We start from the raw sequence: 144179 nt of genomic DNA, 5'->3' as shown, positions 1-144179 counted from the left end.
ACTGGGAGAGGTTGACAGTAAACTAAGGTATGGGAGGGTAATACATGCTTTTACTGACAGTGAAATCTTTTGTGGTTCCCCATCTGAAGCGGGCTGAGAGACGCTCCAACATAATTACACAGCCAGTGAAAACTGAAGAGGATGTTCCCTACAAGAGGGGAGGTGGAAGGTCAGAGCAGAGTGAAAACCAGACTGGGAGAATGTGAATTTGTGGGCATGTGTGTGTCCCAGTGTGCACACCATGTCCTTTCAATGTGGATACTTGGTTGAGATGTTGATCAATGACATTTCAACCGTTTTATTCACCCACTCAAAAAGACAAAGTTCAAATGGGAATACAATGTCAGGTATTTTGTGTACAACAACTTAATGTGTAATCACTGTGCTTCATCTAATAGCACAGCCAAATGACCTGGATTGCGAATGAGATTACATTAAAAGTACATAATGCAAGTGGTCAATGGTGTTCGAGATTCTGCACAGATTGTTATAGACAGTGTAAAGAGGATTACATAAGAATACATTTATAGTTACAGTAACCTCAATGTGGCCATGGACGTGTTACTCAATTTAAAGATATATTTTGGAATTTGGCAATAAGGACCTTTAACTACTTCCCCCAGAGTCAGACTAACTCAGGGATACCATTTTTAACTGCATTCTACCAGATACCCACAGACTTCCAGTCACTGCGCTAACGCTAATTAGCATTTGCTCGCGGAACTACCTCTAACTTCCTTCATACTGGACACAGAAACATAAAAATAGTATCCACGAGTTCATCTGAAAATCCTTAAGTATCCCTTTAAGTTTGAATAAATACTATTACATTAGCTAATAAGTGTATTACAAAAGCAACATTGAATTATGTTTGGTTGACAACGCAACCAACTATTAACATTATTTTATATTTTAACTATGCAAGTCAGTTAAGAACAAATTCTTACTTACAATGTCAGCCTACCAGGGAACAGTAGGTTAACTGCTTTGTTCAGGGGCAGAACGACAGATTTTTACCTTGTCTGCTCTGGGATTCAATCCAGCAAGCTTTCGGTTATTGGCCCAATGCTCTAACCACTAGACTACCTGCTGCCCCAGGTAGCCTAGAGGAGGAGTATCTAATGCTTTGGTAGTTTGATCTGAGCCACTGGCTTAATCCTATTCCTTAACTTTAACTTTTGGATTAGTTGGAGACGTGAATCCAACATATAAACTGAACTAAAATATAAACGCAACAAGCAAAGTGTTGGTCCCATGTTTCATAAGCTGAAATAAAAGATACCAGAAATGTTCCATTCACACAAACAAAAAGCTGATTAAACAGCATGATCATTACACAGGTGCACCTTGTGCTGGGGACAATAAAATGGCACTCTAAAATGTGCAGTTTTGTCACACAAAACAGGGAGCGTGCAATTGGCATACTGACTGGTCAAATGCTCACCTTCAATGGCCACTGGCACGCTGGAGAAGTGTGCTCTTCACAGATGAATCCCGGTTTCAACTGTACCGGGCAGATGGCGTCATGTGGGTGAGCAGTTTGCTGATGTCAACATTGTGAACGGAGTGCCCCATGGTGGCAGTGGGGATATGGTATGGGCAGGCATAAGCTACGGACAACAAACACAATTTGCATTTTATCGATGGCAATTTGAATGCACAGAGATACCGTGACTAGATCCTGAGACCCATTGTCGTGCCATTCATCCACTGCCATCACCTCATGTTTCAGCGTGATAATGCACAGCAACATGTTGCAAGGATCTGTACACAATTCCTGGAAGCTGAACATTTCCCATTTCTTCCATGGCCTGCATACCCACCCATTCAGCGTGTTTGGGATGCTCTGAATCGATGTGTACGATAGCATGTTCCAGTTCCCGCCTATATCCAGCAACTTCACACAGCCATTGAAGAGTGCTTCACACTGTTTTACTTTGCTTTGTCAATTGCTGCCTTCTCTTCTTAAACAACATTATTTTTATTCATATTATCAGAAAGATCCCATCAAAGCTGTGTTACTGTTCGGGCGATCTTCAGCCAGACGTTTATATTAGCCACATTCCATGATGAGCTCCTCCATGCTAGCACTTTGGTGACAATGAAATAATATACAATGACAATGAAATAATATAATATATAATCTGATATAGTTACTGTACATACTCTATTATCCTGAAACAGTATTTCAAAGAGGGAGTTTGAGTAAATTACTGCAGCAATGTGTTTTAAAGCTTCAATTACATGGCAAAAGGAAACACGAGTCTCACTGTTTCACTACAGGACAGAAGGACACCTCGCTTTAAATGGTTCAAAGAGAAAATCCAGAAGCGTAAAACTCCATATTCTGTCCTTCATTACACACAGAAATACATCAATAATGTCTTCAAACCACAATCTAAACAGCACATATTTTACAGGGAAAGCACAAAGTCATACATAAAATGTACACCCGTTTTACGTACTGATGGCCAGCACTCTCAGATAAAGTTGAACTTAAATGTATTTATCACCCAGCAGTCATATTTTAATATCCTTGAGGGAACCAGAGAAGCATGGTCTTTCCCCTTGATCAAATCTATACCACATTGTTGTGCCACTTGAAAATGTGTTGTTTCACGGTTGGTTATGGGGATTGTGTGGTGAATCAGGACATGGGAAACAACATCCCTTTTTTAACCACAGTGCACTGATCCACTACCAGCTGGGGAAGGCGTGTGTGAATGTGGTGCAGGATGGGCATTATCATGGTCCTCCATATACTCCCATAGCTGACTGACTCATTGACTTTTGTGTCTTATATCACAGACAGCACAGGGAGCTAATTACGGTTGGAAGTTATTGGCTGATCCCAAATGGCACCCTATTCCCGATATAGTGCACTATTTTTGACCGGAGCCCTATGGGCCCTTGTCAAAATTAGTACACTATATAGGGACTAGGGTGCTATTTGGGATGTGTCCGTGTTCTGGAGTTCAGAGTTTCAACTCAAGAAGTCTTCACAAAGCAATAAGCAGTTCTGGTTCCCTAGGTTGAGTAACAGCAGGCAGGTAGAAAGGGGAGGAGAGGAAGAGTAGTGAGGAGGGGGAGAAGAGATGTGGAAGCTAATGTTGAGTTTTTATTAGATGAGCAGAGGAAATGGTAATCAATGGAGGAGTGCTTGACATGTTGACAGCCAGGAAAAGTAATTGTGCTTATCCACAGCACAGATTCTCCCTCTCGCTTGCATGCAACCATCCGCAACACGCACACACATACGCGCACACACACAGCTCAGGCTGTGACTCCTGTGGACTCCTGTGGCTCACTCATCACAGACCACATCACACAGGCAGGCCCTGCAGCCACAGCCTAACATACACTCAGCACCTTCACAGAGTGTACAGAGAACCTCAGCAACTCCCTACACAGGGCAAACACACACACACACACACACACACGCATGCACACACACACACAAACTCCACTTGCTGTTTTTTTGGTTTACAGTGGATTTTTATTTAAAGCCATGTTAACGCTCATGTAGACATACACTACATGGATGTTATGATTGTGGAAGATAGGGGTACTTTACACAGAGTAAAATTGCTACTGAAACAGACTGTTTACACTCGTGTATCTCCCACTCTATTGAACCCCTCCTTTATTTTACGCTTACTTGCCCTCCTGGTGAGTCAATAAAGAAATGGGAACCTTCATGTGCATTTGATAAGCCAGATAGAAATCTGTCCATATTATGGCAAGAACAGCTCAAATAAGCAAAGAGAAATGACAGTCCATCATTACTTTCAGACATGAAGGTCAGTCATAATTTCAAAAACTTTGAAAATGTATTCAAATGCAGTCATAAAAACCATCAAGCCCTATGATGAAACTGGCTCTCATGAGGGCCGCCACAGGAAAGGATGGCCCAGAGTTACCACTTCTGCAGAGGATGCCATCAAGCCCTATGATGAAACTGGCTCTCATGAGGGCCGCCACAGGAAAGGAAGACCCAGAGTTACCACTTCTGCAGAGGATGCCATCAAGCGCTATGATGAAACTGGCTCTCATGAGGGCCGCCACAGGAAAGGAAGACCCAGAGTTACCTCTGCTGCAGAGGATACGTTCATTATAGTTACCAGCCTCAGAAATTGCAGCCCAGGGGAGACTGCGTGAATCAGGCTTTCATGGTCAAATTTCTGCAAAGAAACCACTACTAAAGGACACCAATAAGAAGAAGAGACTTGCTTGGGCCAAGAAACACGAGCAAAATCAAATCAAATCAAATCCAATTTTATTTGTCACATACACATGGTTAGCAGATGTTAATGCGATTGTAGCGAAATGCTTGTAAAGCAATGGACATTAAACTGGTGAAAATCTGTCCTTTGGTCTGATGAGCCCAAATTATTTTAGATTTTTGGTTCCAACCGCCGTGTCTTTGTGAGATACAGAGCAGGTGAACGGATGAACTCTGCAAACGTGGTTCAAACCATGAAGCATGGAGGAGGAGGTGTGATGGTGTGGGGATGTTTTGCTGGTGACACGGTCTGTGATTTGTTAAGAATTGAAGGCACACTTAAACAACATGGCTACCACAGCATTTTGCAGCTATAGGCCATCCCATGTGGTTTGCGCTTAGTGTGGACTATAATTTGTTTTTCAACAGGACAATGACCCAACACCCCTCCAGGCTGTGTAAGGGATTTTTGACCAAGAAGGAGAGTGATGGACCGCTGCATCAGATGACCTGGCCTCCGCAATCTCCGGACCTCAACCCAATTGAGATGGTTTGGGATGAGTTGGTCCGAAGAGTGAAGGAAAAGCAGACAAGTGCTCAGCATACTCCTTCAAGACTGTTGGAAAAGCATTCCAAGTGAAGCTGGTTGAGAGAATGCTAAGAGAGTGCAAAGCTGTCATCAAGGCAAAGGGTGGCTACTTTGAAGAATCTAAAATCTAAAACATATTTTGATTTGTTTAACACCTTTTTGGTTACTAGATGATTCCATGTGTGTTATTTCATCGTTTTGATGTTTCCTATTATTCTACAATATTGAAAAAATTACAAAAACTCTTGAATGAGTAGGTGTGTCCAAACTTTTGACTGGTACTGTACGTGACCTTCTCCTCGCTTGGTGAAATGTGTGTGTGTGTGCTTGCATGTGTGAATCTGATTACTTCCACATACAGTGCCTTCAGAAAGTATTCGTATCCCTTGACTTATTCCACATTTTATTGTGTTACAGCCTGAATTTAAAATTGATACAATACTCCACAATATCAACATTTAAAGCTGAAATGTCTTGAGTCAATATGTATTAGTCATATATTCTCGGGCCGACTCTCTTCTCTGTATACATCAATGATGTCGCTCTTGCTGCTGGTGATTCTCTAATCCACCTCTACGCAGACGACACCATTCTGTATACTTCTGGCCCTTCTTTGGACACTGTGTTAACTAACCTCCAGACGAGCTTCAATGCCATACAACTCTCCTTCCGTGGCCTCCAACTGCTCTTAAATGCAAATAAAACTAAATACATGCTATTCAACCGATCATTGCCCGCACCTGCCCTCCCATCCAGCATCACTACTCTGGACGGCTCTGTCTTAGAATACGTGGATAACTACAAATACCTAGGTGTCTGGCTAGACTGTAAACTCTCCTTCTAGACTCACATTAAGCATCTCCAATCAAAAATGTAATTGGCTTCCTATTTCGCAACAAAGCTTCCTTCACTCATGCTGCCAAACATACCCTCGTAAAACTGACCATCCTACCGATCCTTGACTTCGGCGATGTCATCTATAAAATAGCCTCCAACACTCTACTCAGCAAACTGGATGTAGTCTATTACAGTGCCATCCGTTTTGTCACCAAAGCCCCACATACTACCCACCACTGCAACCTGTACGCTCGCGTTGGCTGGCCCTCGCTTCATACTCGTCGCCAAACCCACTGGCTACAGGTTATCTACAAGTCTCTGCTAGGTAAAGCCCCGCCCTATCTCAGCTCGCTGGTCATCATAGCAGCACCCACTCGTAGCACACGCTCCAGCAGGTATATCTCACTGGTCACCCCCAAAGCCAATTCCTCTTTTGGTCGCCTTTCCTTCCAGTTCTCTGCTGCCACTGACTGCAATGAACTGCAAAAATCACTGAAGCTGGAGATTCCCATCTCCCTCACTAGCTTTAAGAACCAGCTGTCAGAGCAGCTCACAGATCACTGCACCTGTTCATAGCCCATCTGTATACAGCCCATCTATCTACCTCATTCCTATACTGTATTTATTTATTTGGCTCCTTTTGCACCACAGTATCTCTACTTGCACATCCATCTTTTGCACATCTACAATTCCAGTGTGTAATTGCTATATTATAATTACTTTGCCACCATGGCCTATTTATTGCCTTAACTCCCTTATTTGACCTTATTTGTACTCACTGTATATATATATTTTTCTACTGTATTATTGACTGTATGTTTTGTTCATTTCATGTGTAACTCTGTGTTGTTGTATGTGTCAAACTGTTTGCTTTATATTGGCCAGGTCGCAGTTGCAAATGAGAACTTGTTCTCAACTAGCTTACCTGGTTAAATAAAGGTGAAATAAAAATAAATAAATTTAAAAAATAAAATAAAATAGTCATATAATTAGTTGCATGGACTCACTTTGTGTGCAATAATAAGTGTTTAACATGATTTTTGAATGACGACCTCATCTCTGTACCCCACACATACAATTATCTGTAAGGTCCCTCAGTCGAGCAGTGAATTTCAAACACAGATTCAACCACAAAGAACATGGAGGTTTTCCAATGCCTCACAAAGACGGACACCTATTGGTAGATGGGTAAAAACTTTAAAAGCAGACATTGAATATCCCTTTGACCACGGTGAAGTTATTAATTACACTTTGGATGATGAATCAATACACCCAGTCACTACAAAGATACAGGCGTCCTTCCTAACTCAGTTCGCTGAGAGGAAAGAAACCACTCAGGGATTTAACCATGAGGACAGTGTTGACTTCAAAACTGTTACCGAGTTTAATGGCTGTGATAGGAGAAAACTGAGGATGGATCAACAACATTGTAGTTACTAACCTAATTGACATAATAAAATAGCAGTGATCACTTGCACAATGTGATTTTAATGTAATCTCTACTGCAATCCAGGTCATTTGACTGTACTATTAGCACAGCGATAACAAATTAAGTTATTTAATAAATACAAAATATCTGACATTGTATTCCCATATGCTTTTAAACGGGTGAAATGACAACTAAACCAAAAATCGGACATTGTTTTTCTATTGGAATTTGGTTGTGCTTTTAGATAGTTGAAAGCATAGTGATAACACACTCGAAATTCAACAACGTTCTGTCCTTTTGAGTGGGTGAATAAAGGTTGACAACTCATTGATCAACGTCTCAACCTCAATATTCTCAGAATTTCCACGTTGAAATGAAGTGGTGTGCCCAGTGGGATGAAGTGTTTTTTGCAGCCTGGTGACGTCGTCTAGCACCGGGTCTCTGAGCTTGATTATCACCTCAGAGATCAGCGAGAGTGGTGAGACAGGCTGATGTCTTTTAAATCTGCTATGTTGTGACCCTGCTATGCTTGGAACCTGACACACTACGACTTCTCCGCGACTCTGCTTCCTAACTATTATAAGCCTATTTTGCCCTGTTTATCAAATGTGTTGGAAAAACGTGTCTTAGGTCTCTCTTTACGTAGTGTTGTGTTGTCTCTCTTGTTGTGATGTGTGTTTTGTCCTATATTTATATTGTATTGTATTGTATTTATTTATTTATCCCACAGGAGGCCTTTTGGTAGGACGTCATTGTAAATAAGAATTTGTTCTTAACGCTCCAGGGCAATGCACTCCCTTTGGGTCACATGCTTTCTACACCATGTGTGTCAGATCTGGTATGCACTTTCTCCTTTTAGCCCACAGAGGGTTGCTGTTATTGACTGTGCACACATTACTAGCAACAGATAAGAGCCATTCTGAAATGGGACTGTCAATATCCATCAGCACATCTCTTGATGAGAGAGAGAGAGAGAGAGAGAGAGAGAGAGAGAGAGAGAGAGAGAGAGAGAGAGACTGGCCCAGATCAAGGTCGTGGATGGAAGACGTCACCCAGCATTAGCGAGTATGTTAAAACATACTGAATTCAATAAGATTACACAGAGGGAGAGTTATTGCTAGCATAAGATCAACATCAAAGACGTGAAGAGCACAGTAAAAATACAGCATCACGGAGGATGAAAAAGGACAGGGGGTGGGTGGTATGGATGCCTCGAGGATACTGCAACAGAGAGGAGTAAATAGTCAGTTGTATGTACCTCGCCGTATGAAATCTAAGACCATGTGAAAGTATATGGAACTAGAGCGGGAGACGATAAACCATTACACTGAAATCTTTCATGTTTCTTTAGTCATGGATGTCCCCATGTTAGCTATACCCTTGTTGTTGGAATCAGTGTTTGTTAATGTGTATGTTTTTAATAAATAACACAGTTATTTTGAGGCATAAAACCTAAAGATAAACAGGACATTTGGACATTGACCCAATTGATGCCGAATCTATTACTGTAAGCATCTCTGTCTTTAATGTGAATTCTGAACACCAGCCCTTGCCTGAATGCATTTCCAGAAATGTGTTTTTGGATGACTCACACATTCTGAAGAGAAGAATGAAGAGAGATGCACAGAGACAATTACCAAACACCAGCCAAAAAACGGAGTTACCATGATAGTATTGAAATCAAAGCAGAATAATGTACAATTTATTTACAAGTAGAGGACAATGTCCCTGTTCTGAATCATTTAGTCCTGCCAGTCAGATATATGACGGTAGCTGTCAGTGAAAAACTCCATCACTGTCACTAGACATCATCCAGGGTCAAAGGTTGCTCTTGAGCAGGCTCGCATGTGACCTCAGAGGCCGATGATGCTGGTAAGCAGCACCGTATGACGTCTGTCTATCTGTATGAGTCACAGTATGAGTCACAGTGCCTCACCATGTAAAGTACAGGGTAGTGTTCAGTAGGAATGAAACAAGGAGGTACTATCTATGCTTATCCAATAACATTGCTAATTTTCATTTTCCGTTGCAAAAATATTTCCACTTCGTGCCCTAATGAACACGACGCAGCACTATCTGCCTTCCTGCCAGAGCATAAGATGGAAAACCTCCTCTTGGCTGTGAGACTGCCAATAGAATCTGACATCCATCATCTCCAAATGTTTAGGTATGAGTCACCGCTCAGTGGCTTTGTCTGGATTCTAATATGCCTGTCATAGCGCAGAGACTATTGTGCGTATGATGCCCTATGATTATGGAAAGCAAGCAGTACTGTGCTGTGTTACGATTGTGATTGGGAAGACACTGATTTCCTGACTAACCAGCCAGACCCTTTGATGTGTAAAAGTAAGACAGCATATGACCGTTGCACAGGATTTTGCATTTACTGCATTGCCTCAGATAATTATCATACAGTCTATACCAGCGGTCTGTAACATGTGGCTCTGGAGCCACAAGCGGTTCTTTAACTGCCTCTTTATGGCTACATGGCAATCTATAATTGGTCATTAAAAGTCATCAATAGACCATAATAGTAGTAGAATGAACACAGATAAAATTAGCTCTACTAACACTTAAACCAAATAAAAAGTTCTTAAAAGCAGTTGAAGTGTGCTTATACCCCTTACTATTCAACACCATTTTGTTTTGCTTTATTTTGAATGGCAGGTGCGTCATTGGATCTCAGTTTATTGCCAGGTTCAACATGCTGTGATCAACGCATTGCGGCTCACAGAGCACTAGTTTTTGTGAAAATGTCAATATATATATATATATATATATATATATATATATATATATATATATATATATATATATATATATATATCTTTCTACCATGTGGGCCTCTTTATTTTATTTTTTATTTCACCTTTAGCCAGGTAGGCTAGTTGAGAACAAGTTCTCATTTACAACTGCGACCTGGCCAAGATAAAGCAAAGCAGTGTGACACAGACAACAACACAGAGTTACACATGGAGTAAACAAGCCAATAACACAATAAACAAGTCAATGACACAGTAGAAAAAAATCTCTAAGTCTATATACAGTGTGTGCAAAAGGCATTAGGAAGTAGGCACTGGAGTGATAAATGAGCAGATGATCATGTGCAAGTAGAGATACTGGTGTGCAAAAGAGCAGAAAAGTAAATCAAATAAAAAACAGTATGGGGATGAGGTAGGTAGATTGGGTGGGCTATTTACAGATGGACTATGTACAGCTGCAGTGATCGGTTAGCTGCTCAGATAGTTGATGTTTAAAGTTGGTGAGGGAAATAAAAGTCTCCAACTTCAGCGATTTGTGCAATTCGTTCCAGTCACTGGCAGCAGAGAACTGGAAGAAAAGGCGGCCAAATGAGGTGTTGGCTTTGGGGATGATCAGTTAGATATATCTGCTGGAACGTGTGCTACGGGTAGGTGTTGTTATCATGACCAGTGAACTGAAATAAGGCAGAGCTTAACCTAGCATAGACTTATAGATGACCTGTGGGTGGGTCTGGCGACGAATATGTAGCGAGGTCTGCACCATGAAATAGTTATGATGTCATGAATGAAACATCTCTCTGACCTTTAAAAAGAAAAGCACTACATGTGACCTATGTGATACCTATAAAACACCTGGCATGCCACCCAAGACTAAACAGTCATCTCTCGCCTCTGGGGATCAGTATACATTTCCGTGGATAAATATGTCATACCAGAAAATGGGCCAGAACATTGCAATGTAACATTTTGGTGAGCACACAGGGAAAAACATCACTCCTAATGATGGGTTACATCAATAGGCAAACAGATATGCTGTTTTCACTCTGATTAGAGACGCATTAATGGGAGACCCCTGTGGGCTTCTTAAATCACAGATAGCATATGAGAGCAATTGTCAGCTTAACTCAAACAGCATGGGGCTGAGTGAACAGCAAAGGTGGTATAATGGTCTCGTCTCGTCTATTCTATAATGCCTAGGAATTGTTAATTAACTGCTGCCCTCACGACAAACTCCTAAAGCCTTAAGGACAGGATCTGTTCTAGGGTCAGTGGTACAGGTGTGGGCAGATTTGAGGGTTGTTGGTTGATGGTTGATCAAATCAACATGCGCCGAATACAACAGGTGTAGACCTCACAGTGAAATACTTACTTACTTAATTAACCAACAATGCAGTTTTAAGAAAATACAAAAAAAAAAAAAAAAAGTAAGAGTTAAGAATAACAAATAATTCCAGAGCAGCAGTAAATAACAATAGCGAGGCTGTATACAGGGGGTACCGGTACAGAGTCAATGTGCGGGGGCACCTGCGTCGAGGTAGTTGAGGTAATATGTACATGTAGGTAAATGGGTGGGAATGAGCAGAAACATTACCTCAGTGAGACAACACCATAAAATCTTTGAGTCATCCCATGAACTTCTTCCGAGCAGAAAGAGCCAAAGACAAGAGACAGATGTATCTCCTTTGTGCCTCTCCAGTGGTTTGAAATACAGGACTCTGGAGGAGTGTAGAATGTCTGTCTTCATCCTAACCAGCGCTGTTCAGCCTTCACACATCCACCCATTCACCAAGGCTTCTCGTTTGACCAAATTCAAGCCGTTTAAAAGAGCAATTGTCTGATTCACAATGACACAATTATTATTTTTGAGCAGACTGTCTGAATATTGTCGATGGCGAAGTGGAAATGAAATGGAAGTACAAGTACGAAAGTGTAAGTTGCTCTGGGTAAGAGCATCTGCTAAAATGATTTAAAAAAATCAAACCCAAAGAAGATCTGTAATTACATCCGTTTTGTGCCCTTTAAGAGCCTGGCGACCCTGCTACCTGTTTACAGGCCAGCAGAGGTGAGTCTGCTGTCTCCTCCTGGGGAGAAGTGCAGAGTGAGATCCTACGAGGACACACAGGTGGTCCAGGACTGGGAATGTGGCACCTCTCCCAGCATAATTTGCAACAGAGGTGGGACTGCACTGAGTACTTTGAATTCACTACTATGAAATCACTGAGAATTCGGCACAAAAAAACGACTTATCAGATGTCAGAGTAATTCGTTTCAGTTTGGGAATTTCGGGAAAGACACTGCCTAACAACCTGCAGGGAACATGGGCAGAGCAGAGGCAGGGGATGACACTCCTCTAAGAGTGGTCTGCTCTGTCAGAGAGCTAATCCGATTTAATCCAGTGTATTGATTTAGGCATCATGGACCGTGCGTGACGACTATCTTTTTCCGCAAAAGCATTTCTGTGGCTTATCAATGACAACATGTTGCATCTAGTGAGTAAGAAACTGGAATAGGAAAACACAGTAGCATGGGAAGATGGATCATAGTACCTGTTGCTGCTGTTTAATCACACATCGATATATTCAAAACCTCGCTGTTGGATTCTAATACTGTTGATTTAGAATATAGTGCTTACATACAGTAAGAGCGCTTTTTTACCATAGTGAGGTTCTCAGGGTAACCAAGACGTAACGAATCACACGATGGATGGGCTTAATTGCGGATAGCTTCTGTTTGTTTCCCAGTTTTTCCGGAACTGTAGAGTTGGTGTTTAAAGATGGGGCCCTCATGCTGTTTTAGGGTCTTTAACCCCCCCCCCCCCCCCTTTCTCCCTCTCCCCCTTTCCAACTCTCTTGCTCTCTCCTCTCTGGCTGAGTTTTCTCCAGCCCTCCTCCAGTCACCCTGCGGTGGGGTGATCTTGGCAGAAGCTTGGCAGGTTGATTACAGGTTGATACACAGTAGCACCTCAGTCCTCATACATGCAATACTCCTGAGCTGAAGTGATGTCTGGGTACATACAGAGATGTCCCGACTACCAATATCCTTAAACAAGTTACCCTGCAAGTTACCCAGCAGAGAACCCTGCTGAACATCTTCTTTCGTGCTCTAATGTCTTGGATTTTTTTTTAAATGCTCAGTCCTCATCAGACAACAGGACATGAAATAAAACATTACTATTAAAAACGAATTCAAATGTACTGGTCCTTAAGAACATAATACATTTACCATACAAGCTAACTGCATGTTAACAGTAGCCTGCACAGTACAGTATGTGTCTGTGATTGGAATAATTGGAGTTCTTTCCTCTGTGAGTTACTGTTAACATCATAATGCCAAACCCCAGATGATCTCATCCTAGGACTCCCTTCAGCTGATTATCTGATTGGACGTTCTACTGGTGGATATCCAGGGGGGAAAAAATGTCTCAGTCTTTCACTCTACAGTTCTCGCTCGCACGCACGCACACACACACACACACATACACACACACACACACAGTTTTTACTATGAGAAGCTACTGTAGAAACATTTAATCTGTTTCCGCTAACACTGATAAGGTGGAAATCCAAGGCCATAGCAGGTTCTATGATATTCCACCGAGATCCCTAGTGTGCAGCTATCAATCACTCTGGATGTGTCTATAAAATATGTGTGTGTGTGTGTGTGTGTGTGTGTGTGTGTGTGTGTGTGTGTGTGTGTGTGTGTGTGTGTGTGTGTGTGTGTGTACAGTTGAAGTTTTTCATAATTCCTGACATTTAATCCTAGTAGAAATTCCCTGTCTTAGGTCAGTTAGGATCACCACTTTATTTTAAGAATGTGAAATGTCAGAATAATAGTAGAGAAAATGATTTATTTCAGCTTTTATTTATTTCATCACATTCCCAGTGGGTCAGAAGTTTACATACACGCAGTATTTGGTAGCATTGCATTTAAATTGTTTAACATGGGTCAAATGTTTTGGGTAGCCTTCCATAAGCTTCCCACAATAAGTTGGGTGAATTTTGGCCCATTCCTCCTGACAGAGCTGGTGTAACTGTCTCCTTAATTGCACACGCTTTTTCAGTTCCGCCCACACATTTTCTATAGGATTGAGCTTTGTGATGGCCACTCCAATACCTTGACTTTGTTGTCCTTAAGCTATTTTGCCACAACTTTGGAAGTGTGCTTGGGGTCATTGTCCATTTGGAAGGCTCATTTGCGACCAAGTTTAACTTCCTGACTGATGTCTTGAGATGTTGCTTCAATATATCCACATAATGCCATCTATTTTGTGAAGTGCAACAGTCCCTCCTGCAGCAAACCACCCCCACAACATGATGTTGCCACCCCCGTGCTTCACGGTTGGGATGGTGTTCTTCGGCTTGCAAGCTTCCCCCTTTTTCCTCCAAAAGTAACGATGGCTTCTTAAGCCATGACATAATTTTCTGCAATTGTCCAAGCTGTTTAAAGACACTGTCAATTTAGTGTATGTAAACTTCTGACCCACTGGAATTGTGATACAGTGAATTATAAGTGAAATAATCTGTCTGTTAACAAATGTTGGAAAAATTACTTGTGTCATGCACAAAGTAGATGTCCTAACCGACTTGCCAAAACTATAGTTTGTTAACAAGAAATTTGTGGAGTGGTTGAAAAACAAGTTTTGACTCCAACCTAAGTGTATGTAAACTTCCGACTTCAACTGTATATGTGTGTGCGTACGTTATCATGTACATATTTGCATGTATGAAAGAGTGGAGTGCGGAGAGGACCTTCGACAAACCTGAATAACCCTTTCCTCTCTCTCTTTCTCGGTTTCTCTGTATCTCTCTCTCTTCTTCTTTAATATATGCAATGTAAATATCCTGAAGGGAAGGAAGATTTTAAGAGATACTAACGAGAGAGAGAGAGAGAGAGAGAGAGAGAGAGAGAGAGAGAGAGAGAGAGAGAGAGAGAGAGAGAGGCAGAAATAGAATGGTCTAAATGGTAAAATGACCTAAGCATTTTGAAAGTCTCCATGCAATAATATCATCAGAAGACCTTACTTTAAACCCTCAAAATCGGCAAGAAAAACTCAGCTCCCTAGAACACACAATTAAAAACATCCAGAACCCAATTGACTACCAAATTACACATGCTGAACTTTCTAAGAAAATACAAATAAATTAACCTGGAAAGGCATGTGGCTCTGACAGCATCAGGAATGAGCTGCGGGATTCAACCTGGTTTTGGAGAGTGATTGCTTCCCTGATTTTTGGAACCAAAGCATTGCCAATGGGTTGAACATGCCCAACTACCTGGGACGAAGAAATTGTGTCTCTGGTGGATTTGGCATGGCAGTGAATGCACTAAAAGAAAAAGCCATTGCGGGTAAAGTATACAACATCATAAAATCAATTTACACGATAGACTGAACAATAAAATAACATATTTTATTATATATATTCACTCACAACGGCGAGGGGTGAGACAAGGGTGCAGTTTAAGTCCAACCCTGTTCAACGTGAGAGCGATGACACCAAATTTAACACACCTGCTCCCCATTCACACCTGAGACCTTGTAACACTAACGAGTCACATGACACCAGGGAGGGAAAATGGCTAATTGGGCCCAATTTGGACATTTTCACTTAGGGGTGTACTCGCTTTTGTTGCCAGCGGTTTAGACATTAATGGCTGTGTGTTGAGTTATTTTGAGGGGACAGCAAATTTACACTGTTATACAAGCTGTACACTCACTACTTAACATTGTAGCAAAGACTCATTTCTTCAGTGTTGTCACATGAAAAGATGTACTCAAATATTTACAAAAATGTGAGGGGTGTACTCACTTTTGTGATATACTGTACATGTTTGAGAGAGGAGATGACAGAAGCGTGGAAAGTCTTCCTGCTCCCTCAATACCTGGAACGTACCAACAGCAGTTTCCCCTTATTCAGGATTTCACCATTCCTCACCTTTCTTACAACCTCCTAACTCTGACTTCTGAGCTGGCATTGCTGGTTAGGGAGGAAGGGGGTAATGTCCAGTGTTATTAGGAACTAAGTGGTTAGCTAACACCACTTACAGCTGTATTCTCCAGAATGCCACATTGCTTCCTAGAAGAACAGCATTCTCATCAGAGAAAATGGGAAAGAAGCCATCCCCCTAAATATTTACCCTGCTGGAAGATGGGCTGGTCCGGGCCAGGGTCCGGGGGTCAGGGGATAAGGGGCTGCGTGGAGAGGGTGCGAGGGGCGTGACCATCCAGTGTCTATGCCTAGTGTAAATAGCAGGGTGAGATCAGAGCCCTAATTACCAGTATGTTTATCCCTAAACATCTGGGCTGCCCCGCTGTGCGCTGAGCGATGGCTTACATTACATTTTTATTATGGAAACTGTCACCACCAAACCAGGGGGGAAACAAATGCTACCAAGCTGTACGGCAAGGGCCCCCCTTCACATAATAATGTCAGTGGGGGAACGTGATCAGACCAAACAATGTTTTAAAAAGGGAAATTGAAGAACGTGTCTCAGCCAAGGTATCATTTAACTGCGTCTCTGCTTCTTATAGGAAATTAAAATGAAGTGTAGGCGAGTCACATCCGTACTGCAGCTGCTTTATAATCTTGATGTGAAACCACCTCAGTCTGAGAGTGGAGACATCTATCACCATCAGGGCTTTTGCTTTCTAAGGAGTCTGCCAAGTGAGCAAAGGGAAATGTCTCCCGGGCTCACCCACACTTCCTGCACAAGCCTGCCTTGACGGAGATAACGCCAAAACCAAATCATTATCAGGATGAAGGCAAGGCTTTCTCACATCAACACCACTATAGAGGGATTCTTATTGCCTGTTCCTGTTCCAGAGCTGCTATTATCACACTGTAAACCACTGCAATCACGTTACAAATGAGGGAGAGAGAGAGTTTCACTTGGTAAATGAAGAGTTGATTACAGACGATATTCATAAAATCATTTCAAATAGATTTCATTTTGAGAGGAGTTTACTGCTCTGATTCAGGGGTCTAGATATGAAAGTGTGTGGTACGTCTGGCAGCTGATAGATAATTAACAATAAACATAAAACAAGGAGAGGTTGATAGCCTACATTAGACCTCAGATCTAGTCTGCTGAGCAGGTCTGAACGTATCGACTCAGTAGGCTAAATTTAAAAAAGAAACTCTTCTACCGGCATCATTTCCTCCATTGCACTTAAATAAAAGAGTCTCCCAAAAGCCACATGGTTCTAAGTATGTATTTCTGCTGTTCTAATTAGAGGCTCTCTCTCTCCGCCGGGCAACGGGCCCAGCATCAGGAAGAGCTAAATACACACAAATGAAAACAAATCTCAGCAAATTAAAATTATAAACATTTTGACCAAATAAATCACGGGCGAAACCCCAAATAAAACAAGATGGGGATCCTCTTGCATATGTGTGTCTGTAAGACAATGTGTAGGTTGCATTTTTTTTTCTACTGAATTAGTTTCAGGAAGCAGTAAAAGTAGTTAGACTTAGGGCGATGGAGGTGTCCTGTGCTATGTCCTCAACTGATCTATAGGTTCTGAAAACCACACTACTTTTTATACAAATCTTTGGAGCCACCAACGATGTTGTTTTCAATTGTGTTCAATTTCTTTCTCTTGTTTCACTGACATTCGTATCTAATGATCTGAACGAACTGGGCTGATATGCCTTTCTTCTATTGTGATAGTCGGAATGCAAATAAGTGAGTTTATAATGTTTTTACTGAACTTTTCTAAAAAGGTTTATTAGCAAACGGATCTAATAAACTGAACGAAATGGTCTGAAAAGGTGCAAAGTGAGCCGATAATGAGGCGCTGTATATGAATATCTGGTTATTCTGTTTTTTTGCATGTGGCTAGTACAGTTTTTCAATGATGACAGTGATGAGGATGATGATTGCATTGTTGTTGATGTTATTACTATTATGTTATTACTATCATTATACCTAGTTATATGATCGTGTTTATGATTAATATTAGTATTACTATTAATATTATTATTACTAATTGGTGAAGATCACAAGCGAATAACTGTTAGGATCTTGGTAATGATTAAGGTGTAGATGGTTATTGTCATTGTCAGTATTGATCATATTTATACCCCAACAGCAGTAATGTTGATATTTTTGATAGTTATTACTATTATTATTGTCAATGCTGTTAATGGCGAAGAACACAAGTGAATATGGTAGAATAATGGGAAGATGAGTACTGTTGTTAGATTATTGTTGGTATTTTTTATTGACAATATTATTAGTATGATTATTGTAACTATTACTATTGATCTAATTAGTGATTCGTACCATGGGTATTACGTTCCAGGTTTAGCTGTTATCTGGATATCTGTTTTTAGGTCATATTATCCGCAGTACTATCTCATTTATTATTGTCTACTTCTCTCTTTCTATGTAATTTTTTTATTTCCCTTATTTTGAAACTTTTTTTTTTATATGGCTAATTCCAAAAGAAGATGCACCTCTCACGGTCATGCAATAGGCGTATGTGGTCTACTGGAGGTCTACTTGCTGCTAGAGTCCGTTGCTGCTATAGTATGTTTAGCAGTGCATTTATTATGGCACAGATACATGGCTAGATGTCAAGCATTGATTCTGGTAGTATTGGTAAGTATGAATAAATTCGGGGTGTCTAGCAGCTTGATCATCATGGTACTGTTTGGTAGTAAGTTTACAGGCACACTGTACAGTATATTATGGTAAGCATAACTGAAACTTGTATCTCATTATGGTAAGTGGTGAAATAAGTATAGCTAGTTATAATTGTAGTAATGGCTTAGCAGATTGTAAATAAAGACGATAATTCTTTAACTGGCTAAAAGATAAGGAATATAATATCTACTGTTTACAGGAAACTCAGTAAACAATTACAGACGAGGTTGTGTGGGGATATAACTGGGAGGGAGAAATATACTGTATTTGACTACTTTCTTGTGTCCTTTTCGATGAAAAAATAAAAAAAGTGTTGATAGGAGGCAGAATGTAATCGGACCACCATCTAATTGGTATACACAACTCTTATCGAATTTCAACGTGGGCGGGGATATTGGACATTTAATCAAACCCTATTGGATGACAAGCTGTTCTTAGCCAAGACCAAATCATTTATAACTGACTTTTTCCTGCATAACACAGGTACAGCAGATCCCCTTATTGTATGGGATATTTTCAATGGCCATGTAATTCAATACTCCTCTTTAACACAAAAACTATTCAAGTCAAATTAAATTATTGTTCATCAAATTAAATTTTGAAAGCGGAAGCAAAATATGTTCTCTTTTCACTGTCCTCCATCTCCGCTGAATGATGTTAACTGTAACGCCTTTTTTCCCAGTAAAAAATGTAAAATGAACAACTCAATAGAAAGACTGGCGTGAAGGTCAAATTACATATGAGGAACTTCTTTGTGAAATTTCTGTCCGGGAAAAACTCAAGGTCTTGATGGCATACCAGTTGAGTTATATCAAAAAAACAATTATGTACTCAAAGATCCACTATTAGCATGTGTTAACTATTCCTATAAAAATGGTAGATACACAGCAAGAAGGTCTGATTTCACTATTACTGAAATTGGACCCAGGTGGTACAGTGGCTCTTCCTGGAAAAGTTGCGTCATACTGCAGCACACCTTGTGGGCTGTGGCAGAATTCTACGGCACGTTATTTAATTGTCAGCCATTGTTGCCATTAATGCTAGTTAGTGCTAGTTTGACCACCAGATGGTATCTTTGAGAAGCATTTGATAGTCTTCAATATTGGCTGTACTAGAGAATTTAAAACCTTTTTTGTAAGAACAAAGTATATGGGAATGATTTTAAGAAATGTTGCTTAATTCGTTTGATTAATATTATGGTGTTTCTATTCCAAGAAAAAACAAAAAAAGACGAAACCCTCAGGGCTGTACAACGTGACGGTCTGGGAGTAGGCTACAGTACTAAGAGCACAACATTTCCACACCTTAACTGTAGTCTAACCAATACCCAAATGGAGAATCAGTGAAAATAAAAATCTCATTGATTTATCAAGACCAATCCCCATGCTTGTCTCAGAGCAGAGCTGTCATGACCTCTGAATGATGTATTTTCCCCCTTTCCACTTGCCCCTTCCATTAATTTTGAAAGAGTATTTTCCAGTAAGCATAGTCAGTGCTCTAACTCCCCCTTGCGCTGGTCTGGAGCAATGACGCAGTGACGCAGGGCAACGTACTAAACAACAAATTACCTCTAAATCCTTTTAGTTGAGCAACACTGTAAGTATAAAGATCCAGTCCATTTATAAAAAAAACTGGAGGCCACTCACACTTCAATGTCATGATGAAAAAATCCTGGAAAAATGAAAAAGGTTATTATTCATCCTGATCAGACAAGTTTTTTTAAATGGACGATACATTCGGGCCTGCAGGAAGGGTCCCAAATGAGGGAGGAGGATGTCTTCCCTGTAACGCACAGCGTTGAGATTGCCTGCAATGACAACAAGCTCAGTCCGATGATGCTGTGACCCACCGCCCCAGACCATGACAGACCCTCCACCTCCAAATCGATGCCGCTCCAGAGTACAGGCCTCGGTGTAACGCTCATTCCTTTGACGATAAACGCGAATCCGACCATCACCCCTGGTGAGACAAAACTGCGACTCGTCAGTGAAGAGCACTTTTTGCCAGTCCTGTCTGGTCCATCGACGGTGGGTTTGTGCCCATAGGTGACGTGGTTGCCGGTGATGTCTGGTGAGGACCTGCCTTACAACAGGCCTATAAGCCCTCAGTCCAGCCTCTCTCAGCCTATTGAGGGCATCTTTCTTTAAGGTGTTTTTCAGAGTCAGTAGAAGTTTTCATAACTGTGACCATAATTGCCTGTAAGCTGTTAGTGTCTTAACGACCGATCCAGAGGTGCATGTTCATTATTTGTTTGTGGTTCATTGAACAAGCATGGGAAACAGTGTTTAAACCCTTTACAATGAAGATCTGTGAAGTTATTTGGATTTTTACTAATTATCTTTGAAAGGGACGTTTATATATTTTCTTAGAAATATATGCATAAAATATCTATATTTTTTGTACACATTTTCCTTTATTATTTTTCCCTAACCCTACCACCCATCCCCTAATTGGAGTAAACTAATGGACAACAACACTTGGGCTTCTACTCCAATTTAAAACATACTATATACATTTTAAGGACACAGTATACTTTACAATAGTTATCTTTTGTTTGTTTTTAATGCCATCCTTCAGCTACTCTCAACCCTTCCCATCTACAGTACATTCGGGAAAGTATTCAGACCCCTTGACTTTTTCCACATGTTGTTACGTTACAGACTTTTCCCCCTTCATTAATCTACACACAATACCCCATAATGACAAAGTGAAAACAGATTTTTACTTGTTTTTTGCAAGTGTATAAAAAATACAAGAACAGAAATACCAAATGTACATAATGTGCATGTGTGACATAACTCCACCAGTCCTATTTATGATATAATTTACAAAGATTATATTGGTTTTTGTTTGTTTTATTTAGATACATATTTTTTTCATTTCGTATATTTGAGTTTAACCATAACATTTGTTGTAATATTTTTTCTGTATTTTCTGGTGGATTAAACTGAAATTGCAACAAACTTTCTATCGCTTGTTTTAAAAATAGCAATATTTTGGAGATAATTTCATTTTGAAATAACCGAAAGTGAGAGGTTGTAATTATTCTTTTTTTAAGTACTATAATGATTGAGTGTCCATATAGCTGTGTCATGGTACTGAGTAAACCTCCAATTGCGCTCCACTATTCCACCTGCTAAAACCTCCCCCCCATCCCAAGTTAGATTGTTGTTCCAGTGACTGGCAGACCATCCCTGTACATCCTAGGGTCTCTGCCAAAAGCATTTCCAACGTCCTCTTTTCGACTGTATTGTACCAGTTATTAAAAAATATATTTACACTACCGTTCAAAAGCTTGGGGTCACTTAGAAATGTCCTTGTTTTTGAAAGAAAAGCAAATTTTTTGTCCATTAAAATAACATCAAATTGATCATAAATACAGTGCAGACATTGTTAATGTTGTAAATGATTATTGTAGCTGGAAACGGCTGATTTTTAATGGAATATCTACTGTGCATAGGCGTACAGAGGCCTACCATCACTCAGCAACCATCACTCCTGTGTTCTAATGCACGTTGTGTTAGCTAATCCAAGTTTAGCATTTTAAAAGGCTAATTGATCATTAGAAAACCATTTTGCAATTATGTTAGCACAGCTGAAAACTGTTGTCCTGATAAAAGAAGCAACAAAACTGGCCTTAAGATTAGTTGAGTATCTGGAGCATCAGCATTTGTGGGTACGATTACAGGCTCAAAATGGCTAGAAACAAAGACCTTTCTTCTGAAACTCATCAGTCTATTCTTGTTCTGAGAAATGAAGGCTATTCCATGCGAGAAATTGCCAAGAAACTGAAGATCTTGTGCAACACTGTATACTACTCCCTTCACAGAACAGCGCAAACTGGCCCTAACCAGAATAGAAAGAGGAGTGGGAGGCCCCGGTGCAAAACTGAGCAAGAGAGTGTCTAGTTTGAGAAACAGATGCCTCACAAGTCCTCAACTGGCAGCTTCATTAAATAGTACCCGCAAAACACCAGTCTCAACGTCAACAGTGAAGAGGCTACTCTGGGATGCTAGCCTTCGAAGCAGAGTTCCTCTGTCCAGTGTTTGTGTTCTTTTGCCCATCTTAATATTTTATTTTTATTGGCCAGTCTGAGATATCACTTTTTCTTTGCAACTCTGCCTAGACGGCCAGCATCCCGGAGTCGCCTCTTCACTGTTGACGTTGAGACTGGTGTTTTGCGGGAAACCATGTGTTTGAAGTATTTGATGACATCCCAATTATTCTGCTCCAGCCATTACCACGAGTCAGTCCTCCCCAATTATGGTGCCACCAACCTCCTGTGGCATATACAGTTGAAGCTGTTTGAGAAGGCATGAGAAAGAATGGGAAGATTTCATTAACCAATGTCAAGTCCTAGCTGATGGAGCTCAGATACACCAGATACGCTGGTCCCCCATTGTGACCATTTTACCAAGCATCTCTGTGCAGTCAGAACTTTTGATTATTTTGTGCCACCAGGGTCACAATAATTTGTTCCCTTTCTGTTAGTCCGAGTGTGACCTCCTCCCCATGGGTTACTGCAGCTAGTGTTGCCAGCAATGCCACTACCTGAGTTGGGGCTCCCCACTGAAATTCCCACCGGCTAGCTACAAAGTCATCAAGGTTCTCTTTAGCATCTTTGAGAAATTCCTTGTATATTATGCTCACCCATCCAGGGGCTTTGGCTTTGTAGGACCAACCCTGCCAGACAGGCTCAGACTCTTGAGGGGGCAGTGTTGCTTTAGTGGGTTCCTGACCGCGTTATCTTTCTGTCTTGGCTGCGTGAAGATGGTGGAATTAAGTCACGGTCAGAATATGGCTTTTATGTAGACACACCTCTGCCACACCTTCATTTCTTAGTTCTCCACCACAAATGAATAGTGGGAGAATAGCATGCTATTCTCAAGCTTAAGTTCAGGGTGAGAATACGTATATAGAGAAAAGTGCATGAAAAGGTAATTGCGTTCCTTTTACGCATGCTTAACTTGGGTTGGAATCGGCGCCAAAGTGAAAACATGTTTTTAGGCATTTTTGCACATTTATTGAAAATCAAGTACACAAATATCACATTTACATAAGTGTGTGAAGTGTGAATACACCCCTGAGTCAATTCATGTTAGAATCCCCTTTGACAGCAATTACAGTAAGTCTTTCTGGGTAAGTCTCTAAGAGCTTTGCACATCTGGATTGTACAAATGTATGATTTATTATTCTTTGAAAACCCTTCCAACATGTCAAGATTGTTGTTGATCATTGTTAGACAGACATTTTTTTCAAGTCTTGGCATAGCTTTTTATACAATTTAGGCCATCCAGGAACATTCAATGTCATATTGGTAAGCAACTCCAGTGTATATTTGGCCTTATGTTTTAGGTTATTGTCCTGACGAAAGGTGAATTTGTCTCCCAGTGTCTGTTGGAAAGCAGGCTGAACCTGGTTTTACTTTAGGATTTTGCTTATGCTTAGCTCTATTCTGTTTATTTTTATCCCAAAAAACTCCCTAGTCCATGCCAATGACAAGCATACCCATAACATGATCTAGCCACCACCATACTTAAAAATATGAAAACTGGTACTATGTGTTGGATTTGCCCAAACATAACACTTTGTATTCAGGATATGAAGTTACTTTCTTTGACACATTTTCTGAAAATGTACTTTAATGCCTTGTTGCAAACAGGATGCATTTTTTTGAATATTTTTTATTCTGTAAATGCTTCCTTGTTCTCACTCAGTCATTTCGGTTAGTATTGTGGAGTAACTACAATGTTGTTGATCCATCCTCAGTTTTCTACTATCACAGCCATTAAAACTCTGTAACTGTTTTATGGTGGAACAAGTCAAGGGGTGTGAATACTTCTTAAAGGCACTGTATCGCCTTTTCTAGAACAAGAAAAGTGCTGTGCCTTTAAGAAGTATTCACACCCCTTGACTTGTTCCACATGTTGCTGTGTTGCAGCCTGAATTTTAAATGGTTTAAATCGAGATGTTGTGTCACTGGCCTACACACAATACCCCATAATGTCAAAGTGGAATTCTGTTTTAGGAAATTTTGACTAATTCATAAAAAAAATTTAAGCTGAAACGTCTCGAGTCAGTAAGTGTTCAACCCCTTTGTTATGACTACCCAAAAAAAAAGTTCAGGAGTAAAAATTAACAAGTCACATAAGCTGCTTGGACAAATTTTGTGTGCAATAATAGTTTTTAACATGATTTTTGAATGACTACCTCATCTCTGTACCCCACAAATACAACTATCTGTAAGGTCCCTTCGTCAAGCAGTGGATTTCAAACACAGAATCAACCACAAAGACCAGGGAGGTTTCCCAATGCCTCGCAAAGAAGGGCACCGATTGGAAAATGGGTCAAAATAAAAAAGCAGAGATTAAATATCCCCTTTACCATAGTGAAGTAATTAATTACACTCAATACACCCAGTCACTACAAAGATACAGGTGTCCTCAGTTGCCGGAGGGGAAGGAAACCGCTCAAGGATTTCATTTTGAGGCCAATGATGACTTTAAAACAGTTACATAGTTTAATGGGTGTGAGAAGAGAAAACAGAGGATTTTTTTTATTTAACTAGGCAAGTCAGTTAAGAACAAATTCTTATTTACAACAACAGCCTACTGGGAACAAGGTTAACTGCCTTGTTCAGGGGCAGCAAGACATATTTTTACCTTGTCAGCTCAGGGATTTGATACAGCAACTTTTTGGTTACTGGCCCAACGCTCTAACCACTAGGCTACCTGCCGCCCCAAATGGATCAACAACGTTTTAGTTACTCCACAATACTAACCTAATTGACAAAGGGAAAAGAATGAAGCCTGTACAGAATAAAAAATATTCCAAAACATGCATCCTGTTTGCAACAAGGTACTAAAGTAATACTGCAAAATATTTCACAAAGCAATTAACTTTTTGTCCTGAATACAAAGTGTTATGTTTGGGGCAAATCCAATACAACACATTACTGGGTACCACTCTCCATATTTGCAAGTTTAGTGGTGGCTGCATCATGTAATGGGTATGCTTGAAATCGTTAAGGACTGGGGAGTTATTCAGGAAAAAAATCCTAGATATAAACATGGTTCAGTCTGCTTTCCACCAGACACTTAGAAATGAATTCACCTTTCAGCAGGACAATAACCTAAAACACAAGGCCAAATATACACTGAGTTGCTTACGAAGAAAGACAGTGAATGTTCCTTAGTGGCAGAGCTACAGTTTTGAGTAAATCTACTTGAAAATATATGGCAAGACCTCAAAAACAAATTCAGCAATGATCAACAACCAATTTGACACAGCTTGAAGAATTTTGAATAGAATAATGGGCAAATATTGCACAATCCAGGTGTGGAAAGCTCTTAGAGACTCACCCAGAAAGATTCACAGCTGTAATCGCTTCCAAAGTGGAGTTGTATTTTTATTTTTATTTTTTTACAAAGTATTCACTCAGGGGTGTGAATACATACTGTATGCGAATTAGATATTTCTGCCTTTCATTTTCAATAAATTTTCAAAAATGTCTAAAAACATGTTTTCACTTTGTCATTATGGGGTACTGTGGGTAAAAATCGATTTAATCCATCTTGAATTCAGGCTGACACACAACAAAATGTGGAATAAATCAAGTGAAGGCACGTGTATGTCACACGTGCAGTTAACAAAAACATATGGACATTTTTGCTCTATCCAAAATTACAACCAACTGATTGCAGCATTACCACAAAAATGGAAGAGCCATGTGGAAGGGGGAGAAGGTAGGAAACTTGTTTGTCTGCTCTTTATTAATGACCAAAATTGGCAAAACATACCAGTTCCAGGACCAAAATGTTGTCAGCGCCGTACAGGTTGCAAAATAGGCTGGGAAGTTTTTCAATATTCTGTAACACAAAACAATGCTTCATTCAATAGGTTTTTTCTACAAAATTCTTGCCACCAATAGAATAATATGTATATAGGGCATACAACCATCTCAGATCTGCAGATTTTGCTGTGAAAATACAGAATCATCACAGTAGATCACTTATTCTGGTGTTTCCGCTATGTAGCTTGTGTCTGGTCACAAGTTCAGGGGACGCTGAAAAATCATAACATTCACCTGAAACTAACCCTACAAATAGCACCGTTGGGAGGTTTTGAAAAGCCATAGCCAATCAATCAACAATTTAATAACACTCTTAGTAAAAATATTTAATTTACAATCTGTAGATAGTATGCGATTAAAAAGGTTCAGAATTTATGTGAAACATCACAGGAGTCTCTGGTCAACTCGTTGACATGTGTGACACTATTCGAAGACAATGTCCCTGACGTAATGCTACACATACTGTACTGGTGTGCTACATTCCTGTCTCATACTGTCAAGGAGTTTCCTAGTAAGAGCGTAATCCCATGCATTGGGTCTTCATTTCCATTTGTATGTGAAAGATCTTTGCAATGCATTGTCATTACTATGAGAATATTTGTCAAAGAAAACACGTTGATAGTATCGTGACCATTCAGTGCGTTATAATGTTATATTCTCATACAGATGGATCTGTATTTTGAGGGTTGTCCAGCTGGCATTGATTTCTTAAACTGATTTCCACACAGTCTACTGACAGACCCCTGACCTTGATTTGATGACTTTGTCAAATTTTGGATGATCCCTACTTAGGGCAACAAACATGTACATGTCTTAGCATCCAAACAACAGCTGTATTTGTCCCCCTGAAAATAAGTCATATTTACTCACTATCTCTGCCTTCTCCGAGTCTCTAAAGTTAAGCCTCTAACGTTTTTCTAAAAGAAGTTCCCTGTGTGGATATTGGCAGGGGGTGATAATGTAATTCTTCCCTCCAGCACAAATCTCCAGTCTCTTCTTGGGTCAGTCAGTTCCCATCATTCCCAGCTGTATTTGGTAACTCGGTGTCTGCCAGTATCTGATTGGAGTGTCTGTGTCTCAGTCCCCAGGAAAGTGGAATGTTTTTACTGTTCACACATTTCTCTCCTTCCCTGACCTCAGATAACTCATCCCTCTCTGTTCTCCTCGCAGAAATCACGTTCCTTTGGATCCTTTCGCACCATGATCAGTAAGTTAAGTCTGACAGATCTGTGGATCGGGAGAGGATCAAGTGGTCTGTGTTTATAACCGTGTTTGAAAAGGGAAAGTACATAAGCCAGTGGCAGGAGAATACAAGCCTCATGCCACAAGCCTAAACTGGCAATGTTCTGCAGTGGTGGAAATATGTGACAAAAGCGTAGAAGCAGATTGAGAACAGAGAAATACGTTATTGAATGCAGTAGAATGCCAATGTAGGCTGCTTTGGGATGGGGTTAAACGGGATAAAAAATACAGTGCCTTCGGAAAGTTCACAGACCACTTTACTTTTTCCACATTTTGTTACATAGTATTCTAATTTTTTTTTTTTTTTTTTTAAACCTCAGCAATCTAATCCTCAGCAATCTACACACAATACCCCATAATGACAAAGTGGAAACAGGTTTTTAGAATTTTTTGAAATGTATTAAAAATAAAAAACAGAAATAGCTTATTAACATAAGTATTCAGACCCTGGCTATGAGAGTCGAAATTGAGCTCAGGTGCATCCTGTTTCCATTGATCATCCTTGAGATGTTTCTACAACTTGGAGTTCCACCTGTGGTAAATTCAATTGATTGGACATGATTTGGAAAGGCACACACCTGTCTATATAAGGTCTCACAGCTGAAGGTGCATGTCAGAGCAAAAATCAAGCCATGAGGTTGAAGGAATTGTCCGTCGTGAGCCGAGACAGGATTGTGTCGAGGCACAGATATTGGGAAGGGTACCAAAAATGTTATGCAACATTTAAGGTCCTCAAGAACACAATGGCCTCCATCATTCTTAAATGGAAGAAGTTTGGAACCACCAAGACTCTTCCTAGAGCTGGCCACCCGTCCAAACTGAGCAATCGGGGGAGAAGGTGCTTGCTCAGGGAGGTGACCAAGAAACCGATGGTCACTCTGACAGAGCTCTAGAGTTCCTCTGTGGAGATGGGAAAACCTTCCAGAAGGACAACCATCTCTGCAGCACTACACCAAACAGGCCTTTATGGTATAGTGGCCTGACGGAAGCCACTCCTCAGTAAAAGGCAAATGACAGCCCGCTTGGCGTTCAGACTGGGGTGAAGGTTCACCTTTCACCTTCCAACAGGACAATGACCCTGAGCACACAGCCAAGACAATGCAGGAGTGGCTTTGGCACATTTCAGAGGCATTTTATTGTCACCAGCACAAGGTGCACCTGTGTAGTGATCATGCTGTTTAATCAGCTTCTTGATCAGGTGGATGGATTATCTTGGCAAAGGAGAAAAGCTCACTAACAAGGATGTAAACACATTTGTGGACAAAATATGAGAGAAATAAGCTGATTGTGTATATGGTAAATATTTTATTTCAGGTCATGAAACATGGGACCAACACTTCACATGTTGCATTTAAATTTTTGTTCAGTGTACATCTGTGCATATCAATCATATTCAGATGACTTTGGGTTTAAATTAAAACAATCCCAGTGAGCATGGCTGCAGATGGACATCAAAGCTTGGAAGGAGATGAGATAGCCTTTCTCCTCCATTTCATCGTCAACATCTCACAACATCTGACTGCTTCACTTGACTTCTAACCTCCACTTGGCCACCCTTAACACCTCTGACGCAGACTGCCAGAGTGCATCAACACTGACCATATGCTGGACACTGATGCTCTCGCTACACAATACACACACTACACACACTTTGCAAGGCTTGTTCTGAACATACAGTTGAAGTCGGAAGTTTACATACACCTTAGCCAAATACATTTAAACTCAGTTTAATCCTAGTAAGAATTCCCTGTCTTAGGTCAGTTAGATCACCACTTTATTTTAAGAATGTGAAATGTCAGAATAATAGTTTTTATTTCTGTCATCACATTCCCAGTGGGTCAGAAGTTTACATACACTCAATTAATATTTGGTAGCATTGCCTTTTAAAACTTGGGTCAAATGTTTCAGATAGCCTTCCACAAGCTTCCCACAATAAGATGGGTGGATTTTGGTCCATTCCTCCTGACAGAGCTGGTGTAACTGAATCAGGTTTGTAGGACTCCTTGCTCACACATGCTTTTTCAGTTCTGCCCACACATTTTATATAGGATTGAGGTCAGGGCTTTGTGATGGCCACTCCAATACCTTGACTTTGTTGTCCTTAAGCCATTTTGCCACAACTTTGGAAGTATGCTTGAGGTCATTGTCCATTTGGAAGACCCATTTGCGACCAAGCTTTAACTTCCTGACTGATGTCTTGAGATGTTGCTTCAATATTACCACGTAATTTTTCTTCTTCATCTATTTTGTGAAGTGCACCAGCCCCTCCTGCAGCAAAGCACCCCCACAACATGATGCTGCCACCCCTGTGCTTCACGGTTGGGATGGTGTCCTTCGGCTTGCAAGCCTCCTCCTTTTTCCTCCAAACATAACAATGGTCATTATGGCCAAACAGTTCTATTTCTGTTTCATCAGACCAGAGGACATTTCTCCAAAAAGTACCATCTTGCAAACCATAGTCTGGCATTTTTATGGTGGTTTTGGAGCAGTGGCTTCTTCCTTGCTGAGCGGCCTTTCAAGTTATATTGACATAGGACTCAATTTACTGTGGATATAGATACTTTTGTACCTGTTTCTTCCAGCATCTTCACAAGGTCCTTTGCTGTTGTTCTGGGATTGATTTGCACTTCTTGCACCAAAGTACGTTCATCTCTAGGAGACAGAACCTGTCTCCTTGCTGTGTACTAATGGTGTTTATACTTGCATACTATTGTTTGTACAGATGAACGTGGTACCTTCAGGCGTTTGGAAATGGCTCCCAAGGATGAACCAGACTTGTGGAGGACTACAATTTTTTTTCTGAGGTCTTTGCTGATTTCTTTTGATTTTCCCATGATGTTAAGCAAAGAGGCACTGAGAGTGAAGGTAGGCCTTGAAAGACATCCACAGGTACACCTCCAATTGTCTCAAATGATGTTAATTAGCCTATCAGAAGCTTCTAAAGCCATGACATAATTTTCTGCTATTTTCCAAGATGTTTAAAGGCACAGTCAACTTAGTGTATGTAAACTTCTGACCCACTGGAATTGTGATACAATGAATTATAAGTGAAATAATCTGTCTGTAAACAATTGTTGGAAAAATTACTTGTGTCAATCAACCGACTTGCCAAAACTATAGTTTGTTAATTAACAATACATTTGAGGGGTTGAAAAACGAGTTTTAATGACTCCAACCTAAGTGTATGTAAACTTCTGACTTCAACTGTACACTCCAGACAGATGGAGAGGGATCAACATTGACTGTACACTAAACATTCCGCTCCGATCAAGAGCCTAAAACACAAGCTACAGATCTTCGTCAACTCCTGCCTCAGACAAATCTTGCGCATATGGTGGCCTGAGTGGATCTCTAATATAGACCTGTGGAAGAAGCCTAACTCGAGCACCATAAAAGAGCGGAAGTGGAGGTGGGTTGGTCACACGGAATCCACAAGTAAAGCGAAGAAGAGGACGTCCAACAATGACCTGGCGCAGGTGTAGAAGATCCGCTTGTCATGGCCTGAGGTAAAGAAAGCAGCCCAAGACCGGCAACGTTTGAAAACTTTAGTACTTATGTTCCTCCAGTAATGAGATGGATCAACTAAGTAAGTAAACATAGCTAGTCTGAACACAAACTGCACACACAATACACACACCAGCTATGACCACACTCCACACAGGGATGTCCGAAAATGTACACTGTAATGCCTCAGTCCTAGGTCTGTGGTGTATTTCATATCATAGGCCACAGAGAGTAATGCTGCTCAGTCTGACTTTATTATGACCAGTTTCCCAAAACTTATTGAACATTTTGTTTACTGACTAAAAGCACGAGTTTGTGTTTACACGGTCAACCCAGTGCTGGTGCTTCTGGCTAAACCTTTTCAAACACTATGTTTCCTTCTCAGTCCCGCACAGATGGTAGGCATTTCTATTGTATCAGCTTTCATACACAATGCTCGCTCCAGGCAAAGCTAAACATTTAAAAACTTGTCCTTGCTGTAATAAGATGTTACACACACATACACACACTTTCCTCACTGCTTCAGAGCGACTGTTGGGAAACCTCACATTTCTTGTTTGCCATGGGCCTTCAGTGGGCAAGTGTAGAGCACGACATGCAAGTGGCCCTCAATTAGAGTTGGAAATTATTTCATTGCCACACAAATTAGTGCCACTTACGTCATGAGACTGAGCTGCCCTCTGTCTCAAACAGGATGTCATGGTTAGAAAAACAAAATCACACAGTCAAACGGTCAGCCAAGCCAAATGACCTTCCGCGGACAGTGTTTTTGAGTCCCCCAGCAACCATTCATTATCCCCGTCAGCCGGGCATTACAGGACGACATGCAAACGGACTATAGCTCAAGAAAGGGAGAACACAGCAGTGGTGGAAAAAGTACCCAATTGTCATACTTGAGAAAAAGTAAAGATACCTTATTAGAAGATGACTTGAGTAAAAATCTTTTAAATATACTTAAGTATCAGAAGTAAATGTAATTGCTAAAATACACTTAAGTGTCAAAAGTATCAATTATTTCAAATTCCTTATATTAAGCAAACCAGACGGCACAATTTAACAAGTGTTTCTATTTACTGATAGCCTGTGGCGCACTCTAACACACAGACATAATTTATAAACAAAGCATGTGTGTTTCCACCAGATCAAAGTCAGTAGGGATGTTCTTTTGATAAGTGTGTGAATTTGTAACGATCGTCGTATGAAGGAGTGGACCAAAACGCAGCGTGATGTTCATGATAAATGTAATACTCAAAACACTCGAACAAAATAACGACGAGGGGGGAAAACCGAAACAGTCCTGTCAGGTGCAGACACTAAACAGAAAACAACTACCCACCAAACCAAAACGAAAAAGGACAACTTATATATGATCCCCAATCAGAGACAACGATAGACAGCTGCCTCTGACTGGGAAACACACCAACATAGAAATAAAGAGACTAGAATGCCCACCCTAGTCACACCCTGGCCTCACCAAACTAGAGAATAAAAACCTCTCTATGGCCAGGGCGTGAAAGAATTGGACAATGTTCCTGTCCTACAAATGTAACGAGTACTTTTGGGCGTCAAGGAAAATGTATGAAGTAAAAAGTACATCATTTTCTTTAGGAATGTAGTGAAGTAAAATAAAAAGTTGTCAAAAATGTAACTAGTGAAGTAAAGTACATAACCCCCCCAAAAAACGACTTCAGTATTACTTTAAAGTATTTATTTCTCAGGTACTTTACACCACTGGAACACAGTAAAGAAAGAAAGACATAGACAGAAAGAGACAGACAGACATGTGTAATGCATGTATTATTAGCGTGTGTGTATTCAGTTGGGGTTTGATGATAGCAGTATGCTGCTGCTAGGAGACCTGTGTGCCCACTGAACCTCTTCTGTTGCTCTTTAAGCTCTGACATCAGTACCCTAATGGGCTGAGAGCACAAAGTGTATGTGTGTGTGTGTCCGATTTCAGATAAATGTTTGATGAAGTAATGGAAGTTTAAATAATCCGGATGAGGACACACAGCAAGTCCCCTGTGACTCCAGTCAACAAAAGGAAAATGAGAGTGTGTGTGTTTTCTCCTGTCAATGCTCATTTCACTGAGTTGAAATGTATTTACAATACCTTCAACCCCAAGAGGTTTCAGTCTTGGATCAACATCCTTAGCCTATTGGTCTTTCTTTAGAGGATGTACATTGGAAACTGATGTGTGGATTTAACGCTGGAGTTTAAATGATTGACCTCATGAAAATATCTTAGTGGTCCAACAGGATCTGCAACAGCATTAGGAAGATTGAAGGAATCATGGGTTGAATGGGAATGAGGAAGCTGAAGAAAACAGCAAAACGTCTTGGTAGAGGATGCGGTGTGCAGAGCTTTGACCAATCAGAACAGGAAAGGACTGGCATCTGTGAGTTTCCTTACTCGTTCAGCTGTAGTCTGTCTGAATGCACCAACATGTATGGGGAAAGAGGATATCTAGTCACTATTGAATGCATTCACCTGAAATGTGTCTTCCGCATTTAACCCAACCACTCTGAATCAGAGAGGTGCGTTAATCGACGTTATCGGCACCCGGGGAGCAGTTGATGTTGGGGGATAAGTGCCTTGCTCAATGGCAGAACGGCAGATTTCTCCACCTAGCTGACTCAGGGATTCGAACAATCGACCTTTCAGTTAAACCACTAGGCTACCTGCCCCCAGTCACAGAGGCACCTTACTAAGGCCGAGAATACTTTCAATATTGGGCTAGCGTATCTAGCTCCGCAACATGTATTATTAACCAGTCACAATTGTGACAAATTGTCTTCTAGTTAAGTATATATAATACACAGGAGGGAATATAGCAAGTGTAAAGACGTGAACATGTTTCTGGAGGTTGAAAGTTGTAATGCAAGACAGACCTCATGACTCACGAGGCCATTGACAGCATGTGATTTCAGTGCTTTTTTCATTAGAATCTGTTGCACCACATATGTAAATAAATGCACTATTTTCTTGACTTTCTTAGTCAATTCAACTTTTCTATGCATTTGAAACACTCACCAAAACTTCGAAGTGTTTATTATGTGAATAATGACACCGTAATAATACAATATTACAGTGGTCCTTTGACTTTGAATAGGGGTGGTGAAGGCAGGGAGGATTTATGTGACAGTTAAAATTTCACCAAATTTTGTCATAAGCTATTTTTTTTTTGTTCAATGACAGAGATCATATGACACTGTACATGAACAGCTTGATGTTTCCCCCCTCAGTAAACACAAGTTTGAATTGAAAAGGGACCATAGTGGATCCTTTCCCCCTTGCAGTGGAGGGATACACTGAACGGTGACCAGCCCTCCCACCGGGTGGTTTCGTGTTTCATGTAAATATAGTGCCTAATGACACAGTGTCAGTGCATAGATGCTATTATACCCTCCCAACCAGAGGTCATCTCTGCTGCCTGCCACGCCCTAGGGTGTGGCCACCTCACCACTGCGGTTACAGGCCTGGCTTTTGCCCTAACCAAAATGACAGACATTATTTTATCTTAAAAATTTCTCAGGGGTTTCGCAGTCGGGGAGTGCTGAGAATTCTCGGCGAAGCGAGCATGAGGTTGGTAGAGACTGGGTGATTAGTGGCATTGTCTCAATGGCTCAACTTTCGTTACTTTCTCAGTTTATTTGGTCGCCTTTGAAAGCCAAAGCCGCAGCTTCCCGTTGATGTGAACCGCAATAACTTTATGATAGGTGGTGTTGAATGGTTGCGGAAGAGGTCAAGGCATCCATCCATCTTACTTTGAAGTGATTGTGAGAGACATCACCAACAGAGAATACATATATTGCTCTCAGCAAAGCCCCGAATCAGTCCTAGGCACTGTAATACCTCAACTAATGTCCTTCAACTAATGTTCGACCTGCTTTTGTTAAAAAAAACTATAAAAAAAAACAATAGGATATCACAGCAAGCAAAGAAAAGCAACACATTGAAAACATTTGCTCTCAACAACACGTCACTCCAATGTGTGGCCTACATTCCAAAAAACACAGAAAAAGCCAAAAGTGCACATTGACAAGTGGTCACAGTCCTCTCAGAACAACGTCCAACACTGTGTGTTTCTGATTAGGCCCACGAGACACGTCCCCGATGTCCAGATCTCCTAAGCCACGCTGTCCAGGGCATCATACGAACAAGGCAGAGCCAGCTCCGTCCGCTTCATTTGATCTCATATGGCGCTGGCCATGAGGAAAGCATTACTGTACGCCAAGTGCTTGTTAGTGCTGCTTTGATGTACGATTCACCTTTCTCCTCCAAAGCGCGCCGATGGTTTGAGTTTTACATTTAGAGAGCAAACTAATCCCCAGGATGAGGCCACGTACAGTATATTTGGCCGTGGCCACAGCAGGCCACTCCCTCATGTACTTAGTCACTTTGAGTAAAGGTTTCATCGTTGCAAAGTGTATGAGATGATTACTCCTAACAAACACACACATTTTTTTCAACCCGAAAACGTAAATCTTACATCATCTCAGGATGCTTCACACATTCCATCCCTAATCTTTCCAAAGGCTCCTACTTTACGTGTAGGGGGAAGCTGGCCCTGTTATTGGGGTCATTTGTTTCATACTGTACGTTAAAGGGATAGTTCGGAATTTTGGCAACGAGGCCATTTATCTACTCCATGGATACCATTTTTACATACTGTATCTTTGTCCAGTAGGAAGGAAGTTAAAGGTAGTTTCGCCAGCCAATACTAACGGGCTTTAGCACAAGGACTGGAATTCTACAGGAATAGCTAACAAGCTAGCTGTTCCCATAGAATTACAGTAATGGCGCAATTGCTAGAAGGAAAGCTCCTTCAAACTACACACAGAAACATTAATTCTGAACTGTTCCAGGGCCGGCCAGAACGAATCAGTTGGACGGGCATTTGATTTCCATATGGCTCACAGGACCACCTACATTTTTTAAATGGGTTTTATAGTAAAGACCTGTAATTTAACTGTAAAAATGTTTTACCTTTTAAAGTGGCGTGAACACAACAAGTCATGAAGTTGTCATCTCACTGTCAAACAAATCACTTCAAAAAGTAGGTTACCTTCGCACGATTGTCCAAAAATAATTCCAGCATCCGAACAGTGCACTGTGCACCTGCCAACTTTAATTCAATTTGCTGAAATTAATTTCACCGGAGAAAGCATCCGGGGGCGAGCAAAACAGCGCCACGGTGCCTTTATGCTGTCTGGCAAAAAAAAGTATGACATGCCATACTCTTTTTGTCCAGACAGCATCAGCTCCATGGGCTACACATACTGAGCCAGTAGGGCGCTGTTTCGTTCACTCCGATACTTTATCTGAGATTGATGCGTCTATGTCAGTGCGTATCTTGGTCAAATCAATATTCAAATATTTTATTTGGATGGGCAAGGAGGTATGGTAGAGTGGGCCTCCCAAGGCCTGCCCATAACTCTGGCCCTGAGCCTAGTGAACATCTAACAGACAGTGACACTCTGACCTCTAATACACTTTCACTGCTCTCAACTAAGATGTAATCTGTAAACATAGTATCTACTGCACTCTAAATTGCAATTTTTTTACTGAATACTTGAAACAATTTAAACCTAAGTGTAAAAAAAAGTCATTGAAATACACAAAACATTGGGTATGCGCATATTATAAATCACGTATTTTCATGTCAAGTTCAAGATTTATGAATCAGTCTTGGCATGGACTTTATTGTACGCACAATTTAAGATACAATCTGTGCATTTTATTATACTGAACAAAAATATAAATGCAACATGCAACAATTTCAAAGATTTTACTGGGTTCATGTAAGGAAATCAGTCATTTGAAATAAATTCATTAGGGGCTAATCTATGGCTATTCCCATGACTGGAAATACAGGTCTGTTGGTCACAGATACCTAAAAAAAAAGTAGGGGTGTAGATCAGAAAACCAGTCAGTATCTTGTGTGACCACCATTTGTTTCATGCTGCGCGACATCTCCTTTGCATGGAGTTGATCAGGTTGTTGATTGTGGAATGTTGTCCCATTCTTCTTCAATGGCTGGAACACGCTGTTGTACACGTCAATCCAGAGCATCCCAAACATGCTCAATGGGTGACATGTCTGGTGAGTATGCAGGCCATGGAAGAACTGGGACATTTTCAGCTTCCAGGAATTGTGTACAGATCTTTGCAATATGGGGCCGTGCATGATCATGCTGAAACAGTAGGTGATGGCGTCAGATGAATGGCATTGACAAAATGCAATTGTGTTAGTTTCGGTAGCTTATGCCCGAGAGTGGCCTTATATTGTCCCCAGCACAAGGTACACATGTGTATGAACATTCTGTTTAATCAGCTTCTTTGTCAGGTGGATAGATTATCTTGGCAAAGGAGAACTGCACAAAAAACAGGAATGCAAACAAACTTCTGTACAAAATTTGAGGGAAATAAGTTTTTTGTGCATATGAAACATTTCTGGGATATTTTAATTCAGATCATGATACATGTCATTAACACTTTACATGATGCGTTTATATTTTTGTTCAGTGTAGTTTCATGAATGAGGCCTCAGCTCTTTCAGATCGTATTACTCTGTGGGTGAGACAAATGAGCACTGGAGGCCCAAAGTGAAATAAGATGCAAGGTGAGGTGCTGTTGCAACATGCACCCTGATAAGGGAAAATAGATAGAAAGGCTGAAAACTCGGACTGCATGGGAGTTAACTGTACACTAGTCTCTCTATGTGTGTGTGTGTTGAAGTGTCTGACTCTGAACACCTGTGTGCAGTTACAGATTCTCAGGGTACTTAGTAGGAACACCTACAAGTCAGGGGATTCGGTAGTATTTCATCTAAACTCAGCAAAAAAAGAAACATCCTCTCACTGTCAACTGCATTTATTTTCAGCAAACTTAACACGTGTAAATATTTGTATGAACATAAGATTCAACAACTGCGACATAAACTGAACACATTCCACAGACATGTGACTAACAGAAATGGAATAATGTGTCCCTAAACCAAACGCCTGAGTAAGTCAGTATCTGGTGTGGCCACCAGCTGCATGAAGTACTGCAGTGCATCTCCTCCTCATGGACTGCACCAGATTTGCCAGTTCTTGCTGTGAGAAGTTACCCCACTCTTCCAACAAGGCACCTGCAAGTTCCCGGACATTTCTGGGGGGAATGGCCCTAGCCCTCGCCCTCCGATCCAACAGGTCCCAGACGTGCTCAATGGGATTGAGATCCGGGTTCGTCGCTGGTAAAGGCAGAACACTGACATTCCTGTCTTGCAGGTAATCAGGCACAGAATGAGCAGTTTGGCTGGTGGCATTGTCATGCCGGAGGGTCATGGCAGGATGAGCCTGCAGGAGGGGTACCACATGAGGGAGGAGGATGTCTTCCCTGTAACGCACAGCGTTGAGATTGCCTGCAATGACAACAAGCTCAGTCCGATGATGCTGTGACACACAGACCCAGACCATGACGGACCCTCCTCCTCCAAATCGATCCCGCTCCAGAGTACAGGCCTCGGTGTAACGCTCAATCCTTCAACGATTAACGCGAATCTGGCCATCACCCCTGGTGAGACAAAACCACGACTCGTCAGTGAAGAGCACTTTTTGCCAGTCCGGTCTGGTCCATCGACGGTGGGTTTGTGCCCATAGGCGACGTTGTTGCCGGTGATGTCTGGTGAAGACCTGCCTTACAACAGGCCTACAATCCCTCAGTCCAGCCACTCTCAGCCTATTGCCGACAGTCTGAGCACTGATGGAGGGATTGTGCGTTCCCGGTGTAACTCGGCAGTTGTTGCTGCCATCTTGTACATGTCTCACAGGTGTGATGTTCGAATGTACCGATCCTGTTACCCCAGGTGTTGTTATACGTGGTCTGCCACTGCGAGGACGATCAGCTGTCCGTCCTGTCTCCCTGTTGCCTTGGCCACATCTGCAGTCCTCATGCCTCCTTGCAGCATGCCTAAGGCACGTTCACGCAGATGAGCAGGGACCCTGGGCATCTTTATTTTGGTGTTTTTCAGAGTCAGAAGAAAGGCCTCCTTAGTTTCGTAAGTTTTCATAACTGTGACCTTAATTGCCTACCATCTGTAAGCTGTTAGTGTCTTAACGACCGTTCCACAGGTGCATGTTCATTAATTGCTTATGGTTCATTGAACAAGCATGGGAAACAGTGTTTAAACCCTTTACAATGAAGATCTGTGAAGTTATTTGGATTTTACGAATTATCCTTGAAAGACAGGGTCCTGAAAAAGGGATATTTCTTTTTTTTGCCGAGTTCAGATCCCCTATTAACGATGACATGTCTCTATCTGTGAGACTGTTCCACCATCAAAATCCCATAGGCCTCCTTGAAGCCCCATTAAAGCTCATCTCTCGTCTCAGGGTCTGAGCTGTGGTATGTTGATTAAAGTGGATCAGGCTGTCTACGCTCCCTATGAGTCTTTTTAAGGTCTCTTTTCATGTGTGCATCTGGCTGGAGGGCTGGGACATCACAGAGAGAGATTGATAGGGTGCCTGAAGGCATTGGACAGAACATGTGGTGACACACACTTTGCCCCGGGACGTGATTCAGTCATCCTTTTCTGTGTTCAATCGGCCGCACTCATGTTGACTATCATTTATCAGGGTCGTGTTCATTAGGCACCAAGTGTAAGAACGTGGATTGAAACAGGGAGGGACTGTTTCTCAAAGGTCACCTCCATAGCTTCATCATAAAGGTGAATGACTAGTATAAAGACTTCACCATCTCAGCTATGAAAACCATCAAGACATTAAAAAGTGGCAATGAGCAGGTGAAACACTCCCCGCCACTGTTTTGCCAAAAAGCTGAGGGATGGGGTGGGGAAATGTAACCACTCAAATTCATAGAGCTATGGATGCAAGGACCATTATATAAAAAATATAGTAACCATGTTGAGTCTATACAGTGTTTGTTTACATTGACTGTGTTTACAAACATTGGAGTAAAATAAGCTTATATTGTGGGTTTTGATGGGTTATGACAGTTGAACTCATGAGACATTTATAAGATATATTCTTCAAGAATCAATGGGTACATATCATTAATTTGTAAGTTTTAAAAAATGGATGTAGTTACTTCAAATTGCCCCTTTAAAGAACTGTCAAATATAATGAGGCCGAAGGTCAATTACTTTATTTTCATTAAAAAAACCACAGGTCCATTATTTTTAGTACAGTCAACTTGATGTCAAACAAAACTAAGATTGGAAAGGCAAAGAGTCATTCAAAGAGTAAAATTAAATGGGGAAGACTGAGGCAGACACACATTCAACTATTCTGACAGTCAGTTCCTATAGAATAACACTTACTGGTACTCACACTAGTGTTTGTGAAACTGTCTGTGTGGATCTGTTTTACCATGGAAGCTAGAAAACGTACAGTAGTAAGAGAGTCGACCAAGAGGACACCTATTCCCCATTTACAGAAAACGTTCTGGGAGAGCCAAGAGCTCCGTCTGGATGCTGCTTCCTGATTGGATGGCCGACAACGTGTATTTTTCTGAATGATGTCCATTGGTGAGAACAATGGAGAGAGAGAGCTCGGAGTCTTGGTCCTCCGAGAGGTGGCTCTGGGAAGAATAATGAGAAGAGAAAGGTTCAGTACGTCAGTCCGGATATCTTACTTGACATAGCAGAGGGAGAGAGAGTGAGAGAAAGGCGGGGGCTGACCACTGTCAAATTCAATTTTACCATCCCTTTATTGACTTCTTTCCAGGCTCGTTTTTACAACATGGTGCTTAAAACGACACAGGCAATTAAAAAAAGGATTAAACACAGCCGATCGAGGCGAATGACAACAGCGCTCTCCATTTCAAAGTGAATTACTCATCAATTCTGCCACAAGTATAGATAATCGTTTGCAATACACAAACGATAAAATAACAGCATGGAGCTACACAAGTTCAATCGGAGACATGAACCATAATCATTAAATCTAGATGGGTTGTCAGTCAGCCAGAGTGAGATGTTTGAGGACAATTGCAAGGAGCACAGAGATCCGGATTGCGTTCAGTGGGGTGTAATATTTGATTTTTCAGATAGAAATATATCATGCAGAACAGGCGTGTTCCTCAGTCTTGTCAAAAATGGAACCATGTCAGCTCTACAAAATACATTTCTATTGGTAACGTTCTAGAACATTGCGACTCCTGAACGCATAACTGATAAGGCTTCTGATATGATCTTCATTGTTCTTTATCAATCCATGTTAAAAAGTGGTTGGAGGTGAACATATGGGGGGGGGTTCAAAAAGCTGCACAGTTAAAAACTACAAACCCCAGAGAACAGACACATCTATTTCCAACGTGGTACTCACCTGGGGATCAGTAGATGGAGATCAGAAGCTGATCAACTTCTTGACAGCATCAAAGCATTTCCACTTGTCTGGGATGTAGAAGGGTTCGAAGATGTGGGGGAAGGGAGTGTCGTAGCCGCAGACTCTAGCGATGGGCGCCTCTAGGTTGAGGAAGCACTCCTCCTGTGGACACACAACAGGGACGTGGTCAGTTTCACTCTCTCTCAGCAGTCACATTACATCCCTCTTGACATGGACGACAGGCTCTGCAGGTGTGTGGGTAATCGCAACAATTCGTGTCCAATAGGGCATACGTTGGAAAAATGTAACAAGAGGAAATTCAAAAGTATTTCTAGTCAGACAAGTCGAAATAGTACGTCCCCGTTTTACTAGGTCTCTATCCTTCTTGTGCCTAAACATGACCCAGTAAATGCAACTCTTAACCTGACTTTGCGGTACACACAAGGCCAGAGTTTTTCATGACCACATTATCTATGTTCTAGACCTCAGCTGAATCTGGTAATGAATTGTGTGGCTGTTGAACAGGTTGAGGAGACCAAATATCTTGACGTTACCTTAGATTGGAAACTGTCATGGTCAAAACACAAAAGATGGGGAGAGGTCTGTCCGTAATAAAGAGATGCTCAGTTTTTTTGACACCACACTCCAAAAAGCAAGTTCTGCAGGCTCTGGTTTGGTCTAATCATGATTATTGTCCAGTCGTGTGGTCTAGTGCTGCAAGGAAAGATTTAATCCCAGTAAAAATTCCCTGTCTTAGGTCAGTTAGGATCACCACTTTATTTTAAGAATGTGAAATGTCAGAATAATAGTAGAGAGAATGATTTATTTCAGCTTTTATTTCTTTCAACACATTCCCAGTGGGTCAGAAGTTTACATACACTCAATTAGTATTTGGTAGCATTGCCTTTAAATTCAAACGTCAAACGTTTTGGGTAGCCTTCCACAAGCTTCCCAAAATAAATTGGGTGAATTTTGGCCCATTCCTCCTGACAGAGCTGGTGTAACTGAGTCAGGTTTGTAGGCCTCCTTACTTGCACACGTTTTTTCAGTTCTGCACACACATTTTATATAGGATTGATTGAGGTCAGGGTTTTGGAGCAGTGGCTTCTTTTTTGCTGAGCGGCCTTTCAGGTTATGTCGATATAGGACTCATTTTAATGTGGATATAGATACTTTTGAACCGGTTTAGTCTGGGATCTTAACAAGATCCTTTGCTGTTGTTCTGGGATTGATTTGTACTTTTCGCACAAAAGCACTTTCCTCTCTAGGAGACAGAACGTGTCTCCTTCCTGAGCGGTATGACGACTGCGTGGTCCCATGGTGTTTATACTTGTGTACTATTGTTTGTACAGATGAACATGGTACCTTCAGGCGTTTGGAAATTGCTCCTAAGGATGTACCATACTTGTGGAGGTCTACAATTGTTTTTTTGAGGTCTTGGCTGATTTCTTTTGCTTTCCCCATGATGTCAAGCAAAGAGGCACTGAGTTTGAAGGTAGGCCTAGAAATACATCCACAGGTGCATCTCCAATTGACTGAAACGATGTCAATTAGTCTATCCGAAGCTTTTAAAGTCATGACATTTTCTGAAATTGTCAAAGCTGTTTAAAGGCACAGTCAACTTAGTGTATGTAAACTTCTGACCCACTGGAATTGTGATACAGTGAATTATAAGTGAAATAATCTGTCTGTAAACAAAAATTACTTGTGTCATGCACAAAGTAGATGTCCTAAACGACTTGCCAAAACTATAGTTTGTTAACAAGAAATGTGTGGAGTGGTTGAAAAACAAGTTTTAATGACTCCAACCTAAGTGTATGTAAATTTCCGACTTCAACTGTAGCTAAGCTGCAGCCGGCCCAGAACAGAGCCCAGCAAAGCTGGTTTCCAAAAACAGATAAAGCAACACCTCACGGCACAACGCCTCTCCCCTGTTTGACCTAGACAGTTTGTGTTACATAGGTTACGTGTGCCTTTCCAAAAAAAATGTATGTAGTTGTGTCCTTGTCTATTAATGCTCTGCATTATCTAGTGTTTTATGTTTAGTGTCGACCCCAGGAAGAGTAGCTGCTGCTTTTGCAACAGCTAATGGGGATCCTGATAAAATACCTAACACCAGGAAAAACTCCAGGCCCCTGCTCTTGTGCTTGTCAGAGAGACAGTGGAGGGGAATCAGTTTCACTGTCATGGCTGTAGCCACAGTAAGACTGGAAATGATTCACTGGAACATTACTACCAGCTTACTTACCTTACTACCTACCACCACCCTTAAAAGTTGGAGACAAATGGCTTATTTCAAATCACAGCTCAGAGCTGGACAATGCCCAACTTTGTGTTTTGGCAGCGCTGGAAAACAAGCCATCGCTTATGTCTCTATTGGCTTTTGACCTCCTCCCACAGCATCTGAAAGCAATGGAGGGGCCAATAGCTTCCACAAGAGAGGAGAGCCATCGCTGAGCCAAATTAACTATAGGGTCTTAGTAACTTGCATTCACACGCACAGAGACAGACACACCACACATTCACACACCCTCTTAAAATGTGTATGTGATGTGTGCTCACAGCCCACCCAATCAAACCTACACAAGACAAAAATCAGCCACAAACTTGAAAACTGAGACAAAGACGAGTAGGGAGTCGTTGAGTTTTTAGAACAGATTCTGCAGACCCCTAGCTAAACTAAGGCTAGCCCTACTCTGTGGACATCGTGTTGTGTTTCCATGTTTCTGCAGTAATATGTTGTTCCATCTCCTCCAAAACATCTGGCAGGGTTCAGAAGAAAGTCAGGCTCCATGAGAAAGCCTTTGTGTGTCTCCTTATTTCATGGGCTGTAAAAACAACAGAGAGCCTGTAGATGCGTGTCGGCTCCACGTCCCCAGTATCATGCCAGGCCCGCCGGGTCTAATTTACAGATATAGCTTTAGCATTGCCAGCAGCGGCATGTCTCAGGTTGCTTTGATATGTTAAAAAGGAATTGGCAGGCGGACAAAAGGGTCCTCTGGGTCATTAGAGTTTACTGTACCACGCGACGGGAATACATACGCAGTATACATTATTACCACAGTGGTACAACAAAGGTCATACATCAGTGTTACAAGCAGTTTTACAGGTTTACAACGTACAGGGAAAACAATGGGCTAATGTGTATGGCTCATGGCCCACTGTAGTGTATCAAAGGGGGGTTGGGGGTGTCATTACACAGCCCACTACAGGCAGCCCCGCTCTGCCTCGCTAATTAGTGGTGATTAGCTTTAAAAAAGGATGCCAGCAGTTAGTGCCAGCCAGCATCCCCTCCCCATCCAACCCCACCCCGCCTGCCACTCCATGGCCAAGTGGGCCAAACGGTTTCCGTGGAGAACTCCTTCTGTCCTATCCAACAGTCTAGGGCAGAGCTGGGAGACTGGACATGATGCATTGTATGTAGAAGACCATAAGTTCACATATTCTATAGTCAAATATCTCTATTCCCCCTATTACACCTAGTTGAGGCAAGAACATGAATCAATTTAGCCTCTAAGGTCAAAATCTTATAAGTACAAAATTACAGTTTTCACAGTCCTAAAGAACTTGAATAGCTCTTCAACACTTGGAAGGTGGTTGATTTCCTTGATGCAGAACTCTCAGAAAGGACGCTCACAATGTCTGGCAGTGGCTAAGGAAAATAAAAAACATTGAACTGCTACTAATTATATTCTTTGACCAGGTTTCCTTGTCTTGTTGCTCAGTGGGGGCTAGAAGTGTAACAGGCAGACACTTGTGTGGCAGCTGGAGGGGGCCTGCAGTGGACTTCAGTGACAGGATTGACAGCACACTTAATCATGGAGATAAAACTTTTAAAAAATAAGATGAGTCTGGTCAGGCCTGCATTTTTGTAGAGTTACATCAGAAGTGTGATAAATCCTGTCAGACTTTTTGAAAGAATGGAAACATTTAGCATAGGCCATGTAGCCTAGTCCATCTCTCCCAATTTACTGTCATGATAGAGGACCCTCCGTGTGCACACAGCATTAAGGGAGAACGTCTCATGAGACAGTCTATGATCCACAGGCAGACAGAAAGACAGTACTAAAGGATTTTTTCCCCCTGTAAGATTCCTAACTGTAATCTCCTCGAAATACACTTACTTACTGGAAGCAGGAAGAAAGCAGTCGAGTTGCTTGTCACCACAGCTAAATGGTGATGTGCCACAGAACTCCGATTTCAATCAAATCGCCGTTTATCTTTAGAGAAAACACATCATTATACGCAATCGGACTTAAATGTCTGCATATAAATATGAGAAAATGGCAGAATAAACTATGGACTGCATCTCCCGAGGAGGCAATATAGAAACATTTTAAAATACCAACCGGCGAAGGTTTAGATCTGCAGTTGGGCATTTTTGTCTCGTCACACAGAAAAAGTTCGTCAACGACAGCCACAGATTGGGGAATTCAGTCACTATTGGAAAATTCCAATATTACCAAAATGGGACGGCCAACAATGACAAATCACACACTGCCCTCTGGGCACACACTAGCTGAATCCCTATTGTGACTTGGAATCAACGTGGAAAATACATTGGATTTGAAATAAGTAATCAACCAGTTCGGTTTTGATCTCATTTTGAACCAGCATTGTAAACATTGAAATTAGGGTAAAAACTTTCAGTTAAATACATTGACTTAGCAACCTGTTAGTCAAGTTACAGTAATCGAATTTCAACATAATCATCAGAACTATGTATACTGAAATTGCATTGAAAGTTCCATGTAGAAACATAAAAAATATTTTTCATCCTATATTAAATTGGGTGGTTGAAATTATGTTGAATTTCATATGTACTCTAGACATTTTTAGGACTGACCTTCGTTAGTAGACTGGTCAATTTTTTGATTGATAGGCTGTCGGTCAACCAATATTTTTTTTGTTGTCGAGCATCACAAATATCGTGCCTTCGGGAAGTATTCAGACCCCTTGACTTTTTCTACATTTTCTAAATGGATAAAAAAAAATCCTCAGCAATCTAAACACAATACCCCATAGACAAAAGCGAAAATAGGCTTTTAGAAATGCTTGCACATTTATTAAATCTAAAAAACAAATACCTTTTGTTAAAGGGTCAGAATGCTTATGTAGATGAGACTCGACATTGAGCTCAGGTGCATCCGGTTTCCATTGATCATCCTTGAGATGTTTCTACAACTTGATTGGAGTCCACCTGTGGTAAATTCAATTGATTGGACATGACTGGGAAAGGCACACACCTGTCTATATAAGGTCCCACAATTGACATTGCATGTCAGAGCAAAAACCAAACCACGAGTTCGAAGGAATTGTCCGTAGAGCTCAGAGACAGGATTGTGTTGTGGCACAGATTTGGGGAAGGCTACCAGAGCTGTCCGGCCAAACTGAGCAATCGGGGGAGAAGGGGCTTGGTCAGGGAGGTGACCAAGAACCCGATGGTCACTCTGACAGAGCTCTAGAGTTCCTCAGTGGAAATGGGAGAACCTTCCAGAAAGACAACCATCTCTGCAGCACTCTACCAGCCAGGCCTTTATGGTAGTGCCCAGACAGAAGCCACACCTCAGTAAAAAAAAAGGCACATGAGAGCCAGCTTTAAGTTTGCCAAAAAGCACCTAAAGATTCTGACCATGAGAAACAAGATTTTCTGGTCTGATGAAACCAAGGTTGAACTGTATATCAAGCGTCACGTCTGGAGGAAACCTGGCACCACCCCTACGGTGAAGCATGGTGGTGGCAGCATCATGCTGTGGGGATGTTTTTCAGTGGCAGGGAATGGGAGACTAGCAAGGATTGAGGCAAAGATGAACAGAGCAAAGTACAGAGTACCTTGATGAAAACCTGCTCCAGAGCGCTCAGAACAACGACCCTATGCACACAGCCAAGACAACGCAGGAGTGGCTTTGGGACATGAGTTTTTTTTTTCTCCACCTTTATTTAACCAGGTAGGCCAGTTGAGAACAAGTTCTCATTTACAACTGCGAACTGGCCAAGATAAAGCAAAGCAGTGAGACAAAAACAACCCAGAGTTACACATGGGATAAACAAACAGTCAATAACAATGTCCTTGAGTGGCCCAGACTTGAACCCGATCAAACATTTCTGGAGAGACCTGAAAATAGCTGTGCAGTGACGCTCCCCATCCAACTTGACAGAGCTTGAGAGGATCTGCAGAGAAGAATGGCAGAAACTCCCCAAATACAGGTGTGCCAGGCTTGTAGCGTTATACCCAAGCTGGCTGTAATCGCTGCCAAAGGTGCTTCAACAAAGCACTGAGTAAAGGGTGTAATACTTACAGTGCCTTGCGAAAGTATTCGGCCCCCTTGAACTTTGCAACCTTTTGCCACATTTCAGGCTTCAAACATAAAGATATAAAACTGTATTTTTTTGTGAAGAATCAACAAGTGGGACACAATCATGAAGTGGAACGACATTTATTGGATATTTCAAACTTTTTTAACAAATCAAAAACTGAAAAATTGGGCGTGCAAAATTATTCAGCCCCCTTAAGTTAATACTTTGTAGCGCCACCTTTTGCTGCGATTACAGCTGTAAGTCGCTTGGGGTATGTCTCTATCAGTTTTGCACATCGAGAGACTGACATTTTTTCCCATTCCTCCTTGCAAAACAGCTCGAGCTCAGTGAGGTTGGATGGAGAGCATTTGTGAACAGCAGTTTTCAGTTCTTTCCACAGATTCTCGATTGGATTCAGGTCTGGACGTTGACTTGGCCATTCTAACACCTGGATATGTTTATTTTTGAACCATTCCATTGTAGATTTTGCTTTATGTTTTGGATCATTGTCTTGTTGGAAGACAAATCTCCGTCCCAGTCTCTTTTGCAGACTCCATCAGGTTTTCTTCCAGAATGGTCCTGTATTTGGCTCCATCCATCTTTCCATCAATTTTAACCATCTTCCCTGTCCCTGCTGAAGAAAAGCAGGCCCAAACCATGATGCTGCCACCACCATGTTTGACAGTGGGGATGGTGTGTTCAGGGTGATGAGCTGTGTTGCTTTTACGCCAAACATAACGTTTTGCATTGTTGCCAAAAAGTTACATTTTGGTTTCATCTGACCAGTGCACCTTCTTCCACATGTTTGGTGTGTCTCCCAGGTGGCTTGTGGCAAACTTTAAACAACACTTTTTATGGATATCTTTAAGAAATGGCTTTCTTCTTGACACTCTTCTATAAAGGCCAGATTTGTATATACGACTGATTGTTGTCCTATGGACAGAGTCTCCCACCTCAGCTGTAGATCTCTGCAGTTCATCCAGAGTGATCATGGGCCTCTTGGCTGCATCTCTGATCAGTCTTCTCCTTGTATGAGCTGAAAGTTTAGAGGGACGGCCAGGTCTTGGTAGATTTGCAGTGGTCTGATACTCCTTCCATTTCAATATTATCGCTTGCACAGTGCTCCTTGGGATATTTAAAGCTTGGGAAATATTTTTGTATCCAAATCCGGCTTTAAACTTCTTCACAACAGTATCTCGGACCTGCCTGGTGTGTTCCTTGTTCTTCATGATGCTCTCTGCGCTTTTAACGGACCTCTGAGACGATCACAGTGCAGGTGCATTCATACGGAGACTTGATTACACACAGGTGGATTGTATTTATCATCATTAGTCATTTAGGTCAACATTGGATCATTCAGAGATCCTCACTGAACTTCTGGAGAGAGTTTGCTGCACTGAAAGTAAAGGGGCTGAATAATTTTGCACGCCCAATTTTTCAGTTTTTGAAATGTTAAAAAAGTTTGAAATATCCAATAAATGTCATTCCACTTCACGATTGTGTCACACTTGTTGTTGATTCTTCACAAAAAAATACAGTTTTATATCTTTATGTTTGAAGCCTGAAATGTGGCAAAAAGTGAGAGCTGAAAGTGATAGCAAATGCAGCAACTTGGACACTAGTATTGGACATTATGGAACAAAACAACGATTTATTGTGGAACTAGGACTCCTTGCACTACATTCTGATGAAAGATCGTCGTTCCACTTCATGATTGTGTCCCACTTGTTGTTGATTCTTCACAAAGAAATACAGTTTTATATCTTTATGTTTGAAGCCTGAAATGTGGCAAAAGGTCGCAAAGTTCAAGGGGGCCGAATACTTTCGCAAGGCACTGTAGTTGAATGTGCTGATAACAAAATCACACAACAATTATCAATGGAAATCAAATGTATCAACCCATGGAGGTCTGGATTTGGAGTCACACTCAAAATTAAAGTGGAAAACCACACTACAGGCTGATCCAACTTTGATGTAATGTCCTTAAAACAAGTCCAAATGAGGCTCAGTAGTGTGTGTGGCCTCCACGTGCCTGTATGACCTCCCTACAACGCCTGGGCATGCTCCTGATGAGGTGGCGGATGGTCTCCTGAGGGATCTCCTCCCAGACCTGGACTAAAGCATCCGCCAACTCCTGGACAGTCTGTGGTGCAACGTGGCATTGGTGGATGGAGCGAGACATGATGTCCCAGATGTGCTCAATTGGATTCAGGTCTGGGGAACGGACGGGCCAGTCCATAGCATCAATGCCTTCCTCTTGCAGGAACTGCTGACACACTCCAGCCACATGAGGTCTAGCATTGTCTTGCATTAGGAGGAAGCCAGGGCCAACCGCACCAGCATATGTTCTCACAAGGGGTCTGAGGAGCTCATCTCGGTACCTAATGGCAGTCAGGCTACCTCTGGCGAGCACATGGAGGGCTGTGCGGCCCCCCCAAAGAAATGCCACCCCACACCATGACTGACCCACCGCCAAACCGGTCATGCTGGAGGATGTTGTAGACAGCAGAAAGTTCTCCACGGTGTCTCCAGACTCTGTCACGTGCTCAGTGTGAACCTGCTTTCATCTGTGAAGAGCACAGGGCGCCAGTGGCGAATTTGCCAATCTTGGTGTTCTCTGGCAAATGCCAAACGTCCTGCACTGTGTTGGGCTGTAAGCACAACCCCCACCTGTGGACGTCGGGCCCTCATACCACCCTCATGGAGTCTGTTTCTGACCGTTTGAGCAGACACATGCACATCTGTTCTCATTGTAGGAGTGGACACTGTTTGCAGCGAGCACAACCTAGGCTACACTTGTGATTAATAGGTTTTGATTAATTTCATTCCATTTATGACTTATCAATTTATTAATCGTCTTTTGTTTGGTGCGCTCCTGTCAATCTTGAGAAAGGAAACGCACCTGACTACGTATAGAAGTAGGCCAAGGCTACCTTGCCTGGAAGCAAATGTAGGCCTATAAATATGCCCAGATCTGGGGATCTGACACCATTTCTGATTGTCTTAACTCCCCATCACCGTGAGGCTTCTCAAAGTAATTTTTTCTTCGCCTCTAACAGCAAGTAAACAAAGTCTGTTTTTACATCCATTGAGAATGACAATAGTTCCTCAATGAAGCCTATTTGAAAAATCTTTCCAGGTCTCTCCCTTTTGATAACCACTCAGCATGAAAGGGGAAGAAAATGTCATGCTCTGATCGATGGAAACGTCATAAAATAGGCCTACCTGATTACTTCTTATCGCTTGCGCAAATAGCCTACAGCTGTGTGTCAGGAGCTCACTGGCGTGGGAAACTGAGCGCCCAGAACATTTTATATCATGTTGTAAGTTTGCTAGCACAAGCTTCGGGCTGGACCAAATTAATAGTTGATACAACGTTTCAAGTTCCTTGCAGACAGACCATGTGTAGCCATTATGATTTATAGGATATTTATTTTTATCAGGATATTGGCAGTGGTGGAAAAAGTATCCACTTTTCATATGAGTAAAAGTAAAGATATTTTAAAATATAATGACTCAAGTAAAAGTAAGTCACCCAGTAAAGTACTACTTGCATAAAAGTCTAAAAGTATTTGGATTCAAATGTACTTAAGTATCAAAAGTAAAAGTATAAATAATTTAAAATATCTTATATTAAGCAAACAAGTCCATTTTTAAGGCTAGCCAGGGTCACAGTACAACACTCAGACATAATTCACAGACAAAGCATGTGTGTTTAGTGAAGTGAGTCTGGCAGATCAGAGGCAGTAGGGATGACCAGGGATGTTCTCTTAATAAGTGCGTGAATTAGACAATTTTGCTGTCCTGCTAAGCATTAAAAATGTAATGAGTACTTTTGGGTGTCAGGGTAAATGTAAGGAGTAAAAGTACATTTTCTTTAGGAATGTAGTGGAGTAAAAGCAAAAGTTGTCAAAAATATAAATAGTAAAGTAAAAATACTTTGAAGTACTTTACACCACTGGATATTGGCTACCTGCAGGCTGCTATTTTTTACATATTCGCAATGGCAATAGAAAGTTAAAAAACTAAAAGTATATTTTTCATTTAGAATTTTGATTAACGACATGACATTGATTTTGAGATATGAAGACTATTATACATTAATTGAAACTGTTCCACGAAAATGTGCATCTAAAAATGATAACTGGTACGCAGATCAGTAGAAACGGTATGATAAAATGAAAAAGGTTGCAGACCGCTGGTGTAGCCTGTTCACCAGCAGCTTCAGGAGCTTAACGGAAGGCCAGCAGCAGCGGGAGGAGGTGGTCAGGAACAGGTTTTCTTCTAGTTAGGCTATATTGAGCTCTGGCTCCCTCGTTAATCATTTTTGCGCCTTCATTTTTAATTACAAGGCTTAAAGCATCAAACAAGCTCAGTAGCGTACATATAGTTAATTTTATTAATACATAAGGTGTGTCTATACATGGAAAAATTCACGTTTTAAAATGTTGACAGAGCGATTGGTTGAACAGACAACTTTTTTTTTTTTCGGGGACAGTTGATAGTAAAATGGTATGTTAGAATCAACATCGTTTCAGTGTCATGCCTCATGAACCTAAATACAGAGGTATATTGAAATAAAATGTGAAAGCAAAATCCAACGATTCCTGACTGAACAGTAACTCCTACTGGTATACGAGGAGAAATGCACTTTAGTGAGAACAAGTCTACCGTTCAGATACCTACCCTTATGTACCCTGCTTAGATTTGGAAACAAGCCGTGTTCAATTCAGCAGAGCTACCCTGTCAACACGTTTAGACATTGATCAGCTTCCACACTCATTTTAGTAGACTACCAAAATAACATTGAATAGTTGAAAGTAACTCGGCTAACTTTTCTTACACAAGTTGTATGTGAAAGTAAATTCGGGGGAGTAAGGTTAGGTTTATGTAGGCTACATTGACATCTGATTTGCCCAACAAAGGACACCATCATTTCAACGTTAGCTAGGTAAACGCTCATTCATCCATCTTTGGAAGTTTAGAAATCGCTAACCATTAGCCCTATAAATAGGATGGAAAATTCATGATACTAATAATAACAATACACTTTTACCTTTGGATATTGTCTTATGTACTGTACGTTATTCATAATATTTATTTAAAACGCCACCCCGTTCACGATAATGGTTTGCTCCTATAAGACAGTGAGTCACGTGGCCGTGGCTTGCTATATAAAGCAGGCAGACCGGCATCGAGGCATTCAGTTACTGTTTGATTGAACATTAGAATGAGCCAAACGAGTGACCTAAGCGCCTTTGAGCGTGGTATGATCGTCGGTGCCAGGCGCGCCGGTTCCAGTATCTCAGAAACGGCCGGCCTCCTGGGCTTTTCACGTTGATGAGAGGTCGAAGGAGCATGGCAAGAATTGTACAAGCTAACAGGCGGACCACAAACAGGAAAATAACAGCGGAGTACAACAGGTGTGTGCAGGAAGGCATCTCGGAACTCACAACTTGTCAGTCCTCATCACAGATGACCACACCGGTTTCCACTCCTATGAGCTAAAAACATGGAGGAGACGCTCCAGTGGGCACACGATCACAAACACTGGACTATTGAGGAGTGGAAAAAAGTTCCCTGGTCTGACAAATTCCAGTTCCTGTTGTGTCATGCAGTCAGGATTTGGCATAAGCACCATGAGTCCATAGCCCCATCCTGCCTGGTGTCAACCGTACAGGCTGGTGGCAGTGGTGTACTGGTGTGTGGAATGTTTTCCTGGCACACGTAAGGTCCCTTGATACCAATTGAACAACGCGGTCATGCCCCAAATAATTCAGGCTGTTCTGGAGGACAGGGGGTGCCCGACCGCTACTAGATGGGTATACCTAATACACTGGCCAATGTGTGTACTATCCAAGCAGAAGACACTCCTTCAAAATGTGATATTTGGTTGTGTTCCCAATTCAATATACAGTTGGTCTACAAATGAATAATTGGTGTTGGATTCATGTCTCCATCTCAACCAAAAATCTAAATTAAAGAATAGCACTAAATCAAATCAAACTTTAAATGCACTTTAAATGCACTTTTGATTTGATTTAGTCTTATTCTTCAACTTCGATTTTTGGTTGAGATGGAAGCATGAATCCAACATAGTAATAACTTGTAGACTACCTTTGAAATCAAATCAACCATCTTGCAAATACAAGACAATATCCAAATGTAAAAGGCCAGTCAGATTCTTCCACACCGATCTCAACCTCTCTCTGTGCACTGGGATATTGTCATGCCGAAACAGGAAAGGGCCACCCCAAATGTTGCCACAAATTTGGAAGCACAAAATCGTCTAGAATGTCATTGAATGCTGTAGCGTTAAGATTTCCCTTCACTGGAACTAAGGGGTCTAGCCCAAACCATGAAAAACAGCCCCAGATCATTATTCCACCTCCACCAAACTTTACAGTTGGCACTATACATTGGGGCAGGTAGCATTTGCCTGGCATCCGCCAAACCCAGATTTGTCCGTTGGATTGCTCGATGGTGAAGAGTGATTCATCACTCCAGAGAACGCGTTTCCACTGCTCGAGAGTCCAATGGCGGCAAGCTTTACACCACTCCAGCCGACAATAGGCATTGCGCATGATGATCTTAGGCTTGTGTGCGGCTGCTGGGCCATGGAAACCTATTTCATGAAGCTCCCGACGGACAGTTATTGTGCTGACGTTGCTTCCAGAGGCAGTTTCGAACTTGGTAGTGAGTGTTGCAACCAAGGATTGAATACTGTATTTTTTTTAATAAATTTCCAAACATTTCTTATAACCTGTTTTTGCTTTGTCATTATGGGGTATTGTGTGTAGATTGATGTTGTTGGGGGGGGGGGGGGGGACAATTAAATCAATTTTACGATAAGGCTGTAATGTAACAACATTTTGAAAAAGTCACAGGGTCTGAATACTTTCAGAATGCACTGTGTGGAGCAGTACATAAGAAAGCAACAGTGAGATCTCACTGCTGGGGTACTTTCCTCTGCCTAGTCTCTCAGCAACATTTAAACTGTATCTTTGTCAGTCTTACATAGGCCATTTCAACACCGCTCTGACGTTGACAGCAGTCCATAGATTTTATTTTTCAACAGCGTTCTTATTTTACTGGGTTTACAAGTAATACATGGTGTGGTCTATTTTTTCTTTTTTTTTTAAGACATCTTGGAAAATCCATTTTGATCTTAAAAGTATTTGTTTATTTGCTTCCATGGTTCCCCGATGAACAAAGGTTTCAGAGGGTTCAAAGACAGCCGCAGTTAGTGGGTTCATCAACACTGGAGGCTTTTAGAGACTGATTAGAGGAGTTAATTATAGACTTCCTGTGTACTGGTACTTAAATATATTACTTACTAAGCACCTTCCTGGAAGGAAAAATGAATCACACATTCTCTGATCATCCTGTTGAAGGTCAAATTTAGGGGAATTCCTTGCAATTTAGATTCAAATCTACCTCTGCAGTAAAAGGATGGACCAGTATGGATTAATTAATACCCAAACTGGCCAAAGAGGGTTTCATGCTAGAATGTGGCCATTCAACCCATCAAATGGCAAAGAGGAGAACATGGAGCTTGGAGCGATACCTCATGTCCATACTCTACCATAGCCTGTATACTATCCAATTTTACTTTCCTCAGTGTGTGTGAAGCTTAACAGGGCTCTTCCATAAACACATCCCTCTGAAGGCGATTGGTGTATCCTGTGAGGGAGAGAGACAGAGGGTATCCAGCCATGGTTTTACAGTGGAAGAAGGTGCAGGAAAGCAGGGCCTGAGGAAACAAACCAGCTATCTTTTTTTTCTTTTTTTAACCAGGAAGGGCTGATTGAGATTTGAAATCTCTTTTTCAAGAGTGTCCTGGACTCATTAAATGACCTGACAGGCAAACAAGGGTTCTGCTTCTGATTCGGAAGGCAATTATGTCATAGAACCGCAGGCTTTCAACTTTGACCAACCCCAACTGGGCCGGAATGGAAGACGGCCATCTTTGATGTGAGGCCCGGACCAGTAGTACCACAACTCAGCGATGTGCGTTGGGTTGGAGTTTGATGCGGGACTCCGCGCCATTCCCATTACACAAATAAAGGAAGGAACTCGGCAGAGCAACCAGTGTGGATGATTCCAACGCGTCTGAAAGCTGTGGTAGGTCAACAGCAAAGGTTACGGGACCAAAGGCAGTGTATAATTACAAAAATAAGGCCCGAGGGTGTGTGGTATATACCACAGCTAAGAGCTGTTCTTAAGCAAGACATAACTATCGCTATTATCAACTGGTTACCAACTTAATTAGAAGTAAAATATAAAAAAATATGTATATGTATAATATAAATATGTTTTTTCATACCTGTGGTATACAATCTGATATAGCACGGCAGTCAGCCAATCAGCATCCAGGGCTCGAACCACCCAGTTTGTAATCTGGGATTGGTGTTTGCAGTGACTGGAGAGATGCAGCATCAACTGTAGGTACTCAATAAAATAAAATAAATCACATGGACGCTCTAATTTTGCTTGTGTATCTCAAGTAACGCTTCATCCCTAAGTGTACTTCCGTCTATAGCGTGAAACAGAGACTTAAAGCCACAGTGTTGCTTGTAAGCACAGCCTCTACTGCACGATCCAATCCCAGGGGTCTAGCCTATAAATACTATATACTACCGGTCAAAAGTTAGGACACATACTCATTCAAGGGATTTTCTTTATTTTTACTATTTTCTACATTGTAGATTAATAGTGAAGATATCAAAACAATCAAATTGCACACATGGAATCATGTAGTAACCAAAAAAAGTGTTAAACAAATCAAAATATATTTTACATTTGAGGTTCTTCAAAGTAGCCACCCGTTGCCTTGATGACAGCTTTCCACACCCTTGGCATTCTCTCAATCAGCTTTATGAGGTTGTCACCTGGAATGCATTTCAATTAACAGGTGTGCATTGTTAAAAGTTACATTCCATAAATGTTCCTTCTTAATGCATTTGAGCCAATCAGTTTTGTTGTGACAAGGTAGGGGTGGTATACAGAAGATAACCCTATTTGGAACATTTCAAGAACTTTGAACGTTTCTTCAAGTGCAGTCGCAAAATCCATCAGGCACTATGATGATACTGGCTCTCATGAGGACCGCCACAGGAAAGGAAGACCCAGAGTTTTCTCTGCTGCATATGATAAGTTCATTAGAGTTACCAGCCTCAGCCCAAATAAATGCTTCAGAGTTCAAGTAACAAACAACATCAACTGTTCAGAGGAGATAGCGTGAATCGGGTCTTCATGGTCGAATTGCTGGAAATCTGTCCTTTGGTCTGACGAGTCCAAATTTGAGATTTATGGTTCCAACCATCATGTCTTTGTGAGACGCAGAGTAGGTGAACGGATAATCTCAGCATGTGTGGTTCCCACCGTTAAGCAAGGAGGAAGAGGTGTGATGGTGTGGGGTAATTTGCTGGTGACGCTGTCAGTGATTTATTTAGAATTCAAGGCACACAACAGCATAGCTACCACAGCATTCTGCAGTGATACGCTTAGTGGGACTATCAGTTGTTTTTCAACAGGACAATGACCCAACACACCTCCAGGCTGTGTAAGGGCTATTTAACCAAGAAGGAGAGTGATGGAGTGCTGCATCAGATGACCTGGCCTCCACAATCACCGACCTCAACCCAAGTGAGATGGCTTGGGATGAGTTGGACCACAGAGTGAAGGAAAAGCAGCCAACAAGTGCTCAGCATATGTGGGAACTCCTTCAAGACTGTTGGAAAAGCATTCCTCGTGAAGCTGGTTGAGAGAATGCCAAGAGTGTGCAAAGCTGTCATCAAGGCAAAGGGTGGCTACATTGAAGAATCTAAAATATATTTTGATTTGTTTAACTTTAACTTTTTTTTTGTTACTACATGATTCCATACTTTTGACTGGTACTGTATGTAGCCCAGCGAGGTCTATGTGTTAATTATCACAAAGCTGTACGCACAGTAGTATGGGAGAGGCTGCTCAAGTTTACCATGGCCCTCTTTGTATCCCTGAGGTCCATTGTAAGTCAGCAGAGAAGCACTGATCTGAGTCGAGGTCAGCCAATGAGAACACCTTTAACGAGGTGCAGCTAATCCACCGAATGGAAACTTTCAAACCCTTAACGCCGCTGTTCCAAATTTGAAAGAAAGTCTAACTAATCCATAATTGGACCGTGCTTTCACTGCCCTGAGGCAGTTGGCTTTGAACCGATTATCGTTCAGCTTCACCCTGCTGTCCAGACATAATACATTGACAAAAGCCTTATGTATAGCCACTCCTGGAGTCACTAACACGTGGAAAGGAGTGGAAAGAGTTGGCACATGCCTCAGAGCCAGATAACAAAACAGCTGAACATGTGCTAAGACAAAACAGCTGAACATCGGGATAAGCCTACTGACGGCCTGATTTCAATTATGTATTCTTCAACAAACCAAATTAAACAACAAGCTCCAGGGTGGGTAAATCAAGGCATACTCCCAGCCCTGTCACTTCAAAGAAAATATATTTGCACATTGTTCAAAGTATATTTCACATAAAGAATAGAAGAAAAGTTGAGTCCTGGACTCTGACAGCTGAGCATGCATTTCGTAAATTGTAATAGTAACCCATACCAAACCATTAGTATCACAGGCCTTCATTTCCGCCATGTGCCCCTGAATGGGATATTCCAGGCCGAGTCTTGCCTTTGATCCTGGTGGTAAGGTGTGGTGCAGTTCTCGCTCCCTCTGCTTCTGACTGGTGGGGAGGTGTGGTGCAGGTCTCGCTCTCTGCTTCTGACTGGTGGGGAGGTGTGGTGCAGGTCTCGCTCTCTGCTTCTGACTGGTGTTGAGGTGTGGTGCAGGTCTCGCTCTCTGCTTCTGACTGGTGGTGAGGCGTGGTGCAGGTCTCGCTCTCTGCTTCTGACTGGAGGTGAGGCGTGGTGCAGGTCTCGCTCTCTGCTTCTGACTGGTGGTGAGGCGTGGTGCAGGTCTCGCTCTCTGCTTCTGACTGGTGGTGAGGCGTGGTGCAGGTCTCCCTCTCTGCTTCTGACTGGTTGTGAGGTGTGGTGCAGGTCTCCCATCTCTGCTGTTGACCCTGGTTGTGAGGTATGGTGCAGATCTCGCTCTCTGCTTCTGACTGGTTGTAAGGTGTGGTGCAGGTCTCCCATCTCTGCTGTTGACCCTGGTTGTGAGGTATGGTGCAGATCTCCCTCTCTGCTTCTGACTGGTGGTGAGGTGTGGTGTAGGTCTCCCTCTCTGCTTCTGACTGGTGGTGAGGTGTGGTGCAGGTCTCCCTCTCTGCTGTTAACCCTGGTGGTGAGGTGTGGTGCAGGTCTCCCTCTCTGCTGTTGACCCTGGTTATGAGGTGTGGTGCAGGTCTCCCTCTCTGCTGTTGACCCTGGTTATGAGGTGTGGTGCAGGTCTCCCTCTCTGCTGTTGACCCTGGTTGTGAGGTGTGGTGCAGGTCTCCCTCTCTGCTGTTGACCCTGGTGGTGAGGTGTGGTGCAGGTCTCCCTCTCTGCTGTTGACCCTGGTGGTGAGGTGTGGTGCAGGTCTCCCTCGCTGCTTCTGACTGGTGGTGAGGTGTGGTGCAGGTTTCCCTCTCTGCTCTCGACTCTTGTTAAGTAATGGATTGATACATTGTTGTTGAAGTTCCCAGAGGCTTGACCCAGGTCCGATAGCTCAGCACCTTCCTACTAAAAGCTCTATTTTTAGCGCTTTTTCCGTTTCATGGCATTATCAGCGTGGAACCCACACCACATCCCCGTTGTTAGCGGGTGAGTCACCACAGTCCGGCGAGTCGCAGTACTGACCACCACCCTTGGCCATCTGTACAGGCTGCAAGTGGGCCCTCCGGAGCCAGCGAGGTCACGTTGCCAAGGGAACTTGGCCCACGAGAGTGTGTGTGTGTGTGCCCTGCTCTAGAGGGGGGACAACGTGGCATGTGGCCGCAACACCTGGATACACTTAGACATGAGGTGCAAGTGCGTGTGATCATGTATTCTGTCAGTAGTGGTTGAGGATTCATTTGGCGCGAGATGAAAGCAGTCTCAACAATTCCTCATCATACACAAAGCTCATAAAGCTAATTGCTATGCACAATAAATTCTATAAACCGTTCTATTCACCATATGCTTTCTCACATTCAACAGTGGAGCATGGCGGTCCATTTAAAACCTTGGTTCATGACTAAAAATACTGCTGGTTACCTCGGGACACAAAACATGTGAAAACATGGCTATGACTCATAGACCAATAATCCTACCAATAAGCAGGTCTGGGGATAACAACAACATGAGTGACAGCCAGGGCGATGAGAAGGTCCAATTCGAGGGCCCTCAGCGCCACACAGGGCATCATCCACTTGAGGTAATGCCTACACTGAATAGCATGCCATTAACCGGATTCCTTTGATTGTGGTCTGGGGGGGGGGGGAATCTAAATAATAATTTTGAAAAAAACACCCTGCCGACAAGGGTCATAATCATAACTAAGGAATAGCTCAAGGAGGTGAAACTATGGCTCAAACCCTCTCACGTTCTCCCTGAAATGAACACAGAATCAAAAACTTTGATCACGCCCTCACCAGGCCAGAGCAGAGTCTTCATTAGACAGAGGGCGGGAGGAAGGGAAAGGGGATACACCCCCAGTACATTCCATGAGCAGAAAATGTATCCACAGACAAGGTTGAGTATTAGTTTCAACTGGCTTGATCCAATATATATTACTCATTTCAACTGACAAAGTTTAGCAAGTTTCAGTATGACATATCTGACATACACTACAGGTCAAACATTTTAGAACACCTACTCATTCAAGGGATGTTCTTTATTATTTTTTTTTACTATTTTCTAGATTGTAGAATAATAGTAGAGACATCAAAACGATGAAATAACACACATGGGATCATGTAGTAAACCAAAAAAGTGTTAACAATTTTTACATTTGAGATTCTTCAAATAGGCACCATTTGCCTTGACAGCCTTGCACACTCTTGGCATTCTCTCAACCAGCTTCACCTGGAATGCTTTTCCAACAGTTTTGAAGGAGTTCCCTCATATGCTGAGCACTTGTTGGCTGCTTTTCCTTCACTCTGCGGTCCGACTTATCCCAAACCATCTCAATTTGGTTGAGGTCAGGGAATTGTGGAGGCCAGGTCATCTGATGCAGCACTCCATCACTCTCCGTCTTGGTCAAATAGCTCTTACATAGCCTGGAGGTGTTTTGGGTCATTGTTCTGTTGAAAAACAAATGATAGTCCCACTAAGAGCAAACCAGATGGGATGGCGTATCGCTGCAGAATGCTGTGGAAGCTATGCAGGTTAAGTGAGCCTTGAATTCTAAATAAATCAGACCGTGTCACCAGCAAAGCACTCCCACATCATAACACCTCCTCCTCCATGCGGTGGGAAATACACATAAAGAGATCATCCGTTCACCCACAATGCGTCTCACAAAGACACGGCGGTTGGAACCAAAAATCTCCAATTTAGACTCCAGACCAAAGGACAAATTTCCACCGGTCTAAAGTCCATTGCTCGTGTTTCTTGGCCAAAGCAAGTCACTTCTTCTTATTGTTGTTCTTTAGTAGTGGTTTCTTTGCAGCAATTCAACCATGAAGGCCTGGTTCACGCAGTCTTCTCTGAACAGTTGATGTTGAAATGTGTCTGTTACTATTACTCTGTGAAGCATTTATTTGGGTTGCAATTTCTGAGGCTGGTAAATCTAATGAATTTATCCTCTGAAGCAGAGGTAACTCTGGGTTTTCCATTCCTATAGCAGTCCTCATGAAAGCCAGTATCAGAGCGCTTGATGGCTTTTGTGACTGCACTTGAAGTAACTATAAAAGTTATTGAAATGTTGACTGACCTTCATGTCGTTTCTCTTTGCTTATTTGAGCTGTTCTTGCCATAATATGGACTTGGTATTTTACCAAATCTTCTGTATACCACCCCTACCCTGTGACAACACAACTGAGGGTGGCTATTTGAAGAATCGCAAATATAAAATATATTTTGATTTGTTTTTTGGTTACTACATGATTCCATATGTGTTATTTCATAGTTTTTATGGCTTCACTATTACTTTACAATGTAGAAAAACCCTTGAACGAATAGGTGTTTTAAAACTTTAGACCGGTATAGTGTGTCTGTCAGTGCCTCTTAAGCTCAGATTTATTGCCTGACCCCGAGGACACCCACTGACAGACATTTGAACTTCATTTCACATTTCAAAACAGAGAAAGCCCAACCCAAACCCCCATCCACACAGATATAGATACCCTACTGTCCATGTGCAATCCGTCCCACATCTCACCTCTGAACGGCCCCCTGGGATTCCAATAGAACCCTCTGCATGCATGACCGCACACAAACACACTTACTTGCACTGTGGAGCTGATCTCGGCAGCAAAGCCTCCGGTGATTGGAGCCTCGTGACTGATAAGCAGCCGTCCGGTCTTGGCCACCGACTGAAAAACACAACACACACAAAGTCTGATCAATACAGTGTGACACATCACCCATTGACAAAAATCCATGGTTACTGTAGACATAATGTCTCTCCCTAGCCTGCCTGTGGTGTCGAAGGCAAGCATGTGGCAGGCATTGAGACCAGCATTGTATTATGGTACCATGACAAATGTACAACGGGGTAGAGGGTGAACATGATTTGAGTACGCAAATACAGTTTGTAGCAACCTTTTCCCCCCCCGAGGGACCCCTATCTCACATTTGATACATTGTAGTACAGTTAGTTCAGTCAGCACATGAGTAACAATTCATCACACTATGAATAGCCCCCGGAGATAATAAATACGCACTCACACAAATCCCATTCTAACAGCATTTGTGTAGCATGTGTGTGTGCGCACAAACGAGTGCAGTATTTTCCATAAGCGCTGGCCTTTGGCTAAATAGCTTCAGATAGTTAGCCAGCTACTTTTTCCACTTAACTAACTAGGCTTCTTTCCTTTAAACGTTTCAATTCACTAGCCAGAAAAGTCTGTATAGCCTTCTCCCAATAGAATGAACTAAACTGCAAAAAAAGAAATATCCTCTCACTGTGAACTGCGTTTATTTTCAGCGAACTTAACATGTGTAAATATTTGAATGAACATAACAAGACTCAAAAACTGAGACATAAGCTGAACAAGTTCCACAGACATGTGACAGTATCTTGTGTGGCCACCAGCTGCATTAAGTACTGCAGTGCATCTCCTCCTCATGGACTGCACCAGATTTGCCAGTTCTTGCTGTGAGATGTTACCCCACTCTTCCACCAAGGCACCTGCAAGTTCCTGGACATTTCTGGGGGGAATGGCCCTAGCCCTCACCCTCCGATCCAACATGTCCCTAACGAGCTCAATGGGATTGCGATCCGGGCTCGTTGCTGGCCATGGAAGAACACTGACATTCCTGTCTTGCAGGAAATCACACACAGAACGAGCAGTATGGCTGGTGGCATTGTCATGCTGGAAGGTCATGTCAGGATGAGCCTGCAGGAAGGGTACTACATGAGGGAGGAGGATGTCTTCCCTGTAACACACAGCATTGAGATTGCCTGCAATGACAACAAGCTCAGTCCAATGACGCTGTGACACACCGCCCCAGACCATGACAGAACATCCACGTCCAAATAGATCCCACTCCAGAGTACAGGCCTCGGTGTAACGCTCATTCCTTCGACAATAAAAGCGAATCCGACCATCACCCCTGGTGAGATAAAACCGCGGCTTGTCAGTGAAGAGCACTTTTTGCCAGCCCTGTCTGGGCCAATGACGGTGGGTTTGTGCCCATAGGCGACGTTGTTGCCGGTAATGTCTGGTGAGGACCTTAGCCTATTGCGAACAGTCTGAGCACTGATGGAGGATTGTGCGTTCCCGGTGTAAATTGGGCAGTTGTTGTAGCCATCCTTTACCTGTCCCGCAGATGTGACATTTGGCTGTACCGATCCTGTGCAGGTGTTGTTACATGTGGTCTGCCACTGTGAGTGCGATCAGCTGTCCGTCCTGTCTCCCTGTAGCGCTGTCTTAGGCATCTCACAGTACGGACATTGCAATTTATTGCCCTGGCCACATCTGCAGTCCTCATGCCTCCTTGCAGCATGCCTAAGCATGCCACATACACACAGATGAGCAGGGACCCTGGGCATCTTTCTTTTGGTGTTTTTCAGAGTCAGAAGAAAAGGCCTCTTTAGTGTCCTAAGTTTTCATAACTGTGACCTTAATTGCCTACCGTCTGTAAAGAGGAGACTAGATTTAGTATTTGCCAGAGTAAATTAATTTGTAAGACTAGTTTTTCTGACTAGATTACTAATCTACCACCTTCCCTCAAAGTCCCACCCACAGTGATTGACAGGTCTGGAACCCTACCAACTCTGACTCAAACATCCTGCCCCCTCCCCCGACAATCCCACCCACAGTGATTGATTGACAAATAGTTAAAGGGACAGTTCACCAAAATTACAAAGACACATTGTTTCCTTATTTTATTTTTGTTTCACCTTTATTTAACCAGGTAGGCTAGTTGAGAACAAGTTTTCATTTACAACTGCAACATGGCCAAGATAAAGCAAAGCAGTGCGACAAAAACAACAGAGTTACACATGGAATAAACAAACGTACAGTCAATAACACAATAGGAAAATCTGTGTACAGTGTGTGCAAATGAAGTAAAGAGGTAAGGCAATAGGCCAATAGTGGCAAAGTAATTACAATTTACACTGGAGTGATACATGTGCAGATGAGGATGTGCAAGTAGAAATACTGGTGTGCAAAAGAGCAGAAAAACTAAAACAAATATGGGGATGAGGTAGGTAGTTGGTTGGATGGGCTATTTAAAGATGGGCTGTGTGCAGCTGCAGCAATTGGTAAGCTGCTCTGACAGCTGATGCTTAAAGTTAGTGAGGGAGATATAAGTCTCTAACTTCAGTGATTTTTGCAATTTGTTCCAGTCATTGGCAGCAGAGAACTGGAAGGAAAGGCGGCCAAAGGAGGTGTTGGTTTTGGGGATGACCAGTGAAATATACCTGCTGGAGCGTATTTAAACTTTTATTTATTTATTTTTTATTTTATTTTTTACCTTTATTTAACCTCTTTGATCTCTAGGGGCGCTATTTCATTTTTGGATAAAAAACGTTCCCGTTTTAAGCGCGATATTTTGTCACGAAAAGATGCTCGACTATGCATATTCTTGACAGTTTTTGAAAGAAAACACTCTGAAGTTTCAGAATCTGCAAAGATATTGTCTGTAAGTGCCCCAGAACTCATTCTACAGGCGAAACCAAGATGATGCATCAACCAGGAAATGATCAGAATTTCTGAAGCTCTGTTTTCCATTGTCTCCTTATATGGCTGTGATTGCGCAAGGAATGAGCCTACACTTTCTGTCGTTCCCCCAAAGTGTTAGCAGCATTGTGACGTATTTGTAGGCATATCATTGGAAGATTGACCATAAGAGACTACATTTTCCAAGTGTCCGCCTGGTGTCCCTGCGTCGAAATTGGAGCGTAAAGCCAGGTGCAATTATTTTTCCATTTGAGAGCAAGGAGAAACCAGGCTTCCACGAAGGATATATCATTGAAGAGATATGTGGAAAAACACCTTGAGGATTGATTCTAAACCACGTTTGCCATGTTTCAGTCGATATTATGGAGTTAATTTGGAAAAAAGTTCGCGTTTTGAGGGCTGAATTTTCGTTTTTTTTTTTTTTTTTTTTTTTTTTTTGGGTAGCCAAATGTGATGTACAAAACGGAGCTATTTCTAATACACAAAGAATCTTTTTGGAAAAACGGAGCATCTGCTATCTAACTGAGAGTCTCCTCATTGAAAACATCAGAAGTTCTTCAAAGGTAAGTTATTTTATTTGAAGGCTTTACTTGTTTTTGTGATAGTTGCCTGCTAAATGCTAACGCTAATGCTAACGCTAATGCTAACGCTAAATGCTACGCTAGCTAGCTACTGTTACACAAATGATTGTTTTCCTATGGTTGAAAAGCATATTTTGAAAATCTGAGATGACAGTGTTGTTAACAAAAGGCTAAGCTTGAGAGCTAGCATATTTATTTCATTTCATTTGCGATTTTCATGAATAGTTAACGTTGCGTTATGGTAATGAGCTTAGGTCTATAAATAGAATCCCGGATCCGGGTTTGGTCGTCGCAACAGGTTAACTAGGCAAGTCAGTTAAGAACAAATTCTTATTTTCAATGACGGCCTAGGAACAGTGGGTTAACTGCCTGTTCAGGGGAAGAACGACAGATTTGTACCTTCCGGTTACTAGTCCAACACTCTAACCACTAGGCTACCCTGCCGTATGCTACAGGTGGGTGTTGCTACTGTGACTAGTGAGCTGAGATAAGGCAGAGCTTTACCTAGCAAAGACTTATAGATGACCTGGAGCCAGTGGGTTTGGCGACGTATATGTAGCGAGGACCAGCCAACGAGAGCATACAGGTCACTGTGGTGGGTAGTATATGCCGAGTGTCCACAGCAGTAGAGCCAATACTATACATATTTGAAGAACAAACATCATTGTGGCAATGCATATATTGCAGGACAACTGTAAATGTGACTAATCTTAAGAGAAGACGGAATTAATGTTAAAAAAGGTTATTTTATTTAGGAAATAGTCATAAGCCCAGGCGATATCCAAAACAACCATTTCAATTTTGAAGTCACGTCTTTCTACTCAATACGACAACTCATTTTACGAATCTGTGAGGTAAAGTTGTTAAAGTATCCAATAACGTAGCTGTGTATTTCAGATGGAATCAAGGCATTAGAATGTACCAGAGGCCACCAAAAGAGAACTCGTACTGCAAAAGAAATTCACTCGGGGGAAATTCACCCCCCCCCAGCCCAGAACTCCCTTGCTACGCCATGTACTAGGGAAAACACTGACAGTGTGTGGTGGAGTTAGTGGTGAAGGGCTGAAGGTGCTCTGTAAGGGAAGTGTGCGTATCACATACCACTGCGCTGCCATAACACTGTTCACAAGGAGGAATGAGACAGGGGTCTTAGACAGGGGGCTACTTATGTGATTGTGGGGTGACATCACTGTGTAGACTAGTGTGAAACTCTATGCTAAACATACAGGCTAGCTAAGTGGCGCTTTCCTACTCCTAACTTTAAGACTTTCTTGTGCTTTCTTTCAGGGGCTCTCGTCAATTGTTTCCATAAATTCATCAACCAAATAATTGTTCCTCATCAGAAACGGGGTCAGATCATATATTACAATTTCATTATCTAATTGACTAGATAAGATACAACCATTCAAAAACAAAATGGTTTAAAGTATTGTGCAAATCATACAAAGCTCAACAAAGGACAATATCAGGGGTTGGAACATTTTCAGGGAACAGAACCAAAAAACTGAAAATATATATATATATTTTTCAAGGAACAGAAACAGATCCTGGAATGAAAGTGATCCATACCATTCCGGAACAGAACCTTTATTGTAAAAGCTTGGGAACCAGGTAATACTGTTATTTTACGTGCCACAACAAGGTTTCCAGTCCCACAAAAAAAAAGCAGCAAAGTGCCTACGCAAAGCCCTCACTCTGTCACTCAGAACCTTATTCAAGTGTCTGCCTGCAAGCTGAAATTCTTGCAAGTATGTGTGCGCGCGCGTTCAGGCTACCTGACCCCCCGAAGCATAGGCTACTGTACTGATGTACAAGCATGATTCAGAAGATATAAGCCGCTCCTCCTAGACAGAATTCTGTGGACCTAATTCAAATAACGCATGTCATAACAAGATGCCCAGTGCTTCAAGCCTCCTCAACTCTCTCCCGCCACCCGCAACATTTCTGTTGCATCTTGCTCCATAGTATACACTTGTCTGTCCAGCATGCATGTAAACAACCAGCTTGCCTGCTCTATCCGCACTGATTTGTAAAGTCATTTAATTAGCTAAATGTAAAAAAATAAATAATAATAATTCACAAGTTAAAAAAAGGAATGCTATAAACCGTAAATTTTTTTGTGGTTCGAACTGCTTCCGAACTTTATTTTGCTGGTTGGAACAGTGGAACGGAACGAACAGTATGTTTGCACGGCCAGGCTTTGTGTGATATGGATGTTGGAGAGCAGTAGGATGTGTTCTTTTGAAATGTTATTGAGGTTTTTACTTAGGCTGGTAGACAACGAGCTGGGTGACATGCTGAGAGAGCAGGATGATCATGGAGATCCCAGCTCTCAGGCTGTTCATCTGGCTTTACTGTGAACCCTACTTTAACAGCAGCAGCAGGACAAAGAATAGGTTGCGGAGGAGGAAGATGCAACAGACCACAACTAACACTGTCGTATAGTCTGATCTCATCCAAACCTCGTCCGTCTCTCAACTCCATCTCTGCTCCGTCGTCTCCAAGTCTCCTAATCACATCGCTCTATCATCAATAGATTATTTCCCTACTCTTGATTAGGAGACAAATAACAGTATAGCAATTATACTTGACGTAAGTACAGTTAGCTACTCCATCAATCCGGTCTGTAAAAACCTGCTAGTGTTGTGTGGTAGTAATGGACTGGTTCAGCTGAAGTGATTCTATTGGATCGTGCAGCCCTGAGCTGTGAGTGGAGAGAAATTCCTCCTCCGGTTTGGAATGAGAATATTGTTTTCACAGAGATGATGCACTATACACTCTACTGCAGGCATGTGACACACTGCAACTAGAACAGACAGGAAAGCAAATTATCACATGGCTCCTCCACCTTCAAAACCACTTGGCAAGTGAAGTCCCAATGTATCACAACATGCCCTATCTGCAATACTGCAGCTTATATACAGGGTTATTTTTTTTACTTGGTGTGGGGACTCCTGACCTCACTCAAAACATACCCGAGAAATACGCAACACATGGATATAGAAAAAAGACAAAAACATAGCTTAATTTGTTTACACCAAAATGACCACAGATACAGTCTCAGAACCAAACGTGTTCTGGGCATCTCTGATGTTAAAGAGGTTGGTTGAGTGTTTGTTGACGTTGCTGAGGTCCCTGGTTTGGTTGCAACACACTGACTCGGTCAGAGACCACATACTTATATGGGGATCTCACCATGACAGTCTCCAGAGTCAACTTATTGGAAGAATGCCTGCTTTGACAGCCATGGCATTTCTAGGTATGGACCTCCGGTTGGGAGTAGGACTGTCCGATCACTCAGGAATATATTTTTATACCATCCCTTTAAAATAATAAATTGCCATTAGATTTGTATCCCTGTCTACTGAGCATGAGTAACTGGCTTTAGATCTGGAAATTGGGAGAACAAGAGGGTAACGGTGAAAGAGGTCAAGCAGAGAGCAAAATCAGGCAAGGGGTGAAAGAGGGCACCAATATCATGCTGTGAAATGTTACGGAATATGACTCACAGGTAGAGTGAATAAGTCAGGCTACCGCCCAATTCCCTGCAGCTAAATTGACCCCATTCCTCCTGCTTGTTGTCACACACACACACGCACACGAGAGAGATTGTGTTTAAATAAGCATTGCACTTCACTATCTCAGCTAGTGCCAGGAGTGGAGCTGCACACCATACTCCAACACAAGCACAATCTTCAAATGCTTCTAACACAAAAAGGCAGCAGCGCTGTTATTTCAATTTCGTGAGATAGCCCCCGGGGGGCCTGGGAATCGAATGACCCATTTAGTAATCACACTCCAAATGCCTTCTGGATTTCCGCACTACTAGGTGGGACGGTGGTCTGGGAAAGTCTCTCCCTAGGCCGACGAGTATTCTGATGTGTGATTGTGATTCCAGTGCATGCTGTGACATAAAGACAAGACAAAATGTAGCTATTGACGTCTGGAACACACCGTAGGGGTATTACTGAATGTAAAGCAGGGGTGCCCAAAATGTTGGACTATGTGGACTAAATAGGAATATGAGAACCAGGTGAGGCTTGGGCCAAAGAGTACGTGAGATCACACGCTTATTAATAGTCACAAAACACAAAACATGTCATAAAATAAACACTATCAGATTCAAACAGGATTATTCCAGCCCGCAGATCGCTTGCCTCAAATGCTAGATCATACCCAGCAATTTTCTGTTATGAAGAAACGTACATTTTATTGTGAGCTAGACCGTTTAAAGCTATAATCACTGCTTATCCTTTTGGATAAAGATTTTGTGGGACGGAGAAGAAACGGCTTCATGTCCATCTAATCTCGACTTTTCTCTCAACCTCCAATATGTCCGTCTGTCTTCTTTCAGTCCGTCTATTTTCCTTCTGTTTTCTGTCTGCCTTCCATCAGTCAGTCCGTCTTCCTTCAACCCGTTTTCAGTCTTCCGCCTCAGTCTTCCGCCTCCCGCGTGTCTGTCTGTCCATCGGTCCCTCGCCTGTCGGTACGTGTCTGTCTGTCCATCGGTCCCTCGCCTGTCGGTGCGTGTCTGTTTGTCCATCTTCCTTCCGTCTCTTTTCTTCGTGTTTTATCAGTTTATCAGTTTCCCGTCTGCCTGTCTCACTCTCTCAGTGTCTGGCACACAGCGCTTTTAAAAAAGGGCAAATACCATGGTGGTTGCTGTCAGCCCTCAGCTTATATTGCTAACCTCACTGGCACTGTCCTACTCACTCATCTCAAAATCACTGCCTCACCCAGGGGACAGGGATGGGCCAGACACTTTTCTTGGACACACAATCTCTGACAGTAATGTACTCATTTACTCAAAACATAGTAATTGAGGTCAGACCTTTAACCCTGACTCTTCCTCTTCAGAGGAGCCAGTGACCCTTTCTCAGAAGCACACTATCGATTTATTTCACTCATCAAAACCAATCATGGTGGTGAACATGGTCCCAATGTCGTAATGTCAATTTGCCTTATATAGACAGTGGTGGAGCAACAGCAGAGGGCCCAAATATGAGCAGTAGGATTTATGTGCATGAGAATTATACGCTTGGAGCAATGAGAGCGCACAGACATACCATGAATCTCACTGTACACTCCAGCCAGACAAAGACAGGCATGCATACTGACAGGAGGCTTTTATTGCTACGATTTTACTCCTTGGACAGTGGCCTGATGAATCAGTGTGTGTGTGTGTGTGTGTGTGTGTGTGTGTGTGTGTGTGACAGAAGAAAAGGGAGATGAGGAGAGGAAGAGTGTGTGATCTGTGTAATCAAGACTCAAGTAGAGCTTTCAAAAAACCTCTGAAACGATGAGTACGGAGCTAGGAGGCTACGCGATAAATCTCTCCTCCGCCTCCGATATGAAAGAGTAAAGCATGAGAAGAGGAAGAACGGAAGGTAGAGGGGGAAATTAAAATAAGAGGAAAGGAAGAGTGAAAGAGGAGAGGGAAAAGGAAGGGAAATCTGAGAAGAGATGAAAGGCAGAAGAGTGTAGAAGGTCGGCAGAGTTGGGTGGAAGGTAAGAACCCAGAGTCAGTCGGGTGGATGGGTGGAAAGCAGAAAGGAGGAGAGCACAGAGAGAGTCAGAGTGGTGTATAGTGGGAGAGGTTAATGTCCTCTCTGGAAAATATGGAAGACTTAAAAGAAAGGGTTGAAAGGGAAGAGAGAAAAGGAAGGGAAGGTAGAAAGAGGGCAACAAGATAGAGCGTGAGAAAATAGAAATGGATTTGAATGGATGTCCATTGTAGTCCTATTTCAATACGTGGGACAAAGGGGTTAATGTCCACTCTGGGTCTGTCGAGTCGCAGTCCCGGCGGTAGGGTGGCGACAGTGGTGACTGCACTTTACGGCTCATTGTGCTGCAGGGCTTTCATTAACCCGGGCCCGCTCGCCGGAGAGGGAATGTCATGTTTACAGGCGTTCCCATACACACCCAACATAACGAGCAGAGCTCAGCTTCACTCTACTCTGCCTTGGAGTCCCAGGCCATGCAGCCTACGCTCCGGTCCCAACCACACTACCACCAACCAACATGCAGCCAGCTAACCCAGTAGCACAGCCTTCAGGCTTGACCCACTCAGTCCAACTCTGCCTCCGGGCCACTGGATCCACTCATACAGACACGGTTCAAGGCTAAAATCCCTCAGTCGAACAGAAACTTGCCAGGAAATCAATTGAAGTTGAACCTCGACTGATTGACAGTTCTATTATAGCTCAAGACCTGCCAACATTACAATTTTGATGGCAGTTCAATAGATTTTCCTGGCTGCTTTGAAAATCTTCAGAAGCCAATATTGATGTCTCCGGGAAAGCAGAATGAAAGAGAGACACAAAGTACAAACACAAACTGATCATGGACTCTCACTCTGTAGGACTGTGTGCAGTCAGAGAAGCGAACAAACACTGTGGTTGAGTGGTACAGAAGAAATCAATGTGTTTCATATTGGCAAGTCCAACACAACAAGTTTTAAATGAGGAGAAACATTTTATAAAATGCACATGTGAGATCTAGCCTATACTTCACATGGCTAATTTGGTCCAACTCTTTCCAAGAAAACAAAAACAAATAGCAGGGTTCACAAAAACAAAATCCAGCACACACGCTGCACACACAAAAACATCCCGGGAGAGTCGCCAGAGCACCTGCAAGAAGAAGCTCCCAGCGTTTCCACAGGGCACTACGTCAAAAACCCCGGGACAGGAAGTGAAGACAGTGAACCCTGCCGCCAGCGAGGAGTCGTGGCCCCGTTGGGCTTTGAGTCGCCCTACCCCAAATCAAATCAAATGTTATTTGTCACATACACATGGTTAGCAGATGTTAATGCGAGTGTAGCGAAATGCTTGTGCTTCTAGTTCCGACAATGCAGTAATAACCAACAAGTAATCTAACTAACAATTCCAAAACTACTGTCTTATACACAGTGTAAGGGGATAAAGAATATGTGCATAAGGATATATGAATGAGTGATGGTACAGAGCAGCATAGGCAAGATACAGTAGATGGTATCGAGTACAGTATATACTTATGAGATGAGTATGTAAACAAAGTGGCATAGTTAAAGTGGCTAGTGATACATGTATTACATAAGGATACAGTCGATGATATAGATAGAGTACAGTATATACGTATGCATATGAGATGAATAATGTAGGGTAAGTAACATTATATAAGGTAGCATTGTTTAAAGTGGCTAGTGATATATTTACATAATTTCCCATCAATTCCCATTATTAAAGTGGCTGGAGTTGAGTCAGTGTCAGTGTGTTGGCAGCAGCCACTCAATGTTAGTGGTGGCTGTTTAACAGTCTGATGGCCTTGAGATAGAAGCTGTTTTTCAGTCTCTCGGTCCCAGCTTTGATGCACCTGTACTGACCTCGCCTTCTGGATGATAGCGGGGTGAACAGGCAGTGGCTCGGGTGGTTGATGTCCTTGATGATCTTTATGGCCTTCCTGTAACATCGGGTGGTGTAGGTGTTCTGGAGGGCAGGTAGTTTGCCCCCGGTGATGCGTTGTGCAGACCTCACTACCCTCTGGAGAGCCTTACGGTTGAGGGCGGAGCAGTTGCCGTCCCAGGCGGTGATACAGCCCGCCAGGATGCTCTCGATTGTGCATCTGTAGAAGTTTGTGAGTGCTTTTGGTGACAAGCCAAATTTCTTCAGCCTCCTGAGCCTCCTGTAATCGCCGCCGCTGGGTCCTAATTCACACCGCCGCCTTGAGATCTCAATGACAAAATGGTAGTCGCGGCGCAGCTTGACTCGTTACACAGCCCTTTTAAGTGGCGCTGCACAATTAGCGAGAGGGGTGAGTGCCTGGTGAATGGGAGGCCAGTTAAAGCACAGAGTGTGGGAGGAAACACACACAGTCTCAGCACTGGGCCCTTAGCCAAGCCTGCCTACAAAGAGAGGAGTCAGGACGCCTGGGGAGACCTCAGAGAGAAATAACTCCCGACATGCCCAATAAACCCAATTCAAATCAATTACACTACCTTTCTGCCCTTAAACCATACTGCCATCAACAACTCGGAGCGCAGACCACAGGACGAACAGGCGTGAGCAGTGGTCTGTAAATGTACGAAAGGGGGAGGTAAACTTGTGTCATATGATCTTGTTCTTTTTATTTGACCTTTATTTAACTAGGCAAGTCAGTTAAGAACAAATTCTTATTTTCAATGACGGCCTACCGAGGAACAGTGGGTTAACAGCCTTGTTCAGGGCCACAATGACAGCTTTTTACCCTGTCAGCTCGGGGATTTGATCTTGCAACCTTTCGGTTACTAGTCCAAAGCTCTAACCACTAGGCTACCCTGCCATTCTTTGTAGCCAATGTGAGTAAGACCTTGAAACAGGCTAACATACTAACAGGCTAACATACTCAAGGCTGCAGGGACAGACAGGTTACCAGGATGCGTGCTCAGAGCATGTGCTGACCAGCTGGCAAGTGTCTTCAATAACATTTTCAAGATCTCTCGGACCCATACTGTAATACCTACGTACTTCAAGCAAACCACCATAGTCAGTGGTTACCTTGGCATTCTTAGGCACACAAACTATCACGCCATGGCACTCACATCTGTAGCCACCAAATGCTTTGAAAGGGTGGTCATAGCTCACATCAACAATCAACACAGTCATCCCAGAAACCCCAGACCCACAGATGACGCAATCTCTATCGCAATCTCTACTCCCTGACGACCGCCCCCAGGTGGTGAGGGTAGGTAACACATCCGCCACACTGACTCTCAACACTTGGGCCCCTCGGGGGTGCTCAGTCACCCCCTGTACTCCCTGTTCACCCAAGACCGCGTGGGCACGCACAACAACACCATCATTAAGTTGGCCGATGACACGGCGGTGGTAGGTCTGATCACTGACGACGATGAGACAGCCTATAGGGAGGAAGTCAGATACCTGGCAGTGTGGTGCCAGGACAACAACCTCTCTCTCTCTCTCAATGTGGGCAAGACAAAGGAGATTATTGTTGTGGACTACAGGAAACGGAGGGCCGAACAGTGGAGCGGGTCGTTGCTTCAAATTCCTCGGTGTCCAGATCACTAAGTACCTACCATGGTCCAAACACACCAACAAAATCGTGAAGAGTTAACAAAATCGTGCCTCTTCCCCTTCATGAGGCTTAAAAGCTATATAGCTGCACCATTGAGAGCATCACTGCTTGGTATGGCAACTGTTCAGCATCTGACCACAAGGCCATAAACATTTTCAAAAGACTTCAGCCACAGTCTAAATGACTATCAACCCGTAGCACTCACTTCTGTATTCATGAAGTGCTTTGAAAGCCTGGTAATGGCTCACATCAACACCATTATCCCAGAAACCCTATACCCACTCCAATTTGCATACCGCCCCAACAGATCCACATATGTTGCAATATCTATTGCACTTCACACTGTCCTTTCCTACCAGGACAAAAGGAACACCTACGTGAGAATTCTATTCATTAACGACAGCTCAGCATTCAACAACAGTTACCTCAAAGCTCATCACTAAGCTAAGGACCCTGGGACATAACAGCTCCCTCTGCAACTGGGGTAGGTAACAACACACCTGCCACGCTGATCCTCAACCCAGGGGGCCCTCAGGGGTGCGTGCCCAGTCCCCTCCTGTACTCCCTGTTCACCCATGACTGCATGGCCCAGCACAACTCCAACACCATAATTAAGTTTGTCGACCACACAACAGTGGTAGGGCTGATCACCAACAACGATGAGACAGCCTATAGGGAGGAGGTCAGAGACCTGGTAGTGTGGTGATCAAGACATAGTTGAAGATTGTGGACTACAGGAAAGGGAGGACCGAGCACGCCATCATTCTCATTGACAGGGCTGTAGTGGAGCAGGTTGAGAGCTTCAAGTTCCTTGGTGTCCACATCACCAATTTACTATCATGGTCCAAACACTCCAAGACAGTCGTGAAGAAGGCACGACAAAGCCTATTCCCCATCAGGAAACGAAAAAGACTCCTGAACAGCTAATCAAATGGCTACCTGGACTATTTGCATTGTTCTCCCCCACTTTACACTGCTGTTACTCTCTGTTTATTATCTATGCATAGTCTCTTTACCTCTACATACATACTACCTAGACTAACCTGGTCCCCCTGCACATTGACTCTGTACATAGCCTTCGCTAATTCTAATTTTATAGTTGCTCTTTAAGTAAATACTTTAAGTTATTTTTCTTAAAACTGTATTGTTGGTTAAGTGCTTATAAGTAAGCACTTCACTCTAAGGTCTCTCTCTTTCTCTCTCAGCCCCTGCTGGTTGTGCCAACTTATGAAAACAAAAACAGGGATTACACAGCAGTTGAGTGTTATGGGGAATTGATGGCTCATTATCGACTAGGCCTATTCTCCATCACTGTGTGTGTGTGCGCATCTTTGTCAATGTGTGTGTATCTGTAAGGTGCCAATGGGTGTGCATCACTCACTTGTATACAGTAGGGTTGTCTCACAGCACCAACACTGACTGTATGTCAACCCTGACCGTAAGCTTCCTCAGCGGCCAGTTAGACCACTTTAGATTCAATGTGTACCACATCCCTGAATCCCTCCAGGAAAAAGCACCTCCAAAAGGATAAAGAGCTCCTTGTTCCTCTCACCCTTCTTTAAATGCCTCTGTGTGGATTTAGCAAATGTAATCCTGGCCTCCGCTAGAAGGTGACACAGAGAGGAATTCTAGAAATCTCCAGTGTCGAGGAATGTGGAACGTGGGCTGCAGCCTGGAAAGTCAAGGGGAAAGCAGTGTGAGTGAGTGAGTGATAGGAGGAAAAGGCGATGAGAGAGAGCCTGAATGAAGAGATGGAGATCAAGAGACACCATATTAAAATCTCACAGCAAAGGCAGTAAAAATCTAATCAACAATGGGCTTAATAAATCCCTGTAGTCTGAAAAGCTCCTCACCAATCCACCACAGTGTTAGCCTCTGGTAGTGTCGGGTTACACGCCATACTTTTCACCAGGCAGCGAGCGATAGAGCGGGGGAGGGTGGAGCTACCACCAAAAAACAACCATGAGTCATTTTCCACTGATATAACCGCCGAAACATCACCACAGTAAGGACACATGACAAGGTTATGACATACTGGCCAATAAGCACGCAACCCCACTGGGCCAGACCAGAGTACTGTGTTAATATTGTAATTACAGACATCGGCTACAACAATAAATATGTAGGAGCCAGCCCCAAAACCACTGGGCTCTTTCTTCGTGAGACATTTTCTCGAGGGATTGTTTCCAGTGCCTTTCGGCCTACAGCGGACTAAAGATATTATTGAATAAGTGCGACCCAGGAAGCAGACAGGCTCTATCCTTGAACAAAAATAAAAAATGAAAACACTTGAATGAGTAGGTGTGTCCAAACTTTTGACTGGTACGGTGTGTGTGTAACACTGCTTGCACCCAGCCAGTCGACTGTAATAACCGGCGGCTTGTGAGTATTCTGAACTCAGACTGAGGTGCTTGCTGAGGACATCTACAGTGCATTCAGAAAGTATATTTACCCTTTTACATATTCCATATTTTCTTGTGTTACAGCCTGAATTTAAAATACATTAAATATTTGTTTCTCATCCATCTACACACAATAGCCCATAATGACAAAGTGAAAACATATTTTTAGAAATGTTTGAAAATACAGAAATATAATTTATAGGGATGCACGATATATATATATATATATTTGTTTAAAATTGGTGAACATATCAGAATCGTGCGATATTAGCTAAATATGCCAACATTGGTATCAGCTAGTTTGACGCCAATGTTAAAACTGATGTCAAAGCTACCGTGCGTACCTATAGAACGGAGGTACCTGACGCCACGTAACGTCTTGCGCTACACGTGCAACACAGCATTCCTAACCTAGCCCACATAATGTCTGCTGTGTGGATCGAGCAGTCAACAAGTGAGAAGTCATTTGAAAAACAACATTTCAGCGAGACAACTCAAAGGCAAAATCCGTTAAAGCCAAGATAATGGAATTCATTGCCCTTGACAATCAACCGTTCTCTGTCGTGGGTGATGTTGCAATAGTGTCACTGCTATTAGCTTCACGACACACATACTACTAGACAACCATTCTCAGGTCTAGCCATAAATTTCCAAGTAGATTTAAGTCAAAACTGTAACTCGGCCACTCAGGAACATTCACTGTATTTTTCTGTAAAAATCTACCGTGTAGATTTGGCCTTGTGTTTTAGGTTATTGTCCTGTTGAAAAGGGAAGTTCAGACTGAACCAGGTTTTCTAGGATTTTGCCTGTGCTTAGCTCCATTCTGTTTATTTTTTTCTCCTGAAAAACTCCCCAGGCCTCAACGATCACAGGCATACCGATAACATGATCCAGCCACCAATATGCTTAAACATATGGAGAGTGGTATTCAGTAATGTGCTGTATTGGATTTGTCCTAAACCCAGCACTGTGTGTTCAGGACAAAAAGTGAATTGCTTTGCCAATATTACTTAAGTGCCTTGTTGCAAACAGGATGCAAGTTTTGGAATATATTTATTTCTGTACACACTTCTTTTCACTTTGTCAATTAGGTTACTATTGTGGAGTAACTACAATGTTGTTGATCCATCCTCAATTTTCCCCTCTCACACCCATTAAACTATGTAATTGAAATCCCTGAGCAGCTTCCTTCCTCTCAGCGAACTGAGTTAGGAAGGACGCCTGTATCTTTGTAGTGACTGGGTCTATTGATACACCATCCAAAGTGTAATTAATAACATCCCCATGCTCAAAGAGATATTCAATGTCTGCTTTTAAAGTTTGTACCCATCTACCAATAGGTGTCCGTCTTTGTGAGGTATTGTCACCTGTACATAGCCCACCTATAATTTAGCCCAAACAACTACCTCTTTCCCTACTGTATTTAATTTTTTTATTTATTTTGCTCCTTTGCACCCCCATTATTTTTATTTCTACTTTGCACATTCTCCCATTGCAAATCTACCATTCCAGTGTTTTACTTGCTATATTGTATCTACTTTGCCACCATGGCCTTTTTGCCTTTACCTCCCTTATCTCACCTCATTTGCTCACATCGTATATAGACTTGTTTATACTGTATTATTGACTGTATGTTTGTTTTACTCCATGTGTAACTCTGTGTCGTTGTATGTGTCGAACTGCTTTGCTTTATCTTGGCCAGGTCGCAATTGTAAATGAGAACTTGTTCTCAACTTGCCTACCTGGTTAAATAAAGGTGAAATAAAATAAATAAATAAAATTGGAAAACCTCCCTGTTCTTTGTGGTTGAATCGGTGTTTGAAACTCACTGCTCGACTGAGGGACCTTACAGATAATTGTATGTGTGGGGTACGGAGATGAGGTAGTCATTCAAAAATCATGTTAAAACACTATTACTGTACACAGAGTCCATACAACTTGTGACTTGCGCATATTTTTACTACTGAACTTATTTAGGTTGTCATTTTAGCTTTTCATTCATTTGCAAAAAAATGTGTACTTTTACATTATGGGGTATTGTGTGTAGGCCCGTGACACCATAATAATTTAACCAATTTTAAATTTGGGCTGTAATGTGGAAAGTGTAAATACGGTATTATTAAATATATTGATATAAGCCTATTAACTTGATCAAAGTGTCGAAACTGCAGTAGTCAACTGTGTGCGTTCAGAGTAACAAAGCCCGTCGCAATTGAATCTATTTTAAATTCTAGCTGTAACAACAAAATGTGGAAAAAAGTCAACGGGTGTGAATTCTTTCTGAACTCACTGGGTTCAGTAAAAGGTTAAGTATAGAACAGGGGGTAAAGTCTCGACCCCTTTCCAGAACCAGGAAATACCGGCTGTACCAGCCGTCCTGGATCCGACATAGAAACCACTCTGATTGCCCACACCTGCAGACGGGAGGATATTACCTGCCTCAAAACGGGCACCGAATCCTTGGGGACAGTTGAGGTGATGACCCTGCAGAAGCGTGGGGGGGACGCGCAACAAATTGTAGCCTGTACCCCCAATCAAAGTTTAGTCGCGTACAAAGATTTGCAGATGTTATCGCAAAGGGGCAGCGAAATGCTTGTGTTTCTAGCTCCAACAGTGCATTAATACAATACACACATCATTCAAAAACTTAAAAAGAAAGAAATCAGAATGAGCAATGTCTGAAATATAAATATATTCTATCCAGGCTGCCACCCCAAACCTTGTCATTGTAATATTGTTGTTGTGTTTATATTGCATATTTTAACATTGTATTTTATTAAGTGTTTTGCTAGTTCAGGATTTTACTATTTGATCATTATAAATGATGTTATGATTGTAAATTGGTTAACAATTCAGTCTGACTGAGGAACCAATAAAACCTTCTACTACTAGAACTTACAACAGATCTTCCAGAACATTCTCTATTGATCCCCCACCTACATCACTTATGGAGGAAGATTTTAACCCACTTAACCCCAAAAGTTTTCACCATCATTGCAAAGATGAGTGTGTGATGAGTGATACATGTACATTTGTCCTTCATTTAAGGTTGAAACCTGCACACTTGTTTTAATATGGTGAAACTATTCCTTGTTAAAATATTTTTTCAAAATAAACATTGAACATTAATAGTCAAATCATAGTGTGAAAGCAGGTGAGCTGGTTCTACTCTTTTTGGTGATTTTCTGGGGTTTGGTGGTAGAAAGCAGAGTGTAACCCATATAGATAAGTTGGCTAGGCACTTTTTAACCAGTCACTTGGGGAGTTATGGCTGATTTAAGATGAAATTGTCAACCCTTCTACAGTCAACATGCTTTCATTGCCTGTCACTTGGGGAGTTATGGCTGATTTAAGATGAAATCGTCAACCCTTTTACAGTCAACCCTGTTACTTTAATTGGCACTTTTCTTAAATTTGAGCTCTTGAAATGGGAAAACATGATTTATGAAGTGGAACATGCTCTTTATAGCAGAATATTAAAATTTGGTTAAATATATATATTTTTTACAGCCTTGCACTACCCAAAATGTGCACTTTCGTGGAACAACCCATAAATAAAGCATTAATAAAATATTTTAAGAACTCATTGAACTTCATCTACTGGAAAGCAGTCTTCTGTTGGAGCAGGCTCGTCATAAATCTACTTTAATTGAAAAGTGATGTCCCTGACACAATACTGGGGCCATGTTCCATGTTTGTTATTGTTTGTTTGAAGTCATCTTTTTCGATGCATATGTAAACTAATGAGAGATGGGTTCCTGCCAGTGAGTGGAGAGATGCTTAGACAAGTCAGCCTCCTTTAGCGCTCAACAACTTAACTCAAGCCTGCTGTGTCCCAGTCTCCCACTATGCAGTCTCTGTCTCGGCCATAAACACATGCTCTCACCGTCACCCTCGCAACCTTACGACAGTTCAATTAATTCATATATTAGTGTTCTGCGATGCCGTTTGCCAACTGACTCGTTTCGACACGTCCCTGTGGCCGCTCAAGGACCTGGTGTTTGGATGTAGTCCATGTTATGTTCATAACTGAACAGAATCACAAAAGAAACATGGTTCGGTCCCTGAGATCCCAATGGAACTGGGCAAGCAGTCAGACAGCAGTACAGCCTGCTTAAAATGAAATGGAACTCGCATTCTAAATCCAAAAAGGCTTTCAGGATCAGTTTTACAGTTCAACATATTTTGGGGGTATTTAAGGAGCTAACATCATTTCGCCAGTACTCATCCTGTACAAGCCAAGACCCTTCTATCAAACGTGTACCTTTTAAGTAATGATAAAAGGGAAGCAGCCCAGCCCAAAACCAACAGAACAAATTGAGGTTACTAAAATAGATCTGGTTCTACAGGTCCAGTGTCCACAAGGTTTATCTTCAAACTTCTCTTCTAGAAAGAAGTATAGCGCTAACTAGGGCTGGGCGATATGGCCAAAATCTCATATCCCGATATAGGTCATTTCATATCCCGATAACAATACATAGCACATTTTCTGTAAATTCAATGAATAAATAGTTTACAGAAAATGACGACATGTAAAGGCCTATTTCTTAACACATTTTGAATTATACTCAACAAATAAAAGGTACTTAATCAAATATGAGTATTTCTCCTTTTACTGAGAACCTTTGCGCAAATGGTCAATTAAGCATGTGACGAGATATAAAATATGGATGTATAAAATCTAAAAAGGTAAATAGAAAACACTTCAACTATAGTTGCAAACATAAATATATATTGCCTTGCCTGTTTTGCATGTTGTTATTTTGGCATTAATACATGTTACATATCAATTTGCATTTGGTACCTTCGGTCGAGTGAAACCCACGTTTCTGGACCGTGTAAATTGGGGCCCTGTCTTTGCAGATGTAAGTTGTAACGGCAGCGGTTTTCTCCTTCCGTCTTCATGATTCTTTGCCATATGGTGTGCCGCCGGCAAAAGCCTCTTGCAACATCTGAGTCGGGGGTTTGTTTTGAGCACTTGACTGTACTTTTTTGGGTCTCATCCGTAGACTCTCTCCACACTGTTTCACATGATTCTTGCGTAGGTGGTAAAAAAAAAAAGAGGTCAGTGGTGTTTGAGCCTGATGTTGGGACCGGCCTGCGGCATATTTAGCAGATGACGATTTTCTGGTCCGTATCAAGACTTTTCATACCCAAACCACGTCCATGCGACCGAAGTAGCCCCTCTTTTGTACTAGCTCCATGTCTCCGTGCTCTGTGTCACGTTCACTCTCTTCCACGTTTGTTTGTGTTGCAAATTTCCTTCCACATGCAAAGCGTTATCCAAACGAAGAAAAATAATGCCGTAAAGAGTGTGATTTGCGCCACAACAAAATAAACGATACATCATAATACGTTTTTTCTATTGTCACGCGATATATATCGTCATATTGCCCAGCCCTAGTGCTAACCTGAAGGAAATTCTGCCCATTGATGTTCTGATTAATTTGAGTTGAAAATAATAAGTACAAAAGTATGTGGACACCCCTTCAAATTAGTGGATTTGGCTTTTTCAGCCATACCTATGCTGACAGGTGTATAAAATCGAGCAAACAAGCATGCAATCTCCATAGACAAACATTGGCAGTAGAATGGCCTTACTGAAGAGAACAGTGACTTCCAACGTGGCACTGACATCGGATGCCATATTAACAACTCAGTTTGTCAAATTTCTGACCGGTCAACTGTTAGTGCTGTTGTTATTGTGAAGTGAAAAAGTCTAGGAGCAACAACGGCTCAGCAGCGAAGTGGTAGGCCACACAAGCTTAGAACTGGACTGCAGAGTACTGAAGAGCGAGAAAATTGTCTGTCCTCGGTTGCAACACTCCCTACTGAGTTCCAAACTGACTCTGGAAGCAATGTCACCGCATTAACTGTTTAGCAGCAGCTGTTCAGCAGCTGAGGATGGCTTTCACTTCAGCAGTAATAAATTCATGAACTTCTTTGAGGAAAAGGTAATGAATAATAGAAAGCAAATTACGGACTCCTCTTTAAATCGGCATATTCCTTCAAAGCTCAGTTGTCCTGAGTCTGCACAACTCTACCAGGACCCAGGATCAAGAGAGACACTCAAGTGTTTTAGTACTATATCTCTTGACACAATGATGAAAATAATCATGGCCTCTAAACCTTCAAGCTGCATACTGGACCCTATTCCAACTAAACTATTGAAAGAGCTGCTTCCTGTGCTTGGCCCTCCTATGTTGAACATAATAAATGGCTCTCTATCCAACGGATGTGTACCAAACTCACTAAAAGTGGCAGTAATAAAGCCTCTCTTGGAAAAGCCAAACCTTGACCGAGAAAATATTTTAAAAACGAATCGGCCTATATCGAAACTTCCGTTCCTCTCAAAAATGTTAGAAAAGGCTGTTGAGCAGCAACTCACTGCCTTCCTGAAGACAATGTATTCAGTCTGGTTTTAGACCCCATTATAGCACCGAGACAGCACTTGTGAAGGTGGTAAATGACCTTTTAATGGCATCAGACCGAGGCTCTGCATCTGTCCTCGTGCTCCTAGACCTTAGTGCTGCTTTTGATACCATCGATCACCACATTCTTTTGGAGAGATTGGAAACCCAAATTGGTCTACACGGACAAGTTCTGGCCTGGTGTAGATCTTATCTGTCGGAAACATATCAGTTTGTCTCTGAATGGTTTGTCCTCTGACAAATCAACTGTAAATTTCGGTGTTCCTCAAGGTTCCGTTTTAGGAACACTATTGTTTTCACTATATATTTTACATCTTGGGGATGTCATTCGAAAACATAATGTTAACTTTCACTGCTATGCGGATGACACACAGCTGTACATTTCAATGAAACATGGTGAAGCCCCAAAATTGCCCTCGCTAGTAGTCTGTGTTTCAGACATAAGGAAGTGGATGGCTGCAAACGTTCTACTTTTAAACTCAGACAAAACAGAGATGCTTGTTCTAGGTCCCAAGAAACAAAGAGATCTTCTGTTGAATCTGACAATTAATCTTAATGGTTGTACAGTCGTCTCAAATAAAACTGTGAAGGACCTTGGCATTACTCTGGACCCTGATCTCTCTTGACTAACATATCAAGACCATTTCAAGGACAGCTTTTTTCCATCTACGTAACATTGCAAAAATCAGAAACTTTCTGTCCAAAAATGATGCAGAAAAATGAATCCATGCTTTTGTTACTTCTAGGTTAGACTACTGCAATGCTCTACTTTCCGGCTACCCGGATAAAGCACTAAAAAAAAACTTCAGTTAGTGCTAAAAATGGCTGCTAGAATCCTGACTAGAACCAAAAAAATTGATCATATTACTCCAGTGCTAGCCTCCCTACACAGGCTTCCGGTTAAGGCAAGGGCTGATTTCAAGGTTTTACTGATAACCTACAAAGCATTACATGGGCTTGCTCCTACCTATCTCTCTGATTTGGTCCTGCCATACATACCTACACGTACGCTACGGTCACAAGATGCAGGCCTCCTAATTTTCCCCAGAATTTCAAAGCAAACAGCTGGAGGCAGGGCTTTCTCCTATAGAGCTCAATTTTTATGGAATTGTCTGCCCACCCATGTCTTAGACGCAGACTCGGTCTCAACCTTTAAGTCTTTACTGAAGACTCATCTCTTCAGTGGGTCATATGATTGAGTGTAGTCTGGCCCCGGAGTGTGGGCGCTGTACTGGAGCGCCAGCTGTGCCACCAGAGACTCTGGGTTCGCGCCCAGGCTCTGTCGCAACCGGCCGCGACCAGGAGGTCCGTGCGGCGACGCACAATTGGCCTAGCATCGTCCACGTTAGGGAGGGCTTGGCCGGTAGGGATATCCTTGTCTCATCGCGCACCAGCGACTCCTGTGGCGGGCCGGGCGCAGTGCACGCTAACCAAGGTTGCCAGGTGCACGGTGTTTCCTCTGACACATTGGTGCGGCTGGCTTCCGGGTTGGATGCGCGCTGTGTTAAGAAGCAGTGCGGCTTGGTTGGGTTGTGTATCGGAGGACGCATGACTTTCAACCTTCGTCTCTCCAGAGCCCGTGGAAGCAATGCAAAATTGTAGCGATGAGACAAGATAGTAGTTACTAAACAATTGGATACCACGAAATTGGGGAGAAAAAGGGGTAAAATAAAAATAAATAAATAAAAAAAACAAGTGTTTGCATTTCGCATTGCTTCCATCCCAGTTCATGACAAACAAACAAGGTCTGAACACTCCGTTCCACTGCCAGTACAGTATATTTGCTAGATATCTTTGAGAAAAGGCCACGCTGCCGATATTGTATCCCTCCGTTCTCATATCATCTATTTCTTTCTCACTGGCTCTGAAGAGAGACACATCTTCTTTTAGCAGAGAGATCGGTGGGTGCAACCTTAGATTACTCTTGCCTCTTATGGGTTCAGCCAATGGGTTGCGTCACCTCGAGGGACTTTGAGTCAGTCTAACTGAAGGTATGACCTGTTCACACCATCGTACCAAAAAGGGTAGGCCCATACTCGTGTCACCAGTGGACCCATAGGCAGACAGACCTCTCCACTGTGCATTATTGATAACGTATACAAGTCTATGTGAGGGATGTGCTAAAATGTCAATTCTAGGTCGATACTGATCTAAGTGATATTTTCTTGGTCAGGATTTGGCCAAAAACCATACGAAGAGTCTTCCATTCACTGCTACAAATAAATCAATAGACAAATGGAATGACAGATGCTAACCCACTATGGATAATATACAGTTTCTGTAGTGACAATCACACCTTTCATATCCACGCCTTTAAGTACCCATGCAACCCTGGGGCTTTTAAAAAGAAAAAATGTTCCACTCCCTGTGAACTTTGAATAAACGAATGAAACTGCCAGCCAGCACCTGCCCACCTGCCACCACATCTGTGTTACCATGGCAAGTGTTAGCCTTCAGTGTGAAGTGCCGACTGCCGGGAACACCAGCCCCACGGGTAACCAAGTTCAGCAAGCATGCTATGCCCACACCACTCACTCAGAGCAGATAGGGAGAACATGTCACTGGCCGTTTCATGTTTACACATCCCTTTCTACTTGTCAAATAGGACACACCAGCAGCTATCTGTGGCAGTTGTGCTTGAATGTAGCAGAAGGATAGAGGAGTTTCCTTCATGTTGAGGAAAGTCAGAGTGGTCTGTTAAGCCTTTGCTCTCCTTTACTTTTTGCTCTGTTACAGTGGGTGTTCTGGCTTTTCTTTGGCAAAGTTGTACATATTTCTGGAGAGGAGGAAGGAGGAGAAGTGAGCACACACACATTTCCTGGGGTCATTAAGGGACACCATATGATGTGGCATGTGTGCTAAGGCTGGGGAAATGGGAACGGTGTGTTTTATGGGAGCAGATAGGACTTGCAGATTCCCAAACCAGAATGGACTTGCTGCCTGCGAGGAGGACAAACGCCAAACGAAGAAATAGTGTGCGATGACAATAGCAATGTTGAGAGAGGGGAGAGTAAGCAAGTGAGGTCAAGAGAGGTAAAAGTATTCAAGTAAAAGGGGATATCGATGACCAAGAGAAAGTTAACAGACCATGACCAAGTGTGTGGAGAGATGGGAGACAGGGAGATATCTAAAATAGCATTTCCCAGCCGTGACCTAAGGGTGTGAGATCAATCCCAGGTGAAATAAGCTAATCTTGACAGTTCATCGTGAAACAACGTATTTCATCAGTGCCTTGGTGACTTTAAAAGGAGCCTGAGAAGAAGTCTTTGAAACATCTTTAAACCCACTAACTGAAAGCAATGAGGACACAATCAAATGAAACAGTACATGACCTCTGCCGTCCCGGATACTAAAGGACAGTGCGTGAACCCTCCAGATGCCAACCACACGGACCTGGATACAAAACGCCTTTACAAGTCTCACTGCAAAATCAAACAAACACATCAATTCACAGTGAATTGTCTCAAATTCATTTTATAGAGGACATGCGCGCATGGAGCTTGGAACCTCAAAGCATAAGCCCTAGTCACATCTTGATCACGTTAGCCAGTTTCTTTGCTTTGGAAAGACCCCGTCTGGAAGGGTATTGTGTGTCATGGGAGGTCGAAGCAGTCAAAATAGCTATTTTGGAGAGAGCTGAAGCTATGGGTGGAAAGTAATAAGAGATTCATTGTAGGGAGAGGGCCTGAGCTCCTCAAGGTTTTCCAGGTCCAAGGCCTTTCGGCTGACGGGTCTGGTTTGTGAGGCATGAGAAGTGCCATCTCCAATCACTGCTAACTGATCCACCACTCTATTACTGACTGCACACCCTCAACAAACTGTTTCACACTGGCTAGATCGTAGTCTGACCAGGACTGGAAAATGCCTCTGAATCACTGACTAGGCACTAATATGAATCTGGACTAGTTTTGAATATTGACGAGGAGCCGATAGAAATCTCTGATCAAAATTAGATTGTACAAGAGCCAGCTCAAGAGCACTTAAGATGTAGGCCACTGAAAACAACAACAGACTGAAGGTCTGTCAAAGAGGATGATATGGGTTTTTATATAAATTACCACACTGGCTTTTGACCCAGGAGCAAGAGAGAGGGAGACTTTCCACATTATATCATTTGAGCCTGGTGGTCTGGCAGGGCCAAACCAGCCATTTTGTTTATCCCTTAAATGAACGACTATTACATTTACTGGACTGCCGCAGACAGCGGCACAAAATACAGTTTTTCCCTCCATTTCTACAGCAATTTCTGTCTATTCCCTTTGTCAACAAGAGACTTGACTGTATATTTAGATCCCTGTGTCGCCGCCGGTTACCACCGGGGTGGATGGCTCCGGATGGAGGGAACAGGAAACCCAGAGCTATCGTGCTAATGATCTCATGTACTAAGAGACACACGTCTATAAAGACCCACCGGGATCAAACAGATAAGAACTGATTGAACTGACTCATATGGACAATCTGGGCATGGATGTCCGCTGTTCAAAGACGCTGTGGAGAGATGCAGGAGCCGACTGTGACTCATAGATTTATATGAAGTCCTAATTGGACTCCCGTGTTCGGATGTGGGTCCATGGACCAACAAGCTGAGCGTGTGTGTACTCACTCACTCACAAGCCCATCAACCCATTTAATGCAAGACGATGTTAGCGCAGGTAGGTATTCCTAGAAACGCTGGAGATCAAGCGAACAACCACTGAATTAAAAAACAGACTGAATTCTTTCTGACATCTACTTGAGGCCAAGAACAGCACTGACAGTTGAAATCAATGGATTGGAGAATAATACTATTAACTATCCTCTGATGGCGCCAATTGTGCCAGCGATATTTCTTTCCTTATGTCAGCAGATAGACTGGCACATAATGAATCATAGGAATTCTCAATGGAGTTGGAGAAAGCCAACTCAGATGGAACAGGATAAAGATTGGAGGTTACAATGCTCTGTGAGTTATTCCTCTGAGCAATCGTTTGATGAAATGTCACATCTCCCCGTTAGTAGCAAAAGATCTAAGGCTCTGAGGCCAGAGAGGGCTGTGTGACTTGGGTAATTCTGGCCACAGTCGTCCTCTGTAAATCCAAAATAGCTGGTGAGTCAGAGGGCTCGGCGGGAGGGTGAGTCAAGAGAAGGAAAGAAGAGGTTTGTGACAACTGTGCCTGCTGACCGGCCCTACATGTGTAGGACTAGTTTCAATAAAATGCAAAATGTAAATTCATGTGGAAATTCCTGAAATAGCTGCCTTGTGTGAATGACCCCGTGTCTGAAAAAGGCTCAGCATCAGCAGAAGTTCTAGCCACAGAGCCAGGGCAGGCGGGCAGGGAGCACCCAGGGCTAGCCCTCAGTCAGTCAGAGTGACCAGGGGCACCAGGGTTTGACCTCACTCTCCACCTAACCTTTGAATATTAGGCCTACTTTAGGAATGGAAGTGGAGGATTCTGGGTAGTCAGAGGGGTGACAGAAGGAGTTGCGTAAGCACACATAAGGGGTCTGTTTCACATTAGAGATTAAGCAGGGACGTGGACTAGATTGCACTTTTAGGTAGGATGAATGATAATTTTGTTTCATAGACATATTCCTGGACAGCAGTTCATTTGATTTAAAATGGTTCCACTCACACTCAATAGTTCTGGGCTGGTGTCTGATTTCCCAGTTACATCAATGCTAATGAAATAACATTTTTAGTTCTCCGTTACTCCTGGATTTACTCAATATGGGTTAGTGAAACCAACCATAAAAGTGAAACATTTCCCCTATCGTCATAGCTATGCCCCCTAAACTGCTGTGCAATGTGAGTACAATCAATCTAGCTCTTCAAATGCAGATATGGAAAGGTAGACTAGTTTCAAAGGCGACCTTTATGTGCTATACATTGTAGCACCTAAGGGGACCTACACTGGTAAAAACCTGTAATTCAACCACTCAGCAGCCAGCACTTCCCAACTAAGACGACAGGAGTATTTCACACAAGAAATCCATTATGGCACTCAGTGGATGAATACCTATGTCTAGTCTTGTCTAGTCTTCACTCTAACACCCCCCCCCCCATTGCAGAGGCAGACCATTGGCCACAGGTGGGAAAATAAAGTACACACTCCGACAGGGCAGACCATTTGCAATGATGATACTGAAACATGGGGAATTTGGTTTTCTGTGCGTTGTGACCAAAACAGGCACTGCTAAGACAGACACATTTTTTTTTTAAACACAGTACTTCAGCATAGCCATTTCTGGGTAACCGAACCCATTTCCCAGTCTACGAACCCACCTTTCGTGCATAAAAGGAGCCAATATTCTATTTCATGTCAGGGTTGTTTTCATTAGCTGGCCCCACTGTCTGAAAACATAAAAGGGATTCTCTGCTTTCACTTTGAGAGGAATCAGTAGTCTTACGTAAGCGTTTTTTTTTTTTTTCAAACAGACACCCGCATTTGTTCCTAATTTAAATCTGGACCATGAAGTTTTTTATGATTCAGATTTATTAAAAGATAAAACAAAATATTTTAACGTTGCATTCATGGCATATCGGGTACAAAGAACATGGCGATTATTTAGCCTGTGGTTAATTCATCCTCTCCAGTTAATTGCGTGATTAAAAAGGTTCTCTACTCATCCACAACCACCAAATAATGCCACATGGGGCATATAGGGCAACACACAGAGACTGCTGCACAACAACACATTCCCTGGCAGTGTTGTCGGCTTTTGAATTTCACGGCTATAGGGCTGAGTGAGTACATAATATCTTACCAAGAGAAAACAGAATAATACGTAATAAGAGAATGAGGAGATAGGGGGCTATGAACTGACAAGGAAATGGGAAATTAAAAAAGGTATGAGGATGGACAATCCACAACACGTTTAGCTGAAGGAGAGGAGAGAGGAGAAAACAGTGGAGAGGAAGACAAGTGTTGTTGGCAAGGTGAAGACGGAGGCCTTGCCCCCGAGAACCATAAGCGGTGTATAAACACACTATTCAATTTCATAGAGCTGGTTTAATGGGGGCGGCCGTTGCTGAAAATCACCCCGTTTATTTGAGAAAATAGTCTATGAACAAACGGCCCATAACAGACTGTTGCTGACTTCATTTGAAGTGTCCCGTTGCCAAGACAATAACAATATATGCCATCGATTCCAATTGGGCTCGCTATTAAATTTCTGGTCTGAGACCACAATTTTGATCTTGTGCCTTAACTGTCAGTTATAAGATTTACTTGGCAGCGGCAGGCCTCGCAGAGCTTACCAACTGTGTCATGTGCTGCACCAGAGGGACTTTAAAACTGCATGATAAAACAGGCAATATAAAAATCCATCCGGCACTTTTGCCAGAGTGCAGTGTCCCCAGCGGTTTGCCACGTTCACAACAAAACAGAATGTGGCGTCACGTTTGAAGTGGACCATTTAAAATGTGTGGCATTGGCACATCTCGGGAGGTGACAAAATACAGTGCCTTCAGAAAGTATTCGTACCTCTTGACTAATTCCACGTTTTGTTGTGTTACAGCCTGAATTCAAAATGTATTACATATATTTCTTTCTCACCCATCTGCTGGTGAAGTCATCTCCCAGTGTCTGGTGGAAAGCAGACTGAGTCAGGTTTTCCTCTAAGATTTTGCCAGTGCTTAGCTCTTTTCCGTTTATTTTTTTGCCTGAAAAACTCCCCAGTCCTTAACAATTACAAGCATACCCATAACATGATGCAGCCACCACTATACTTAAAAATATGGAGAGTGGTACTCCGTAATGTATTATATTGAATTTTTCCCAAACATAACACTTTGTATTCAGGACAAAAGTAAAAAATGTGGCAAAGCAATTCAGTTAAAGTGCCTTGTTGCAAACAGAATATTTTTATTCTGTACAGGCGTTCTTTTCACTTTGTTAATTAGGTTAGTATTGTGGAGTAACTACAATGTTTTGTTCTCCTATCACACCCATTAAACTAACTGTTTTAAAGTGACCCCAACCCACCACACTACTCACTGGACCCTTATGATCACTCGGCTAAGCATGCCTCTCCTTAATGTCAATATGCCTTGTCCATTGCTGTTCTGGTTAGTGTTTATTGGCTTATTTCACTGTAGAGCCTCTAGCCCTGCTCATTAGACCTTATCCAACCTTTCAGTTCCACCACCCACACATGATGACATCACCTGGTTTCAATGATGTTTCTAGAGACAATATCTCTCTCATCATCACTCAATGCCTAGGTTTACCTCCACTGTATTCAAATCCTACTATACCCTTGTCTGTATATTATATCTTGAAGCTATTTTAATCGCCCCCAAAAACCTGCTCCTTTTACTCTTTGTTCCGGACGTCCTAGACGACCAATTCTCATAGCTTTTAGCCGTACCCTTATCCTACTCCTTCTCTGTTTCACTGGTGATGTAGAGGTGACTCCAGGCCCTGCAGTGCCTAGCTCCCCTCCTATTCCCCAGGAGCTCTCTTTTGATGACTTCTGTAACCGTAATAGCCTTGGTTTCATGCATGTTAACATTAGAAGCCTCCTCCCTAAGTTTGTTTTATTCACTGCTTTAGCACACTGCCAACCCGGATGTCCTAGCCGTGTCTGAATCCTGGCTTAGGAAGACCACCCAAAACTCTGAAATCTTCATCCCTAACTAAAACATTTTCAGACAAGATAGGACGACCAAAGGGGACAGTTTTGCAATCTACTGCAGAGATAACCTGCAGACTTCTGTCCCACTATCCAGGTCTGTACCCAAACAATTTGAACTTCTACTTTTAAAAATCATCCTCTAAAAACAAGTTTCTCACCGTTACCACCTGCTATAGACCACCCTCTGCCCCCAGCTGTGCTCTGGACACCATATGTGAACTGATTGCCCCCCATCTATCTTCAGAGCTTGTGCTGCTAGGCGACTTAAACTGGGACATGCTTAAAACTTGTTGAGGATAGGGGGCAGTATTTTCACTTTGGATGAATTGCGTGCCCATAGTGAACTGCATCAAACTCTGTCCTAGATTGCTAATATATGCATATTATTATTACTATTGGATAGAAAACACTCTGAAGTTTCTAAAACTGTTTGAATTATGTCTGTGAGTATAACAGAACACACAATCTTCCAAACAAGAAGTGAAGTTCTGAAATTTGGGGCAACTTTGACGTCATCGCCCCCTCCTTTCACAACAAGATCTGGATCTGGAAGCACTTCCTACGTCTTCCACTAGATGTCCTCATTCAGTAGAAAGTGGAATGGAGCATTTGCTGTGAACTTTGACCTAATGGGAGGGGAAATAGTCAGTGTCCCGACAGAATGACATTTTCCTGTGGCGCATTTCTCTGTGGGTGCTACCGCTGTTCCATTTGGCTCCAGATGAAAACGTATGATCCGGTTGGAACGTTATTGGATATATATGATAATAACATCCTGAAGATTGATTCTCTACTTAGTTTGACCAGTTTATTCGACCTGGAATATATATTTTGGAAGTTTTCGTGCGAGTTATCTTGGACCAGCAGTCAGTTTTTGGGCACGTGAGCTCAAAGTGATAGCAAATGCAGCAACTTGGACACTAGTATTGGACATTATGGAACAAAACAACGATTTATTGTGGAACTAGGACTCCTTGCACTACATTCTGATGAAAGATCGTCGTTCCACTTCATGATTGTGTCCCACTTGTTGTTGATTCTTCACAAAGAAATACAGTTTTATATCTTTATGTTTGAAACCTGAAATGTGGCAAAAGGTCGCAAAGTTCAAGGGGGCCGAATACTTTCGCAAGGCACTGTATAGCCAGCCCTTGGTTCTCTCCAGACCTGACTGCCCTTAACCAACAGAAAAACATCCTATGGCGTTCTGCATTAGCATCAAACAGCCCCCGTGATATGCAACTTTTCAGGGAAGTTAGAAACCAATATACACAGGCAGTTAGAAAAGCCAAGGCTAGCTTTTTCAAGCAGAAATTTGCTTCCTGCAACACAAACTCAAAAAGGTTCTGGGACATTGTAAAGTCCATGGAGAACAAAAACACCTCCTCCCAGCTGCCCACTGCACTGAGGATAGGAAACTCTGTCACCGCCGATAAATCCACTATAATTGAGAATTTCAAAAAGCATTTTTCTACGGCTGGCCATGCTTTCCATCTTGCTACCCCGGTCAACAACCTGCATCCCCCACAGCAACTCGCCCAAGCCTTCCCCATTTCTCCTATTCCCAAATCCAGTCAGCTGATGTTCTGAAAGAGCTGCAAAATCTGGACCCCTACAAATCAGCCGGGCTAGACAATCTGGGCTCTTTCTTTCTTTCTAAAACTATCTCCCGAAATTGTTGCAACCCCTATTACTAGCCTGTTCAACCTCTCTTTCGTGTCGTCTGAGATTCCGAAAGATTGGAAAGCTGCCGCGGTCATCCCCCTCTTCAAAGGGGGTGACACTCTAGACCCAAACTGCTACAGACCTATATCTATCCTACCCTGCCTTTCTACGGTCTTCGAAAGCCAAGTCAACAAACAGATTACCGACCATTTCGAATCCCACCGTACCTTCTCCGCTACGCAATCTGGTTTCAGAGCTGGTCATGGGTGCACCTCAGCCACGCTCAAGGTCCTAAACGACATCATAACCGCCATCGATAAGAGACATTACTGTGCAGCCGTATTCATCAACCTGGCCAAGGCTTTCGACTCTGTCAATCACCATATCCTCATCGGCAGACTCGATAGCCTTGGTTTCTCAAATGATTGCCTCGCCTGGTTCACCAACTACTTCTCAGACAGAGTTCAGTGTGTCATATTGGAGGGCCTGTTGTCCGGACCTCTGGCAGTCTCTATGTGGGTGCACAGGGTTCAATTCTTGGGCCGACTCTCTTCTCTGTATACATCAATGATGTTGCTCTTGCTGCTGGTGAGTCTCTGATCCAACTCTACGCAGACGACACCATTCTGTATACTTCTGGCCCTTCTTTGGACACAACCCTCCAGACGAGCTTCAATGCCATACAACTCTCCTTCCGTGGCCTCCAACTGCTCTTAAATACAAGTAAAACTAAATGCATGCTTTTCAACCGATCACTGCCTGCACCTGCCTGCCCGTCCAGGATCACTACTCTAGATGGTTCTGACTTAGAATATGTGGACAACTACAAATACCTAGGTGTCTGGTTAGACTGTAAACTCTCCTTCCAGACTCACAATAAGAATCTCCCATCCAAAGTTAAATCTAGAATTAGCTTCCTATTTCGCAACAAAGCATCCTTCACTCATGCTGCCAAACATACCCTCATAAAACTGACCATCCTACCAATCCTCGACTTCGGCGATGTAATTTACAAAATAGCCTCCAATACCCTACTCAATAAATTGGATGCAGTCTATCACAGTGCCATCCGTTTTGTCACCAAAGCCCCATATACTACCCACCACTGCGACCTGTACGCTCTCGTTGACTGGCCCTCGCTTCATACTCGTCGCCAAGCCCACTGGCTCCAGGTCATCTACAAGACCCTGCTAGGTAAAGCTCCCCCTTATCTCAGCTCGCTGGTCACCATAACAGCCAGCACCCACCTGTAGCACGCGCTCGAGCAGGTATATCTCTCTGGTCACCCCCAAAACCAATTCCTCCTTTGGCCGCATCTCCTTCCAGTTCTCTGTTGTCAATGACTGGAACAAACTACAAAAATCTCTGAAACTGGAAACACTTATCTCCCTCACTAACTTTAAACACCAGCTGTCAGAGCAGCTCACAGATTACTGCACCTGTACATAGCCCATCTATAATTTAGCCCAAACAACTACCTCTTCCCCTACTGTATTTATTTTGCTCCTTTGCACCCCATTATTTCTAGTTCTACTTTGCACATTCTTCCACTGCAAATCTACCGTTCCAGTGTTTTACTTGCTATATTGTATTTACTTCGCCACCATGGCCTTTTTTTGCCTTTACCGCCCTTATCTCACCTCATTTGCTCACATTGTATATAGATTTATTTTTCTATTGTATTATTGACTGTATTTTTGTTTTACTCCATGTGTAACTCTGTGTTGTTGTATGTGTCGAACTGCTTTGCTTTATCTTGGCCAGGTCGCAATTGTAAATGAGAACTTCGAAGAGCCCTTACTGCCGCTCGATCATTCTATTTTTCCAACTTAATTGAGGAAAATAAGAACAATCCGAAATTCCTTTTTGATACTGTCGCAAAGCTAACTAAAAAGCTTCTTTGAGGAAAATATCATGATTATTAGAAAGCAAATTACGGACTCCTCTTTAAATCTGCGTATTCCTTCAAAGCTCAGTTGTCCTGAGTCTGCACAACTCTACCAGGACCCAGGATCAAGAGAGACACTCAAGTGTTTTAGTACTATATCTCTTGACACAATGATGAAAATAATCATGGCCTCTAAACCTTCAAGCTGCATACTGGACCCTATTCCAACTAAACTACTGAAAGAGCTGCTTCCTGTGCTTGGCCCGCCTATGTTGAACATAATAAACGGCTTTCTATCCAACAGATGTGTACCAAACTCACTAAAAGTGGCAGTAATAAAGCCTCTTGAAAAAGCCAAACCTTGACCCAGAAAATATAAAAAACTAAAAATCGGCCTATATCGAATCTTCCATTCCTCTCAACATTTTTAGAAAAGGCTGTTGCGCAGCAACTCAATGCCTTCCTGATGACAAACAATGTATACGAAATGCTTCAGTCTGGTTTTTAGACCCCATCATAGCACTGAGACAGCACTTCTGAAGGTGGTAAATTACCTTTTAATGGCATCAGACCGAGGCTCTGCATCTGTCCTCGTGCTCCTAGACCTTAGTGCTGCTTTTGATACCATCGATCACCACATTCTTTTGGAGAGATTGGAAACCCAAATTGGTCTACACGGACAAGTTCTGGCCTGGTGTAGATCTTATCTGTCGGAAACATATCAGTTTGTCTCTGAATGGTTTGTCCTCTGACAAATCAACTGTAAATTTCGGTGTTCCTCAAGGTTCCGTTTTAGGAACACTATTGTTTTCACTATATATTTTACATCTTGGGGATGTCATTCGAAAACATAATGTTAACTTTCACTGCTATGCGGATGACACACAGCTGTACATTTCAATGAAACATGGTGAAGCCCCAAAATTGCCCTCGCTAGTAGTCTGTGTTTCAGACATAAGGAAGTGGATGGCTGCAAACTTTCTACTTTTAAACTCGGACAAAACAGAGATGCTTGTTCTAGAGCCCAAGAAACAAAGAGATCTTCTGTTGAATCTGACAATTAATCTTTATGGTTGTAGTCGTCTCAAATAAAACTGAAGGACCTCGGCGTTACTCTGGACCCTGATCTCTCTTTTGAAGAACATATCAAGACTGTTTCAAGAACAGCTTTTTTCCATCTATGTAACTTTCTGTCCAAAAATGATGCAGAAAAATGAATCCATGCTTTTGTCACTTCTAGGTTAGACTACTGCAATGCTCTACTTTCCGGCTACCCAGATAAAGCACTAAATAAACTTCAGTTAGTGCTAAATACGGCTGCTAGGATCCTGACTAGAAACAAAAATTTTGATCATATTACTCCAGTGCTAGCCTCCCTACACAGGCTTCCGGTTAAGGCAAGGGCTGATTTTAAGGTTTTACTGCTAACCTACAAAGCATTACATGGGCTTGCTCCTACCTATGTCTCTGATTTGGTCCTGCCGTACATACCTACACGTACGCTACGGTCACAAGACGCAGGCCTCCTAATTGTCCCTAGAATTTCTAAGCAAACAGCTGGATGTAGGGCTTTCTCCTATAGAGCTCCATTTTTATGGAATGGTCTGCCTACCCATGTGAGAGACGCAAACTCAGTCTTTACTGAAGACTCATCTCTTCAGTGGGTCATATGATTGAGTGTAGTCTGGCCTAGGAGTGTGAAGGTGAACGGAAAGGCTCTGGCGCAACGAACCGCCCTTGCTGTCTCTGCCTGGCCGGTTCCCCTCTTTCCACTGGGATTCTCTGCCTCTAACCCTATTACAGGGGCTGAGTCACTGGCTTTACTAGGGCTCTTTCATTACCGTCCCTAGGAGTGGTGCATCACTTGAGTGGGTTGAGTCACTTATGTGATCTTCCTGTCTGGGTTGGCGCCCCCCCCTTGGGTTGTGCCGTGGCGGAGATCTTTCTGGGCTATACTCGGCCTTGTCTCAGGATGGTAAGTTGGTGGTTGAAGATATCCCTCTAGTGGTGGGGGGACTGTGCTTTGGCAAAGTGGGTGGGGTTATATCCTTCCTGTTTGGCCCTGTTCGGGGGTGTCATCGGATGGGGCCACAGTGTCTCCTGACCCCTCCTGTCTCAGCCTCCAGTATTTATGCTGCAGTAGTTTGTGTCGGGGGGCTAGGGTCAGTTTGTTATATCTGGAGTACTTCTCTTGTCCTATCCGGTGTCCTGTGTGAATTTAAGTATGCTCTCTCTAATTCTTTCTTTCTCTCTCTCGGAGGACCTGAGCCCTAGGACCATGCCTCAGGACTACCTGACATGATGACTCCTTGCTGTCCCCAGTCCACCTGGCCGTGCTGCTGCTCCAGTTTCAACTGTTCTGCCTGTGATTATTATTATTATTATTATTTGACCATACTGGTCATTTATGAACATTTGAACATCTTGGCCATTTTCTGTTATAATCTCCACCCGGCACAGCCAGAAGAGGACTGGCCACCCCACATAGGAAGAAACCTAGAGAGGAACCAGGCTATGTTCTGGCCTTTCTAGGGAGTTTTTCCTAGCCACCGTGCTTCTACACCTGCATTGCTTGCTGTTTGGGTTTTTAGGCTGGGTTTCTGTACAGCACTTTGAGATATCAGCTGATGTACGAAGAGCTATATAAATAAATTTGATTTGATCTCAACTTGCCTACCTGGTTAAATAAAGGTGAAATAAATAAAATAAAGTCACCATTGGCCTCATAGTGAAATCCCTGAGCGTTTTCCTTCCTTTCCAGAAACTGAGTTAGGAAGGACGCCTGTATCTCTGTAGTGACTGGGTGTATTAATACGCCATCCAAAGTGTAAAGGGACATTCAATGTCTGCTTTATTTTTTCCATCTACCAACAGGTGCCCTTCTTTGCAAGGCATTGGAAAACCTACCTGGTCTTTGTGGTTTAATCTGTGTGGTTGAATTTGAAATCCACTGCTCGACTGAGGGACCTTACAGATAATTGTATGTATGTGTGAGGTACAGAGATGAGGTAGTCATAAAAAAAAAGTTTAATGTCCATGCAACTGATCAAGGGACTTGTTTAGCAAATCTTTACTCCTGAAGTTATTTTGGCTTGCCATAACAGGGGCTGAATACTTATTGACTGAAGACATTCAGCTTTTCATGGTTTTATGAATTAAAATAAAATACAGGCCTCGCTCACCTCCTCTCCTACAGTTACTTTAATCGTGCGACAATGTTGAAATACAGCCCTAAGTTGGAATTCAATCAATCACGAATGGCAGAAACTGCACTGTAGAGAAAAATAACATGGTTTCTGTGCCACATAGAAGGGCAATTTAAGTGCTAAATTAGACAGTCTACTGCAGGGATCATCAACTACACTGAACAAAACTAAACATGCAACAATTTCAAAGATTTTACTGAGTTACAGTTCAAATATGGAAATCAGTCAATTGAAATAAATAAATTAGGCCCTAATCTATGGATTTCACATGACTGGGCAGGGGTGCAGCCAAGAGTGTGCAGCCAAGAGTGTGCCTGGGAGGGCATAGTCCCAGCCACTGGGGAGCCAGGCCCAGCCACTGGGGAGCCAGGCCCAGCCACTGGGGAGCCAGGCCCAGCCAATCAGCAAGAGTTTTTCCCCACAAAAGGGCTTTATTAGACAGAAATACTCGTCAGCAATTAATTTTTTCAAGTTTAAGTCTGACAGTAAATCAGAGATCACTATGATGACACACCAAATGCGTTTGATGGATCGCAGGAATAGGATTTTGAAGCCTACAGTCCAAGCCATGTCTTCCAACAGTGCAACAGCTGTCGGCATCCAAAGATGATCCAATCTAAATAAACGCTAAGGGTAAGGACGATAGCAGCGATGTAGCCTAAGAGCTACATATCTTATGCCTTAAGGGGAAAGCAATCTAAAAGTAATCAGATTACGTTACTGAGTTTGGGTAATCCAAAAGTTAAACTACTGCTAACAATTTCTGCTAACGACTAGTAACTAACGTATTTACATTTAGAAAGTAACCTACCCAATCCTGAGTGTGTGTGTACACAAATTATATAGCCTAGCATGCGTCTTACCTTGCAAACGGTCTCAGTGTCCCAAGGCAAGATGGTCTGTAGATCTATGAGTTCGCAGGACACACCCAGTTTCTCCTGAGCCATGTTGGCCACTTCCCTCAGCACATGGATCTGTAAGGCAGGAGTCAGCGATCAAGACCGTGCATTCCATTCTAATCCACAATGGATATTAGAAGATTTTATAATACCATCAAGAACCCTTTTAGAATCAGCAGAAAACCACTACACAGCACCCCTTATTAACTTTCAAGTCAGTTTGGACTAATGAAGGAAGTTGCTTGGATAGACTACATGTTTATTGGCAGATTAGAAAGCTGTATGTTTCCAGATAATGACTGCTGTGCCTGTGAATCATCGGCAATCTCACAGCAGGACATACTGGCTCCATCGTTATTATCCCCAAGTCGTGCATCAGGGCTTTGAGTGAGTCTATGAATGTGTGTGAGGGTTAATGAACTAAATCTATTCATGTGTGTGTCTTGGGTGATAGTCATGAGTCATAACCAGACAGCCAATTGACAAAAAAAAAAGAAACACAGCGATCTATAAACTTCTAACCCATTTAGACAAGATTCGACAACAGGCATATTAAAAAGATAAATATTCTGGTTTTAGTCAACCATGCTAGAAATGAGTACTAATACACTGAATATTGCAACTAATACACTGAATAAGCAACGACAGAGCCTAGTACTTCTGTCAAGACATGAACAGGTTTAAAGTGTGCAATAAAATGAAACTTTACAATATAACAGTAGGACTAGCAAAATGAACCCCTCTGTTTCGTCCATTAGGAAGCCTTCAATGCAGGTTCCAGGCGCGGTTCCGACCGCTCCACTCGCTGGGAGTTGTTTTCTTTTCACTCGTCCATGGAGGGCTGATGGATTACCGAAGTAATGGGGTGGCATTTTAAAAAGCCCAGATTTGGACTACTTGGGTGTCTTTTTCATCTTTGCAAAGTGACAGCTTTGATGGAGATGATTTCCCAGTCATTCCCGGCCCTCAGGATTAGACCCCCCTCTGCTTTTCAGCTGTACCTACATTAGTCTATTTTTCTGGGTGGGTTAAGCCCGTTAAGTGGGCGAGCAGAATCTTTGTAAGGGGCAACGATACCAAGAGCGCTATAGAGACCATAATCCTCTCCTGAGGAAAATAAAATCAGGGGGACAGGAGTTGAAGACAACGGAAGGCCTTGTGTAGACGTGGACTGTTAACACCGTGGAGCAGCGTCGGGCCAACGGAGACGTCAGTGTCGACACGATAAACCACCAACCCCTGGTGAGAAAGCCCCTGTTGAGAGGCGTGGGCTTGTGATGGAGCTAGGAGTTAATCCATGGCTCGTCGGCTTAAAAATGTCAAAGACCGAAGACGTAACGCGGATGTCCCTACCTCTGCCCGCCTCCAAACCATAAACAATGACTTCTGGCTAAGGTCATGACTCATGCACAGTCATAGATGGATATATAGCTCCATCTCCTCTATGGCTCGAGTATGTAGAATCAACCCATGGCTCCTTCTTCCACGTCTCACCTGTGTTCCCCACGCGACCAGAGTGACGTCACTTCCTTCCTGTATAACCTCGGCCTGCGAAAGTGGGATGGTGTAGGCCTCTGTAGGGACCTGCTCCACTGCAAAACAAACAAAGAAAAAAACAAACAACCTTTCTCTCAATTGTTTCAAAACCGGTACTCTCATCTCCTCTCCTTCATTTGCACAGATTGTAAATGACTTGACAGGTGAAAACCCTATGGTGGAAGTTAATCTTGCAAATCAGTCCAGTGAAGGAGAATATCTTAAATGTACGGCCAACATGACCTGATACACATATGCAACTACAGTACTACACACGACAGGAATATGATTGGGGGGGTCAATCCCGAACACACATCAATCACTCTGTTATGGCCAACTGTGGTTGCTCTGTCAAACGATGGTCCATAACCGCCCGTAGAGCTCAATGATGGAGAGGGTGACAAGGGAAATGACCGGCACACTCACAAATGAAAGCCTACAATCTGTGCTTCCAGTTAGGAACAAAGTCTCTGGCCCATTTGAGATGCTTTTTCCAGACCTCATCAATCACGCGGAGCCTTGTGTGCGCCTCGCTATGGTCCTCTGTACCCCCAATCCATAAAATGTATGCACACATGACTAAGTTGCATTGGATAACAGCGTCTGCTGAATGGCAAATATTATTACTATTACTTACATTATTAATTATTATAATAATAAATAATACAATCAATTATTGCACTAACAATTATTGCACTGACAATCAATGATCAATGTGGACAACAAAACATTTGTGGGATGGGATATAGTTCAAAATGTGCTCCACACACAAGGGACATTATATTCATGCATCGGACTTTCTCTTGGATCCTTTCCAAAAGAGACTAACCCTTTGGCACCCTATTTGTAGAAATCTTGGAGTTCATAAACACTTGGTGGCAAAACACCGGAGGCACCAACATGGCCTATTTATGTAGTTGTGGTAACTACATTACACAGGTCTTTGGTGCTCATCATACACGCTTCAGAAAGTGTGTGTGTGTGGGTGTTAAGTGGGGAGACGGGTGCTCTTTAAAAAGTCTCTTGCATGGTAACACATGAACTGCAACGGTCTTTGGGCGTACTATTGATACTCAAGGGCGACATTACGGTTTTCCAACTCCACAATATACTTCCCAGAACAGTCGGAATGACTTCCACCCATTCTCCCTCTAGAGGTTAAGAAACAGGCTGCCGACTTCAAGTTTCGGGCAGGAGTTTCAAACGAGTGAAAAGAGCTCCCTCTTGCAAGCCTTCCCCAACCCAATCCTGAAGTCAGTGTGTGTGCTGGTACATGGTTCAAAGGAATCATGGATTGAATGGGGTGTGAATGATAGATTCACCTATAGGCCACATGGGACATTTATTTACAATTAAATGGCTTCCAGATTTAAGTGATGTCAGGGATGGGAGGGCGTTTATTTTTGGTTAATCAGTATCTCTCAGAGCAAGTCATCTAATCATCAGGGTGATTCAGAAAGATGTGGAATTGGAAAAAGAAAAAATGCACTCTTTCAAAATAAAAATAAACTCCAGAAACGGAATTTCAAACGATCTCTCTCTCGGAACATCTTGAGATGCTTATAATACGTAATCATACAATAAGCTGAAATACGTAGGTTTTTCCAGAATCTACTAAATTAAGCTTACACAGAAAGCAACAACAAGCATCAAGTAAAACCCCTGCCACCATCGAACAAACGAGTGAGCTGCTGGTGACTGGATTCAGGGATCTTTATATAGTGGAATTTCATCAACCTCTTCTGCTGTACACAGCTTCCCCGTTTCAGGCCGTGACACAGCAGTCATTTTACAGTAGTTGTGACCAATCTTACTCAAGAAGACCAATGTCAGGGGGTGATTGTCTTGTTCAGAATAAAGTACCCAATTCACTTAAAGGAAGTCCACTCAACAACCAGCTGTGAGATCATGAGATCACGTGACAACAGTGATGTATAAGTCTTCATAAAAAAATATGATCTTAATATTGGCACTCTGTCACTAACTAACCTACATTTACAGTTGAAGTCAGAAGTTTACATACACCTGAGCAAAATACATCTAAACTCCATTTTTCACAATTCCTGACATTTAGTCCTACTAAAAATTCCTTGTCTTGGGATCACCACTTTATTTTAAGAATGTGAAATATCACATTTTCTATAGGATTGAGGTCAGGGCTTCGTGATGGCCACTCCAATACCTTGACTGTGTTGTCCTTAAGCCATTTTGCCACAATTTTGGAAGTATGCTTGGGGTCATTGTCCATTTGGAAGACCCATTTGCGACCAAGCTTTAACTTCCTGACTGATGTCTTGAGATGTTGCTTCAATATATCCACATAATTTTCCTTCCTCATGATGCCATCTATTTTGTGAAGTGCAGCAGTCCCTCCTGCAGCAAAGCACCCCCACAACATGATGCTGCCACCCCCATGTGCTTCAAGGTTGGGACGGTGTTCTTCGGCTTGCAAGCCTCCTCCTTTTTCCTCCAAACATAACGATGGTCATTATGGCCAAACAGTTCTATTCCTGTTTCATCGGACCAGTGGACATTCCACCAAAAAAGTATGATCTTTGTCCCCATGTGCAGTTGCAAACAGTCTGGCTTTTTAAATGGTGGTTTAGGAGCAGTGGCTTCTTCCTTGCTGAGCGGCCATTCAGGTTACATCAATATAGGACTCGTTCTACTGTGGATATAGATACTTTTGTACCCGTTTCCTCCAGCATCGTCCCAAAGTCCTTTGCTGTTGTTCTGGAATTAATTTGCACTTTTCACACCAAAGTGCGTTCATCTCTAGGACACAGAACGCGTCTCCTTCCTGAGTGGTATGGCGGCTGCATGGTCTCATGGTGTTTATACTTGCGTACTATTGTTTGTACAGATGAACGTGGTACCTTCAGGCTTTTGGCAATTGCTCCCAAGGATGAACCAGACTTGTGGAGATCTACAATTGTTTTTCTGAGGTCTTGGCTGATTTTTGGGGGATTTTCCCATGATGTCAAGCAAAGAGCCACTGAGTTTGAAGGTAGGCCTTGAAATACATCCACAGGTACACCTCCAATTGACTCAAATTATGTCAATTAGCCTATCAGAAGCTTCTAAAGCCATGACATAATTTTCTGGAATTTTCCAAGCTGTTTAAAGGCAGTCAACTTAGTGTATGTAAACTTCTGACCCACTGGAATTGTGATACAATAAGTGAAATAATCTGTCTGTAAACAATTGTTGGAAAAATTACTTGCAAAGTATATGTCCTAACCGACTTGCCAAAACTAAAGTTTGTTAACAAGAAATGTGTGGAGTGGTTGAAAAAAATTGTTTTAATGACTCCAACCCAAGTGTATGTAAACTTCCGACTTCAACTGTAACTACGGTCCTGATGAAGCCAGTCCTTGTGGTTCCATCCCCTCTGGCTGGTAAGAAAATAAAATGACTGCTTCAACAAAAAACATTACATGACCTCATCATCCAAACAAGCATCGCTCAGAGGGATTAGGACCCGGCACGAGGTAGTGCTTTCTGCACTTTTCGGAAATTAAAGTCATTCCCTAACTGCTACCAGTTCTGAGAACCCTGTGGGAAACAGACGAGCGATTGTTGGGGGGGTGGATGTAGTCATTTCGCTATGGGAAACATAGCTAGAAGATATTTTGAGAAGAGGAAAGGAGAGAAATATCCATTAGGTGGTATACCATGGAACTATTTCAGTCAGACAAGAGTGAGTCTTTCTCCTCACAGAAACACACAGAATCTCTCCCTCTCTGACAAAGTTTGATTGTCTCACTGAGCCATAGACACTGTACACAATGTGGACCTGCATACCCCACTGTACTTCCAAGTAACTGGGTTTAGTCCATCTGAAAATGAAACAACAAACCCTACAGAAAAAAAAGATTTAAGGTTTTGTTGAGGGATATAACTGGCGTTACTTCATTCACATTTTGAGAGACAGACAGTAAGTGTCATGACTCATGATTTACTCTGCAGTAGGAAAAAAGGCTGCTCTTGACTTCCTGAGAAGCATCAAACACAATTTGACATCCAAAATAAAGATAAGGAGTGGAAAAATAAATGTGGCAACTGATTTTCTGTGCCAAGAACATTGCAAAACTGAAACATCATATCCTTGCAGGCCCTAAAGAGGTGGAATTCAACTTGATTGTTAAACCACATTACTGTGACTAACAGTTCACCTCACCATTTTACTGTCTGACTAGAGCTGGGTTTTCCAATAGGCTGCCCACAGGCCAAATTTGACCCCCCCCCCCCCCCAAGTTCTTTGAGCAAAAATAAAATATTTGTCTTTGGACATAAAGACTAAAATCACCAGGAAAATCAGAGTTATTTTAATTTAGGAAGTTCACGACTATTCCCACGCATAAATACAGAGGCATATGTGATCGTATCGCAATGTAATCAAGGTTGGAAATGATTCTGTTTCTGTCAAATACTATATCTGTTTGGGATTCTCGCGGTCAATTTGCAGTGGAGACATTATTTAAAACTATATTCTCTATATTCTCCCCCCAAGGAAATATCAACCCTGGGTTGAATGTAATAGGAGACCCCTGCACTTGAGGCAATAACACTTCAGACATGCATAGAAATGGCAGAGGTGCAAAATGAGTCGACACATATCCTATATTCTACAACTTGGAAGCATACACTCACGCTAACCTAATGACTACATCATAAACTGCACGTTGATGACAGCATAGCTATACGCATTTAGCAGAATGTTGCATAGTGTTCTGTATATATCAATGATGTCGCTCTTGCTGCTGGTGATTCTCCGACCCACCTCTATGCAGACAACACCATTCTGTATACTTCAGGCCCTTCTTTGGCCACTGTGTTAACAAACCTCCAGACGAGCTTCAATTCCATGCAACACTCTTTCCGTGGCCTCCAACTGCTCTTTAAATGCAAGGAAAACTAAATGCATGCTCTTCAACCGATCGCTGCCCGCACCCCCCCGTCCATCTAGCATCGCTTCTCTGGATGGCTCTGACTTAGAATACGTGGACAACTACAAATACTGTAAACTCTCCTTCCAGACTCACATTAAGCATCTCCAATCTAAAATGAAATCTAGAATTGGATTCCTATTTCGCAACAAAGCCTCCTTCACTTATGCTGCTAAACATACCCTCGTAAAACTGACTATCCTACCGATCCTGACTTCGGCAATGTCATTTACAAAATAGCCTCCAACACTCTACCTCGGCAAACTGGATGCAGTCTGTCACCAAAGCCCCATATACTACCCACCACTGCGACCTGTATGCTCTCGTTGGATGACCCCCTCTACATATTCATCTCCAAACCCACTGGCTCCAGGTCATCTATAAGTCTTTGCAAGGTAAAGCCCCGCCTTATCTCAGCTCACTGGTCACCATAGCAACACTCAGCCGTAGCAGACGCTCCAGCAGGTACATTTCACTGGTCATCCCCAAAGCCAACACCTCCTTTGGCCTTCCAGTTCTCTGCTGCCAATGACTGGAACGAACTGCAAAAGTCACTGAAGCTGGAGACTTCTATCTCCCTCACTAACTTTAAGCATCAGCTGTCAGAGCAGCTTACCGATCATTCCACCTGTACACAGCCCATCTGTAACTAGCCCACCTCATCCCCATATAATCTTACTACATTTCCACACACTGTATATAGATTTTTTTTATTTTCTATTCCACTCCTGGTTGGATGGGGAGTGGAGTGTGCAATTTGAAAGGGTTGTGAGGTGCTGATAAGAGGCACTGTTAGGGAATTTGTAACACTTTTAATTTTTAATTTTACCTTTATTTAACCAGGTAGGCCTCATTTAGTTCTCATTTACAACTGCGACCTGGCCAAGAAAAAGCACACAAACAAACAGCAGAGTTGTTGTTGGGATAAATGGGATAAACCAACGTATGGTCAATAACTGTCTGAAAGTCTATGGGTACCATAAACTGACCTCTCAAACTCTCTGACCCGTGTGACCCGGCCCTGATTGGTTGCCAACCAAGTAGCTAGGTCAGTTGCTAGGGGGCCGGACACCCTTCTGACTCTCCAGGTCTCACACTACACAGTCTCCTTCAAGCAAGCTCCTGCACCTCAGCCCTGCCCAACACAACTGGACTCCTCCATATATCTCCGTGGACATGTGGGATGGTGTGCGTGCACCAAGTGAGTTGCGTGACATGTATACTGTTATTCATAGTTAGTCATATAACTACTGCCTATTGTGTGTTGCCTCTCTGTTTACTTTGTTACGCCATGTAGGATTGGGCTATATCAACCTGTCCTATCGTGACTATGTACATGATATACGATGGCGTCGCTCCCTATTGCCCACCACAAATTATTTTTTTTTAAATAAATGTGTAACAAAAACCTCAGCTAAAACCACCATTGGGCTACAGTGTGAAATCACATGCTACAACTGGACGAATCATAACGAAAGATAATCAAATCAAATCTATTTATATAGTATAGCCCTTCTTACATTAGCTGATTTCTCAAAGTGCTGTGCAGAAACCCAGCCTAAAACCCCAAACAGCAAGCAATGCAGGTGTAGAAGCACGGTGGCTAGGAAAAACTCCCTAGAAAGGCCAAAACCTAGGAAGAAACCTAGAGAAGAACCAGGCTATGAGGGATGGCCAGTCCTCTTCTGGCTGTGCCGGGTGGAGATTATAACAGAACATGGCCAAGATGTTCAAATGTTCATAAATGACCAGCGTGGTCAAATAATAATAATCACAGTAGTTGTCGAGGGTGCAGCAAGTCAGCACCTCAGGAGTCAATGTCTGTTGGCTTTACATAGCAGATCATTAAGAGTATCTCTAACACTCCTGCTGTCTCTAGACAGTTGAAAACAGCAGGTCTGGGACAGGTAGCACGTCCGGTGAACAGGTCAGGGTAATAAAGTAAAGGGAAATCTTTTCTAAAATTAATTTCTGGTGGAGCTTCATCATGGAACCGGTTTGTTCTGTTTGTTTCTGTCTGTGTCTGTGTGTCGTGCATACCATGATGGAGCAAAGTGTTAGTCACACAGGCTGTCTTGCCATATTCATTCTGTGAGCTGCTTTACACGACTACCAGTTGAGAGCTGCATGCTCTTACTACCAGACAGATTACTCCGCTAGGCTGTGTGGTGTGCATGTCATAAATAATCAACATAATGAAGTAACAGCTTCGGGATATGTGTCCGTTTCTTCATCAATTGTGTCGATTGAAAATAGCATTTTTTACAATATTTCTTTCACTGGCCCACTGACGTAGATGATTGACTTGTCTCCAAAACTCCAAAAATGATTGTCTCCAAAACTTCCTAGGCCAGCGGGCAGCCCTGTATGTAGAGCCCTGTATGGTAAAGGGAGATTTGATTAAACAGAGTTTTAACACAATCCCAGAAGTGACGGAGGGAAAGACGGACATAAGGCTTGTTTGGACAGTGTGGTTTCAATACCGGAGATGAAAAATAATGTTCTGGGCATAATCACTTTCTAATGCCTTAATCAAAACATTCTCTCAAAAAGTCAGCTTGAGTATCTCACAACTTGATTTATTTGACTCTTATCACCCAAAGCTATCAATGTGTGGAAATTAGAGGCTTGGTTGAGAGGGTTAATAAGAGGCCATTCAGTTGTGAAGATCATCTATCCCTGCTCTAAAGGTCGAAAAAACGATGTAGGCTAGAGGCAGGCGCCCGAGGCCAGAGAGGACAGCCAACCAGATGACAGGGCACAGGCTGTCAGCAGGTTATGGCCCATTTGGACCAGCTGGTTCACACTTGCGATTGAATCTGGTGAACTCACTCACACTCAGTCCAGAGCCAATCGGACAGGGCATAGTTTGTTTGCCGTTCTGTTCTCACACAAAAAATAACAAGCCATATGTCACCAAGGAGACGAAAAGGCTGACAAAAGGCCATTGAGAATGCTTGAGGAAACTGAGCATAGACGTGTTGTTGTAAACGCACCTCGCCTACAAACACACATCACCTTGGTTAGATTGGCTCCTTCACTCACCCGCTGCTCTGTAGAGGATCTTGGGCTCGAAGAATATGCAGGGGTTCTGATCTGCGATGCAGGACAGCAGCAGTCCCTTACACTGGACCGGACCTCTGGGTATTACAACCTGGAGTGAAACACATAATACATTACCCTTTCACACTATCGTGCCAACCTGAACTGTACTGCTCAGACATTTTCTTATAACGTTGTCCTTTTTCTGCACGTTTCCAGCAACTATTAAGGGAGTGTACCCAGGGCAACAGTACAGCATGCCTCGACTTAGTAGTGCAAATAGGGGGTTTCTGTACCCACACAGACCATACTATTCAACTGGTACGCAAACAAACGACCCAGATGATGTGCAATTGGGTGGAAAGCAGAAGCCGGCTTCCTCTACATCCGAGCTAGACATTTGAGCCTTCTCGGACCCCTTGCAGTGTTTATTACCTTGACCTTTGAAAAAGACAACGAAGGATGTTTACTGTACTGACAATGGCCGTAAAGCGCTAACTGCTGCTGTGGTGCTTGGCTGCGTAGGAGAACTTTAGACTTTTATTCCTTTCATGTTGGTGGGGGGGGGGTGAATCATATTTGACATTTTTAGCACGCACTCGTTTCCCTCCGAGCGTACGTGCATTAAATGCCAGCTTAAATCACACACGCTCACAGATCAGCCGGTTGAACCCCAGGTGACCGCCCAGGGTGTACAGTGAGTCAGGTATTGATTTGAGAGTCCATGTGCATAATTTCCCTGTCATTGCTGTGGACGTAAAGCAATATGCAGCAGCCGCCGGGGTTTGGAAATTAAGGGAGGGGGGTGCATGAATAGGTCAATAGCAATTTGAGGTAGATCTTTTTCTACCCTCATCAAATCAACAATCCAAACAGACCAGTGGGTGTTTAAGCAAAGGTACATACACAGAGATAGACTACGCCAAAATATGTGCAACAAAGTGCAGCGCAGTGAAGCGAAGAGAGAGGTTGGCTAACTGATACAGGGGAAAAGATGCGTGTGCCTTAGATCATAAAGACAGGCTCGTTTAGGAAGGGGCAAGCAGAGCAGAAGTAAATAGGTTATACGGTGCTTTAAGAGTACCGAGTACAGGTGAGGTGGAGAAGTGAGTGAGTAGAGGACGGGTTGGGGGAGGGGGTGGGGGGGCGATAGGGATGAGTGTCTAACCTTGATGCCTGGGCAGTGGGCGAAGAAGGCCTCTGGACTCTGGGAATGGTAGAGCGAGCCGTGGCCCACGCAGCCCCACGGCGCCCGGATGGTGAGGTTCCCGCAGTCAAATAGGTTGCCGGAGCGATAGCGGTACTTGGCTGCTTCGTTTACAATCTGAAGACAGACAGACCGAGATACATGAATAATAATAGTCAGAGCGAGACATTCATAACAATACCTCAGTCTCTAGACATTCTTAACAATACCTCAGTCTCCCACAACATTAAGACGACACGATTGTGTAGGCTCGGCCCTAATTTATGGCTCTCCGTCACCTTCGGCTGCATGGCAAATGGCTCAGCAAAACACAAAAAGACCATGCCCAAGGACCAGTACACCCTTCCCACCTAAGAGGGGCCAAACCTCTCCAACAGAAACCAGAGAATTGACTACAGAAATGTGCGTAAGGTACCAAACATGGCTGCAATAGTATTATTCTATATTCAACTGAGATGACATCTACATGGATGTCTGATCTCTATGGTTACTTGTAGTTGCTCAGAGTGACCTCTGTCAATACTGTATTAAATTGTCCTACCCAGCCCACCCCCCCAGGTCATCACACATAGATGAGACCCACTTCCTAGAGGATGTTGGCTGGTTTGATGCGATATCTTAGTTTTACTACCATTGGTTGAGTCTGCGGGTTGGTCAACAATTGAGTTTTGAATAGATCTGGTAATAAATGGGACAAAGGTCTGTTGTTCTTGCTCTTCTCCTGCTTCCTGCCCATGGAAATAGGTTGTATGGACATTTTTATTTTGTGAGCTGCCAAGGCCAATGCCCGGAGTAGGTCTGATTAGTTCACGCTTTGTCTCGTAAGTTAGTTAACCTTAAGATGTATATGACTAGAATTATGCTTTGTTAATGTCAGTACTGCCTTGTATGTGAATCTATTCATGTTACAAAGCTATTAAATAATACTTGCTTTCATATTTCGCTTATCATGAGTTCAGGACCATTCCATAATACTTGATTTCACAATAAATGTTAAACGGAGACGGATAAACACTTGAATTTAGGCCAATAGCATTGTCTTAATACGGGTCACATGTGAAGTAAACATTGAGAACACCTGCTCTTTCCGTGATAGACTGACGAAGTGAATACAGGTGAAAGCTATGATCGACCCCTTATTGATGTCACTTGTTAAAGTCCACTTCAAAATCAGTGTAGATGAAGGGGGCAAGTTAAAAACATATTTTTAAAGCCTTGAGACATGAATTGTTTGTGTGCGCCATTCAGAGGGTGAGTGGGCAAGACAAAGTATTTAAGTGCCTCTGAACGCGGTATGGTAGTAGGTGCCAGGTGCATCGGTTTGTGTCAAGAACTGCACCGCTGATGGGTTTTTCATGCTCAACAGCTTCCAGTGTGTATCAAGAATAGTCCACCACCAAAAAGGACATCCAGCAAACCTGGCAACGGTGGCAAGCATTGGAGTCAACATGGGCCAGCATCCCTGTGGAACGCTTTTGTCACCTTGTAGATTCCATGCCTCGACAAATTGAGTCTGTTCTGAGGGCAACTCAATATAAGGTGTTCTTAATGTTTTGTACACTGAGTATATTCACAATGCATTGAGAAAGTATTCAGACCCATTGACTGTCTCCACATTTTATTACGCTACAGCCTTATTCTAAAATATATTAAAATATTCCCCCCCCCCCCCCCCCTCATCGATCTCAAATCAAATTGTATTGTCACGTGCGCCGAACATACAGGTGTAGACCTTAACATACAAATGCAAGCCCTTAACCAACAACTCAGTTGAAAAAAAAGAGTCAAGAAAATATTCTCTAAATAAACTAAAGTAAAGAATAAAAAGTTTCAACAAAATAAAGAGGCTATATACAGGGGATACTGGTACTGAGTCAATGTATGGGGGTAAAGGTTAGTTGAGGTCATTTGTACATTTAGGTAGGGGTAAAGTAACTATTTATAGATAATAAACAGTAAGTAGCAGCAGTGTAAAAACAAAGGGGGGGGGTCACTGTAAGTAGTCTGGGTGGCAATGTGACAATACATTTTGCAAATGTATTAAAACATTAATATCACATTTATGTAAGTATTCAGTATTCCCTTTACTCAGTACTTTGCTTAAGCACCTTTGGCAGCGATTACTGCCAGCCTTCTTGGGTATAACGCTACAAGCTTGACACACCTGTATTTGGGGAGTTTCTCACACTCATCTCTGCAGATCCTCTCAAGCTCTGTCAGGTTGGATGGGGAGCGTCACTGCACAGCTATTTTCAGGTCTCTCCAGAGATGTTCGATCGGGTTCAAGTCCGAGCTCTGACTGGACCACTCAAAGACATTCACAGACTCAACACGAAGCCACTCCTGCATTGTCTTGGCTATGTACTTAGGGTTGTTGTCCTGTTGGAAGGTGAACCGTCGCCGCAGCCTAAGCTCCTGAGCAGGTTTTCATCAAGGTTCGCTCTGTATTTTGCTTCGTTCATCTTTCGGTCGATCCAGACTAGTGTCCTAGTCCCTGCCGCTGAAAACCATCCCTACAGCATGATGCTGACACCACCATGCTTCACCGTAGGGATGCTGCCAGGTTTCCTCCAGAGGTGACGCTTGGCATTCAGGCCAAAGAGTTACATTTTGGTTTCATCAAACCAGAGAATCTTATTTCTCATAGTCTGAGTCCTTTAGGTGCATTTTGGCAAACTGCAAGCGGGCTGTCATGTTCCTTTTACTAAGGAGTGGCTTCCGTCTGGACACTCTACCATAAAGGCCTGATTGTTGGAGTACTACAGAGATGGTTGTCTTCTGGAAGGTTCTCCCATCTCCACAGAGGAACTCTGGAGCGTTGTCAGAGTGACCATTGGGTTCTTGGTCACCTCCCTGACCAAGGCCCTTCAGCTCCGTTTGGCCGGGCAGCCAGCTCTAAGAATGAGTTAAGAATGATGAAGGCCACTGTGTTCTTGGGGACCTTCAATGGTGCAGACATTTTTTGGTACCCTTTCCCAGAAATCTCGGAACTCTACGGACAATTCCTTCGACATCATGGCTTGGTGTTTGCTCTGACATGCGCTGTCAACTGTGGGACCTTATATAGACAGGTGTGTGTGCGCCTTTCCAAATCATGTCCAATCAATTGAATTTACCACAAGTGGACTCCAATCAAGTTGTTAAAAGAGCTCAAGGATGACCAATGGAAACAGGGTGCATTTGTGCACAATTGAGTCTCATAGCAAAGGGCATGAATACTAATGTAAATAATGTATTTATGGAGTTTTTATACGTTTGCAAAAATGTCTAAAGGCGTGTTTTTGCTTTGTCATTATGGGGTATTGTGTGTAGATTGATGAGGAAAAATATATATTTTATCAATTTTATAATAAGGCTGCAACATAAAATGTGGAAAAAGTGAAGGGGTCTGAATACTTTCCAAATGCACAGCAAATGCTAGAGGTTTTTATTTTATTTTACCTTTATTTAACTAGGCAAGTCAGTTAAGAACAAATTCTTATTTTCAATGACGGCCTTGAACTGCCTGTTCAGGGGCAGAACGACAGATTTGTACCTTGTCAGCTCGGGGATTTGAACTTGCAACCTTCCGGTTACTAGTCCAACGCTCTAACCACTAGGTTAGCCGCTCTAACCACCCTGCCGCCCCAGGTCAACCGATTAATCGGCATGGCCGGGCTTTCATAACAATCGTAAATCGGCCTTTATGGAAGCCGATTATGGCCGATTACGTTGCAATCCTCAAGGAGACTGCGTGGCAGGCTGACCACCTGTTACGTGAGTGCAGCATCAAAAGGACCTTGTGGATGCAAGGAGCCAAGGTAAGTTGCTAGCTAGCATTAAACTGATTTTATAAAAAACAATCAATCTTCACATAATCACTAGTGAACTACACATGGTTGATGATATTACTAGGTTAACGAGCTTGTCCTGCGTTGCATATAATCAAAGAGGTGCCTGTTAATTTATCATCGAATCACAGCCTACTTGAACTTTTCCAAAAGGTGATGATTTAACAAAAGTACATTCGCGAAAAAAGAACAATCGTTGCACAAATGTACCTAACCATAAACATCAATGCCTTTCTTAAAATCAATACACAGAAGTATATTTAAACCTGAATATTTAGTCAAAAGAAATTTGATAGCAGGCAATATTTACTAGGGAAATTGTGTCACTTCTCTTGCGTTCAGTGCAAGCAGAGTCAGGGTATATGCAGCAGTTTGGGCGGCTGGCTTGTTGCGAACTGTGTGAAGACCATTTTTTCCTAACAAAGACCCATTCATTTGCCAAAATTTTACAAAATGATTACATAACATTGAAGGTTGTGCAATGTAACAGCAATATGTATACTTACGGTTGCCTCCCGTTAGATAAAATACGTAACAGTTCCGTATTTCACTGAAAGAATAAACTTTTTCTTTTCGAAATGATAGTTTCCGGATTTGACCGTATTAATGACCAAAAGGCTCGTATTTCTGTGTGTTAATTATATTATAATTAAGTCCATGATTTGATAGAGCAGTAGCAGGCCCGTAAGCATTCATTCAAACAGCACTTTACTGCGTTTGCCAGGAGCTCTTAGCAATGCTTGCTGCACAGCGCTGTTTATGACTTCAAGCCTATCAATTCCCAAGATTAGGCTGGCAATACTAAAGTGCCTACAAGAACATCCAATAGTCAAAGGTAGATGAAATACAAATGGTATAGAGAGAAATAGTCGACGCGTCATAATTCCTATAACTACAACCTAAAACTTCTTAACTAGGATTATTGAAGACTTATGTTAAAAGGAACCACCAGCTTCATATGTTCTCATGTTCTGAGCAAGGAACTTAGACATTAGCTTTTTTACATGGCACATATTGCACTTTTACTTTATTCTCCAACACTGTGTTATTGCATTATTTAAACCAAATGGAACAAGTTTCATTATTTATTTGAGACTAAATTGATTTTATTTATGCATCAAGTTCAAATAAAAGTGTTCATTGTTCATTCAGTATTGTCATGATTGTCATTATTACAAATATCTATCTATATAAAAATTGGCCGATTAATCGGTATTGGCTTTTTTTGGTCCTCCAATTATCGATATTGAAAAATATATATATATATATATTTTTTTTAAATCGGTCAACCTCTAGTAAATACTTATATCAAATATTACCACACAACAGTTGACCTTACCCATCACGAAAAACTATTAAAAACCACAGGTTCCGAGGGGTCTTTTTGGTCTGTAGTTAATATATTACTTGCCAATACATTCCGATGATCATATAAAGTACCTCGGAACCGGATTTCAGAACCTTTTTCCACTTACGTATTCACGGTTGACAGAACCTGACCCTTCCACTGATGGTGTCCAAGGCTTTATTCCATCCAATACTCAGGTTGACAATTCTTTCTTGATTTTATGCATCTCTGGGGGCCATTTTGGAAAGAGAGAGAGGAGAGTAGTGTGTGTGTGTGTGTGTGTGCTCTATTTATAGCAGAAATGCGCCAGCAAAGAGTGTTAAAAGCTAATGTGTGGTTGGCATCAGGCCAAATTGCACCTCAATTATAAATGTTTTGCTTTTTTTGACAGCGTTTGATTACAACTTGATTGTGTGGAAGCCTAATCACATATGAGCAGAGAACTCACTAGAGAAAATATTATATTTACACTAATAACACAAGATTGACATGGATGCAAATGAGGCAGGTGAACGAGAGAAGCAGAAATGGGAAATGGATTCCAGTAGTCCCTGATCAAATCTGTTCCCTTCACACGAGAAGCTGGGCTATGATGACAACAAATAAAACCATCTGTGTAATCAAACAGGCAAACAAGTGACTGAGAAATGACACTTTATGCACAGAGAGCAGACAGACTGGCTCACCTGGTCGAAGGCAGGGTAAATGTAGTCGGCAAACTGGATCTCAGCGATGGCCGTGGCGCCGGCAACCGCCGCACCGATTCCAAATCCTACAATGCCTTGCTCACACAGAGGAGTGTTGAACACACGGTCTTTACCTGGAGAGAGAAAGAGGAGGGGAGAGGGTTACTCAGCTATCTTCTACCAAGGGGGCTGATGACGACAAATAAGAGCACACACATATCAACCAACAGAGAGAGTTTGTGCTGTGTATTTCTGACTAATTTCTTCAAAAACATCCACTCATTCATTTTCAATTAGGGATGAAATCCAAGCAAAACACAGTGTAATAGGGCCAGGGCACATGGTGGATGACAAGGTGTGTCAGTCACCCCCCAATAAACCAACACTTGCTTCATAAGTGTGTTTAATCATTGCAGTGTCTCCTTAAAATAGCACCTGGACTTAAAAGAAGTGAAGTGACACACAGAGACAGAGGATTCCTCCTCAACTGGAGCAAAGTCGGCTGTGACGCACTAAAAAGCCCTAGTCTGAAAAATAAACACAAAAACTATTTTTCCATCCTCCACTCTATAATCTTGACAGCGAGCCGCAGGACTGGGGCTCTACATTTGGGGAGGAATGTTATTTTGGTCCTCTTGCTTTGTTTAATTGCTAAGAAGCAAGTATTTTCTGTCTTTGATCCCTCCGAACCTCGTTTCTGTCCCGTCCAGGGAGACCTGACCTCAAGCGGCCCTCCTCTCACCACAGACCGGACACCATCAGAGCACCACAAGCCCTCAGAAATGAATAATTAGGACAAACCATCACAGTCCAATCAGAAGCTTGTGTACTTGTAAAACACAGCCAGAGTAAACAAATACATCGGGTGGTCAACGAGTGACACAGTGAGCTCCAAACGTATTGGGACAGTGACAATTGTTTTGTTGTTTTGGCTCTGTACTCCAGAACGCTGGCTTTGAAATGATACAATGACTATGTTGAAGGGCAGACTGTCAGCTTTAATTTGAGTGTCTTTTCATCCGTATCGGGTGAACCGTTTAGAAATTACAGCACTTTTACAGCCTCCCTATTTTAGGGGCCCACAAATTCACTTGTGTATTAAAGTAGTTCAAAGTTGAGTATTTGATCCTATACTCCGAGCACGCAATGACCGACATCAAAGCTTGTGACTCTGCAAAGTGGTTGGATTGCATTTTTCTGTTGGTTTTTGGTTGCGTTACAGATGCTGTACGATGTCATTCTGGAGTAACTTCTACGTGAATGTGGATGCTACCATGATTACGGATGGGCCTGAGTGAATCGTGAATAAGGATGAGTGAGAATGTTAGACGCACAAATATATCATACCCACCACACATGCTAACCTATCACGATTACAATAAGAGGTAAGCATTTTTTTTTTGTGGGGTATGATATTTTTGCATCTGTAACATTCTCACTCATTTTAACATGGAAGTGTTCATAAACATTCTATTCTTACTTACAATTTTAAAAGGAATATGGGACCAAATACAACATCTTTTGACTACTTTAAAACACATAGGTGAATTTGCCCCAATACTTTTGGTTCCACAAATATTGTGTCAATGTCCCAATACTTTTGGAGCTCACATTAGATGAATATGCACTGACCTCGCACGCGTTTGAGGCATCTATTGGCTACTCATTCATTAACTAATTTTAATTTAGGAGAAATAGAAAGACCGAGGTCGAAGTGGCTATTCGTTTCCAGGTGGACGGCGCAGGAGACACTTCCTGTGCGCACGCTACTCAGTGGCGGACTAATGCATCACTGGGGTGAATGAGTCAGTCAGCCACACAAATAGAGATTAGCCTACTTCCCATAAAGCTGCATGTGGTATAACGGAAGAGAGAGAGAGAGGGATTAAAAAAAAATCCCTCTCCGCCATCTATCTACCTAGATGAGATTAAAAATAATGATCCCTAGCAGAAGGTCAACACATCTGACGTCAAATACAACAAAAGAAAGCACAAAGAGGGAGATGTGCATTGGCTTTTCGAAAATCTAATCATATACTTACACCTAGCCAGGGGTGAATCACGACTGGTGTCCACATTATGGAGATGAGGGTAAAGAATTCTACATTATCAGGAGGCAGCACACAAAATACATAATGGCCATTTCAAAACCTGCACATTTGTAACAGCAGTACACCCGCACTAGTTAATCCACTGTAAAAAATCATTTCATATTAGGATAATAAAAGGGGGAATTCAAGTGTGCAAGAATGATTACTACTATATGAAAAGATGACGCGATTATTATTAAAATCAAGTTTCTATCGAAAATGTGTCTCCTTGCAATCAACATTTGTAAGCAGGCATAGATATAGCAGGACTATCACACACAATTTTGGAGTTTTAACCAATAGGTGTATGCATGAAAATGGTTCTCTGCTGCCATCTGGTGGTATCACAATGTCATTAATATTAAAATCAGCACAAACATACTGATACGTTTGTCCAAAATGGTAAGGGGAAAGTATTCAGCCTCTTACCATATTTGTCTCGGAGACCCACGGTGCAACGAAATACTCCACCAAAGGCGACATCTTCCCCAAAGATGACTGAAGGACAGATACAGGTACATCTCATATTGATTGACACAGTAACACATAGGCCTAACATTTCTAAATGGCATGTCTTATTCACGGATATCCTCCAAAACATTGATGAACACATGAACACATTAAATGACAATCCAGACCAGTTTTATTACCTGCTGTGGGATCGCTGGCGAGAGTGTTGTCCAAGGCACTGGTCACAGACTGAAATAAGTTCATCTTTGTGGTGGGGCCTACAAGAAGTTGGGAGAATTTTATGGAGCGATTAAAAAGTGTCAACAGAAATGATTTGAAATCCACATTTTTTTTTATTTGTATATAGATATTGAATTTGTAATGAACAGATGGAATGGTTTAATTCATAAATTATTTTCATTTGAAACTGAATTGAATAAATATTGCCTTGAGATTTCAAATTAGGTTCATATTTAAATTCTATATCAGTTTCAAAATTATAAATAATGGAATTCTTTGCATGTGTATCAAGTCTACAAACTATAATTTCCAGTTTTAGCAAAGAGAGATCCACACACACACAGTCGGAAGTTTACATACACTTAGGTTGGAGTCATTACAACTTGTTTTTCAACCACTCCACAAATTTCTTGTCAACAAAATATAGTTTTGGCAAGTCGGTTAGGACATCTACTTTGTGCATGACACAAGTAATTTGTCCAACAATTGCTTACAGACTATGTAAAAATTCCCTGACTTAGGTCAGTTAGCATCACCACTATACTTTAAGAATGTGAAACGTCAGAATAATAGTAGAGATAATTATTTATTTCAGATTTTAGTTCTTTCATCACATTCCCAGTTGGTCACAAGTGTATATACTCAATTAGAATTTGGTAGCATTTCCTTTAAATTGTTTAACTTGGGTCAAACATTTCAGATAGCCTTCCACAAGCTTCCCACAATACGTTGGGTGAATTATGGCCCATTCCTCCTGAGAGAGCTGGTGTAACTGAGTCAGGTTTGTAGGCCTCCTTGCTCACACACACTTTTTCAGTTCTGCCTACACATTTTCTATAGGATTGAGGTCAGGGCTTTGTGATGGCAACTCCAATACCTTGACTTTGTTGTCCTTAAGCCATTTTGCCACAACTTTGGAAGTATGCTTGGGGTCATTGTCCATTTCGGTCATTGCTGAGCAGCCTTTCGGGTTATGTCGATATAGGACTCGTTTTACTGTGGATATAGATACTTTTGAACCGGTTTCCTCCAGCATCTTCACAAGGTCCTTTGCTGCTGTTCTGGAATTAATTTGCACTTTTCGCACAAAAGTATATTCATCTCTAGGAGACAGAACACGTCGCCTTCCTGGGCGGTATGACGGCTGCATGGTCCCAAGATTGTTATACTTGCGTACTATTGTTTGTACAGATGAACATGGTACCTTCAGGCGTTTGGAAATTGCTCCCAAGGATGAACCAGACTTGTGGAGGTCTACAATTGTTTTTCTGAGGTCTTGGCTGATTTATTTTGATTTTCCCATGATGTCAAGCAAAGAGTCACTGAGTTTGAAGGTAGGCCTTGAAATACATCCACAGATACACCTCCAATTGACTTAAATTATGTCAGTTAGCCTATCAGAAGCTTCCAAAGCCATGACATCATTTTCTGGAATTTTCCAAGCTGTTTAAAGGCACAGTCAACTTAGTGTATGTTAACTTCTGACCCACTGGAATTGTGATACAGTGAATCATAAGTGAAATAATCTGTCTGTAAACAATTGTTGGAAAAATTACTTGTCATGCACAAAGTAGATGTCCTAACCGAATTGCCAAAACTATAGTTTGTTAACAAGAAATTTGTGGAGTGGTTGAAAAATCTGTTTTAATGACTCCAACCTAAGTGTATGTAAACTTCCGACTTCAACTGTAAGTTTTAGATCTCAGCTGAATCTGGTAATGAATGGTGTGGCTGTTGAAAAAGTTGAGGAGACTAAATGAATTGGTGTTACCTTAGATTGTAAACTGTTGTGGTCAAAACATAGATTCAAAGATTGGACAGACCTCTCCCCATCTTTACAATAATAAAGAGATGCTCCGCTTTTTTGACAGCAGACTCCACAATGCAATTCCGGCACGCTCTAGTTTTATCTTATCTTGATTATTGTCCAGTCATATGATCAAGTGCTGCAAAGAAAGACCTAGTTAAACTGCAGCTGGCGCAGAACAGAGCTGCATGTCTTGCGCTGCATTGTAATCCGAGGGCTAATATTAACACTATGCATGCCAGTCTCGCTTGGCTACGAGTTGAGGAAAGACTGACCTCGTCACTTCTTGTTATTATAAGAAACATTGTGTTGGAAATTCCAAAAATTGTTTGCATAGTCAACTCACACACCTCACACTTTACCCACCAGACATGCCACCAATGGTCTTTTCGCGGTCCCCAGGTCCAGAACAAATTCACGGAAACGTACAGTATTATACAGAGCCAAGAATGCATGAAACTACCTTCCATCGTGTATATATAGCGCCAGTGAACAGCAAACCTGGTCTTAAAAAAATACAGCAACACCTCACGGCACAACACAGCACCAGTTCCAATCCAATGTCATTAATCAAATGCTATGCATTTACATTTGTTGGATGACATGAAAATATAGCTTTTTGGCCACACACACCAGTGGTGAGTTAGGCGTCAAAATAGAAAATAGCCTTATACCTACTGTAAAGTATGGTGGTGGATCTGATTTTAAAATGGGGCCATTTTACTTCCACTGGTCCTGCGGCCCTGGTTAAGGTCAACAGCATCATGAACTTTACCTAGTACCCTGATATTTTTGCCAAAAAACCTGGTTGCCTCTGCAAGGAGGCTGAAACTAGGTCGGAGGTGGACCTTCCAGCAAGTCAATAATCCCAAGTGACCCAAAATCCAAAGAAATTGTTAATTGACCACAAAAATCTACATTTTGCAATGGCCATGTCAGAATATCAAGGATCTGGAAATATTATGTATAGAGTTCTCCAGTCTCATAAAACATTTTAGAAAAAGGCTCAGTGCCGTTATCCTCACAAGGTGGGTTCAAACTCAAGCCTAGTTTGACTGATGGGGTTTTAACCCAAGTCTCCTGTAACTTTTCAGGACTCTAACCAGTTACTCATCACGCAAGCATCGCAAGTCACAGAACCAATGCCTAGGCCTTAGCTCCGCAGGCTAACAAAGTCTTAACCCAGTCAGTCATGTTTTTTGAAAAAACATTTAACCTTTATTTAACTAGGCACGTTAGTTAAGAACAAATTCTTATTTACAATGACTGCCTACCGAGGAACAGTGGGTTAACTGCCTTGTTCAGGGGCAGAATGACAGATTTTTACCTTGTCAGCTCAGGGAATCGACAAGTACCCTTGACAAAGACATGAAACTAAAGAAGTCAGCATGCTTCAGTTTGGCTGGCGGCTAGCCAAACCGAATGAGTGTGCTCGAATACTCCCTTAAAATACCTTTGCTTGGCCTTACGAGTGGCGCAGCGGACTAAGGCACTGCATTGCAATGCTGAGCAGTCACTACAGCCTCGGGTTCGATACCAGGCTGTGTTACAGCCAGCCGGGCCCGGGAGAGCCATGAGGCGGCACCCAATTGGACCAGTGTCATCCGGGGTAGTGGAGGGTTTGACCGGATGGGTTTTCCTTGTCTCATCATACTCTAGTGACTCCTTGTGGTGGGCTGAGCGTCTGCAAGCTGACTTTCGTCATCATTTGGACAGTGTTTCCTCTGACACATTGGTGTGGCTGGCTTCTGAACCCAGCAAGCAGTGTGGGTTAAGGGTTAAGCAGGCAGGGTCATATTTCGGAGGACGCATGGCTCTCGACCTTCACGTCTCCTGAGTCCGTAGGGGAGTTGCAGCAATGTGACAAGACTAACTACCAATTGGATACCACAAAATCGCGGCGAAAAAGGGGCAAAAATAATAATAAATGCTGCTTGAATAAATACTTTTTTTTTTTTTAAACAACGCAATAGTGCAGATTGTCCATTTTGAGACGCCGTAGCCAGTATGCACTTCCTCAAATAGTCAGAATTCTAACGCAGGATATCTGTCATTCATTTTGATGTTTTTGCAAAGGAGATCTTAGTCACGCAATTTTACATCCAACTAAGATGTTTGGTGCAGTATTTCTCAATGAAAAAATGTGCATGAAAACGAGTCGTCCCAAAGACTTTATTGAAGAATCCCTACTGTTGACCAATCACCTGATTAAGGGGCGTAGACTATGGCTTGCCTCTAGAAAAAAAACAGTGTCCTCAAACAGCTGAAAAATGAACAAAAACAAGAAAATTGTCATAATATAACATAGTATATGCACAAACTGTTTCGTCTGGGAAGCATGCGGACACCATAACATGTCAAACTAACACGTCTTCAGGTCTCAGGCAAGGTTCTCATTGCATAAGCATGGGTCACCAAACCGCATTCTTTTGATGAGTAACCTTGCTGGATCTTGATGACTTAGTATTAGTGTAGCAGATGGGGATTTGTGAAACTCACTACTCAGCCTGAAGCGTTGCCCTTTTAAAGAAGGCCTGTTGTAGCCCTTTTCTGCAGTCAAATTACCTCGTGGCCTCATGGGTGGAATCTGGGGGGGGAATCTGATGTTTCTATGTCAAACAATTGCGTTATAATTCTTATAATACAAACTCAATTTACTACATTTCAACTCTATATCCGAAATGGTACAGGTGTCTTTTTTTAAGAACAAAACCATGTGTGTGAGGTGTATACTTTTGTTTCAAAGTAGATTTGTTTAAGACTACCAAGAAACACTCTGTGTGACCCTGATTGGAGTAAAAGGTTAATAGCCTGATGGGATGGAAAGCTTCAAATGTTTTGTCACGTGTGTTTGAGGTCCTGAGTTCAACTTTCGATATACAGTGCCTTGCGAAAGTATTCGGCCCCCTTGAACTTTGCGACCTTTTGCCACATTTCAGGCTTCAAACATAAAGATATAAAACTGTATTTTTTTGTGAAGAATCAACAACAAGTGGGACACAGTCATGAAGTGGAGTGACATTTATTGGATATTTCAAACTTTTTTAACAAATCAAAAACTGAAAAATTGGGCATGCAAAATTATTCAGCCCCCTTAAGTTAATACTTTGTAGCGCCACCTTTTGCTGCGATTACAGCTGTAAGTCGCTTGGGGTATGTCTCTATCAGTTTTGCACATCGAGAGACTGAAATTTTTTCAAATTCCTCCTTGCAAAACAGCTCGAGCTCAGTGAGGTTGGATGGAGAGCATTTGTGAACAGCAGTTTTCAGTTCTTTCCACAGATTCTCGATTGGATTCAGGTCTGGACTTTGACTTGGCCATTCTAACACCTGGATATGTTTATTTTTGAACCATTCCATTGTAGATTTTGCTTTATGTTTTGGATCATTGTCTTGTTGGAAGACAAATCTCCGTCCCAGTCTCAGGTCTTTTGCAGACTCCATCAGGTTTTCTTCCAGAATGGTCCTGTATTTGGCTCCATCCATCTTCCCATCAATTTTAACCATCTTCCCTGTCCCTGCTGAAGAAAAGCAGGCGCAAACCATGATGCTGCCACCACCATGTTTGACAGTGGGGATGGTGTGTTCAGCTGTGTTGCTTTTACGCCAAACATGACGTTTTGCATTGTTGCCAGAAAGTTCAATTTTGGTTTCATCTGACCAGAGCACCTTCTTCCACATGTTTGGTGTGTCTCCCAGGTGGCTTGTGGCAAACTTTAAACGACACTTTTTATGGATATCTTTAAGAAATGGCTTTCTTCTTGCCACTCTTCCATAAAGGCCAGATTTGTGCAATATACGACTGATTGTTGTCCTATGGACAGAGTCTCCCACCTCAGCTGTAGATCTCTGCAGTTCATCCAGAGTGATCATGGGCCTCTTGGCTGCATCTCTGATCAGTCTTCTCCTTGTATGAGCTGAAAGTTTAGAGGGACGGCCAGGTCTTGGTAGATTTGCAGTGGTCTGATACTCCTTCCATTTCAATATTATTGCTTGCACAGTGCTCCTTGGGATGTTTAAAGCTTGGGAAATCTTTTTGTATCCAAATCCGGCTTTAAACTTCTTCACAACAGTATCTCGGACCTGCCTGGTGTGTTCCTTGTTCTTCATGATGCTCTCTGCACTTTTAACGGACCTCTGAGACTATCACAGTGCAGGTGCATTTATACAGAGACTTTATTACACACAGGTGGATTGTATTTATCATCATTAGTCATTTAGGTCAACATTGGATCATTCAGAGATCCTCACTGAACTTCTGGAGAGAGTTTGCTGCACTGAAAGTAAAGGGGCTGAATAATTTTGCACGCCCAATTTTTCAGTTTTTGATTTGTTAAAAAAGTTTGAAATATCCAATAAATGTCGTTCCACTTCATGATTGTGTCCCACTTGTTGTTGATTCTTCACAAAAAAATACAGTTTCATATCTTTATGTTTGAAGCCTGAAATGTGGCAAAAGGTCGCAAAGTTCAAGGGGGCCGAATACTTTCGCAAGGCACTGTAAGCGGAATTAGGGGGGGGGGGGGAGCTGTACTCGATAAGCAAGCGGTATATCATCCTTTACATTAACTTCCTCATCTCATCCCTATGGGCTTTAGCTAAGTGTTTTAACAGTCTTGTGACATCCAGGATATATTCTGTTCAATCTTTTACCCAGACTTCAGCAGAAATCTAGAGAAGCATATTTCGTTTTTTAAACATTTTTTTTAAAGAACCACCAGTCAGGAAGATAGACAGCTGATACTACACCGAGCAAAAATCAGTTTTTAGTTAGTTGAAAAAAAAAAAATGTTCCAAATGCACAAAAAGTTTAATTTATCTTAAATTTTGCACAGAAATTTGTTTTACGTCCCTGTTACAGAGCATTTCTCCTTTGCCAAGATAATCTATCCACCTGCCAGGAGTGGCATATAAACATCATGATCATTACACAGTTGCAACTTGTGCTGGGGATAATAAAAATCCACTTAAAAATGTGCAGTTTTGTCACAGCATATTGCCACAGATTTTATTTTTATTTATTTTACCTTTATTTAACCAGGCAAGTCAGTTAAGAACAATTTCTTATTTTCAATGACGGCCTAGGAACAGTGGGTTAACTGCCTTGTTCAGGGGCAGAACGACAGATTTGTACCTTGTCAGCTCGGGGGTTTGAACTTGCAACCTTCCGGTTACTAGTCCAACGCTCTAACCACTAGGCTACCCTGCCGCCCCTGATGCCTCAAGTTGAGGGAGCGTGCAATTGGCATGCTGACTGCAGGAATGTCTACCAGAGCTGTTGCCAGAAAATGTAATGTTAATTTCTCTACCATATGCTGCCTGCAACGTAGTTTTATAGAATTTGGCAGTACGTCCAACCGGCATCACAAACACAGACCACATGTAACCACGCCAGCCCAGGACCTTCACACCCGGCTTCTTCACCTGCGGGATCATCTGAGGGGATGTGGGGGGTGCCGAGGAGTATTTATGTCTAATGATGCCCTTTGTGGGGGGAAAACTAATTCTGATTGGCTGGGCCTGGCTCCCCAGTGGGTGGGTCTGGCTGACAGGTGAGTGGACCTATGCCCTCCAAGGCCCACCCATGGCAGCAACCCTGCCCAGTCATGTGAAATCCATAGTTTTGGGCCTCATGCATTTATTTCAATTGACTGATTTCCTTATATGAACTAAAACTCAGTAAAATCTTTGAAATTGCATTTATATTTTTGTTCAGTATATACAGTATACACCAGCGTGGCAGTTGTACTAAACTCCTAAAGGCATAAATAATCAATGTGCATCATTAATAAAAATTACAATTGAATGCTTAGATAAAAATGTATAATATGGAGAGCACTGCGATTGCGGGCGGTGCAGTTGCCGTACCAGGCGGTGATACAGCCCAACAGGATGCTTTAAATTGTACATCTGTAAAAGTTTGTGAGGGTCGTAGGGGACAAGCCGAATTTCCTTCAGCTTCCTGAGGTTGAAGAGGCGCTGCTTAATCACACTGTGTGTGGAGGACCATTTCAGATTGTCAGTGATGTGTACGCCATGGAACTTAAAGCTTTTCTCCACTGCGGTGTGTGGTGGACCTACAGCACAACACCTGAGGCATTGGTTGGATGTTTAATTCCATTGCTGTACACACAGATTTGCACAGGTGTAAATTGGACACACCCACGGTACCCTATCAGGCTGATCAGACAGGTCTGGGTAGCTGGTGATCTGCTGGAAACAGTGAAAGGATATATTTACATGACTACTACTCACTCCCTTGCTTCATTCCAGTGCAACCACTGACTAACTATAGCTAGGGCATATCTAGCAAAAAACGTGTCGCGTTAGAAAGGGTGGGAGATGAGGAAATTATGGACGGGCAATGAGGCACGGCTGAGTCAAATAGGAATCCCGACTTAATGAAGTGGTGATTAAAGAGCTCAGCCATGTGCTTCTTGTCAGTAACAACCACATCATCAACATTAAGATACATGGGCAGCTGTGAGGAGGAGGGTTTATTCTCCAGGTCTTTAACCGTTTTCCAGAACTTCTTGGGGTTAGACCCACAGAGAGAGAACGGCTCCTTAAAGTAACTAACTTTTGCCTTCCAGATAGCCTGAGTGCACTTACTTCTCATTTGCCTGAACGAGAGCCAGTCAGCCTGAGTATGCGTGTGCCGAGGCTTTCGCCAAATGCAATTCTTGAGGTGGAGTAACTCTGCAACATCTCGGTCGAACCAGTGGCTGAACCTGTTTTTAATTCTCATTTTCTTTATGGGGGCGTGTTTGTTAACAATACCACTGAAAATATCAAAAAAGAAGGTCCAAGCGTCTTCGACAGAAGGGATCAAGCTGATTCTATACCATTTTACAGAAAACAACTATTATGTAGAATTATTGAAAAACCCTGTTCATGACAGTATCGATTTGTTTAATCATATTAAAGTGCGTCTTTGTGTTTGAAGCATTGAATTTCTGCAATCACGTACATTATTTCAATGTGTGCCCTTGAACTGTTCACACCGTAACATAGGGATACATGAAATGTCACAAGGTTACAGTACACTTCTGAGGTCTCCGTACAAAAGCGAATCACAGCAATGTCCAGGAATTTCCCAGGATCAATGTCAATGTATAAATAAATTATTAAATGCTTAGTGCATGATCAACAACAAACAGTATCAGAAATGTAGGAAAGAAAGGTTGCGTTTTAATGTCACACGATTTTAGCCAAATCTGTGAAGACTCCAAGCACGAGAAAGGTGTTGATTAAACTCATGAATAACTAGCTGTAATGAATATATCTATGGTCCCCCTTTATATCTTAATGTATTCACATGAAGAAAAAAAATGAGAAAAAAAGGATCATTTTGAATTACTTTCTTAGAAAGTTTGCAACAGTTCCAAACAGGTGTCCATGTCAAGAAACGCTCACTGGTACCCTAGAACAGCAGTCCCCAACCACCAGGACGCGGCCCATTCGCTACCGGGCCACACAAAGGATAAATCATTATTTATTTTTTATTTTTTTTAAATTGTCAAATAAAATAATTGTATACAATTATAGGCCATTTGTGCAGTAATTACATTGGTGCAGTCTGTTGGTCCTTTTCTCACCACTCTAATATCTCGGTCACGCCCACAACAGTTTACAGATTTTGAACTCGAGTAATGAGCGTTCATCACGGTCTGCGTGAGCTGTGTTGCCCGCCAACTTTGTACTAGCTAGCTACGTTAGCTGACATGAATAAAAACAACCATCGCTGGAGAGCTTCTTCTGAAGAGAGATAAAAAGACCCAACGATGATGTCGATAACGCAGAGACAGCAGAGCCCGAGAACGCAAAAAATAAATTTGGCCTCGTTCAATATTAAATATGATGAGTCCAACCTAAAATATGGCTTTGTTGCGACAGGTGACTTGAAGTCACCTGTGCGTAGTATGTGGAGATAGCCTCAAAACTGCCACATCCGACGAGCGTCAGAGCCGGTGTAGTATGATTCGATCTTAGTCCTGTATTGACGCTTTGCCTGTTCGTCGGAGGGCATAGCAGGATTTCTTATAAGCTTCCGGGTTAGAGTCGTGCTCCTTGAAAGCGGCAGCTCTAGCCTTTAGCTAAGTGCGGATGTTGCCTGTAATCCATTGCTTCTCGTTGGGGTATGTACGTACGGTCACTGTGGGGACGACGTCATCGATGCACTTATTGATGAAGTCAATGACTGATGTGGTGTACTCCTCAATGCCATCGGAAGAATCCCGGAACATATTCCAGTCTGTGCTAGCAAAACAGTCCTGTAGTTTAGCATCTGCTTCATCTGACTACTTTTTTATTGATCTTGTCACTGGTGCTTCCTGCTTTAATTTTTGCTTCTAAGCAGGAATCGGGAGGATAGAACTATTGTCAGATATGCCAAATGGAGGGCGAGGGAGAGCTTTGTATGCGTCTGTGTGTGGAGTGAAGGTGGTCCAGAATTTTTTTCCCTCTGGTTGCACATTTAACATGCTGATAGAAATTTGGCAAAATGGAGTTAAGATACCCTGCATTAAAGTCCCCGGCTACTAGGAGCGCCGCCTCTGCGTGAGCGTTTTCTTGTTTGCTTATTGCGAAATACAGCTCATTCAATGCTGTCCTTGTGCACCAGCTGTTATTTACAAAAATACATAGTCCGTCGCGCCCAGACGCCGCTCTTCTATCCTGCCGGTGCAGCGTATAACCAGCCAGCTGTATGTTGATAGTGTCGCCGTTCAGCCACATGTCCGTGAAGCATAAGATATTACAGTTTTGAATGTCCCGTTGGTAGTTTAATCTTCTGCATAGGTCATATACAGTTGTAATAGGAAGCTTACATACATTTAAACTCCATTTTTCACAATTCCTGACATTTAATCCTAAAACAAAATCCCTGTTTTAGGTCAGTTAGGATCACCATTTTATTTTAAGAATGAGAAATGTCAGAATAATAGTAGAGAGAATGATTTATTTCAGCTTTTATTTCTTTCATCACATTCCCAGTGGGTCAGAAGTTTACATACACTCAATTAGTATTTGGTAGCATTGCCTTTAAATTGTTTCTTGGGTCAAATGTTTTGGGTAGTCTTCCACAAGCTTCCCACAATAAGTTGGGTGAATTTTGGCACATTCCTCGACAGAGCTGGTGATACTGAGTCAGGTTTGAATGCCTCCTTGCTCGCACATGCTTTTTCAGTTCTGCCCACAACTTTTCTATAGGATTGAGGTCAGGGGTTTGTGATGGCCACTCCAATACCTTGACTGTGTTGTCCTTAAGCCATTTTGCCACAACTTTGGAAGTATGATTGGGGTCATTGTCCATTAGGAAGACGTATTTGCAACCAAGCTTTAACTTCCTGACTGATGTCTTGAGATGTTGCTTCAATATATCCACATCATTTTTCTTCCTCCTGATGCCATCTATTTTGTGAAGTGCACCAGTCCCTCCTGCAGCAAAGCACCACCACATGATGCTGCCACCCCCATGGGATGGTGTTCTTCAGCTTGCAAGTCTCCCCCTTTTTCCTCCCAACATAATGGTCCTTGTTTCATCAGACCAGAGGGCATTTCTACAAAAAGTACGATCTTTGACCCCATGTGCAGTTGCAAACTCTATTCTGGCTTTTTTTTAATGGTGGTTTTGAAGCAGTGGCTTCTTCCCTGCTGAGCGGCCTTTCAGGTTGTCGTTTTATTGTGGATATAGATACTTTTTTACCTGTTTCCTCCAGCATCTTCACAAGGTCAATGCTTTGCTGTTGCTCTGAGATTGACTTGCACTTTTTGCACCAAAATACGTTCAACTCTAGGAGACAGAACACGTCTCCTTCCTGAGTGGTATGACGGCAGCATGTTCCCATGGTGTTTATACTTGCGTACTATTGTTTGTACAGATGAACGAGGTACCTTCAGGCGTTTAGAAATTGCTCCTAAGGATGAACCAGACTTGTGAAGGTCTACAATTTTTTTTCTGAGGCCTTTGCTGATTTTCTCATAATGTCAAGCAAAGACACCGAGTTTGAAATACATCCACAGATACACCTCCAATTGACTCAAATTATGTCAATTTGCCTATCAGAAGCTTTAAAGGCATGACATAATTTTCTGGATTTTTCCATGCCGTTTAAAAGGCACAGTCAACTTAGTGTATGTAAACTTCTGACCCACTGGAATTGTGATAATGCTTTCCGTTTGAGTTATGTTAGGTTTTATTTTCATCGTAAGTGAAATAATCTGTCTGTTAACAAATGTTGGAAAAATTACTTGTGTCATACACAAAGCAGATGTCCTAACCGACTTGCCAAAACTATAGTTTGTTAACAATAAATTTGTGGAGTAGTTGAAAAACAAGTTTAAATGACTCCAACCTAAGTGTAAGTAAACTTCCGACTTTAACTGTATTTTATTGTCCAAAGATTACACATTTGCTAGCAGGATGGAAGGAAATGGAGGTTTAGAAATTCTCAGAAGGCAGCCCGCCGTCCGGCACCTTTTTTCTCCACCTCGTCTCCACGCAAATCACAGGGATCTGGGCCTGTTCTTGAGAAAGCAGTCTATCGTTCAAGTCGGGCTCGTCAGACTCGTTATAGGGGAAAAAAGGATTCTTCCAGTCCGTGGTGGGTAATCTCAGTCCTGATGTCCAAAAGTTATTTTCGGTCATAAAGACAGTAGCTGCAACAATATGTACAAAATAAGTTAAAAAATATAAGTTACAAACAACGCAAATAAACAAACAAAAAAAACAATCAGTTGGGGGCACTTGAAACGTCTGCCTTCTTCTCCAGCGCCATCTTACATGTCCAGCCTTACGGAGAAGGCTGGACATAAGGAACACCCTTCAGGTGTCACTGTATCCCATCACCCCTTGATTGGACGGTCTTGTTGCCGCGAAACAAGCTCAGCAACATGGTGAGTTGTAATGTTTTTATTATATGGTCATTAGAGAAAAATATGTACATTATAATTATGTTTTTATAATATCATTACGTTAGACCTATTAAACTAAAATGTTATGAAAAAGTGGCTATACTAAACTTATAGGCCTAATTGATATTCCTTTCGTGTCGTGACCCCCCCCCAAAAAAAATAAATAATAATAATATAATAACCTGTCCTTGGTGCAAAAAAAGATTGGGGGCCACTGCCCTAGAAAGACTAATGCAACACAGCCAACGACAGAAGAAAAAAAGCTAAGCATGAAAAAAAAAAATCCAAATCGAAAAAATGTTAAACAGAAAAAACAAAGCATGAATGCAGCTGGAATAACGTTAACGAGCTAGCTAATTTTATCATGCTAGTTAGAAAGCTAGCTCACTCATTTAGAAAAAATGTAGACCACGAATTGAAGATATTGTCAAATGATCTTTACCTTTCAGCAAAGATAGTTGTCTGTATGACAAATTATTTGAGAATGCAAGGGCATTTACTTACCATACTCTGTGGGGACAGGGTCAGGGTGGTAGGTGAAGTGCGCAGCATTCCTTCTTTGTGTTTTTGTTTGGGATGAGCAATTCGGGGATAACCTCAGCAGAGTAATCCCAAACAAGCTCTGATCACCAATATTTACATTCGCGATGGAGGCTTTCGAGCCTGCACCTCTGAGCAGAAACCGTGCAGCAGCCGCCATTGCTGTTGTGACTGAACAGGACAGGAAGAAGAGAATGATGACAGAGTCCCTTTTTAGTCAAAAGCGGCTGTGATTGGTTGAAACAGTGGGTGGTGTCAGTGGGTTCAGCCTCTTGTCCAATCGCCCTACATCGACCCTGAATACTTGAGGGAGTTATTTTACGCTGGCCTGCGTTGACGTGTCCGTCACGTCGTCTGGCGAAAGCGGGAAAGGAGTAGCGCCCTTCTCAAATCGAACAGTAATCTGCGCCCCTCGGTCATGTTATCATCAAAGCAGGATGGCATCGTCCAGAAAAGTACAACAGATATTTTCCATAAAATAAATGTTTTATATGTGTTTTATTGGGGAGGCAGATAAAATCAATCACTTTTGCATGGGAAAACACAGAATCCTACTCATTACTTCACGTGCTAATTACATCACTTGTATTTTGAGACTACTTCGCTGTCGGACAGAGCGGGCACCCGACTCAAGTGCGGGAGGCAGCAATTAACTTTCAGCCGATGCAAAACACGCCTACACGGGCGCCTGGGCGAGATTAATCGAACTCCCTGCTTGACTTTTGTCACGTTCGACATTGCAGTCCACTATTAAAGCGAGTCGAGACTGACAGATCTACAAATGACCTTGCATCCTAAATAACTACTCAATATTATTTGTAGATCAGTCAGTCAGTCACAATTTACCCATGATATCATCACGGTTTTGAGGCTCTCGAACACAGCCATTGACTCAGGTAAAGAAGTTGTGCCAAAGATTATGGATATACTGACAAAATAATCTCTCGCCCTAACACTTGGAATCGTTGTCCACAAAGTGGCACCGCGGGCTGTCTAGCCCCCGCCCATCCTTTCTTTGGATTGGTGGATACATGTCAAAAAAAAAGTTTTTGAATATTCGATGAGGGTTGTTGACGTAAACCACCTGTATCAACGGAGAGAGATGCTTACACTACCTGCATCATTCAATGACTATGCATAACCATCTCGAGACAACGCCGTTATAGTGTTTTTCTCTCAAAGTTGCTGTCACCTGCTGTCACCTGTCCTATTTATATAAGAACTTAAGCATTACGAAACTTATATTTGATCAAATAAACCTCACGTAGCAAATCAACCATACAAATGTTTTTTGACCAAATTCGACACTCTCTAATTGACCTTCATACAAAACCTTTGCTTGGTCGGTGAAATAGAGACAGCTTTTCCTCCGAGTTGGGCCTCCCTCTCTTTCTGGTTGTGCCAAACATGAAAAAACGAATTACTTTTTATTATGGGATGATGAAACTGTGTTGTCACTAGTTACCACAGCCACAAAGTCATACATCGCGCCCATTCATACAATTTATCTACTTAACATTATATTTTAAACCAATGGCATCGGCAGAAATCCATTGTCGAAGGGCGGGCAAAAGGAGGTCCAAAATGTAGGCACTCAAACCATCATTAAATTATAATACAAACCTACCCTATACCCTACAGTAATCGATCACAAACCACAACCCATCGAACGTGATTTCGCATTATAGACCAAATAATCGACCTATGTAAATCCATGACTCTTGCATTTAACATGCTACTAGACCTACACATAATAAACTATAGGCAGGGCCTAATAATAAAGACTTAATTTAACTGTAAAAACAAATTACCCTTTAATTTGGCATGAACACAACCAGTCATGATGTTTTCATCTGATTGTCAAACAAATCACTTCAAAAAGTAGGCTACCTGTACATGTTCATCCACTCCATGGACAGGGAGAGTGTGTGCAGCCATATAGAAATAAATGGTTTCAAGCATGACAGAGAGGTGGGGGTGTTCGTTTAATTTGGAAGAGTTTATTTTCATATGTACCACGGTTAAACATATGTTGTGGAAATTCTTACACAGGGACACTCAAAGTCAATCTTAAATTAATCATCCTTTATTTGTCAGCACGCTGGAGAGGTTCCAACCAACTCAATGCACCATAGTACACATGCCAATCAGGAGCTGTGCCTGGGCAGTCCCAGCAGTTGTCTTATATACAGCTATACACAGACAAGTTATATTTGCATGATTTAGCATCATTCATGAATCATTACCATTTTGTTTCATTCATGTGACCGACCAATACTGGTTCATAACATGTGACCAATACCTCATGCTTCTTCTCTCTAAGCTGAGACCTTGAAACTGAGATATCTTTTGTTCGTTCTCAAAACAAGGTCTGGGCTTACTGACAAATTGCAGCTACTGATAGTGAGGATTTGTTCAGTCAGCCACTTGCATGAACAGAGAGATTGGTTCATAGAACAGCACATGAATACAGCACAGAAATTAGTTACCTAAAGACAAGATCAAATTGACAAGAGTCTGATGGGTGAGAATAGTATCAATTGTTTATATTCTATATAAAGAGTCTGATTAACAACACAGCTTGGAATTGACACTGAGACAGGGAAATTAAACCGAGTGCCATAAAGTGACTTTTGAAAATTCTCCTACACAAGCACTGCCTTCAAAAGTTTTCACACCCTTTGACTTCTTTCACATTTTGTTGCATTACAGCCCAAATTTAAAATTGATTAAATTGAGATTTTGTGTCACTGGCCTACACAAAATCCCATCATGTAAAGTTGAAATGTGTTTTTAGAATGTTTTACAAATTAATAAAAAATGTAAAGCTAATATGTCTTGAGTAAATAAGTATTCAACCCGTTTGTTACGGCAAGCCTAAATAAGTTCAGGAGTAAAAACGGCCACCAAAAATTCTGAGATTTCCACACCCAACTACAACATTTTTCATCAAGATAGAACTGCCAAAGGGGGAGGAGTTGCAATCTACCGCAGAGATAGCTTGCAAAGTTCAGTCATACTTTCCAGGTCTATGCCCAAACAGTTCGAGCTTCTAATTTAAAAAATTAATCTCTCCAGAAATAAGTCTCTCACTGTTGCTACCTGTTATAGACCCCCCTCAGCTCCCAGCTGTGCTCTGGACACCATATTTATTGCCCCCCATCTATCTTCAGAGTTCGTTGTGTTATGTGACCTAAACTGGGATATGCTTAACACCCCAGCAGTCCTACAATCTAAGCTAGATGCCCTCAATCTCACACAAATTATCAAAGAAACCACCAGGTACAACCCTAAATCCGTAAACATGGGCACCCTCATAGATATTATCCTGACCAACTTGCCCTCCAAATACACATCTGCTGTATTCAATCAGGATCTCAGTGATCACTGCCTCATTGCCGGCATCTGCTATGGGTCCGCGGTCAAACGACCACCCCTCATCACTGTCAAACGCTCCCTAAAACACTTCTGCGAGCAGGCCTTTCTAATCGACCTGGCCCGGGGATCCTGGAAGGATATTGACCTCATCCCGTCAGTCGAGGATGCCTGGTCAATCTTTAAAAGTAATTTCCTCACCATCTTAAATAAGCATGCCCCTTTCAAAAAATGTAGAATTAAGAACAGATATAGCCCTTGGTTCACTCCAGACCTGACTGCCCTTGACCAGCACAAAAACATCCTGTGGCAGACTGCAATAGCATCAAATAGTTCCAGCGATATGCAACTGTTCAGGGAAGTCATGAACCAATACACACAATCAGTCAAGAAGGCAAAGGCTAGCTTTTTTAAACAGAAATTTGCATTCTGTAGCTCTAAATCCCCAAAGTTTTGAGACACTGTAAAGTCCATGGAGAACAAGAGCACCTCCTCCCGATAAATCCATGATAATCTAACATTTCAACAACATTTCTCTACGGCTGGCTATGCTTTCCTCCTGGCTACCCCAACCGGTTGGTTCTGTCGCACTGCTTTGCTTTATCTTGGCCAGGTCGCAGTTGTAAATGAGAACTTGTTCGAGTCGAGCAGTGAATTTCAAACACAGAGTTAACCTCAAAGACCAGGGAGGTTTTCCAATGCCTCGCAAAGATGGGCACCTATTGGTAGATGGGTCGAAATAAAAAAGCAGACATTGAATATCCCTTTCAGCATTGTGAAGTTATTAATTACACTTTGGATGGTTTATCAATACACCCAGTCACTACAAAGATACAGTCATCATTCCTAACTCAGTTGCTGGAGAGAAAGGAAACAGCTCAGGGATTTCACCTTGAGGCCAATTGTGACTTTGAAACAGTTACAGAGTTTAATTGCTGTGGTAGGAGGAAACAGAGGATGGGATCAACAACATTGTAGTTACTCCACAATACTAATCTAAATTACAGTAAAAAGAAGGAAGTCTGTAGAGAATAATAATATTTAACAACATGCATCCTGTTTGACATAAAGTAAAACTGCCAAACAGTTGGCAAAGAAATTAACTTTATGTCCTGAATACAAAGTGTTAACTTTGGGGCACAGTACCACTCTTCATATTTTCAATCATGGTTGTGGCTGCATCATGTTATGGGTATGCTTGTCATTGGCATAGACTAGGGAGTTTTTCAGGATAAAAAATAAATGTAAAGGAGCTAAGCATAGGCTAAATCCTAGAGTAAAACCTAGTTCAGTCTGCTTTTCCAGATTGATTCACCTTTCAGCAGGGCAATAACCTAAAACAAAAGGCCAAATCTAGACTGGAGTTATTTACCAAGGACACAGTGAATGTTCCTGAGTGGCAGAGTTAGTTTTGACTTAAATCTACTTAAATTTTTTTGTCAATACCTGACAAGGGTTGGCTAGCAATAATCAACAACCAATTTAACAGAGCTTGAAGAATTTTGAAAAGAATAATCGGCAGATGTTGCTCAATCCAGGTGTGGTAAGTTCTTAGAGACTTACCCAGAAAGACTCACAGCTGCAATCACTGCCAAAGATGCTTCTACAAAGTATTGACTCAAGGTTTGTGAATACTTATGTAAATTAGATGTTCAAATCAAATCAACTTGTATTTGTCACATGCGCAGAATACAACAGGTGTAGACCTTAATGTGAAATGCTTACTTACAAGCCCTTAACCAACAATGCAGTTCAAGAAATATAGTTCAGAAAATATTTCCTAAATAAACTAAAATAATAATACAAAAAATATCAAAAAGTAACTCAAGAAATTGACATAACAATAAAGAGGCTATATACAGGGGCTACCGGAACCGAGTCAATGTGCAGGGGTACAGGTTAGTTGAGGTCATTTGTAAAGTGACTATGGATTCAATCTTAGTCCTCTATTGATGCTTTGCCTGTTTGATGGTTCATCTGAGGGCATAGCGGGATTTCTTATACATTTCCAGATTGGTTTCCCGCTCCTTGAAAGAGGCAGCTCTGGCCTTTAGCTCGATGCGGATGTTGTCTGTAATCCATGGCTTCTGGTTGGGATATGTACAGTACCAGTAAAAAGTTTGGACACACCTACTCATTCCAGGGGTTATATTTATTTTTACTATTTTCCATATGTGTTATTTCATAGTTTTGATGTCTTCACTATTGTTCTACAATGTAGAAAATAGTAAAAATAAAGAAAAACCCTAAAATGAGTAGGTGTGTCCAAACTTTTGACTGGTGCTGTGTATGGAGACTGTTTAGTGCCAAAATAAGAATTGAAATACAGTACATGTAAAAATATATATATATAATGTTTCCTGATCTTTCTTTTTACACTTCAGAACAAACTTTCTTTAGATTTTTTTTTTTGGGGGGGACTATTTGGTGTTCTGTGTAGTGAATCTGTTACTCAATGTGTTTATATGGGCTAATAGCAGTAAGACCACAAAATGTTTTTCATAAAGTTTAGTAAAACCCCTCCCCCGGCTTAGACAGGACTCTTACGGGTTTAAAAATAATTCAACTGCATTTTTGATCTGGGCTGAATACATCACAATTAAAGTGGATATCACAATTGGAAATGTTGTTAACAACGTTCCAGCATTCTCAACAAACAGACTCGGTAACGACTACTCTCTCCAAAGTCAAAACAGGGGGCAAGACAGAACTAAATGTATTGATAGGACGGAGAGCAGAATTTACCATCCATCGAGTTTGTCACACCCTGATTTGTTTCCCTCTCTTGTGCTTGTCTCCACCCCCCTCCAGGTGTTTCTCATTTTCCCTATCACCCCCTGTGCATTTATACCTGTGTTTTCTGTTTGTCTGTTGCCAGTTTGTCTCGTCAAGCCTACCAGTGTGTTTTACCCGTACTCCTGTTTCTCTCTAGCGCTTGTTTTTATATTGTTTTCAGGTTTTGACCAATCTGTCTGCCCTGACCCTGAGTCTGCCTGCCGTTCTGTACCTTTCTGACTCTGTCCTGGATTACTGACCCCTGCTTACCTGTTGTCTGCCTGCCCCCTGTTTTGTTAATAAACATCTGTGATTTGAACTGTCTGCATCTGGGTCTTATCCTGAGGTCTGATAGTACGTACTGGCCTTGACTAATTGGTGTCAGAAAGCTGTCCAGTATTTAAAAAAATATCCTCTCCTGCTGTTATGTGTTTCTATGGACGCGGGCCTTACTTTTTAAAAACCATTTATCCATTTTCGAGCGAACGGAATGAGCAGCAGCTACGTTTGGCTACATACGGACCGTTAGTGGAATTTCCGCGATAGAGTAACGATTAATGTGATTGGATGTTAATTATTTGACTAGGCTACCTGTATTTGACATTGTATTCGCTGAACACTTGATGGTTTAATTGTATTTTGGGCAGTGAAACGAGGGCTACTCAGGTGAAAAAAAAGCATCACCCAGATTTATAGCCCCGTTGGAAAACCCAAATGGACTGTTTGAAAATGTGAATCACATTTTTACTTGGCGTACCCCCAACGGCTTTGCGCGTACGCCTGTTAGGGAGTAGCCGCCTTAAATAATGTAAACTACGCTTTGGACCTGTTATTGCTCACACTCTCTATTTGGTACAAATTTGAAAAAACAATGTAACTGGAAATGAAAACTCCAATATTTCACAATAATGCCTTGCGATCTGGAGGACGGCCTTTTGCATCCACCAATGGTCCAAATCCTTACCGTTATCATGGACAGTAATGGTTTGAAAACATTCCAAGATTTGAAAGACACATGCTCATTACCAGGAAACTCTTTATTTCTATACTTACAACTTAGGTCAGCTATGCTGGCCTATGTAGTCCTTGGGAAACCCAATTACCGGACGATCCAATGATGGGATTCATGAATAAATGATCTGGTCCCCCGAAAGGACACATCTCTATAATATATAAATAACTTTTGGAAAGCTCATATTCTAAGCTAGCCATTAAAAAAAATATGGTCCACAGATCTAAGTGAATATGAATAAACCTTTAAATCTGTAATCTGTAACTTTTTGGGCAACCCAACCAAATTCACATAGAAATGCAAGATATAGATATATTGAAAGCAAGTCTAAGAAGTGGTAGAGCTGTTCTATGTGCACTTTTTCCATGCTTCCCCTGCTTAAGTTTAGTTTTTGGGTCTTTTACTTTCGGTTTTTGTACACCAGCTTCAAACAGCTGAAAATACAATATTTTTGGTAATGGAAAATATATTTTGCTGCGGTTTAGATAGTACAATTCTCTACACTGTACTTTCTTTTTTTGTCACAAAGTGAAATTAGGCGAACTATTCTAATTTCAGCAACGAGGAAATGGCAGAGCAATTTCTGCATAGTGCACCTTTAACTGGACGAGAACTTAAAAACATGACCTTGGCATTCCATAATCTGAACCATCAATTTATACATTTTCAATTTGTTTCACAGACTATATTTAACACCAAGGAAACATTTTACGATGAAATTGTCCCCAACTGTTCACTGTGTCCCCTAAATCAGTTAGGCACATTCCTTCATGTGATGTGGGAGTGCCTTGCAGAAAAACTATCCAGGGACAAAATTACAGGATTCATTTAGAAGTTCATGAATGTAAATATTCAACGTTTTGCATCTAATATGCTACTTAACGATGATAGCTCCTTGAATCTCTCAATAAATCAGAGATGGTTAATGCTGGCAGGCAGCACTGCCGCAAAAAAAGATGTTGGCACTTAGGTGGCAATTGTCTCACTCTCTCCCAATTCGCCATGGGATACAGTTACTATTAGAAGTTCTAATATTAGAATTATCGACAGCGAGAATTAATGATGCTTGTCAAGAAACAATTGAGGCCTGGACAAATACTCTTGGCTCTGTAAAGAATAATCTCAGCTAAACCACATAAGCAATCTATAGAGCCCGAACATACAATCCCCCCCAAAGTAAAGAAACATATATATACAGTACCAGTCAAAATATTGTACACACCTACTCATTCAAGGGTTTTTCTTTATTTTTACTAAATTGTAGAATAACAGTGAAGACATCAAAATATATGGAATCATGTGGTAACCAAAAAAGTTTTAAACAAATCAATATATATAGATATATATATTAGATTCTTCAAAGTAGCCACCCTTTCCCTTTTCCTTGATGACAGCTTTGCACACTCTTGGCATTGTCATCTTCTTCCCTCCGGGAAGAGGTGGTATGGAGAGGGTTTTTCTGGGGAGGGGAGGCGGGACTGAAAAGCAACCCTAGTTGCTAGAAGGGTTGGGAAGGGGTTGAAAACATGGTTTCTGGGTGAGGGGGTTATTGAAGGGAAACATGCTGGATGGGTGGGGTTGGGGGAATGGGGTAGCAGGTTGGGGTGGAGGCTCACCTTTCCCCCCCCTCTCTTTACACACTAAATGTATTGTTACTTTTTGTCTCTGTATGGTTACTTTTTTAATGATAATAATTTGTGTATTGTGCATGTACCCCCCCCCCCCCCCCCCCCCCCCTATAACTTTTTTAAATATAACTTTTTGGGGTGAAGAATTACTGCGATTACATGTGTTCCCCGTGTGCACTCGCAACACTAAGCACAGTGATATATTTAAACTCAAAATATGCAATTGCGTTGCAATAAATATTCTTAAATTCCTTAAGACCTGCCCTTAACAAATTTATTTTTTCCTGGATTTTCAGGAATTTTTAAATTGTGGTGTTTTAGTGTTTTTTTTCTTTTGTACATATAGCCTACAGTTACATAAACTAATGAAAATGCAATTGTGTTCTTTGAAATACATTTTCTATCATATTCTAATGTTACCTAAGTCCTTCATAACCACAACCAAATTACTGTTCCTCCGATAGCATGTATGACATGTACAGTGCATTCGGAAAGTATTTGGACCCCTTGACATCATCCACATTTTGTTATGTTACAAACTTTTCTAAAATGGATTAATAAAAAAAATGTCATCATCAATCTACACACAATACCCCATAATGACAAAGCAAAAACAGATTTTTAGAAAATTTTGCAAATGTATTAATCATGTTTCCATTGATCATCCTTGAAATGTTTCTACAACTTGATTGGAGTCCACCTGTAGTAAATTCAATTGATTGGACAGGATTTGGAAAGGCACACACCTGTCTATATAAGGTCCCACATTTGACAGTACACGTCAGAGCAAAAACCAATCTATGAGGTCGAAAGAATTGTCCGTGGAGCTCTGAGACAAGATTGTGTCGAGGCACAGATCTGGGGAAGGGTACCAAAAGATTCTGCCGCATTGAATGTTCCCAAGAACACAGTGGCCTCCATCATTCTTAAATTGAAGACGTTTGGAACCATCAAGACTCTTCCTAGAGCTGGCCGTACGGCCAAACTGAGCAATCGAGGGAGAAGTGCCTTGGTCAGGGAGGTGACCAAGAACCTGATGTTCACTCTGACAGAGCTCCAGAATTCCTCTATGGAGATGGGAGAACCTTCCAGAAGGACAACCATCTCTGCAGCACTCCACCAATCAGGCCTTTATGGTACAGGGGCCAGACCGAAGCCACTCCTCAGTAAAAGACACATGACAGCCCACTTGGAGTTTGCCAAAAGGCACCTAAAGGACTCTCAGACCATGAAAAAATAGATTCTCTGGTCTGATGAAACCAAGATTGAACTCTTTGGCCTGAATGCCAAGCGTCACGTCTGGTGAAAACCTGGCAGCATCCCCACGGTAAAGCATGGTGGGGGCAGCATCATGCTGGGGTGGATGTTTTTCAGTGGCAGGGACTGGGAGACGAGTCAAGATCAAGGGAAAGATGAACGAAGAAAAGTACAGAGAGATCCTTGATGAAATCCTGCTCCAGAGCGCTCAGAACCTGAGACTGGGGTGAAGGTTCACCTTCCAACAGGACAACGACCTTAAGCATACAGCCAAGACAACACAGGAGTGGCTTCGGGACAAGTCTCTGAATGCCCTTGAGTTTCCCAGCCAGAGCCCGGTCTTGAACCCGATTGAACATCTCTGGAGAGGCCTGAAAATAGCGTCGCTCTCCATCCAACCTGACAGAGCTTGAAAGGATCTGCAGAGAGGAATGGGAGAAACTCCCTAAATACAGGTGTGCCAAGCTTGTAGCGTCATACCCAAGAGGACTCGAGGCTATAATTGCTGCCAAAGGTTCTTCAACAAAGTACTAAGTAAAGGGTCGGAATACTTATGTAAATGTAATATTTCTGTTTTTTATTTTATATGTTTGCAAAAATTTCTAAAAACTTGTTTTTGCTTTGTCATTATGGAGTATTGTGTGTAAATTGACGAGGGGAAAAAATATTTAACACATTTTAGAAAAGGCTGTAACGAAACTAAACGTGGAAAAATTCAAGGGGTCTGAATACATTCTGAATGCACTGTTATTTAGACTGCTAGCATGTTTACTTTCAAAAGACACATCATTGGCCCGAAAGGTGAGTCCAACGAGGCCATGCTTTTCTAGTGTTAATCACTGGCACGGCAACCAATCAAAGTAGATCAGCTTTGTATTAGGTTACATGCTGCATATTAAAACACCCTAAAAGGAAATTTAGAGAATTGCCTAACAGTATGCTAATACACACAATAAGGTACGAGGTTGTGGTATACCACGGCTAAGGGCTGTTCTTGGCAGGACGCAACACGGAGTGCCTGGATACAGCTCTTAGCCGTGGTATATTGGCCACATACCACGAAGCCCTGAGATGCCATATTGCTATTATAATCTGGCTATCAACATAATTAGAGCAGTAAAAATAAATGCTTTGTCATACCCGTGGTATACTGTCTGAAATACCACAGCTGTCAGCCAATCAGCCTTCAGGGCTCAAATCACCCAGTTTATAATAATAATAATAATAATAGGCCATAGCCTATATAGACTAGAACAGTGGTCACCAACCTTTTATTTGTCGAGATCACTTTATGAGTCAAAATGCAAGCAGAGTGCAATTCTCTGCTGGGCGCAAGAGATCAAGTGCACCTACCATGTATTGTGTGATATCAATTAAATGATCAATAGCCTATAGGGCCTAACTCTAGTGCAAAAGCACAGGGCATATTTATATTTCCAATTGAATTACATTTCCGCAAATTATGAGCTATTTACACTGACTGGAAATATTGTTTCATGTATTTGCTTATTTTCATTTACAATAAGAGGTCATATTTTCTTAATGTAGGCCTTCTCCTTAATATAACGTAGAGTTGCTTATATTTCAAAACTTGAGTCTCAAACTAGACGATATGAAAACACTGGTAATAGGCCATTTTTTGTCACTGGACAGGGAGGGAGAGTGTGAATTGAAGTGGAGAAGAGTGTTTCATGATTTCTAAAAGTGCTGAATAAAAACAGCATTGTCGTGCTGATCATTGTCTCAATGTCCTGAAACTGAAAAAAATTGAAGTGAGCTTTGTT

At 42.1% G+C, this 144179-nt stretch overlaps 1 protein-coding gene across 1 annotated transcript; it reads right to left on the bottom strand.

Moving 5' to 3' along the window:
* Window positions 1-40208: 40208 nt before the first annotated feature.
* On the bottom strand, window positions 40209-132544 carry LOC139394645 (2-oxoisovalerate dehydrogenase subunit beta, mitochondrial-like). Its single transcript, XM_071142752.1, has 11 exons — window positions 132313-132544; window positions 119048-119125; window positions 118827-118895; window positions 116308-116441; window positions 110405-110560; window positions 109240-109348; window positions 101204-101301; window positions 99674-99784; window positions 62067-62153; window positions 41415-41576; window positions 40209-40668 (listed from the first exon to the last, which is right to left on the bottom strand). The coding sequence occupies exons 1-10, from the start codon at window positions 132506-132508 to the stop codon at window positions 41436-41438; spliced, it is 1179 nt and encodes a 392-aa protein (XP_070998853.1). The 5' UTR covers window positions 132509-132544; the 3' UTR covers window positions 40209-40668; window positions 41415-41435.
* Between the last annotated feature and the right edge of the window lie 11635 nt (window positions 132545-144179).

Source organism: Oncorhynchus clarkii, chromosome 3 (genome assembly GCF_045791955.1).
Source record: "Oncorhynchus clarkii lewisi isolate Uvic-CL-2024 chromosome 3, UVic_Ocla_1.0, whole genome shotgun sequence".
NCBI classification, from domain to species: Eukaryota; Metazoa; Chordata; class Actinopteri; order Salmoniformes; family Salmonidae; genus Oncorhynchus; species Oncorhynchus clarkii.
Note: the sequence above shows the minus strand (reverse complement) of the source record. Positions and strands in the feature narration are given on the sequence as shown.

Coding starts and splice junctions, on each gene's coding strand:
- LOC139394645 (XM_071142752.1), bottom strand. CDS start 132,508: ATGGCGGCTGCTGCACGGTTTCTGCTCAGAGGTGCAGGCTCGAAAGCC. Junction 101,302..109,239: donor GATCCTCTACAGAGCAGCGG/GTGAGTGAAGGA, acceptor TTTGTTTTGCAG/TGGAGCAGGTCCCTACAGAG. Junction 41,577..62,066: donor AGATCAGCTCCACAGTGCAA/GTAAGTGTGTTT, acceptor GTGTGTCCACAG/GAGGAGTGCTTCCTCAACCT.